The sequence below is a fragment of the Buteo buteo genome, chromosome 3 (assembly GCF_964188355.1).
Source record: "Buteo buteo chromosome 3, bButBut1.hap1.1, whole genome shotgun sequence".
Lineage (NCBI taxonomy): Eukaryota > Metazoa > Chordata > Aves > Accipitriformes > Accipitridae > Buteo > Buteo buteo.
Genome location: NC_134173.1, coordinates 32,241,236 through 32,354,903, shown reverse-complemented (window position 1 = coordinate 32,354,903; position 113,668 = coordinate 32,241,236). Strand labels below are relative to the sequence as shown.

Genomic DNA, 113,668 nt, shown 5'->3' with positions numbered 1-113,668 from the left:
TCAGCCTTAGGTGTCTTAGGCGCTTATAACTCCTGGACTTAGGTATTGGTGACCTAATAAAAAATAATATAAATATATATATATATATAGATGGGGGGAAAGGCAGGGTAGTCCAAACTATTTAAGCAATAGGAGATACAAAATCCAAGCCATTATTATGAATAATTAACTAAATGATGATACAACATAAAGTAATTTTATTATTAGAAGTAACAGGACTGTGTTTTGGAATACATCAGCACTTTCAAACTGCTGAACATTTGGAATTCATTTGGTATGCACAACGTTGTATAGGTCTGTTATTGTTTATAGCGTACTTCTCTTCTTTCACTTTGTGAAGCTTTTGTTAAAACCCAAAACTGTGTCCCAGAACATCTACAAATCTGTAAAAAAGTATATAAAGTAGAATTAAACCCGACTTATTTAACGTATTTAGGAATCTGAAAGGTGGATGGAAAATTGTTACCACATTTGTCAGTATTTCAGTATTTTCTTTAATTTTTGTGTGGTTCCAGAAGTGTAAGGTACCACAGAAGGCAAGTAAATGTTGCATATGTATGAAGTAACTTGCCCAGAAGGGAGTGTTCCCACTGAGCTCTCTTGAATAGCGACTGGTTTATGCCCTGGATTGGGAGGGTCATTCTGCAGCCTTCAAAACCACAAAAACCCTCATCTAATGCAAAAGAGAATATCCCTTGCCCAATCCATTGTCATTCTTCCTAGCCCCTTGTCTGTCGGTTACGAAACACAGGTACTGTGAAATTGCATAATGGGAGAGGAAATGTGGTCAAAGAAGCTGTAGGAAGGTATTGGTAGCTGTCAGGGTTCCATGATGGCTGGGGGCAGCAGGGCAGGGCCTGGCGGCCCGTCCTGTCCCACCAGCAGAGGCTCGGCTGAGAACTCCCAGGGACCGTGGCTGCAACCCAGCCGCTGCCCTCAGCACCTGGGAGCCTCTGCCCATGGGCACCCAAGGAAGGGGCCACCTGTGCTGTGCTGGCCCTGGGAGGGATAGCTGGGACATGCATGGTAGACGGTAAAACCTCATCACTTGGTTAAATCTTATTTTATTTCAAATATACGCTGTAGAAGATCAATTTTTCAAACCTTTTCCATCAGCAGATCCCTCAAAATTTTCCATCTGTGATTTAGGTCCCTGTGTATAAGTATAGGCCAAATGACAGCAAGCTCACATTTATATGTGCTGGAGAAGCGATCAGTAGATGTCCAGGTGCCATCATGCAAATATTGTGGAAAACCACTTTGCAGAGTTATTATTTTCAATAGATCACTTGTTTGAAGATAATAATTTTGCCTGTTTTGAATTTGATGTATTGATTCTCAGCTGGTTTAGGCTGTCTTCAATTACCTTAATGAAAAGTTAATTTAGGAGGAGGAGGAGAAAATGATTTGTTTCCCCCTCCCTTTTTCATTCATTTTGAACAGATGTAAATGACTACAGGTTCAAAGGTAATTTAAAACTTTGATAGCACTTTAAAAGTTTGATAACAGTTTGAACTAATTCTAGAATGATAATTTATGTGGAATAAGGTGTGGGGAAACTTACTGCATTTCAGCTGCTCTCATTTTGGTGCTTCCCCCACAGAAAATACGAAGTACCTTATCCTTTTACATTTAGGCAGAGGTTACCTCAATTCATCAGATACTCATCATGAGGTAACAACATGCACAGGCATATCTGCTGTGGTGCATTGTGAGGCAAACACTTGGTTATCTCGTAGTAACTTCTTTACATGTTCTCACCCTTTTCCATCATTTGCTCTTTTGCCAGGTATTGCTTACTAAAAGATGGAGATTTTTTTCGCATGGGTAACGTAAATACAACGAACGCTTGACTTAAGAGGAAGCTCCCCAAGCCTGCAGGACCATTGAGTTGTTAGAACTTCAGCACATAGGTACACCTGTGGCTCTTCCATACCAATGCCCAACTTGGCTGAGTTTGCTTGCAGGAAAAGGGCAGGTATCACAATATTTATGTTCTTCAACCAAGTCCTTATATCATTAGATGGTTCTCATGTTTTCCATGTGGGAACAGCTAGTGTCTTCTTCCATAACAGGCATCTAACTTCACATGAAATATTCAAGGGACCATAGAACCATATATTCAATATACTGCAACCTAAACCATGATTACTATCTGATATATAGCTGTTTTGAACATTCATTTGTCTGGGAAAGAAGCTTTTCAGCCTTTACATTTTTAACAGACTTCTTTATTTCCTTTTGTAAAAGTGCACTCAAGTATAAAGTTGAGCTAATATGGGCAGACTTTATTTGAATACACTGGTATTGCTTATACTTAAATTATGTATATAACTATGACACCTCTATCAATATTGTGGCAGTATCTTTTGCTATATACTCTTAGGGTGAATCACAGCCCATCTGTGCCTCAGTCTTCCAGTGTGTACAATGGAGATAATAAATCATGTGCTGATTCATGAAGTTAATGAAAAATTAAAATTTCCTGATTTCTGGGCAGGAATGTGAAGTGTTGCAAATTTGTTGCTACTAATATGAAATTAAAACCTATGGAGGCATTTTGATGCCAACAATTCAAATGTAAATAATTCACAACAGTTTGACTCTGTATCTCTGAATGTATATGACTGTATGGCACAGTATGGTGCTACCTGGAATAAGATAATTTAAGTACAGGAAAGGAATAGTCTGTTAGCATAAGGAGCAGCTTGAGTTGAAAGAACTATCTCCCAGCAGTTAATGCAACTACATTTCTTGCCACTTGCTTTCTCTCCTGACTCTGAATTTGTGTAGACATGCTTTGTATTCTTCTCTTCATTGTAGTCCTTCCAAAATTTTATTATTGGGATACCTCCACAGTGCAAGGCTGGAGAGGGCCAGGGACCCCAGTGAAGATCCATCTGTCTGCTCTGATTGATAGTTAGCTCACTCCTGGTTCTTTTTTCTTGTGGAGAAGGTCTCTCTAAGACAATAGCTAGGCTTTGTTTTGGAAATAGTCCACTCTGGAGGCAGTACACACCATTTTTTGGCTTTTGCCATCCTTCAGCACTCTCCCAACAAGGGCATTTGGATTTTTGAACATGCACAGCATGCAATGCTCACTTCCATGCTCTGAAAATGCCATATTACTGGGTTACAACGTAGTCTCCAGATTGCCTCAGATGCTTTGAACTGAAACATACTCAACGCTAATAATGTGTTAGGTGTGCAGGGCCAGATAATGAGGCCCAAAACCCCTTCAGCAGATGCTGTGAAGTGGGGATGTGACCAGTTTGCAATAAGGGGAGGTATTTCTAAGCTGTGTGGATGTGAGCCAGAAGGTACCATTCGTCTTGTATTTAGCAGTGCAGACCTTGGTCACTGTGAATGAGCTTTTGACCCATGAGTGGGTTGGCTCTGCTCTGCCACTCCAGAACAGTTGTCTTTCTTCTGTGTAGCCAAACCTTTGCTTTGGCTTGTTTTTCTCTCTTTTGTTTTCTCAATTACTTTTCTTTTGTTACTCTTACTTTTCTTACTGTTTAACCTTTTTTCCCCCTCCACTTTAAGTCTCTCATCTTTCCTCTTCCCTCTAACACAGCTGACCAGTACAGACTTGATGCTGTGCTGGATCCCCTGGATGGAGTTAAATCCAGTTGGTGGCCAGTCACAAGTGGTGTTCCCCAGGGCTCAGTTTTGGGGCCAGTTCTCTTTAATATCTTTATCAATGATGTGGATGAGGGGAGCGAGTTCACCCTCAGTAAGTTTGCTGACAACACCAAGTTGGGAGAGAGGGTTCATCTGCTTGAGGGTAGGGAGGCTCTACAGAGAGATCTGGACAGGCTGGATTGATGGGCTGAGCCCAGTTGTATGAGGTTCAACAAGGCCAAGTGCCGGGTCCTGCGCTTGGGTCACAGCAACCCCACGCAGCGCTACAGGCTTGGGGAAGAGTGGCTGGAAAGCTGCCCGGTGGAAAAGGACCTGGGGGTGCTGGTTGACAGCCGGCTGAATATGAGCCAGCAGTGTGCCCAGGTGGCCAAGAAGGCCAACGGCATCCTGGCCTGTATCAGAAATAGTGTGGCCAGCAGGAGCAGGGAGGTGGTTGTTCCCCTGTACTGGGCACTGGTGAGGCCGCACCTCGAGTGCTGTGTTCAGTTTTGGGCCCCTCACTACAGGAAAGACATTGAGGTGCTGGAGCGTGTCCAGAGAAGGGCAACCAAGTTGGTGAGGGGCCTGGAGCACAAGTCTTGTGAGGAGCGGCTGAGGGAACTGGGGTTGTTTAGCCTGGAGAAGAGGAGGCTGAGGGGAGACCTTATTGCTCTCTTCAACTCCCTGAAAGGAGGTTGGAGTGAGATGTGTGTCGGTCTCTTCTGTCAGGTAGCTGGAGATAGGACGAGAGGAAATGGCCTCAAGTTGCAGCAGGGGAAGTTTAGATTGGATGTTAGAAAAAATTTCTTTACTGCAAGGGTTGTCAGGCATTGATTGGCATAGGCTGCCCAGGGAAGTGGTTGAGTCATCATCCCTGGAGGTGTTCAAAAAATGCGTAGATGTGGCACTTCAGGACACAGTTTAGCAGATGTGGTGTTGCGTTGACGGTTGGACTCAATAATCTTAAAGGTGTTTTCCAACCTAAACGATTCTATGATTCTGTTCTGTGACACAGGAACGCAGAGTAAAAGGACATCTTCCATGTGCCACCTGAGTCAACATGCATGTGTGCGCATGTGTCTGCTATCTGTATTCTCGTTTCTAGCTCTGCTAGAAGCCATTATTAACACAGAGGGGGAAAGCAGATGGCTTTCAAGGAGATATCAGCTATTTAAAAAAAAACAGCAGAAGGATTTTTGAGCTTGGAAGTAAGATGGAGTCAATTAATGCCATTTTTTCCTATTCCCTCACTACTGCCGTTCCCTCCCAACTATTAAAACTTCTTTTAAAAATAATTAACTGAAGCTTTCTGCATAATCCAAGCCCTTCTTCTTTGCATAAAGACAACCAAGATCCCTTTTCTACTGCCGAAAGTGTTTGATTAACACTCATCTTGCACTTAAAAACCTCCAACAGGCTTATCCTCCACTTCTGTCTTTTAATGTAAAAGTGCCCTAAAAAGGAAAGAATTATGCAATAGAAAGTGGCAGTACTTTTTTTACATCAGGTTTAGTGCACTCTTGCATTCATGTTCATTGATCATAATGTGAGCATGTTACTCAGTAATTTGCTTTTCTGAGCAGCCATGAACATTAAACTCCTGAGGATTTCATGGCCTTGAGGTTAGTAGCTTCTTGGGAGCAGGGTGTTAAACTGTATAGCAGATTTTATTTGTCAAGTTTCATTTTTGCCATGGCAGAAAACTAGCAGAATGCTTTTTCCATGGATGTTTCCTTTGGTCTGGCTAAAACAGATTACTGACGAGGGAAGAGCAAATTTCCATTCTTCTGCATATCTGCTGAATGTTCCTTCCCTGCCTAGAGGACTGTGGTTCAGCCACAGACATAGGAATGAACAGGATGGAGTGTGATGGGTCTTGAAACGCCTTTAGGTGACAGAAACTGGCTGTAATTCTACTTCTTTTTAATAAGGATTGTTGATTTTTGGTGCTTGACTTTGGAAACTGTCAAGCAAACAGAAAGCTGACTGTGTCTTATGTTCGTGTCTATTATGCAGAGCTATGTTGGAAAACTACATAATCTCTTATATTTTCCATTTAAGAAAATACAGGAATTCTATAATTCCTATATAATCTCTTATATTTTCTATTTAAGAAAATAATTTTAAAGAAATGAGATTGTTTTTCCTTTTTTTCTCCTGGGAGCAAGTAATAGTTCTGGACAGCCAGTGAGTACTTTGGGTAGAAAACCTCATTTTACTGTTGTTGTTTAACTAGGATTTTGTGATTTTATTCATGACTTTGAAGGCTTGGGGTAGAGGGGAGAAGGAGAAAGCCAAAGCAGGAGCAGGAGCAGGAGTGAAGGTCACATATTTTGAGCTTTGCGCATTGTTGTCCAGGTATGGCTGAATTCACTGAATTTGCTGGTCAGCAAATTATCATGTACCTCACATAGTCTTTGAATACCAGTTGGGGTAAGGAAATGGACAATAGCTACAGAGAAACTTTGGGCAGATTCCTGATTACCTGGAACCTCAATAGTGCTAATGGATACTTTGAATTTTCTTCATTTTCAGAGGATTTCCATAGTTCTCATGAGAATTAAGTACTAGCTGACTATTCGATTGGCAGAGGTATTGTATGGCTTGGTATTATTGTTATTTTTGGCATAAATATAAGCAAAGCCCACGAACTGTTCAGACTGGGTTAGTTCGCATGCAAGCTTGACCATCAAAAGATCAATCAGTTGTAATAATCAATGTTTGAAAGATACAGTATAAAATAAAGCATCTGGAGCCGCAAATATGTACAGAATAGTGAAAACTTTAGTTTTACCTGCAAATTCGTTTTTTTCTGAGGTAATGTATTTAAGAATTCTAATAAATATTCTGGCAGAAAAGCTGTTGATGGCAGAATTGTCTTATGTTTTAAATAATATGGGTGGCAGAAGCAGAGAAAAATGATGCACTTAAGTGACACTTTCAATATATTTAGAAAAAAAATCAGTGATGTACACTTCACTAAACTGTACATTTTATTCCCTGTGGAAAGTTAGTCTGCCCGGTCTGACCAGTAGCTGATAGGGGATCTCTTGGATATTTGCCAATATGTATTCACGACATGTAGTTGTGTTATAATAATTTTACAAGCATACTACATTTATTATCTGTGATTAAAACTTAACCACAAACTACAAAATAACTAAGCAAATGCTTTGTTTTGTCCAGAAAGTAATTAAAACATATCCTTTGTAGGCAGATAGAGAAAGGAAATGTGTGGAAGATTTCTTAAGCTCTCTGTAGCCTGATATCCTCAGAAAGATTAGATGAAAAGTCATAGACTCTGCATTCAAAACCTGAGGCATGCTGCATTAATCTTTTGTCCTGCTTGCACTTGTCCAGTAGAAAGCTCTTAGCTCAGATGTGTGCAGGTTAAGCGTGTGTGTAAAAGCTTGGTGAATGGGGATACTGAAACTGAGATTAATCTTGCCAGACTTCAGTCACCTAAAAGGTGCCTAAGTTTAAGACAAGTATCTAGGCTCCTTTGTTAATTAATGTCTTGAAACAGGTACTTCCAGAGCGCAATCTCAGATGGCTAAGAGAGGTCGATAAATAAACTATAGAGGGAACAACTAGCTGTTAGCTGAAGTTAGGTGAAATGAAGGCCTCTCTGTCGTGACCTCTTCTGCATGTGAACATCTTCGACAAATTGTGGTCTCACACATCTCTATCTTATTCCCATTGCCCGCACACGATGTTTGGACAATGCTGTATATAGATATATCTGAATCTTTGTGTGACTCATATGCATCATGCTAACAACATAAGCCATATATGCACCTTCAAAGTCCAAATATTTCTGCAATAATTATGTGTACCATCCCAATGATGACTGACTTCTTCTTTCACCGTGGACCCGTCAGGGCTCAAGAACATAGTTGTGAGTGGTATTATCAGTTAAGATTGTTCTTCTGCAGATTGTTCTGTGTTCTGCAATCTCAAGGCAGGATAAAAGTTGATGCTGTCCTCTGAGGAGAAAGTTGACAACATCAGTTCAGGGTAGGCTCGGATTTCTGAAATATTTTGTTTGCAAAAGATACAGGTATGTGCTTATTGGAATTTCTAAAATACATAATATTTTTATAAGTCTGTCCAATAGGGAAATTTCATTGTGGTAGTGAACTGTGCTATTTTAGAGCTTGTCTTTAGCTTATTTTTATAATAACATCGCCTTACATTAATTAGCATAGTGCAAATACAACTGTGTTACTATATCAAAAGCTGTGTATCTCTGCGAGATAATATTCCACTTATGACCATATTCCATAGGCACTATCTATTCCACATACTAGCAATGGACTGCTGCTCAGACTATGCATTATTGGTAGTGCAAAAAAAAGGTATTAAATCCAAAATATGGTAGAAATGCAGAGTCTTATAGGATAACTTGTAAAAGTAATAAGAATTTAAAAGTAAAATGTGGCTACGGAACTGTTTGCCATTTCACCAGCCTAAACCTTTGTGTTTGTACATAGAGCTGCTAACAAGGTAATTGTAAACCAGGCCAGTGCTTTTAAATTAAATTTAAACTGTATGAATGGTCATCAGAGTAAAATAAATTTACACCAGTCACACTCAGAGTGATTGTTCTTAGATGCTGAAGGATATACAGTGATGGAAAAATATGCTTTGTCAGTGCTTTGTTTAACATGTTTGCTTTTTTTCCTCACAGTACAGTGCTGTGGATACAAATCCTTTATCGGTGTATATTATGCAGCCCATCTGGAACAAAATTATTAAGGTAAGAATTTTATTAATAGAGATATCACATGATAATGTAAGAATTTGTTTTAAATACAGCATGTATTTTAATTTAAAAATACATATTGATTAATAAAGCTGAAATTAAGACATCTGTATAAGAGAAAACAAACGTTACAGGATATATAGCTATATTTAAGATGAGTATGTTTGGATTTTGAGGTGGGTTTTTTTAGAAAAACAAGGTGGTGGTTTTTTTCTGATTGCTATACAAAAGGCATCTGTTTCTTTTTTACATCTTTCATTATTACATCTTTCATTAAACTGCTTTGCTGACATTGAAGGGTTTACTTAGTACAAATTATTTTTGTGCTGCCTAACAGCAGCATGGCTTTATCTCTGTGCTGTGCACATGATTTTATGCAAGTGCTGTCTCATTTTCTCCCAAGGGTGCTTGCTCAACGGAGCTAGGCATTTCTCTAAGAAGCTGAAAATGAGAGCGGTTACCATGATCACCGTAACAATTGGAAGATGGCATCTCTTGAATGCATTATGATCTGCAGTTTTTAAAAATAAAGCTGCTCACAATTAGTTTTGCTGTTGTGGGCAAAAAAAAGGCTGTATCTTGAATAGACATGAACTTTATTGATCTGCAAGCAAGCAATGACTTCTGCATCTGCCTCTAGAGGAAATCTTCAGACTGGAGCAGACTTGAAAACAAACCTTTATACAAACAAGAAAGGGTGTGTGTGGTTAGGGTGCTGTTGGATTTGCCATCTTTGGGATCTATAATTCAGGTATTGCTTATGCTTGATATAGCAGGAAAATCATAATCTCTCATTCATAGCCTCAGTGTAATTTCATGGAAGTGTTTATATGACCTAACTTAAGCAATTCAAAGATGTCAAACTGAATTCAATAATTCAGTTCAGAGACTCTGTTTTCATTCCCATCATAATATTGAGGAAAACAATGAGGTAGAAAAGCCCCCGCAGCGCTCTGGAGTCCGGCATGGTCGATGAGCAGAAGCTTTACTGTGCACTTGCACTTTGGTTTAGGAGATCCATGGGTATTCACCTGCTATCAGATTGAAGGGAGTGTATTATCAGCGAAAAATTTCCTTTGGAGATACGTTCTTCTAATGGTTGCAGGGTTTTCCCAGAAGAAAAGGAACATTCTTGACTGTCCCCATGTAGCATAGGGTGATAGATGCTATAAAAAATGTGACCTCTTTAGATTTTTTTAAACATCAAATTTTAGGTAAGCATGATTTTGTTCACTTCTTGCTGGAGGAGAACCCAAACCAGAGCACAGGACTGAAAACCTCTTTCAAAAGCTGGGACATCTGAGTACAGAACCAAAGACCAGGGTGGGTGCTGTCTGTACTTTGGCATTTGGTTTGGTTTGAACATTGTAGATACAGCAATGAATGTTGTGCTTTGCCGTCTGCTGCAAGCACGTTACAGGATAATTCTCAGTGATGTATCACAAGGATTTAAAGGGAAATTATATTGCTCTCAGGTTTTGTGGAAATAGTCATTCTAACGTTAAAAGATACTGCCAGGTCAAATCAGAGTCCTGCAGAGGAGCTGGGAATGCACAGCTGCAGAGGGGAAAGCAGTATGTAATAGAGGTTGCAGTAGAGTCATCTTGGTTGCTCCTAGAGATAAAAGTGAGACCTAGGGGAGCACCAAACTTCTTGGCCAATATTTAACTGTTTGTAAAATATTAGTAGGAACGGAAGTTGCTAGAATGGTTTTGTTCCTGGCTTGATCCTGAAACTAGGTGTGGCAATAACTGTTGTCCTAAACTCAGTCCAAGAAAATTCTGCTTATCTGTTCACCAAAAAATACTTTTTTTCTCTTGAAGTGTAAGTAAAACAGTGGTATCATAATAAATGTAATCAAGTCTTATTTTTAGAAGGAGAAGCTTTGAATGCATTTACTCGTCATTGATTTTTTGTAGCTTGTATCTGATGTGAGCATATTGCAACTGGGCTATGAGCATGCTCTAGACTATAATATTCTGTGATATAGAATATAATATTGAATTTACATTTTACAATATATCATCTTATTTCTATTTAAATAAAAGTGCACTGCAATATGGAGATATAGTAAAGCTGGGATAAATTTTTAAGGAGAAGAAACATTGCGTCTAATATGTTAATTCAAAATTGGGCAGTACAAGTGTGCTTTTTAATGAGTGGGAGAAGTAATTTCTCCCCGATCAGACATCCTAATACATCCATTTGCAGATATGAATCAATTATCTTTTAGTTTCTAATCTGGTGAAAATAAATATTCCACAGGGACTATTTTTACCAGATTCTAGAGAAGTCAAGCAGAGCCAAGCAAAAAAAAAAAAAAAAATCTATGAAAACAGAGGCTTGGGATTTGGGTCTGGCCTTTCATATGTCAATTTAGTTCTAATTGCAACACAAGTTTCTCTGTATTCCGTAACACAGAATTCTTTGGAAGATGTGTTTCCTATGTTATGAGACATTATCATTCATTGTAAGATGTATTTCCTATGTTACAAGAAATTAAGAAGACCCTGACATTAGAAAAGATATGGGAATTTATGAGCTGGGATGTTGACATACGTAAGAACTGAAAACATTTTGTCATAACCCACCTCATTTACCTGTGGTGGGGATGCTAGAAAAGAAAGAATTCGTGCATTTAAGTTAGAAATTCGCCTGGAAATCCTGAGCGTTACCTTCCTATCTTTCCTCTTCCAAGGACATCTTTCTTATGTACTGTATCATGTGCCTGTGTCAGTTTGAGTGTGATTTTTGGCTTATGTGCTTCAGAAATGTGTTGAATCTGGTGCTAAAGCAGAAAGTGAAGGGTAATATTTCATGCCTGGATTCCATACTGGGCTTGAAGTACTCTGAGATACTCCTGTCTGTGGCAGCTTTTCCATGTTGTATGAAACTGTAGTAACACCTATATGAAACTACAGAGTAATGATTAACTTTCTCTCCATGTTATTTAAAACTATTCTGAACATGCAACTATAGGTATTTTGTCTTTAATTAATTCAATGCTCCATCTTTTTGCCTTTAATTAAGATTTGTATGTTGTAATAAAGCACAATCATGTGCTCTCTGACAGATAACGGAAAGTATTACTTAGTTACTACACGAACTGAACATTCCTGCTCTATTTTTATTCATGAGAAATCACATTTGTGCAGGACAATGACAGGAAAAGGAGGAAATCCCACTGGGATACACAGGTGTGTGCCAGCTTCACTGAAGTCAATTAACCTCCCCTCTGTTGCCTTATGAACTTTGATTTTATCACTAGAATTGGGCATGAGTAGAATTTTAGTGGTCTCAAGTGACTTAGTTAAGGCATATTTCAAGTTTGAGCAGAGCTTTATGTATATACGTGTAAGCTTTATGTAAATATCTGTACTCTACCATTTATTATCCAAATAGACAGTCGATATATTAAAACATTTACTGTTTTTGTTAAGGCTTTTAGCATGAATGGCTGTAGACCTATTATAACAGAAATATGTTAGTATTTTGTGGAACTGAAAGTTTTTTAAAAGGTTCAAGCATGCAATGGTTTTGCCAGAGAGCAGACATGATTCTCCCCAGTGGCACCTCCAGTTTTATTAATCACATAGCGCATTGATGTATTAGACTTCTACTGTCTGTTAATTAGATAATAAAGATTGCAATGTATCCTTCTATAGGATACTAGTAAATTCAGGCTGTATTTTTCCAATATGTGTAAGCAGTTAATCTTTAACACCCTGTAGTTTTTGAATTGTGAAATAGGATGATGGTAGTGTAATGCCAACCAAAAGAATAAGGGGCATTAAATATAATAAAAGGGATTTTTCAGCTGGAATACTTTCCAAATACCTAGAGAGATTAGGTTCGGTAAGGATCAAAGGAGTATGCTTAGGGGTTTAACTGCAGGAGAGGCTGTTTTCCTGAGGATAGATCTCCTGTAACTGTTTTTCATAGTGTGTCTACTAGCCAAAGGGATTGCAAGATGGTTTTCTTCTTAAAATACATGATGTTAGCAAGAAAGTGGGTAAAAATAATGTCTTCATGTTTGCACTGTGTAAGCATAAATTATTTCCTGTAATAACTTAATAATGACATTGTGACTATTTAGAATGATGAGCCTAATTAGAAAGCAGACATTTACGGCGCCCCACTTTATTTAATAGTCAACAATTACTATGGATCATACGGGAGAAATCAGTCATTTTAAAACAATACATTGGATGGCATCTGTGTATCCATGTAAATCGTTCATCCACAGGTTGTCTTAACACACTATTTTGATCTATGTTTTAGATTAAAAGAGACCAATCTAGAATTTCTTCGGCGTCTGTCCTTATTTCATGTAAGGTCATAGACATCAGATGAATTCCACAGCAGGCAATTCATACCAAGCCTCCGTCTTACAAGGTTTCTGCATCCCCAGCTAGCAAAATTAGGAGAAGTGCCACTGTTGCTGCATGCTGAGCATGCCGTCAATGTAAGAAGAGGGGACCATGCAGTGAAGGGTTCCTCCGTAGATGTTCTTCTAAAGGAGCTTCAGGGAGCATTTGCTGTCACTTGTTCTTAGGGATTTAGAATTGGGCTTTTGAAGACTCAGAATGGTAGATATGTTAAAAAATTTTATTGTAGCTGTGTGCATTCTATGATATAGTTGAAATACTGTAAGAGCTGACATACAGTATTTTAAAATTAGTGTTAAAATCCTGGTCATAAAGAAAGAAACTATCAGATTTATTTTTTTTCCCATTGTTATTAAAGAAAACATCTAAGAAATATAACTGAAAAATATTCAGGAATTTTCATCTGATTTTTGAATGTTTACACTGTACAGCATCAGTTGCACAACTTCTCCTGACTATTATTAATTTTTCTATAGTAGAAAAAGAGGATCTAGTCAGGATAATTAATCAGTCCAAGCATTCAAATTTCATATGCAGATTTTTCATGTAGTAATAGGATAGAGGAAATTTAAAGATGTATATAAATTAATATGTATTCATCTGTCCATCTAGCTAGTCTAAAGAAATTAACAAAACATTTTATTTCAAAACTATTATTAGTATCTGAAACTATTTAACTTCTTTAATATTGTTTTGCAATATTGTATAGCGTCAAAGTACTTTATGTACATTTTCAGTCCTTAGACACTCCAAAGAATTTGATTATAAGCCTCCAATATTTTTATATTTTGAATATATTGATACTGTGTTTGACTGATGCTAGTGGTTGATACTTAGTATTTCTGCAAATATGTTCTGTCTAAAAATCACGTAGAAAGCTGTGTATGCTATTTCTGAAAATATTGTGGAGAAACTGTGTTACTTGGGAAGAGTATTACCAAAAAGGATGGATCCCTGTCGCAGTGTAAGGAATACCTTAAAGCCACAGGGAATGAATAGCTGAAAACAGTTAATGGGACAAAGAATTAAAGGCTTAGGTGAAGACAGAGAGTCCTTTTCAGCACTCTACAAAGTAAAATGAATTAATGGAGTGTTTATAATTTATGACTAAAGAGGGAGACCCTGCAGAAAGTTACTGTCTAGAGAAGTAGGGAGCTGCTTGTAACAGGGAGATCTTCTGAATCTAAAAGTGTAATGCACTCAGTGTCTGATTTTGTTGACATTTTGAGTTGGAACTTATTGACATGTTTTAGAAGAGGAAAGTTCCTTGTTATAGCATGGGAATAGAATGCTTAAAAAAACCTGCCATATGGATGCTGAATTACCACACTGGGGTGCTGCAGTCTTTTTTCAGTTGATACACACAATCGCGAGAAGCTTTCCTTGGTGGCTGGGAAAATAAGGATAATGTATAACATAGGAAATACAACATTTTTAAATGACATTTTTACTGCAGTCACAAAGATCAGGCAAAAGTATTACATTTGAAAATAAATTTCAGAAATGAAAGTTGTATTTTATTTTGAAAATGGGAAAATATGCACAAATCTGGATGTTGCTGATGTCATATACAGTCTTCTCCTTTCCTGATAAAAAATACAAAGTATTTAATTAAAATAGGACTTACAATTTGAAATATAATTTTTCTTAGATTTTTTTCTTTCTTTTTTAACAGATAGTGCCTTTGTGGATTGCTCCCAACCTGTTAACATTCTCTGGATTTGTCATGATTTTAGTTAATTATTTTTTAATATCTTTTTATGACTGGGACTACACTGCCTCAGGTAAATATCCTCATGCTGTAATTTTTCAGAATTAGTGAACTGCTTATGTCATAACTCTGAATGATACAGGGAGGTATGAGATACTCGAATCTTGCACTAATTCCCTTGATGAGGTTCCATGTGCATATAGGAGGATCTGACCTCACACATGGCTTTATAAATTTAGATCATTTTATCTTAAATCTTATTTAATTTCATCCCTAAATATGGGTTTCGGCATGTGCTGCTTGAAGTCTCTGATAATATCTCATTTTATTTAAAGTGTATTCCAGTGTTTAAATACACAGCCAAAACCCACCCTAATGTTCTTCATACAATTTTCATTGGTTTCACATTTCCTAATACCTAAATCGATGCCTAAATAAGTTAATTTTCCTTTCATTACCCCCCCCCCCCTTCAAGACTGCTTGTAGACAAAGAAGGAATAGTTTCTAAATAAATGTCTCTTGAAATTATGACTTTCAAAGTCCAAGTCCATATTTGCTCCTCATGGCAGACCAAGTCAAAAGCTTTTTGGAGGTGATTGCGCCTGAGCGCAGGGCAGCTTCAGTTCTGGGCTTCTCAGACCAGCCGTTGGAGCCTACAGAAAGTAGTAAGCATCTCTCAGGTGATTAACATAAAAAAAAATCTTTGTTTTTCTTTAAACTAGACAATTTGGTGAAGACTTAACACTTTTATTTCCTGAAACAATTACATTTGAGTTTTTTTGCTGCCTGTAATTTCTTATGCCTGTGGCTAGGTTCAGGAGGTACCCTTTGGCATGAGCTGTTTGTACATTTATCACAACAATTCTAGAGGCAGGGATACTTGTTAGCAGTTTTGGTTAAAAAATAATCCTGTATGAGCATTAAGTTTTCAGGACCAGCATATTATGTAGTTATCTGGCCTCATCCTTAAACACTTGGTTTTTTACCAAAGCAGCTGATATTTACTAAGTTCTGTAATAAAAGAGCATCCAGCACAGATCTTTCAATGGAATAATTTTATCTTGACACATTCCCAGTAGATACACATTGAACTCGAAAACATTTGAAATGCTGATTAAGTCTGTTAAAGTTGAAACCTCGATGTGTAGTTTGCAAGCCTCTTCTCGATTTCACACGAGAGCAGTGCCCATCATTTCTCAATTGACTGAAAACGTTCATGCAACCTAATGAGCCTTTTGAGTATCATATATCAATCCCATACCTAGGATCAGAAATAAAAGACTTAATTTCCTGGACAGCTGGTTTTCATTCTACAGTTTGAAAATTTGCAGCTAGGAGTCAGGAACTGCCATCTTTTCTTTCAGAGTGGCAAGATGAGGCATCGAGAGAAAGGTGGTCAGGGCACTGCTTTAGGTACTGGTATCTCCCTGTTCAGCAAGGACACACCTCTGAGTCCAAGTATTCCTTGTGTTCAGTGCCGAGTGCCAGAAACCTGAGAGGGCTTTGCGTGTACAGTTGTTTAGTGCTGGTGTAGTCCTTATTGGATTATGTTTAAGTTAAATAGAATGCTCTTCAGAAAAAGGCTTAATTGCTTTAAAAGAGCAACAATAACTGTGTGTTATTGCTATCAGCAGAGCAATAACAGAACTCTAGGTTCTGTCCAATTCAGCTTTCTACTCCTTTTTTTCAAGGGGAAAAAAAAAAAGGGTGCTAATATCTGTCCTAGCCTAAAGACAAATATTTCCTGTTCAGATATGTATGGTAAAAGTGCTACACTAACCCCATGTTGGCACTAATAATAATGATCATGCTTGAAAACTACATTTTTTTGTCTTTAGGTATTACACAAACATTAGCTGATTTGTAGATGGATAGTCTCCCTATGACCTACGAAAATTTTTGCCTAGTAACTATCATTATTTTGCGCAATACTAGAGTCATTTCAAGACCAAAAAACCTCTACTTTGTCTTCTCTCCTTTATGGTGTAAGCGCTTCAAGCCTGCTCACTGCTTCTTTGATAGAGCTCTCTGATGACTTAAGATCAAAAACAACTATTTCAATCTGTTTGGTGTAGTGGGCTAATCAGTGGCAGCTTGTTCATACGTATATGCCTATCTCGGTGGATTTCTTTGATGTTAACCACTGTTACACTGACTCACTACCCGATTTATTTTAGGTACCAGTCCTGGACTTGTTCCCACCTGGGTGTGGCTGTTCAGTGCTTTTACCACCTTCTGTGCTTACGCTTTAGGTAAAGTACAATGAAATTATTTACTTGTCTAATGTCTTCATATAGTTTTATCTACTAGTTCTCTAGTGCTGATACTGAGATGAAGAGGCATCATGGATAAATTATTGATGTCTCTCTAAAACAGTTCTCTGAGATTAAAAAAAAAACACCAAAAACATTCATAAGACTTAAAAAAACCCAAATAACAGCATTTTTATTATAAATTAGAGGTTCTGTGACTGTAGCTCTATCCCTCTTGAAAGTTCAAATTGTTTTAGAGGAACAATGGAAATCATTACGTAGCAGCAGTCAGTGCTGGTGGGTTTTGTAAAAATCTTTGGCCCTCAATGATGACATTCTGAAAAGCTCCCTGACACTAGCATTAGCAGAGGTTGCTTTCAAAGACAGGGAGAATAAAGGGCAAAGCCGAGAAAAAGGAAAATGAGTGTAGCATTGTGTTTTAAACTCTTAGGCACTTCAGTGCTTATGGCATGTGTCAGGAGAGATGGTATGAATGTGGTGACAGGTCTGAGCTTCTTATGGAGATGAAGTATTATTTTTTTTCTTTTCTGTTGCTGTTTTTCTCCCGTAACACCTATACTTCAGTTTCAGTTTTGTATTCTATTTTTATATCATACCATGACTGTAGTTTTAGGTACATTGCACCTTGCTGTGCAGTGGTGTGAAGACATAGACCTGAACTGATGCATATCTGGGAGTGAGATCCACATTAGCATGGCTTTTTTGCTTGCTCTTCCAAAGCTGACTCATTCCAAACTAGTCTTTCCACAACGTGGTGCAACAGAGTTAATTTGGGGGGGGACTCACAGTAGTATATTTATATGGACTGCACTGTGCTGTGTAAATGTACCCTCTCTTTGGAGCCAGTTCTTATAAGGCCCTGCATTGCAGAGTGTAGCCATACATTTGTGTGCCATACTTAAGATACCCGGCTAGATATAAATGTGTTCTAGATGTACGCTGCAGTGTCGTACAGAGATGCTGGCCGCTTTTGGTATCAGACCCATGCATATAGAGCCATCTTGATTAACCTGAGGATATCCTCATGTGCAGACATCTCCCTCTGCATTATAAATGCCTTGACATTTCTATTCAAGTGGCGAATTTGTGCCAAAATTATTCTGTCCAGAATTTCTTTGTATTTGTACCATAAAAATCACTGGGACAACCGTCCCTTGAAGCTGACTACCAGTCAGATTTCCGTAACAGCTCTCTATAATCATTAGCAGAAGCAACAGTTTCTTTTGTGAAAACCATTCTTTATGTAATTGTATGGAATTTAATGAAATGGCTATTGTTTCATAAACAGGAATTACATATTGGAGCTGTTAGTGTATGACATCCTAGAAAGCTCATTGGAAATTCAGCTTCTGAGATTCTTAATGTAGATGTTATTTGCCAGTGAGGCCTATAGTTCCTAATACTTGGAAGACAAGGAATATGATGTTGACAGTCAAATGAACTGATGTATATGTAGGTTTTTATGTCTGCTGTCCAAGCCACTTCATGAAATATTTAGTCTCAGATTTAATTCTGCATGGCCAAAGTTTTCCCTTTGGAAGACTGCAAAGAGCCATAATAACTAACCAAATATGCAGCTTTAATCTCTCTCAGCTTCTTTTTAATGACACAGTTACTCTCTCCAAATTCCCTAGCATGCTGCTCTTTTTTTTTTTCCCTTTGTTAAGGTGGTTTGGTATCTTTTCCCTTTCCATGAAATGGAGTGCTCTTTGCTGTTATTTTGAATTCCACTATTTAAAAGTTATCTAAACTTTAAAAAAACTGAAGATTTATGAGCCTTTATGAGACAAAATCATAGCATAAGCATTCTAAAGCAATGAAGTGTGGGACAGTGTATGTCCACTATTGAACATACACCTTTGTTGGCATGAATGATTTAAAACTGAAACCTAAAAGAGAAAATATTTTCACTCTCTTAAAAAGCTAGTGAAACCACATGGAAAATGTGGGTAAAGATTTGTGAAAATTGAATTTTACATATGTGTTATACAATTCTTGTATTTTTCTCCATGCCCATTATAATTAGACGTACTGTATTTCATGACATCATTATAAGCCTAACTCTTTTTAGTAAAACTAAAGGTTCCTGCAAAATGAAAACCACTCTTTCACTGTGGTGTACATACTTTACTATCTAATGTGAATATTTTTTTGTGACACCCTAAAATAATTTATGAACAGACAAATCTTCCATCATTCTCATTTTTAAAAGGTATTACCTCTACGACAGAATTCTCTCTGATTTGGGATAGATGTTCTTGAAATATAAAAGACCATAAACTGTTAAGGAATGTTTGCATACCTATTTGCTAGTTAAGTTTCAGGAGCATCCTTTAACAGACTAAAGAATTTCTAAATTTATAGCAACAGTATTCAACTAACCTCAAGCTTATACAGTTTTCTTTCTGCACATTTCAGTAAGATGTGGACAATTCAATGGTAATGTTAACAGAGAGAGAATGTGGCTTTAGAAGGGGGCAAGCCATAATTGAAATCCTCTATGAGATCTTTAATTTTTAGAGTTGTGAGAAATGTCTCAAGTGATTTGTATTTGAGCAGAGGATATCTCACAGCTGTTTAGGTATTACAATAGGGAGATAGTCTAAAATCTGTACAAAATGAAATCCCATGTTTTCCTGGTTTAGATCCCTGAAGTATATTTACATTAAACAAAACTCAGAGTACTGCCAAATAATCTGGAGAAGTAAGTAGCATATGATGTATAGCAGCTGTGGAGTCTTTGGTCTCACTCTGCTGAGTTGTATCTCTAGTCAGTTTTGGGTTACTAATGCTATCAATAGCTAATAATTGTTAGCTATAGTACCTTCCAGGTAACATTAAAACCAAGAAAATTCTCCATGTTATTTTGAGATTCAGGATAACAATAAGTAATCTGTAAGGTTTGTTCTGTGTACTTTTTCCTAAGAGGTTCGTCCTGCATATTTACACTTAACTTTAAGAAGGAAATATTTCCATTTTGCACCAGCACAGTCTCAGAGAAGAGACTAAGGGTATGGTTTGACAATAAACTAAGAAAGGTTACAGCTGCTAGACTCCCTTCCTCCTCCTTCTCCCTGCATTCACTGTCCCTCCCTTGTGCCATCTCCTTTGCTTTTTGTACCATTCACAGTGCCAATTCTGTTCAGTTACCCAGAAGAAAACCTAATGTTCACTGTCACCTCACCAGCTGAGCAGGCTGCAGGTCCTCCCCTGTTCAATAGCAGTGAACTCTCAGCTCGACTCAAACCATATTGTCCAAAGGCATCCTCAGAGTGAGATCCAGTACAGTATTTGGGCATCTTTCAAGCACTTAAGTATTAAAAGTGATCAACACATACCTCACCTTAACAGTAAGGTATTCTTAGAATCGTAGAACCATAGAATCACTTAGGTTAGAAAAGACCCTTAAGATCATCGAGTCCAACCATAAGCCTAACACTGCCAAGTCCACCACTAAACCATGTCCCTAAGCACGACATCTACACGTCTTTTAAATACCTCCAGGGATGGTGACTCAACCACTTCCCTGGACAGCCTGTTCTAGTGCTTGACAACCCTTTCGGTGAAGAAATTTTTCCTAATGTCCAATCTAAGCCTCCCCTAGCACAGCTTGACGTTTTCTCTCGTCCTGTCTCTTGTTACTTGGGAGAAGAGACCGACACCCACCTCACTACAACCTCCTTTTGGGTAGTTGTAGAGAGCGATAAGGTCTCCCCTCAGCCTCCTTTTCTCCAGGCTAAACAATCCCAGTTCCCTCAGCCGCTCCTCATGAGACTTGCTCTCTAGACCCTTCACCAGCTTTGTTTCTCTTCTCTGGACACGCTCCAGCACCTCAACGTCTTTCCTGTAGTGAGCATCCCAAAACTGAACACAGGACTCGAGGTGCGGCCTCACCAGTGCCCAGTACAGGGGGATGATCACCTCCCTGCTCCTGCTGGCCACGCTATTTCTGATACAGGCCAGGATGCCATTGGCCTTCTTCGCCACCTGGGCACACTGCTGGCTCTTGTATCCTAACATTTCAGCTGAAGGACTCTTTAAAATACCTCATGTAGGCACACACACAAATAAATTTTGTGAAATTTGCTCCTTGGGTCTGCCATGTAACTGTTAGTCATTGAGGCATTTAACATCAGGCAACCTAAAAGCCTTAGTGAATCTACCCCACAAGCGATCTGAAGTGTCAAGAGGGTCCACAACACCAATGGACAGGTGAGAAGCCCTATGGACATTTTTCAGCACTTTCTTTGAGAAAGTGATTGCAGGGACTGACATAAAAGTGGTTAAAGACCACTGGGGACAGGTAATTATTAATGTCTTTTTAAAGCTTGTAAGGAAGGTGGCATTTAGTTTAAGAGCTGAGGTAACGACAGAAAAATTACTTGATAACTGAATCAAATATTGTATAAGCAATCTTAACATGTTGGTATTGAAGGGACTGTTGTGCTTCAGTTTGCTGTCATGTCAGTGTATTTTTCCCATATGTTACATATGGCAGTAGAGAAGTGTATATGAAGAAAGTTACTCCTTTTGTTGTGCTCTAATTCTTTATTTCTTTTCATTTCCCAATCCTTCTAGACTCCATAGATGGGAAACATGCTCGAAGGACTCAGTCCAGTACTCCTCTGGGAGAATTATTTGACCATGGGCTGGATAGCTGGGCTACCTCCATTTTTGTACTTTCTTTTTTTTCCGTCTGTTCCTGTGACAATGGGAAGACTGGAGTTTCTGTATATACAATGTATATATATTTAAGCATTGTCTTGTTTAACTTTATGTGTTCACACTGGGAGAAATATAACACAGGAGTTCTTTTTCTTCCTTGGGGATATGATATAAGCCAAGTGGTAAGTATTTATCATTCCTGTTTTGGTTTTATTTTTTTAACTATGTTAGTGTTTTCATAATATTACAGAAATAGAAAAACAGAGCTCAAAGCAAATATATTTGGCCAAGATTTTGAATGTGAAATAGCATAACCCTAAAAGTAATTCAGAAATATTTCCTGCATTTGCAAAGAAGGGATGCTTTTGAGCAAATTGTCAGCATCAGAGATTCATTGCCTTGCAGGAAAAAAAAGGCTTGCAGCAAGCCTAGCAGTCAGATAGTGCCCATGAGAATGTCATTTAACTGTATTTGATTTGTGGTGTTAACAAAAATTATTATGCTATCTGAAGCCATAAGCAATTTTCCCACCAACACTAGGTTCCGAGGCATGATATGAATTAGTCCAAGTAGTATTTATTAACAGTTATACAGCTATACAATACTAGACCTTCTCAATTCTACCACCTCTTACATCAAATGTGATAGTGGAAATAGGATTGTACCTATACAGTGAGCACTGAGTGTTGTCAAGTGAGTTTTACCCTTGGAAAAAAGTCAAAGTCATACCATTAGAGGTTTCCTCTCCAGGAATGGTGTTCAGTAACGTGAATTATGTATCAGCCCACAGCCAGTCCTCAGCTGAGTTCTTGACTGCCTTACAGCCCTACCTTGAGGTGGACCTTGTCAGAAACACGCCCAAGGCACCACAGTGAGTGGTGGCCTCAGTGCACAAATGCATAGCAGCAGTAACAAGCTCATTGCACTGCCAAGGGCCCAGCGCTGGGATTTCTGGGCTAGCTTATCTATTTCTTAGATAGCCTATCTATTTCTTAGATAGCCAGGCTCTTGCAGCCTGGAGAGCACAGTCCCAGTCCTTCTGAGCTTCCTGTCACAGGCATGAGAGGAAAGGTACAGCCAAATATACATAATTGAAAAGAAGTTTGACAAATATTCAAATATGTGTTTTAATGGAAATATAGTATTTGGATTAATGACTGCAGATGTGTTGCTGTAAACATAATCAGAATCCAGTGGTTTGAGAACAACTCAGAGGTGGTGGTCCAGCTGTGGTGCATCTGTTTCATCCCTTAGAAAATAGGTTCTGGGAGAAGAAGTTGGCTCAGGACTAAGACATTAGGCAGCCAGCTGGTCTGCAAGTTTCAGCCATGTCTGTGCAAGGCTTCTTAGTGATGTTCTTCCAGCAGGAGAGGAATAGCTATGTTCAAACCAATTTCACTTGTTGCTCAGATGGTCACTGTAGATCTACATGTGAATGTTTAGAAAGCTCTTTTGGATTGCTACAACACTCAAACTGTATTAGTGGTTAAATACGGGAGTGGGTATCAACTAGCAGAGCAGTACTGTTAACTCTGTCAGTGCCTTTTAGTGACCTATGCCTCTGTCACTGCTTTCCCATCTGGGAAATAATGGTAATAACATTTCTCTGCCTGACAGATCTGTGGTGAGGCTGAATTTCAGTAAAGTTTGTAAACTGCTTTGATTAACTTGGATGCAAGGTGCTAACAAGTGCTATTTCCTGTTCCCCTCTGATGCTGCATTGCTGTCCTGCATGCTTGCTTTCTAGTAACTTCTGTGATGATTTGCCTACAGTCAAAATGATAAGCATATAGATGTAAGGATTTTTTGATGCAATATAGTGCAATCATCAACAGTGGTGGAAGACTGTACTATTCAAATGTCTGTATGTCAGTTTTTCCATCTGTAAAAATTAGCTTTTGTAGTTGTGATTGCCTATGAACAAAGACAAGACAGGACTTGTAGATCAAGGTAGTATTTTTCCATTAGTTCAAACTACATTTCACGCACACCAGAAAGTACATAACGTACTTTTTTCCAGCTGTACTAACTAGTCTAGTAAAAGATCTTAATGCCCCTACAAACATTGCCTTGCTCTTGTTTTGTAAACCCATTCAGTAAAACTTGTATGATGTGTGCACCATTAAAGGTAGCTCTTCAGCTACTTGAGGAGAGGATACTGAGGACATTAACAAATGGCTGATGATGAGTAAGAAAGATGATGTTCTCCTTGCTGGTTTTTTCCCACCAGTTCTCTGCCAGGTATTCCCACAGTCACATTCAGAGGCACAGAGGGCGGAAGCACTCGCAGGCTGCTTTCAGACTGATTCTTGGCATTTAGTTCACTATTTCCTCCATGGTGTCCCTAGCTGGATTGCCACATGAATGTACCTCTTTGCGCTGTCTTAAATAATTTCACCGATAACATGATGCTATTGCATTGGCGTGTCAGACATTCAGGTAGTCTAGTCCCCTGCTTCTGCTTTTAAAATAGATGGTAGCCAGGAACTTTGGACTTCATTATCCCCACAAAGCTCAGGAAATACAGTCACTGATGTAAGTGTGCAAACAGATAACTGTTGACCTTAATGAAAGCTTAACTGGCATGTAGCTCCCAGGACACCGCTGCTGAGTCAGCTCCGCTGTATATAAACACAGACAGCCCTGGCTTTGTGTTAATTATGGTATAAAAAGAGTTGCTGTTCCTCATGAAAAAATACCTCATTATAAATAGAGAAATTTGTGGGACTTATGCAGATCACATTTTTCTGCGACTTGATGGCTTGTCAGAATTGGTAACCTAATTATGCTAGCTGGGCTGTAATTGGCACTCCAATTGGCTTTGATTACAGCAGGCAGACATTTATAGGAAGCTGTGGTTTGTAAACTTGAAAAATGGCTGTAATGTGTCTGAGAGATGCTTGGTCAGAGGACTGTTATGTCTGTGGGTCCAGAATCAAGGAGGAGGCATCTGCAGCAGTGAAAATTCTTCCTCTCTCTCCTCCCTCCAGCACAAGGATTTATCATCTCCTGCTGACTCCTCTGTGGGCAGAAAAAGATGCAGGGAGAGTAGCCTCTTTACACCATAGCATCTAGACAATTGTCATACACTTTTGAGTAAGCACACCTATTAGAAACCCCAAAAGTCATGGGCTGAAGAGAAGGCTAAGAAAGAAACCTTTGCTATGTTCTGTGAGAAATTCTCTTGGATAGATCTTGTGAAAACAAACACTTTTCTTTTTGTTACAAGCCCAACTAAAGAAAGCTAATACCTGCAAATTAAGTCTCTTGGAGAAAAAAAAGACAAAGTTTTCCTGAGAAATTAAAACTTCAGACTTCCTGCCATATGTTAATTTTCACAGACATCCTCTTGATTTTTTAAAGAAAATCTATTTTCCTCCTGAAAAATGTAATATTCTCCTAATGAAATACTCCCCTAATCCTTCTGTTGCTTTTCATAAGCCACCGCAGTTGAGTTCATAGTAAGGGAACAAAATACTAATTTTTCCTTAATGTGATGTAGTGATACCTCTGCTTACATCGGTGCTGCCTTAAGCGTAACAGGGAGGTACCCTTTGTATTCTTAAATAAAAGTTTAAAAGTGAAAATAAGAGCTGTGTGAGAGCTGGAGTGGCCCAGATGATTCCACACTCCTTCCTCTCACTCTCCACAGCCAAGAGGGCAAGCTCGAAAAAGGCACAAAAGCACAAGCTTCAAATGTGAAAGGCAACAGGCAGCTCTCTCTGGCCCTACCCTAGCCCTGTAAGGAGAAGAGGATCAGAAATGCTATATACAGTCATGCCTGAAGGCATGGATGCTTGGACCATAAGCCCCAGGTTTTTGGTCTGAGATGCTTTCCCAGCCTGTTCTGCCCTGTGGCTTTGGATGGTCCCATCTAGGCTCTCAGGGAGAACGCTCTGCTTGCATTGAAACTCCAAATAAATGAAGTATATGATGCAGGTAGCAACTTAAGCACTGTAAAACTTACTTTTCTCCTTCCTTGCAGTCAAAACAGGGGAAGAGGTTTTTTTGGATGTCATATACCAGGTTTTCTTTCGAGAAGCAGTTTACAAAGCTTATGCTGAAATATATTTTGTATAGCCTTTTCCTGGGAAGTACTGCGGCAGCCGGTCTTTCAGGAACCGGCAAAGAAATCCCAAGCAATGCAAGTGCATATCAGGTCTTTAAAAAAACTTCTATCTCCTCTGAAGGACAAAAAAAAAAGTCTCTATTAAGAAGAAAAATGAAGATGCAAACGTGCCATTCTTTGGTCACATTATCAGGGTTCAGAATCTTTTTATTTTAGTTAAAAAATACTCAATTTCAGAGGTTTTCTGAGAAAATTTGAAGTGTCTGTGGAAAGCATAGCCTTTCTTGTGAAGAAATAATATTGATTATTATCCAGTGCAATAGGTAGGAGTGCACTGGAATTGTTGAAGTAAAAGAACCAATAGTGGTGTGGAAGCAGTGCTGGCCAGGCCATGGTGTCTGCTTCCAGCTGCCTCCTGACACAGCTGGAAACCGAACTCAGTACTCAGTTATCAGAGGGAAACCCCATAGTGTATCCATATGAAATTTAAACAGAAGAACCTGCGGTGCACAGGCTCTTTCTGCATCAGATTGCTTCATTCTTAACCACTCAATTATGATTCTACTCAAACCTTTCTTGGTTAATTAATCTTCCAGGTGCTTCAGCTGTTTACCTATCATATACTACATGTCTAAATGCAAAATGACCTTTTTAAAACATATAAACCCCCTATTTTTATAGGCTAAATTTGCTACCTTTAACTATTAATTGAAAGAAAAAATACTAAGAAAAAATTAAAATGGAAAAATTACACATCATGCTAAATTTAACTCCTATTGAAATGACTTGTAGGAAATTGTCAGGTTTTACTTTTTTAGGCAAGCATTGTATTTATTTTCAGAGGAAAAAAGTAACCTTGTATTTTAAATTACTTTTCTTTCTAGATGTTCAGTTTGAGCACTGTGTTAATGGAAAGTATTTCAACACAGGAACAATTAATGCTATTGGAATATGCTAGTGAAATTGAATATTACAGTAAAATTAATGTCATTTTTTTATAGAATCATAAAGAATTTAAAAGCATAGCCAGTATATTTTAAAAAAAGATGAGAACCCGTGTAGTACATCATACAGCATACTCAATGTGCCTGTTTGTAAAACAGAAAGGGTAAATCATTAGGGAGGTAAAAATGTATGTACATACACACACAGTCTAGAACATTTTAGTCACAAAACTTACACCTGCAGTAGTGGAAAGAGATGAAAGAGATGGTGGATTTAAAAAGTCAAGTATTTTAGAGAACAGTTAAAAGACTAGAAGCTAGGAGATTTTGAGGAGTTCTACTGCCTTATGGTTATATAGAATTCTCCCAATGCCATGTTAAAGAAGTAATATTCTGATTTCACAGGGGGAGAAAAGTGACTGTTGTGATTTACAAAGCCGTGACAATACAGGGAGCCACTGCTCAGAAGCCAGCTGTCCTGCTGTTCAGCCATAGGCTGCCATATCAAAGTGCCTACAAATTAACACCATGCTGGATTTTTGTCTGCATTAAGTAATATTGCCTCCTCATAGATAAGGCCTTGACAAGCCAAAAATTTGCCTGGTCAGATGCTGCAGTGAGCTGGAATCCAAGATTGTATATATCTGACACTAACTTGCTATACAATCCTTACTTGTGTTACTTAATTTGGACTTCTCATTTTACAGAAGGTTGTAATTATTTTTACTTGCTAAAGACTAGATTTATATCTGAAAAATACTGATTGATGCCAGAGAGATGAATAAAAAACTTGGCTGGCTTTTTTTAAGCAGTATTATTCAGTTGCACTTAGGAAGACTGCTGTACATTTTAATTATTTTTTTTTTACCAGCAGTGCCTTTAAAAACAGTCACAATTTTATACAGCTGTATAATTATTAGCTTTTGTCTAATAATTTTGGCAATCTTCAATTTTTGCTAATATACCTTAGACCAAGGGACCCAGCCATTTTCTCGTCCTTCCAGCTTTCTAAAGGAGGTCTTTGAGACTGCCTCAGTGAAGTCAAAGTGGTTATTGTTATTGATTTCAGTGATAGCAGGATCTCAGTTACGAGTCCTTAAAAAACAACACACCAAAAATTTGAAGCCAAAGAGTGTTTTCCATACATAACATCTGTTAAATAAGAGGCAATCTCAACCTCTGAGTGCTGCATCCCAGTGCAGGGCATTCCCCTGACAGAGCCCGTTGCACAGACGCTCCTGTTCCTAGAGGTGTGCTGACATCTGGCAGCGATACTCATGACTGCACTGCCAAAAGTACTGACTGTATTAACAGATGATACTGAAGTTCCTCTTTTATCACTTGACAAAAAAAGTCTGTTCAGAATTCAACGTGTGAGGGTAAACTCAGCCTCCATCAAAGCCAGTTGGAGTTTTGCCATCAACTTTGATGGGGCCAGGAGTCCATCCATCATGTCTTATGGATAACATAATGCAACTTCTTCAGAAAGCCAAATGTTAGCTCTGTTGTACTCAGTTGTAAAACCCATTATACATGTCCTTCATTTAGACCAAAATTTGACTCACTGTCTTCAATGGCCCAAGATGTAACTCTCATGCTAGTACCTGCTGTTCTCCATTGCAGATCTGTTGTGCTGCTTGTTCTTGCAGAGGCAATTCAACCATCCAGTTCTGCAGTGCCCCACTCAAGCAAAACTTTTTAAAAGTTATGTACTGATAGGGCAAGAATCTTGACTTTAGATACAGAGAAGTAAGTGAAGTCAAATATAGCAATATTTAAGTGTAATAGGGAGTTTAATGGACATCAGTGTTCTGCTACTAACCTGTGATGTTAAGCAACCTGCTATCTAGAAAAAAGATCTTCAGTGTACCTTTAAATCAAAGCAATTAATTTAATTTAGAAGACTGGAAATGTGTTTGTTAAAGTTAAAAATGAAGAAAAACTATAATACAGTAAAAAAAGAGTATTCTAAAAAAAAAATAAATTAAGATCTATTGTATGATTAAAACTGTAAAATATCTGTCATCCCAGAGTGAGAAGCTGTATTGAACAGAAAAAATGAAAGTTGCTGAATGTTACCTGGGAATAGATATATGAATATGCAGTCTTCTAAACGGCATTATAATTAACATAGTTAATAATTTAGAGCTGAAGTAAATGTTTGCAATTCATTGTTAATTCAAGTATAGAATAGTTCAGGAGGTTGAGACATGTAAACACACAGCTCCTTACGAGTCCTATAGCAAAACTAAACAGCTGAAAACAAAATAGCCTAGAGAAAGAGCAGGGCAGCAGTCCTGCTAGCTGGGTGCCAGCAGCAGAAGGGTCTGCAGGGGGTGGGTGGCCTGGGCTAAGCCAGGGAATGGGTTTCAAAGGAGAGGGGGTCCCTTGAGGAGGTGGGGTCAAGGGCGCAAGGGTTTGGGAATCGCTGTATCACGTTCAGTACTGCACTTGCACGTTACACACCTAACATGGTAAAGCTTCAACAGTTTGTGCCATAAACTGTCAGTAGGCAGTGCTGCTGCAAGCAATATGATGGGTGTGAAGGTTACAGTGATGGGAGATATACGGTTTTGCCTGCATTAAGATTTCTGACCTCAGCTGCATCACAAAATTAACTCTGATGAGAGAGTAGAAACTGCATCTACATGACTACTGAAACTGGTGGCACTTCGGCATGTTAAATGACTCAGGAGTGTTGTGTTTGAGTCCTTTGCTCCTAATGACCTTTGACTGCTTGTTTCTTTCTGTGTCCTGTAACAATGTTACCTGTCAAAAATCAGGGAAGACTTCAGCTCCCGCCCCTTCTTTTTATTTTATCGCATTCGACTGAATTTTTTTATTTTTTCAGGTGAGCTTAGATTTTTTTTTTCCCCTCTCAGTTGCTCTGATATGATCAGTTCAGGAGGCTGAGCTACAAAACTAACCACATATTGCTAATTCTGTAGTCTGTATGCAAATACAAGAAAGTGCATGTGCAGTGGGGAGACCTGCAATTAAGAAGGGATTTAGAAATTGGGTGTTTTGAAAAGGTAAGTCAGTAAGACTTACCACATTCAAACAGGTGCACACATTAGTAGGGAAGTTACTTGCTTATCGTATCAAATACATTTTAAATAATTTTGTTGGTGACCCTGGAAATTGCTTCACTGCTTAGAAGTAATTGTTTTGGGATGACAGCATAAGGTCCTGTAAAGTGGAGAGAGGAGGAACATAACAGGGTTTTTTTACTTTTGCATTTGTATTAAGATGATAAGCAAAATTCTGTACCTTTAGAAGTAAAGGATTGAAAATATGTTATCCTTTTTCTCTAGGTATTAATAGCAGCATATCTGCTTACCGGTGCTGTTGGTGTGGAAGTCTGGCAGAAGCCTTTCCTATTTGGTTATTACATTACAGATGCATTAGTAATCTTGCTTATAGGTAAGTGTCCAGATCCATGCAAAATTGCACTGCTTTTTAATTATTTTGATTAGATATTTCTTATATTTCCTTCATATATTTTTTTCCTTTTGTAAGTGTTGGCTAGTCCAAAAACCCACATGAATAGCTCCTTAAAAGGCCTAATACTGGAAAACTTTTAAAAAGTAGATAATTTTGGAAAAAAATTTCCTTACCAAATTGCTATCTGTTGTACACATATACACATATATGTTGTATACAATAATACAGAAAATGTTCCTTATCTGCACGTGCAGTTCAGTGCTGTGTGCTGGCTGGCTGGCTGGCTGGCTCTCAAAGTCTCAGGAACTCCTCATATCACTTGGGTAAAATGTTGCTCACATTTACAGATAATAAAAGTTTAATGTTTTGGCCTGCAGCACACCATGCTCCAAAACATTATGGGTAGAAGGAATAAAGGTATTATTTAAATAATCTTAGGAGGCACAACTGTAAATCTGAAAAAAAGCCAAGTGGTTTCTAAGCTCTTCTTTAGAATTACCTTCTGAACTGAAGTGATGCATTTTTCATACACAGCAATAGCCTATTTGCTCATTATTTGATACTGTCAGTGTAGTTTGAAATAAGCCTCGAACATTTTTCAACTGCTATAGCTAGGCTGAGAACAAGAGCAGTTACATTTTAATGAGTTAAAGACATGGTAGTCTTAGCTAAAAATGTGTGTATGCAAAACGGCTTTGATGTGTTGCTTGGAAGGTGAAGGAATTAGCATATAAATTTTAGGGATTTTTATATGAGCATACAAGTGATGAGAAGAGGACACCAAAAAACCTGTTTGACACAGACAGTCTAGACTTACGTCTAGAAATGTCTTCAGTCCTTGAGCCAAATGGAGGACTTGGATATAGGTGCTTACCCAGCACCAACTCTAACTAGGAGCCATCTGAGGATTTCAGGGGGGACTTTTGAATCCACTGCATTGACATGTGCTCTCACCACCCTTTCCCCATGGGGAGATCTTCAGCAGGCACCGCCTCCAGCCTCAGCAGTGCTTCCCTGAGTTCCCAGATCAGAAAGGACCCTGCGTTCAGGCTGTGCTTTCTAATGAGCAGCATGTACAAGGACATGGTTTTGACAGTCCTTTGTGCTTTACCCAGAGTATAAAACCGACCGTGTGTGACCAAGACTGTAAGTCTTTTTCTTGTCAGGCCTGTTTTAGGCACTCAGAGAAAAAGAAAGGAAGGAGGGAGAAAAAGACAGTGGTTGCCTCTTCAGTAGTCAACGAATTATTCAGCTTGCCAGAGGTGTAGCTGTAACATGCCCTCTGGTGGCTGGCAGGGCACTGAGGGGTAGGGACTGATTTGTGCTCTCGAAGGAGCACCACAGGTCCAGAAGGGATGGGTGCTGGCTCGCCCAGAAGCAGCAGCTTAGGCCTGCGTTGGCATTAGGTGCTAGCACAGGCTAGTCCATTGAACAGGCTCGTTCTGTGCTGTGCACATCGCTGCTTTTGTTCCTGTCACTAAGGCACACGACAGCCCGTTCAGTGAGTACATTGATGGCTTCCCTTGTGCTTGGGAAGCCATGGATGAAGGTTTAATTCAAACTGTTCAACATATTAGGAAGGTTTGTGGTAGGGAAGCATGTCAATGTCATGAAATCTGCAGAAGCGAGCATCCTTTTTCATAGTCTATCAAAAACATCTGCAAAGCAAGGTTTGATGGACTATTCCATTAGCATTAGAAAGAAGTACTGCTTCTGTCTCACGTGGTACACTTGGAAGAATGGATCTGTGAGCAGAGAATTGAGTATTTCTTCCATCATTGTCCCAAGCAGAGTAGGCATAAGTAAGAGCCAAAAGATTTCTTTAAAAAACATTGTCTTTCGTACACTATCCACAATGCCATTAATAAGGCAACTTTTGCATCTTAATTATAGTTAAATATGGGTTTAAAGTGTGCAAGAAATTATCTTGTTTGACTCCATGTTACAAAATTGGCACAGTGCTTAGTCAACCTCTTAAAAGCAGACACTACATTTAAATATTAAAAAAGTAGAATCCTTCCACTGAGGATCACGCTGATCCAGAAAGCACTGCCATTTCACCACAGGTTTGACTCTCAGGTCAGCGGTACTGATTAAGGTGGTTGTCATTGGCTAATCTGTGTGCAGTGAGTATGGATATATAAACTTTTTAGAAGCTCTCAGTAAATTGCAGGACCCCACTGTGACTGTAGGAAAAATACCGGTCTACCCTACACCAAGGGCCGAGCAGCCAAGAAGATGAAATTATTCTCTTCCTTACAGAGGCTGCAGCAAGTGTGTCTTGCTCAGCCAGATCCATGCCAGAGCCCACTCTCTGGCATGCTCAGTTACATGCCTTTGTGGCTAGTTAAAAACCAAAGCAATGTAGTGAGCCTCTGATGCTTTTTACGAGTTAGTTTCCCAGGACCCCGAGAGGAGCTATTAAACTGTAACTGGCTGTCCTTAACCATCTGATGGCATTTAGTAGTCACTAGTGGTCCTTCTAACAATGAACCTGTAGCTGCTCCATCAATACTTGGCATTTGTTTCGTGCTTTTACTGTTCTGTACACAGCAGGAGTTCAGCTGCTGAGCCATCACTTCTCTGAGAACAGCTGGGCTTTAGCTAGTACCTTCTGTAGTGGGAAGATATCCAGATGAGATGCACAAGAGTGGAGTTTTTCAGATGTCTTTCCTGGAGTTTCTGGGGGAAAAAAACAAAAAGAATAGCCCACATATAACCTAAGGATGAACTCTGCAAAAGCACCTCCTCAGAGGAATCTGTTGTATCTCCAGGTGACACTCACTCGCTGAAAATAATGGAATTTTTATCAAGTGCCAGAACACACAAAGATATACATAAAAGTGCAGCAATACTGGTGTTTAGATTAGATGTTTTAGGAAGGCCTCCCAAGACAGAGCTTTATGCATGTCCCTGGGAACTGTCTAGCACACTGTGAACACCTGTAGGAAGGCCAAGTCTTGGGCTGCTGAACAGTGACCTTGGAGGACTCCTCTGTGAAGTACAGAAACTTCTGCGTAGTATTTTATGGGAATTTTTCAGCTACCCAGCAAACAGAAACCCGTAATTTTCACAGGCAGTGAACACAATTCCACCCTGAAGCCTCAAAAGACATACCTAGCTGGATACCAAACAAACGAAGAAGGCCATTCTCCTGTTTCCAGAGAGTGTTGTCCTGGCTGCTAGACAGAAATGCCTTTTCTCTCCTAGCATGAAAGCAGCCAGACCTTTCTAAAGTTATGTGCCTGTGTCCTCAGCTGGAACTAATTAATTCTGCTCTCAGGAAGGCTCCTGTGGATGACACTCCAAAAGCTCTCTTGGGATTTAACCACAATTGTCCCATAGCATTATCTGGCTAACTAGGGTCCCTTCAAAGGGCAGCACTGGGGTGAGAGCTATCATTTATTTTCACCCCTCCAGGGTATCACGAATGCCTAGCCTTCCCTGTCACTGTGCTATCAGGTTGAGCGCAATATAAAATATTTACAATAAGCATTTTAAAACAGTCAGTTCCCCACATATAGTACCACAAATGATGGTATAGACTTCATAAGAAGATTTTCACTGACAAGTAAACATCAGTAGTTCAGGGAGCAGAGTTACTAACTGATGATACTTTCTGTCTCACATTACAATTAAATGACTTGTAATAGGTGCATGTTCTGACTGAAGCATTTCCCATTCTTGGGACATTCATACTTGCTCTCTATGAGATAGATTTTATAATGTCTAATAAAATTTGAGTTCAGGCTGCAATCCTCTCCTCACTGGAGACATTTATAGGTCTGTTGTCCTCTACTTGCCTGTTCATTTCCATGCAATTTACTGGAAATCTCTTTCAATCTATTGAATTTGTTCAGAATTGACCAGAGGGCTCAGAAGTTATGGTGGGATGCACACAAACAAGCAAAGTGTTATCACGTCAGCTTTATGCCTTAGGAAGCCAGGTTGGAAAAATGACTCCTGGATGCACAGAAAGATTCCTGCTCCTCCTCTGTATTAATTGCAACCACAAGAATAGGCTTTGTGGTTAAAGGACCACTGAAGCATGGAGTGGATATGTTGTACTTCATCAGTGTGTGGCACATGGGGCAAACAGTTCTGTAATCCAGACATGGTGGCACATTTGAGTCCATGCTATGTGGTCAATAGTGCCCAGATCTGGCTATTGAAGCCCATGGCAGAGCTGGGACAAATTTTCAAAGTACAGGTTTGAACATGAAATGTGAATGGAGTGCTAACATCTGTCAGAGATCTGAAACTCGAACTTTCTTTTAGAGATGGGGCCAAAGCATTCAGAATTTTTTCCTGTGATTTGTATTGGATTAGGTTCTGTGCTGATTTGCAGAGTGTGTGTTCCTTGATGTTCATTCCTTCTCTGAGCTACTTAAGTATATAAAATGAGGAGTAAATACATTAACCAAAACATAATAGCAGCAAAAAACTAATGATGAGACCAAGCCACAACATCTGAAACATGCCAAATATTTGTATTCTGTCATAACGGGAAAGCACAGTTATCCATCTAAAACAGTGCCTTGTCCTTACGCTGTGTCCTGTATCCTAGGTATCAAAGGAGGGCACAGAAGTCCTTGCAGTGGGTAATCATACAGCAGCCTGTCCTTTTTACAGTGTCAGATATGTTTAGGAGGCCACGGTCAAATCATAAATTGTTTCTGCCTCATATGGATAAGTCATTCTGTAGTGATTTCCTATAGTTCCCATTGCAAAGTGGCTGATGGTTCTGCCTTACTGATGGATAGTTGAATGATTAAATGTTAAGTGATATGTTTTCAAAATGTTATCGCTCCGACAGGCTTTGACTAGCCTTGCTTGAAATGCGTGGTTAACATGAGTTGGCTTCTACGTGTCTGTCACCAATTTAACATTTATTAAAGCATCGCTGTGACAGATTGTATGAGAATTCGTTGAAGTAAAGGGTGTGAAATACTCACCTATCACTTGAGATATATATAAAAAGCAGTTGAGTTCATGTTTGGAGTAACTCATCTGAACCAGTCAGAATAATCCAGAAAACCACAGCGCTGAAGGCAGGGGGCAGAGCAGTGTCACAGGATGCTAATTACAAATGGCAGTGGGTTCAGTGATGTTAGCTGTGAGGAGTCATTTCACGGGCAGTGGGAGCTCCAGAAGAAAGCCAATCAAGGGAGCTCACCTGGCGTAGCCCATCTGGAAGCCAGCCTGGGCTTTTCAAATAAAGGCACTGTTTCTCTGGTGCTCAATTCTTGCTGTGCCCAGAAAAAGAGAATGATGTGTACAAAACGTGTGAACAGAACTACATCAAAGAAGGGTCTACATCCATAAACTAATTTCTCTGTACTAAATCCCTCCAAACACTAATTGTTAGCTTACAGCTCAGTTCAAGAGAGATACATGCAGTGTGTGCTTCCTTAGACACTGAAAATAAGTAGAAAATCAACAAGCATGATAAATGCATCCCTTTACAACCTTTATACTCAAGAAGTATCTTAGATGCTAAACATACATCAACTTTGTGCCTGAAGACAATGCTCATGTTTACACTGTGCTCTTAATCCCTGTAAAATCATTTCATATAGTGTAGATCTGTTTGGGTGTATTTTTCATCTGTCCTTAAATTGCTTAATGTTTTCAGACTTTACAGGCTCAATTAAGTCTGAAAATTACATACTCATTTTCTAAGCTTCCGCCCCCATTTACTAAGTGGTTCTAAGTTTGCCATTTTATATAATAATAAAACATGATTTTATAGTTAGGGGACAGCTCAATATGCAATTATGTGTTTGCACAAACAATTAAAAGAGTTGTCTTCTGAAGACATGCCTGAGAAAATCACACTGTTCCATAAAAAGCTGCTGTTCTAGTTACAAGTACTTCTAAATGTTCACCTTTTAATGAAGCTTGCTTCCAGGCACTGATCAGTGTGCTAAACATTCAGTGTGTTAAGATATTTTACTGTGCTAAACATTCAGTGTGTTAAGATATTTTCCTGTGTCTAGCTGCTCTAAATGTGGATGAAATTTGGAAAAAACATGGAAAAAGTATTTAAAGATTTTTCCAAGCTAATATTGAGGCCTAAATATTTTTAATCTTAATTTTTTGTCTGGTGGCTAAAAAAGGTAAATGATAACATCCCATTTCTTTAAGGCAAGCATTGACTATGATGAGGTGTGGGAAAAGAAAGACCAAGCAGTATACTGAGGAAGGCCATGTGGTGATGTGGGCAATTGAAGAAAGATAGAAGAGGGTGATAGTATTTAATTTGTAGGCTGAAAGGCAACCACAACTGCCTACTCTTAAAGAGTTGATTTTTATGGAGCTCAACTTCTGCAATATGCCCAGGAGAAGGTCTGCACAGACCTCTTCACTGCTGCCAAATGGGAGGAATGCTCTGGGGAGTCTTTTTCTGGGGGAGCACATAAGGGATGGAAGGGTACTTTCCTGAATGAATTCGCACAGTTTCCAGTGCAGTGTTCATCTAAAATTACATCCCTGTATTGTACTGTCTCATTTTTTAATTTTTAACTATCAGGAAGAGCCAATTCTTAACAGATAATATTTCAGTGCTTTTATTAGGACAGTGTAAAGATGGTTCACTTCTCAGGAGCTTACCAACAAATGTGATTTACGATAGCAAAGGTGTGGAGGAGATAAACAGCTAAGAAAAACGTCCTTCCTTTGAAGCAGTATGATTCGTTTAAAAATAGTGGTTTAGGTGTCTTGGCTACCTACTTGGAGTTGCTTCTTTATTTAGTCGTGTTTACAGTCTGTGAAGTTTGCTGTATTCAGGAAGCTGGCTACCTGTGGTAGGGTTTCTACCTTTGTCAGACCGCCAGTGTGGGGCTCTTCTGTTGGCTACTGAAATAGCATTTTCTAGAATGACAGTAGTGTCAGCAGTTTGTTTCTGGCTGTACCCTCTCTTTCTCTGCAACAAGCAAGTCTGTATTTTGCAGAAATGCCGAAATTAACTCAGGTACGGCAGCCACACAAAGTAACTGCAGTGTGTCGCAGGAACAACCTGTCTGCAGGTCTTCAGTAGTCTTTAAGTTTAGTTATGTGAGGGTTTAAGATGCCCTCATATAACTAAGCTTAAATACAACACTGTTAGTCTAGACTAACATAGGGGACAAATGTACCATGGTATCCATTAGATGCTAGCCTTTTTCTTTTTTTTTTTAATTCACTTAGCAATATCACACAACATCTTACTGTTTTGGAATTGAATTTGAAAGCACCAAATGAAATCTAAAGTTCTCACTAAAATTGGGGGGAATTATCTTTTTGATGCCTTTTACACACGTGTGTGTGTGTATATATATATATATATGCATGTTTGTGTATGTATCTGTGTGTTTATGTATATATATATTTGGAAAACAAGATAATAACGCCTTTATTTCTGACATGTCTCTAATCCTGAATTTCTGAATGCATTGGTTTTTAGGTTTTGTTTCTTTTTTTATATGGAAAAAATAATTCCTGATAAAGAGCTTTGCAAATGCTTATTTCTCTGAAAAGGGAGCCAAGATAGTGCAAAGCAGAGGACTGACGATAGGATTGTACCTAAATCCAAGGATTTGGGCTTGATACCTTCAGCCTAGCGTGACACAAGAATTCCCTGTGTGTATCTGTGCCACCCATCTGTGCTTCAGTATTTCTGCCTTTAATACAGGTCTGTGTGCTTACAGTTGGGTCTCAGAATTTAAATCACCTGGAAAATAGGGGGAAACATTAAAGGAGAAAAAAAGTACTGGAAGAGCAGTAATACTTCTGATAACACTTGAGTAGTTCTATTTTCTGTAATGTGTTAAAAATGTCTAATGCACTAAACTTGATTTTTTAATGATTGTAAAATAAAATATGTGCTTTTAGGACATTTAAAAAAAAAAAAAAGCTCCATCATCATCACTTGGGCAGTGCCTGGGTGGCTGAGCGCCAGAGAGACAGCAGTGGGTTTGCTTTCCAGGCTGCACCTTTTGTTCCCCAGACCAGCAGGGAATGGCAGCAATGCAGAAGCAGCAGTTTAGCTCCTGGGCACAAAGGGATCCTTAATGCCAATTAAAAAGCAGACTTAATGACTACCAAAAGCAGCCCCCAAGCCAGGCCTCCTTAGCTAAAAAAAGATGGGAAAGCAACATGTAGGAAATGATGGAATTTTGAAAATCCCATAAGAAACAGGGGAACACCCTTTGCTTTCCATACTGCATCCTCAGCTCTTGCTCTGCTAAAAGCAAAGCCGTATAAAAATACAGAGGAGTAAGTGGTGTAACTGCCCCATTCGGAAAGTGGCTTTTAGCTAGCTGGGGGATTGTTTGTGGTCAGTGTGTTATTTCTAACTAAAATGGCACTTCATAAAAATAACAAATTGTTGGCAACCATTGCTCTTTGAATTCTATTTCTAGTTCTAGTCTCTATTTCTGTTCCTCTCGGTTGCTTTGCTGCTAACAAATCAAACTTCAGGATTGCAGCAGGAAATTTAGATTTAACCTCAAGAGTCAATGTTTTGTCTCATGTCTGCTCTAATGTGATGCAGATGTTGGAACTGCTGTACGTAACTCAAGATTTTATTGAACTAGCCCTCCCTGCCTAATAGAAAACATAGCTAAAACGGGAGTGCACATTAAACACAGATTACTCCGAAGGCACTAAGCTTGTGAATTTTAGAAATATATTTACAAAATACTTGCGATATTACTTCAGTTGCACATCCTTCAGCTGTTTGATATGGAGTTTCTGCCATGGTAAAGAAGCAGAGCTCTTTATCTTACTTGTTTTAAAAAGCAAAACCAAGAATTAAACACGTTAAAATGCAATACCTGAAATTATTTACAGGCTGGATATTCTTTTTTTCCAATTCTTTGTTTCCTCTTCTTTAAAAGATAACTAGAAAGACTGGAGAAATAGATTACCTTTTTATTTCTTCTGTTTTCCAACAATCCTGATCTCCACTAGTCTTGCTTTTTTTAGTTTTCCTTCTCTTGAGTTGCCACTGTGGCCAGAGCGTGCTAAACACTTGGATATGTCTTTGATGATGACTGAATGGTAAACACTGACATTTCTCAAGACTCTGCTATGCCTTGTTAGCCCCAGTACAAAGTCATCTGAAATCAGTTCTTTCCTCTATTCATTCTTATTTTTCCTTATTTCTAGTAATGAGGTTAAAGTTTGCTACTTTTCTAGTACAAACAGTACACTGTGTTTCTTAAATGAGATTTTTTTTAAGGTAAAATCAGAAGGTTTACAACATCAGAGTGCTTTTCTTGCCCATAACAAAATAGGAATTATGTATTAATTTAGTGCACTAAAACCAATCGTCATGCCTTATAATATAAAAGCCACGCAGAGCAATCTCCAAGCAACAAACAGACCAGGGAAAAGCCCTCAATAGACAGAAAGTGGGGAAAAACCCAAACCCAAACCCAAAAGCTCCACAGGGAAACACAGAGATTAAAAAAGTCTTATATATATTTCCACTCAGTTAGGCTGAGTGATATTGTGGCTTTTTTGTTTAAACCTTGAACTTTCACTTCTTGCTGGAGGTCTTTGACCCTTGGGTGGACCAATGTATTTTGGGTGTGGGTGTTAGATGGGGTACAACTGGGACTTCAGGCAGCTCTAGGGCTGCTCGCTGCTCTGTTGGTAATACCAGCAACAGTGCAGACAGACACACCAAAGGTGAATTCCTTGTCCTTTGTGGGTTAAAGCTGAGCTCCAGAAAGGTCACAGCTATATTAAAAAAAACAGTAAAAAACCCTCACTCATTCAAATGATGGCCATATCATGAAAGTGAATTCATTTCAGCCATTGTATCAGCAAAGCAGATCATTAACTGGACCTTAGTATATTGAACTATAAACCTGTTATTTCCCTGGTAGCACTATTTGAGGTTAATTGTCTTTATATATTCCATTGCAAAGCTTTTGGTGTCAGACTTGGGTTTTTTCTACATAAACAGAGAGCAGCTCATGCATAATGGGGCTGTGATCTTTCTTGGGTCCAGCAGAGGAACCTGTATGACAAATAACTGATCCTACCTACTGACTACATCATTCTTTTTAAAAATCTTCCTGGTCTTCTCACTCATTACCCAAGAAAATCTGTATCAGCAACTATTTCTAGGAGCTAACTTTTGGAAAAATGAGGAAGGTTTTATTATTGCCTAAAGCCTCCAAACTCAGTTCATATCCTGTAATGAGTATCTGTAATACTGAGTCATTTTTAAAATAGCACACTAGCTCTGTTATCATATGAGAAAACTCTGAGGTCATCAGTGTAGCAGGACTGTAAATCATTACATATTAATCTTTTTCTCTTCCAGGCTTCAGTTTATTTCTTTCATTTCCACAAACACTATACAACATTCACAGGTAAGTTAATTAACATTAAGTAAGTTCTATCCCTTCCCATTTAATTCTGCATATTTAATGGTTTCCACACTTGAGAAATAAATGTAAAGCTTGAAGTAGCCTAGGTTCTTTCAGCCACCTGATAATGTAGTAAAAGTTTTTTCTGGTCAGTTTTTAGAATCTGACTGGTTTCTTTTCCATGTTTGTAACTCCTCTCCTTTTCCTTTCACTTGCCATTCTCCACACAGTCTCACACTGCACTCACTGGTCCTGCATAGTAAACTGATGAAGGCTCTGTAGTTAAAAACACTGCATTTTATTTGCAGTCAAATGTGATTTGTAAGTTCTACCTGCCCTAGGTAAAATTCTGTAGCTTATCAGCCTGCACTCCATGAAGTACTTTATTGTCTTCCAGATCCTTCTCTAAAACTCTTCTCTGTATGAAGTCTGCAGATAATTGCTGTCAGATACAAGCTAGGCAGGTGGCAAGCTGTGATTACATCTAAGAGCTGGCTTGCTGCACCTAGGAATTTTATACATGGCCAGTTTATACTCTGATGGCCTATTTTGATTAATGCTGCCTGCCTTCCACTAGTATTTGCTAGCTCATTTCACTCATCTGTCACATCAGGTCTCTCAGGTCCTAAGTGTCCTGGAGGAGGGACTATCACTGCCTGTCGTGAGGAATTAGTGGAAATTAATATTAACATTCAGATTTTGGAGAGACTATAAGACAATAACACCTCGCTCCTACACAGCCCTTTTTGTGTTGCAGTACTTGGTGTACTTAATAAAAGCATGAATAGCCCCGAGTTTGGGGCAGGAAGAGTGGAGGGTCAGGAGATGTGGGGCAGGAAAGGCTGAGAACCCGCAGAAAGGCTGGGCATTGGGGCAGGGTGCTGGGAGCAGCAGTGGGAGGGGGCTGGGGACCAGTGGTGCAAGGGACTTTGGTTCAGGGAAGACTGGAAGAAGGAGGACAGCAGCTTGGGCATGTCAGCCGCTGGCAGTAGCAGCATTTACGCTGATGAACTTTTAGTTTTTGCTTTCTTTCCTCTGATGTCAGGACTTTTGTTTAGTGTTTTCCTTTTCAAGTCATCATTCAACATAGTTTCTCTCAAGTCTTCCGGTGGGTTTATCATTCCTCTGAACAGGAGAGCACGGTAATTTTAAACATCCAGTCAGCTTTGCTTGAAGGATGCATACACAAGCTATTTGGTGATGAGGGATTTGAGTTTTCTGATCATGTCCTCTCTTTCTTCATCCTGCTGCCTGTTCTCAGTTGTTATTTTATGAGAAGAATATTCTTTTTTGGAATGAGAAAGATATTTATTGGAATTTTGTCTAGCTGTTTCTATAAATACAGATGTTCAGATACTTTAAACAGGACATTTCCCAGTACACACCAAACACAGAATTGCTCTTCTGAACTATTGGTATGAAGAATGGTTTAATGATAGTGAACTTCAGTAAATTAAACCTCTGACTCCTTTATAACCTCTCAATGAGTTTTGCCTGAATGAGAAAGATGCAAGATATATGCACAAGCTATTGATCTTCCAGTTACCTTTTTCCTAGCTGACAGAAAATAGTCATTTACTACCTTTAATAGTACTACCTTTAAAAGCTTAAAATATCCAAGAAAACACAATGCATCATTAATTTTCCTGTACTCTAATTAGCAAAGAAAGCCCCCCTTTTAGGCTGTACTTTGGCAACAGTACAGAATTTTCTAGCAGCATCACCTCTAGACCTAAACAACAGCAACGCTTGCCAGCTATGTGCTTGACTCTGTTGCCACTGAAAACATGGGGCATATTGGCTAATTTCATGCCTTGTGTCAGAAGTTTTGTCCTCTAAAAAATATATATTTTGAATTTACAGCAAGCCTGCATGCTGTGCAGTTGGATGACAACTACAACAGAGTACTGCAGCTCACTTTGTGTAAGCTTAGTGGTCCATTGCCAGGCAATGATGAGTGGGTAAAACTGACCAGAAGCTATGTGAATAAGCCAGTATAATTTTACCCCAGAAATAAATGTTACTTGGATATCCTACAATTTTTCGTAAAATGTCTGGGTATCTAGCGCATTTGCACAGGTAGTTGTGTTGCAAGATGAATTCTTGGGCTGAGTTTAGGCTATAGTATGAAGTTACTGTGCAGAAATAGAATGGATAAATTTTCTTACTCCATAAAATCATTGTATTTATTTACAGAGCACATTTAAAGAAAACACTGAAGAACGATTCTTTGTATGAAGGACTCCTACCTCTTGTGTCACCTCTGTTGCTGTTCATTCTTCTTACAGTCTGGGTGGTTTTATCTCCAGGCAACATATTAGCAAAGCAACCAAGATTGTTTTTATGGATGGTTGGGGTTGCTTTCTCAAATGTTATTGTAAGTATGTTTGTGGTGGTGGTACTATTTAGAGATAGCTTTCTATTTTTATGTGAATAAACAGAAGGGAACAGAAACTGTAGCTGAAACTCTGCAGTATTACACAGCTCTTCTACCTCTATGTTAAGCTCTGTCTTATAAAAATACACCACAGCGGTTGTCTGGACTAGGGACACTTACAGTACTGCAATACCTACTCTACCACAGCATAACATTTTTATGAGGGTTCTTTTTTTTTCCGAGGGTTTACAAAAACCCCAGGGAGGCCTTACTTCCAGAAATATAACAGATATTCCCCCACATATAGGCAGAAATGCAGACTTGTCTAAGGCAAAGACAGCTCAACACAGGCACAGATTTACCAGCAAGAGTAGGGGGGGTTGTAGTCTTGCGCTGCTGCTGTGCCCATTAGTGTGGTACGTGTATTCCTGTATCCTGCAGTTCAGTTGATCCCACATTTTCCCTTCACCGTTCAGAATAAGGCCGAACCACTGACAGCATTTTCTTAGAGAAAGATGTGACAAGATGCAGGGGCCTTGCGATGGCTCTCTGCCCACAGATCAGTTGTCGTACACCGTATCATTGTGACCGATTTCCCCCCTTTAATGCCTATGAGGCAACATAAACTTCGCTGAAGTAACAACATGGGCAGCCAGACAGTAATGCTGAGCACTGCAGTTAACCCAGAGCTTTCCTCTCTGGAGGAGGCCCTTTGTCTCTCTTCTTGCCAGGAGAGAGGCAAGGGAGCTGCAGCCAAGTAGAAAGGTGTTCCTCCATTTAATGCTAAGATACCCTAAGGGATAGTGACTCGTGTCATTTGAGGAAAATAGTCTCCAATGCCATCTAAAATTGTGTCACTGAGCAATGCTACATCCAACTTAAGAAGTGAAAGGCTTGAAATGCCTTGCATTATGAGAGATATCTTTAGAAATGTGGGATTTTAAAAGAGAAACCATAACCCCTTTAGAAGTTTGTATTCAGGGATGGAAAAGAAATCATAATTGTGATGTTTGTTAGATGTATCCTATAAATGTATGTTTCTGAGGGTCACAAACAGTTCCATCTTAGGGGCTTAATCTCGCAAAAGTTCGGTTATTTTCAGATGTATAAATTTTATTGTATGCATTTTTCATTACCTAATCTACCCCTTTTTCTTAAGAGAACAGTGTAGATTCCATAATGAGAAATACAATTATTTCATACCAGTGGGGAAAGTGCTTTCAGAGTTTGGCAGCTGGCAGGTTCTGCACATACATCTTAACCAACTGAGAGCAATTGTGGCAGGATGCTTGCAGAAGAAAAATAGTAAGGCAAACCAGAGGTTTCTTTGTAGACTGCAGTTTATTAGACATTGAGTGCAATGCATTTCTTCAGGCCTTGTTTTTTTCTTTTACTAAAATATCTACTGCAGCGTTAGAGGCGCGCATGAATTAAAAATGTATGTGTGTTAGTTGAAATTTTTAACATTTTAAAAGCAAGCATTAAAAACGTATGGGTGTTAGTTGGAATTTATAACATTTTAAAAATGAAAAACAAGCCTGTATTTCCTTTCACCTCCTCTGGTCCCTTGAACACACGTTTCCTCCAGCATCAGAGTAAGGCTTGTCATGGCAGTGCTTTTCTTCTCCATGATAGTCTGACACATTGGGTTTCCATTATCTGTTCTGTAGACCACAAACTGCAGCCCATGTTTCTCTACCTGCCAGTATCTTAATTTCTTATGCCTTTGACAACGTATTTAGCTGCCCAGCAGATCCTCTGGGCTAAATGCCCGGTCTCAGACCTGGCCTCGTAGCCGTGCAATGTCAGGACAAGTAGGGAAGGCGACGGCCTCCTGGGAGTGGGCAGAAAGACAGGCCGTTTCCAGCGTTTTTGGCTAAACTAAGGCAAAAAGGCCTCTGAGGCCTAAGAAAGGAAAGCTGTTGACCCATGAGAGGAGGACTTCTTTTCCCAGTCCCCACGGCCAGCAGGGGGACTGCCGATGGGTTGGCAACCACTCTTGCCAAGAAGCTCAGGCCTTGCTTTGAGATTTGCTCGTAGGGCAAGTCTCAGAAATATCCAGGTCTGAGCAAATCACCGCAGAGCACAACTGTCACAGCTCCCACTTAGGAAGCCCTCAGAGGCACGTGTTTTGAGTCCAGGAGGAGGGGACGGAGTGGGTAAGTCTCTTGGAGGGGACCTTCAGCCATCACCATAGCACAACCGCAGTGGCCGATACAGCGGCCGGCTGATGAGCAGGGGCAGCTCAGACTCAGGAGATGCTTCATGAGGAACCTCCCAGGGGAGACGGTAAGAGGGAAGATGCTAAGGACCTACCCTGGGGCACAAACCAGAGCTGCTGGAGGTTTAAATTCAGCAGGGCCGGGTAGCATTGCAAGGTGTAGGCGAGGGGGATGGAAAAGCACAGGGCATAGTCCCATCACCTTACCTTTTCTTTCCAGTCTGCGTCTCCAGACTCCAGCTCTTTCACCTCCTAATGCTGTTTTTGCCTCACTTGTAGCATGAGTCAGTGCTTCAGGACCAGGGGGAATAAGGAATTGAGGGAGGAGTGCAGAGCATAGTCCATTTTGCAGTCCTGTGATACACTGAAGGTGAATTGCTCCAAATATTAATAAGCAATCTTTATGAATAATCAAGTACCGTACTTAACATGGTGTAATAATGGTTTAGAACTATGTGAAATCTAACGTCTGGACAGGTGCAATTATTCAGCCAGAAAAATTATAGCATATAGGTTGCTTTAGCAATTTCTGATACCCTCTGGAATGATTCCCAAAGGACTCATAAAACTGGTGTTATTCAAAAATTCATAATCAATACTGATAATGTATTCTAAGTAAAAATATTTACATTAGGTACAAATGCTTACTTCTTGCATTATTGAAAGTTAATTATTTTTTCATGGTTTATTTTTGCATTCTTCAGTTTCCACAGCAGAGACAGTAAAGCCAGTTTTTCCCTACGGTCAGACTCCTACTGCTACTGTCATCAGATTTCAGGCACTGCACAGGGAATGAATTTTTCATTCTTCTACTGTTTTCAGGATACATAAAATCTATTTTTAACCACGTTTAGATTTTGAGTGAAACTTAAATTGATAAAATATTTCAGATGTGCCTAACCCCCCCTTTTTTTGTAAAGGACATGGTGTATATGAAACACATTTCTTAAGGAGTCTAAACCAGGTAAAACACTTAGGTGTGCTTAACTGGTTTTAAAAATCTGAACTTCAAGTGAGTTCATCTTATTACGTTTCAAGAACTCAGTAAAATTAAGCTAATTGCTTTCAGTTAAACCATGCATCATATATTCATTTTTTTTCTGCCATTCTGAGTGGGATCCCTTTCACTGGGCCCCCAGCTACACCTCCAGGGAGTCCACTGCCATGATCAAGCCAAGAAAATAGCGTCTTAGTACACGAAGCAGTGCTAGAAAAGAAAAACAGGATTTAAAAGTGGCATATATTACCTCCCCTCCCTTCTATACAATGAACCAGAATATATTTCTGTCACACCATGTGATTAAAATACCACTATGCTCCTCTCCCAGTGATTAAGTGGCGGCACATTTGATTTGGGATCACAACTTTATGAGCCCATGTGAAAGCATGAGGTGTCAGACAAACTCCCCCTTTGTGAAGATGTGCTTCAGCTTATAAAGCGAAGTGTGTCAAAACACTGTCCCCAGAAAAGAAGTGTGTATTTTAAATTACTTGTAATAAAGTACTTTAAGACTCACAGAGAGCGAGGCATAAAGGTGTATCTATAGTAGTTTTCTCATCAGAAACAAGCTCCATTTTGAACTCCAGCCTTGCTTTCCCCTCATCAAAAGCAACCTGGAGAGAAAATGGAGTTACTTTTGCTTAGACCCCAGGGCTGACCCAGCGCTTCTCACCTAACGCCTTTTGCTCCGACAGTGCAAGATGATCATCTGCCAGATGAGCAGCACCCGGCCAGAGCTTTTCCACTGGTTCCTCTTCCCGCTGGCGCTGGTGGTCTACGCAGCCATCTCCGGGCTGCTGGGCTGGATGGAAGAAGCGGTGCTCGCTGTGTTCACTGCTCTGGTCACGGCCGCCCACGTGCACTACGGGGTCTGCGTGGTGAGTGAGCGCCTTCAAAGTGGCCACGGGAGAGCTGCACTGGGGCAGGGGGAAGATGGGGTCTGGGAACAGTTTCTATGCTGTCTAGCTGGGGCAGTGTCCGGGATTCTGAATGTTCAGTTATGGCTTGCTTTCTGTGTATTGTTTTATTCAGTATAAATTAAAAAAAAAAAAAAAAAAAAAGTCAGTTTACTGCAGGCAGTGCCTTTTCGCACATGCAGCAACTTCAGTGGCTTGAATTATTCTGATGTAGCTGACTGGTTTCAGCTTTAAACCCATCACAATCAGAATATTTATGGACTGGTTTTATGTACCAGTTGACCCACACAGCATGAATCCTCCCACCCCTTTCCCCTTTCTTCTTCCTAAGGTTACTTGACTGAAAAAAATAAGAAGGTAAAATGCAAAGTGAAATAAATAGAATTCATAAAATAATGTTAACTTTGCTTTGAATCTACAAGCAAAATAGGCATCCCAATTTCTAATCTTTTCTTGGCCCTCCATTAGCATCTCCCAAGCTGGAGATGTGAATTGTTTTCCAGTTCATTCAGTCTTATCAGCACAGTTTTGTGTCTGCTAGGTATCTGTTTTGTCATTTATTGTCATCTGAATTACTGCTTAAATTAATTTTTCCTCAGTTAATGCCCTCCTTCTAAAGAGTATTGTCAAATAATCCTTAGGAAAGTGTCTTAATGGGGGTTTGCTTTTGGATAAAACACCTTGCATGGCAAAGATCTCATTTCACAGGGAGCTGGTCAGCATTTTTTTATTTAAGATACACCATTGGGATGTAAGGATTTTTCTTCGAAAGAAGCCTTTTGTCAGCAGACATTGGCATCATAGTAGATTTTCCCCCAGCACTGATACGGGCCAGTCAGGGGAGGTCAGAATGGTCAAAATTTGCTATTGACTGAGGGGTCCCAGCTCCATCACAGTTTATGTCATCTGTGAATCTGGTCTGTAGTGATTTAACTTCCCATCAGTGTGCTGCAAGAGGAATGTAAAGACCACAGCTCTCTTGCTTGAATACTTGTAGGTCCCCATGTACTCGTAGGTCCCCAAGTACACAAAAACTGTGGTTGGGTCCTCCTTTCTCTGACCAGGAGAAGAGAGATGGTGAATTGTGAAGCACGCACAAAACTGGTTGCTAATCTCCATGATTTCTATTTAGGGGAGGCAGCTGAGTGAGCACTTGAACATTTACATCTTTTCCCTGAAGAAACGTGTCAAAGAGTGAACACCTGCACTATGATCAGACTGTAACACTTGACGTGGAGATTCACAGCTCTTCTGGTGTAATAAACAGTTGGAATTAATCTGATTGAAGTAACCAAAGAATAGAATACTGCAGATATCCAAACCACTGCAACAATGAGCTATGCAGCAAGATGCTTCATCTCAGAGGAAGATTCCCGTCCAGCAGAGAAGTGTTTACCAAGTTGTTCTGCTGCTAATATTTATTCTCTTCACTAATGCTGTGTTACTACCCTCTCTGAATCTTTTGTCTTCCTCCTCCTCACTCACTGTGTCCGAAGTCCTGGATAAATCCATGCCTGGTTACATGAGATCCTTGAGGGTTTATAACCAGCACTGGTTTTGCCCGGCCTAGTCACCAGTGGGACCCCAGCAATGCAAACCCTCCCTGTATGTCCTTCCCACTCTGACATCTGTGCCTGCTTCATTTTCCGTATTTATTTTCTTACAACTCATTTCTTCCATACAACCTCCTGAAGGGCTTATGCACATTCAGTGTTTTCCTCACCTCAAATGAATGTGTGAAGAAAAGAGAATGAGCTCAGAAAGCTATGGGTAAAGTGGTTTTGAAACTTCTGATTTTTTTCCCCCAGCATTAAGATGAGTCTCAGCTGACCTGTATCTGTCAGAAATGCAGGCTCTGTACAGCAGTAGCTGGCCTTTATATTTATTTTCTAGCACATCGTTGATGTTTTGGTAGCAACAAGCAATATACCCTTGTGATTTAAGCCCAGCCAGCAACAAAGTGCCACGAAGCTGCTCGCTTACTCCCCCGGCCCCAGTTGGGATGAGGAGGAAATATAGAGAAAAGCTTGTGGGTCGAGACAAGGACAGGGAGGGATCACTCACCACTTATGGTCACCGGCAAAAGACAGGCTCAACTTGGGGAAGAAACAAAATCAGTTTCATTTACTACAAATCAAATCAAAACAGGATACTGAGAAGTAAACCCACACCTTAGAACACCTTCTCCCCACCCCTTCCTCCTTCCCAGGATCAACTTCACTCCCAAATTCTCTACCCCCTGCCCCGCAGTGGTGTGGGGGGACAGGGAATGGGAGTTGGGGTCAGTTCATCACACGTTGTCTCTGCTGCTCCCTCCTCCTCAGGGCGAGGACTCCTCATACCCTTCCCCTGCTCCACCGTGGGGTCCCTCCCACGGGAGACAGTCCTTCATGAGCTGCTCCAGTGCGGGCTTTCCCATGGAGTCAGGGGCATCCACCTCCTCCCCCTCCTTCTGCACTGACCTCGGTGTCTGCAGAGGGGCTGCTCTCACATTACAATCCCCCTACTCACTGCAGGTTCCCCTTCTTAAATCTGTTCTCCCAGAGGCACTGCCACTGTCACTGATGGGCTCGGCCTGGGCCAGAGGTGGGTCCGACTTGGAGCCGGGGGAAGTTTGAGCAGCTTCTCACAGGAGCCACCCCTGCAGCCCCTCCCCCGCTACCAAAACCCCACCACACAAACCCAAAACAACCCTAGAAAGGTAACCAGCTGAGAATAAATTTGGCCAACAAACCTTTGAGGAATCTCATATTTCACTGCGAACTAGTTAGTCAAACCTCATCTGTAAGTGCAGAATGCTAAGCAAATCATTATTTGCCTGTGTGCTTGAAACAAATTCTTGTGGTTTTAGATAATGACAAAACAAAGAGAGACAAGAAAAGCTTTTTTTTTTTAAACATTACACGTTTGCATGCAGATGTAAACGGCTCACTTCATCTATAATATATGTAGATTTTCTGCATGCCTTGGAGGAAGGAGTAGGAATTTGAGTTTCATCTCTTTTCATACACTGCCCTAGCCAGAGGGACTTTGTGGCCTTGAAGCACTAATGAAACAATCTGTCCACTTTCCCCAAGGTAAGCGTTAGATTACATTTCTTGCACAGAGGGATGTGATTGACGGACTGGCATGTTTATTAACTAGTTAACTATCTTGCTTGCCAGAAGCAGGGCAGAAGCGTAGTTGTTGAGCTGCTGAGCCTTCAGTTCACCTTTTTTCAGTTCTTAGACCGTTTCTCCAGCTTTATCACTGGCCTGATCGTTTTTTCCCCAGTTAACACAGCCTTACATCAGTAACTTCGATTTTCAGCTGAGCACTGACTAGTCACATCTTCGTGAACAGCTTCAATTTAAGTTTGCACTACCTGTTACAATAGTTGACCTACCACAATGTCAGTAAGGCTGATTTTTGGGGGGTCCAACCTCCCAAATGAACATCATACTACAATCACAGTTCAGGCAGCTTAAGGCTTGAGTTAGGCAGAGGACCCAGGTCACCCTGTTAATGCTGGTTTGGAGATTTTGCTGAGCCCTGCAGACTCGGGCAGGGAAGGGAGGGCTCCTGTGCCCTCCGGAACCACTGCGGTCCAGCTCCGGGGCAGCAGCTGGAGCAACAAGAGGCATCTCTCCAGCCTTCCTCCCCACCAGTGGGGTGGCCGTCCCCCTGCTCTGCATGATGCCCAGGGAACACAGGGTCTCCACAGAGGTGCTCCCTAACTGCCTGAGGACTCTTTCTTAGAGTAAGGCTGACGGCTGCTTCTTTAATGAGGGTTGCTAAAAAAGGCAGTTCTGACTGTGTTTGAAGGGGAATGATGACTCTGATGTAGGCATGCACCCAGCAATCTCACTGTTTGATGAAGTTAAATACTGCATCCAATACCAGATACGCTGCCACAAAAGTCTCACCTATTTCAGCAGCTTATATTTAACCCATTCATCAAAAGTATCTGAAGTCCTGACGAGATAACAATTCGAATACAATATACAAAAATACCCCTGGATTGAATGTGGTTGTACTGGAACTCTGTGGACAGGCTTCCCTTTTCCCTCTACCTTGCACTTATTTACGAAACAGTTGGAAATAAGGGTCACAGAAGCGGCACAATTTGATGCACTGTAATGGAGTATTTTGAAATATTTCATTAAATTAATTATAAAACTTGAACTGCCACAACCTGCCTGCACTTGTACCTTTCTAAGGAGGAATACACTATCCCTTTTAAAGGAAATTAAGCTCCGGCCAGCTTTTCACATTCTCTATGAAGACATGGCAAATAACTTTCTTCTTCCTTTTTAAAGCAACTTGTCACTACAATCTCTATAAAGACAAGTATAAAACCAGATCATGTATTGCACAGTGTATATATTGAATTGTTAGCCATCTTAGATGGTAACCGGTTCAATGAACAAGAATAAAAATGCTTTGTTCATAGGGCTGCATGGTCACAGATTTATTTTGTGAAGTCAGATAACGGTATGTAGATGACCTAACGGTCTGACAACAATTTTTTTTGGTCACAACATTATGGCAGGAAGTTTTCAACTATTTGAACTGCAAAGTATACAACGTCTTTTTTTATGCTGTTGAGCATTAACACTAGCCCAAAGACATGCCTCCACCCTAGTCTTATGAAAAGAACTAAACTAGCACTGCTCTCCCAGGTTTGAGTGCCTGGGTTGGAAATGGGCTCCTCCGGTCCCTGCACGCAACCAGGTAGCTTCAGCCCATGGCAGAAAGAGGTCCTGACCCAAGGCTTAAATCCCTGGAGATTTAGCAGCAACATTGCTCAATGCTGCAAAAGATCAGAGCTGTGAAATTACAATGAAGTTTCCCCCTTTTCTTCAAAAAAATTAATATTTTAATCTAAAATGTAGGTGGCTTTTAAGCACTGCACTGAAGATTCATCCCTGAATACTTGGCCATTGCAAGAAAAGTCCACTGAGAGCTTCAGTGTCCTTGCTATAATACTCTCTTCACCTCCTGGCTGCTGCGAGTTTTGCTTTTGCTGCATCAAAACTGAGATACAAGAAGAGATTTAGTACTCTGAGGCTGGAAAGCATTTGCCATAAAGAAGAATGTTCTGTTTATGTGCACATACATACATGCATTTTTGTTTTTGACTTGTAGAAGGGGGTACTGTTGCTGAGCTCTTGGGGAAACAGATACTACGTGCACACACAGAATCAGTGAATTTTTTTTTTTTTTTAAAGCAGCTGCCTTTTTCTTCCTGCTCCCATATGCAGTCACTAATGAAACAAAAATACATATTTAAACCAGGAAAGTATTATTTTAGAATGTTTTGAATAGTCTCTAGAGCTAGACAGATTTTAACATATATTTTTTTATTAAATATGTAAAAAGATAAACGCAAGTCAAGTTATTCACATATTCAGACAAAAATCTACTCTACCATGCGACAATCTGTGGATAATGTAAAATGACTGATACATCTGAATAAGACTTTTTTGTATCTATTATGTCATTACTTATCTATTTATAATTAACAATACATATGTTTACATTCCTTTCAGTTTACATTTAATATATAACCAAAGCTTTATGGTGTGCTATTTAGTAAAGGTAATTACAAATGCATATTAAAACCATAACGGAAGAATGGGTTACTCACAGGGGGTAAGGGGAGAAGGACAACTCGTTCCCCTTTCAGAGCATCGCTCTCCCCTCAGCACAGCCAATTTCTAGTGCCCACAAGGTACTTTACCGCCCCAGTTCCCTCTGTCAGTCACCTCCCCCTTGATACGAGCCATGAGAGGGTTACAGTCCTCAGACCAGAAATAGGATATAAGGAATTTTCAGAAGTTCAGCTTTTTAAAAATTTTTTTAAATGTGCTTCAAAGAGAGGAAAGGAGAGAGGCACAACAGCCTGGCTATGAACCCCCCGGGGAGCTCAGCAACCCGACCACTTGCACCTTTAGAAAAACATTTTCTCTTGAAGTGCTCTCCATGCATCTGCTCGAGTATTGGCAGAAGGATGAACTGCAGTAAGCAGAGACTGGTGCTGATGACATTAAGTTTATAGCTTGGATCCCAAAACTCCTTGCCCCATCAGAAATCCCATACAGGCGTAAAGGACATTCTGGAGACTGGAAAAAAATTAGTAACTGCTCTTCGGTTCAACAGTATTATGAAGAACTACCGTTTATTACAATGACAATTGTAATAAGTACATATGTTCTAATAAACACAAATACAACGAAAATGACAATTCCCCCATTTGTGGTGATTCTTGGAAATACTCATTTTGGACTATACACATTTTTATAAACCAGACCTTATTCATAACCAATCAAAATGGGAAAGCGCTGGCCCGCAGGTTGCAGTACTTTCACTTCATCACCAGGTAGGACGTGAGGTCAGTGCTGGAGGCAGGGCTGGGAAACCTTCAGCCCGCAGGGTCCAGAAACTTCTGCTGAGCAGCAGGAGCGATGAAGGAACTGGAAAAACCTGTTCTAGTGCTTAACAGTATTTTATATATTGTCTGTGGTGCAACACAACAGCAGGGATCTCACATTTAACTAAGAGCCACTTAGCTGCAAAAGATTGATTAGGAACAGAAAACTGCGCATGAATGTGTGTGTGTGCTGGGGGTTGATTAATTGAAAAAACCTTTCTATGGAAGAGTAAGCTGGGAATTTATGCTTTAGGAGCCTACGAAGGTCTAAGATGATTTAGCTGTTCAACAGGCTTTGGAGTTTTTCAGTGACTGCAGATTGGGGTGGGACTTCCATGTACCTGCTAAATCAGTGTAACAATCCAGAATTAAGAAAATCAAGTGAGAGACCAGGAATACCAAGCATTAAATATTCAGAGACTACAATGCGCAGTTTTACAAGGAAAATAAGGAATGCTTTATATACTTCAAGATACCTCTGTTTATAAAATACCATCATTTAGAACAGGGCAATGGGACTGCACGGGAAGGGAACACCCTCACTGCAGACTTCTCCAGGGCAGACATGGTTCTGCACCACACCAGCCTCACCAGAGGAAGGTCAGCCAAGTGCAGAACCGGCTCTGTGTCCCTCGGTCAGCTGGTCCCCCTCCAATATGTGCTCCCTTTCCAGAAGGACTCCTCACTGCCTCTCCATGCTTCAGAAGCAGCCTCAACACCCGTGAGGTGTCCACCACCCACTGAAAGGGAGTTCAGGGAGGTTCAGGGCTAGTGCTGTTGCTGTTTTTTCCCCATGCCTTGCACTACTGCGGAAATTTCCCGTCTTCCATACTTGCATGGCCAGGGCAGCAGAGGGGGGAAGGATAGCAAAAAGAAATGGCTGGCCTACTTTGTCCTCTTCTGAGGGGTGGGAAACCAAGTAAGACGGCAGAGATTGTGTCCTGCAGCTACACTTGTGTCAAAGAGATTTCTCTCCTCCATCAGCACTGAGCTCTGCGGAGGCAGAGCTGCAGCTGGAGGCTGGGACTGGATTCCTCAGGAAGGAAGAGAAGCTGGGAAATGTCTATTGACTAGCCAGGAAACTGGGAGGGTTTTCAAAAAACTTAAGTGGATGTCTGTTCCTCCAGAAATAAGCCAAAAAACATACCATGCAGCTTTCTAACAAGCTTTCTAACACAGGGGTTTAAATCTCTCCTAGTGAAACAGATGCTTTGCCTTCCATTTTGTGAAGGCAGGAAAGGAATAAATGTGAGCAACACGAGCATTTTCCTCCACAACACACCTCATCGTTATGGCTTGAGTATGACTTCCACTGTATCCCTTTCTTCCAATTGTTCAACCGAATTGATGCCCCAAGGCAGATGAACTAGAAAACGCGAAAGCACCACAAAGTGAGAGACACAGCTAGTGGTACGGTACTTCTTGCCACACAAAATGCCAATATAAATATGTTAGAACAAGTTACAAGTGTATCATACTTAAGACAAAAAAGGAAAAAAAAATAAATATATATATTTTTTTAAAGAGCAGAACAAATCTCAAGCAGCCAAGTGGTGAAGTTGCAGTGATGTACAGTAGGTGATGTAGCCCTACAACCTCTTGGGAAGATACACTGAAAGAAGACGTCTGCAAATGCATCTTGGCAAAGTATGGGTACAGAATGCAGTGGTTGGCTGGCACTCACTATGGTACATAAATGTTAATGGCAGACTGGGAGTGAACTGATTTCAAGTTTGAGGCCGCACATGTTCCATTCTCCAGAAGAAAGTTCTCACACAAAATGAAAATTGTCAGAGACGCTGGGTGAGTCAGTACTCCTCCTGCTGCTGGGGCTGTTCATGGACTTGCTCTTCACCTTCATGCTCTTCTGTGTGGCTCTCCTGCAGGGAGAAAAAGACCCCAAAACATTCTTCAGCAGAAAGTGTTCCTCATGTAATCTTGCCCCACAGCGCCTGTCATAGCCTAAAGCTTAACTTCTAATTTTCATGCACATAAGTACAAAATGAGCTGTTACCTGAGAAAAGCAGCATCTTGTAGTATTACAATAAAATGCATTTACTTTGCTTTTAATCAATGCATATGCAGTACTTCTCCTTCCCCAGAAAAAGCGTCAGTTTTCAAGATCACTGAGTGTATACTGTCCCGATAAGGGAACATTTTGAATAGCTAGACAGTGAGATGCTCAACAGGTAGATGCTGTATCATAGCATCCTAATGTCCTCCCATTTTCAGTTTGTCCAAGGATTTCTGAACCTGTCTGCTGCAGTTTTCGCACAATCTTCACTCTAGGTTTATATCCCTAAGTGGACAAGACACTTCTGCTATCACCTGTGTTAAAAAATAACCTCAGTCTCCTTTTTGAGGTCATACTACTTTCCTAAAATAATGCACCCATGCTAACATAGACCTGAATTCAAAGGTTACCAAAACAGTGATTTTTAGCAGTATCCAGAAATAACAACCAAAGACTTGCAAACACATTTGCTTTGAAAAAAATTTCAGTATTCACTGATTTATAGAGCTACTGTTAAAAGCACTAATTGTTAATAAACACTTCCCTTTTGCACACAGTTATTACACACAGTATTTTCCAGAGCTGTCTCTTTGCATATACGTCCCTCTTGGGAGAAGAATCCCTGACTGAAGGGAAGGCTGGATCCTCACTGCAGGTGACACCAGTTTCAAACAATTTCCAATTTAGAGACAACAGACCTGGTATCCTGAGTTGACCTGGATGTTATCAGAGCTCAAAATGCCTGGCTGACTCTTAGGGCATTACTTCTGTATTGCCATTAAGTGCAGCTGCATTTACAGCTTTCCTCTCAAGTGGCTTCCATCTTTCTGGAACATGGTTCACTGAAAAGATCCCCTACATCTACTCTCTGCCCTGCATTAGTAGCGTTCCGCTATAGGCAGCTCCAAAGGAAACCACTTTTCCAAGACACTGAGCAGCCATTCAAAACGCAGCATCCCTGATGCGGTACCTCTGCAGAACTCACCTGGCTCCCAGCAATTTTTGTTAGAAGCGAGCAGCTTGAACAACAAACTTCACCAAATTGATACTGCCAAGTTTTCAAATTTCAGGCAAAAATTAAAAGAAAAGGAAGGCCATAATTTGAGTTTTCCCAGAATAGTTCAGAGCAGGTTACGCAATGAGAAAATTCCCTTCTGGCAATAAAATATTCATATTTCTAAAGGGCAAGAACAGGAGAATAAGTTTCCTAACATTTGCTGATACAATGGAAATATTCAGCTGTTTACCACATACAGAAATGGACAAATTTCAATTGAAAGCAAGCTTTCTATCACTCAGATGCTATTCTCAGGTAGAAGCTATGCATGTCAGTCAGGACAACTGCTGTTTAGCACCTTATGGCCCCTTGGGGGGGAAAGATGCCCTTATTACATACAGTAGGTACATCACATCAAACCAGCTTTTTGCCTAGTATCTAGAAATCACAACTTCTGTGATGGGCTGCAAGGGTGCAAGACTTGCAGAGAACGGGAGTTTCACAGGGAGAATCTGACAGCTGTGAGAATGTGACCCTGCCTTACAGGGTGAGAAAACTGAAGCTTGTTTAGCTGCAGTGAGCTATGTTCCCTTAACCCCATCTACCCTGACCTTCCTTATGTGTTGAGGTGACCTGCTCTGGGATGCACCTGTTCCATAGGCTCTCTCTGTGCAGAGTTTATGAGGAACACCTATTAGAAAGCCCACTTATGCAGACTTTATAGGTCAGGTACATGCTATCTTTTCATGCATATAATAGGAAAAGCCTCTAAACACAGGGAGTGGCTTGGGAACCTACTCTGCAGCTGTGAAGAAGAGTGGTGGCTCCTCTCTTGCCAGGTTTACCTTTGATGGAAATGGTAAATCTTATGTGACTACCTCAGAAGTTGTTCTGAGACTTGGACACGTGCTTCTCAGTATGTACAGCTTGTGTAGACACATGAAATGGGAAAGACAAGAGTCACTACGCCCAATTACCTTGGGTCTGTGGAATCTCCTTGAATAGCATCCCCTAATAAGGAAAGTAGTAGAAGATCTATTTAGAGCATTTATTTGTGGCTTGGATCACATGACCACGGTCATCTCCATCTCCCATGACGAGAGGGGCTCTCTTTTGACTCTTCAATCCATCTGCCTCAAACTATTCAGGTATGCCTGCAGACTGAAGAGCTAGACTTTACAAAAACCAGGTGCTGGGGGGGTGGGTGCCTGTTCCAAAAGCAGCAGCAGATGTAGTAGCTGCTAGAGCAGAAAGATACAAAACCAATGGCATTTCGAGCAATTGCTTTGGAAACTTGAGCGGAGCAACTGATAGATGAAATGTCAGCAATTCACCCAACTTCTCCGTGAACTGAACCAGAACAGCCTATGTAGGAAAGCAAAAGCTCTCCTACATTTTTGCTTTATGCCAAGACGCACATGCCTCTGGGTTTCACAGCTAGACACATAGCCTCTTCTGGTTCCTCAGTCTGAAGCTCTCCTACTGTAAAACCATATGACCAAATGCTTTACATACTATTTGAGCTCTCAATGCTGTCTATAGCAGTCATAGCATGAGTGGTAGGGGCCACATCTCCCCACCACCCAAATGTATCCTTTTTTAACACCTTTCTCTGTCAACTTTGATGTTTTTGATGAAGAAGAAGGATTACAAATGAGCAATTTGTAATTAAAAATTACAAAGGATTACAGACTGATCAGCCAGATGTTAAATGACACTAGCAGATACAACATCCCTTTTGTATAAGCAGAGACATAATGATGAGGTTTAAAACAGAACCATAACAGGGAAAAGAAAAGGGAGCCTCTAAAGACAACGAAACCAGATGGATTGATATTTGTGCTGTAAGACTCAAACTCACCAAAATCAAGACCAAAAAAATAATAATAAAAAAATTAATCAGTGTTAAAAATTTAGCCTTTATTGAATTAAACAAAACAGAAGCTTATGAAGTAACATGACTGAAACTACACTATGACTTGGAATTCTGAAAAAATAATTATACACACTCCCCGCCACTGCCCCATGACAAGAACCTGATAAAAATCTCTTCAGTGCAATACTACAATAATCAAACCTCTGGAGAATGCTTTTTATAGGGACTAAACTCTATACTTGCATTCCGAATCATTCTACACAGAATTCACCTGACAGCCTACAATGCTCACAGGGGACCTACGAGCTACTGGGAGATGTGACCACTTAAAGTGCTGTCCAGATTTTTTTCTTATTTTTTTCTTGTAGGAGGATTAAATTGGGCTTAACAGAAAATTAGGTATAAAGGGAGACTTGTCCCTTCTGAGTAAGAACAGTTGGTATGAAAAATAGGACATGGTCTCTGTGCCATGTCGAATACAGTAGATGCCTGTCAAATTACAGCTAGGAAGGAAGAGTTTGAAACTGCTGTCAAGAAGTTATTGGAAGTATGAACTGAAAACAAATTTATGTTAGTCACAATATTCAAGCACAAGGCTTTGGTCAGGGATCACTTGTGTAGTATGTGTGAGCTGCACTCCTGTGCATCCCCTTCCTGAAGAAAAGCCTCATGGCTGAAGTATCACTTGTAAATGTCACAAATCCTGAAAATTATGTAATCCTTTTTTTCCACTTTGTCTCTGTATACTTGAGACACTCTGAGGCAGAGATTAAAAAAATCTAAGCTGGATTTATGATGAACTCATTAGCAAGAAACCTGGAATGCTGGAGTTGCCTGTGGTTTGGGAATGGGGGCTATTTCCCATCTGGGGATTGGGAAAGCTGAACTGCTGTTATTGAGGGATTAACCTGCAAAATGCTGCAATAGAGAATTTAACTTGGGACAAATTCAGTACAGAGGGAGAAATCACAGAACTGAAGGGCAAAGCAGGGCAACGAGACAGCAAAGTCTGAAAACAAAAAGTAGGCAGGATCTGCATCAGCAAGGGAACTACAGTCTTTGGTTTAATGCTAATGCATTGGGGTCGTTCCTCAGCAAATTACATTCCATTTGCTAAGCTGAGGAAGAAATGCACCCCAGATGATGAGGAGATCAAGTCTCCCACTAAAAGGTACAAAAAAATTGTATGGGGAATGGCCGCTGTATTCTTCTCTGGGGGAGCAGCACTCTCCTGCTGAAGTGACATACTCGGCCTCCAACTGCAAACACATTTTAGATAAAGGCACCGTCGTCATATGTAGTGCATGCGCAGGCAGGGATGATGCTTTCATCAGAGAAAGGCTTGGAGGGAGGAAGCAGATAAAACACTGAGATGTGGACTGAAGTAGAATATTTTGTAATGTGCTCTGCCAGTATGGAAAAGTGCAGGAAGAAAAGCAACAAATGCATTCCTTGGCACAGAATCACTTGCTATTTAAGCCAACAGACAGACAGATGTGGTAGGGGTATGGGGAGAAGAGGGATTTTTCTGGCTTTGCTTTATAAATAAATCACTGTTCTTGAATCCAGAAGACATTTTCTCTGACCGCTATATATATGTAACTCTTTTAGCCTGTTATCACGTGCCTGGCAAATTTGTCTTATTGTTTATTCCTGTTAAAATAATGGTTTCCTCCTCCTTTTCCTCTCTAGCACTCGCCCTGCACTGTTGAACAAATCCTCTTTTCCCCTGTCACTTCTCATCTGAGCAGTGGCCCCTGTCAGCGGCAAGCTCATGTCCCTCTTGCACCTAACTTTCATTTATGCTCTACTAGTGTTTTTTAGAAAAGCACATGAGTTAGTAGTTCCTTTGGCACTGCTTTTGATATAAAATTTTAAGTCAGCTGACTACTGCTCCAACAGCTTTCTGGGAACAGATATAAAACAGCCTACAGTACCACAGTGCTGCCGAGAGATTAAGTTGATGCTTATACACTCTGGAGCCAAAGCCATCATCCGCTGGAGACTGAAGGGTCAATCGTCAGTACAGTGCATACAGGGATTTAGCTAACATGAATGGGAGTAGTTCAGCTAAATCTCCACTGAATCATTATCCCTGAATGTATCTGAGGAATTTAACCAGCACCCTTTGCAGCTTCTTGCTTTGTTCAGCGTCTACAGCACTAAGTCTAAGATGCAATGAGATTCTTGCTTAATCTTGCAGACAATACATTTCTGAAACTTTGGTAATAGAGGATTATTGGGTTTGCACAAGGAAGAATTTTGCCTATAGCTACAGGATAAAAAAAAATGCTAAAGAGCATTATCTCTGCAGATATAATTATGTATTTGGCAACCTGCACCATGCATATTACAACACTACCACATGGGCTAGAGAAGGTTCACAGCTGTAGACACTGAACAGCACCTCTGTCAGAATTTCTGTGAATTTCAACACGTTAAAGAACACGAGCAAAAGGCTTTATGCAGAAGGGCAGAAGACGAAAAAACAAAACTAAGGCTCAGAACCATATGAAATCAATTTAATATTGTGACACACACTCTCCCCTTTCAGATCAACTTCAGCAAACCTAGAATATAAAACCTACACTGAAGCAGTGAAAAGCAACCAGCCTCCTGAATCCCTTCCCCAAGCTGAAGTCTGTTTGCAAATGCAAACTTCCTTTTTGGGGGAGGAGGCATGGAAATCCTAGCTGCTACAGTTCTGCTGACCTAAATATAGGACATGACCCAATACTGTGCCAATAAATTTGTTACGAAATTTAGCTGTTTTGTCTAAATAAAAGACATTAAACTTGAACTTACGTGTTCTTCTGAAGCATAAAGGACTTCCATTAGCCGATTGACAAGGTCATTATTCTCTCCCCCGTGTTCTTGGCAGAGAAGTTCAATCTCCCTTAATTTGCCAAAGTAGAAATCCCTTTCCTTCTCCACGCCTTCAAGTGCAAGTTTTAATGAATGTACCTGCATATAAACCAAGATGTGATGCCTCAGTTGTGAGGTGCACTACATACAAAACAACTCAGTCTAAAATTATGCATGCTAAACAATCTTAAACATATATTCAATTTTATAGCTTAAAATGAAGTCCACTTCTTTTTTTCCTGAAGTGCTAGATTGAACCTTACATAAGAGAGAATAGTAAATCAGGCTCCCCCCTTATGCCTCTTGGATACATCTTAACCTTGATCCTTAAAGGTCAATCTTCTCAGTGCTCTTTTATAGTGAAACCCAAAGCAGCAGTTCAGGAATCAGGGCTACTTAAGATCTGACTCCTAACAAAGCTGCCAGAAGCATCATGTAATGGTAATTAATAAAACTTTCAGCTCAGTACTTGCATTATTTTGCCTGGATTAATGTGTAGTCGTTGGGAAATCTACAGTATCTCCTTGCCTAAAAATATGTAGATCTAGCAGAAAAGCTCACAAAGGGAAACAGTCTAGTTAGGAAATTAAAATGTCCTCCAGTTGCAAATGTGAGTACTGCTGTGTTGTTTTTTCACCTCTCCTTTTCTGCCTCCCCACTTACCATACTGTTAAAGACCCATGTTTCAGCACTCTGATGCCGTGACCGGCTGCACCATGGACTTTCTGCTCTGATTAATGTGCTGTTTCTATCAACAAATTCTCTCAAATGCCAAGCATCTTTCTCTTTGCAACCTCGTTCACAAGTCTTCAAGCTATACTGTCAGTCTCAATTTCACCACCAGGACTGCTGCAAATCATTTACAGGCAACATAGCTGTTAATGATTAAGCTTCAGATAAATCATGACAGATGTTGCAATATACTTTTATACATACATATATATACACACACATAAATATATATTTCAAAAAGAACAATTTTGTGGGAGCATAACAGATAAAATACTGTCCAATAGGGTATACACAATGAGACACTCAAATTCGGAGGACAGCAGTGTAACAAGCAATAGAAATAATCACGGATGAAACTGCCTACAGTAAACACACTGACCCCAATCACATCCAAATTACAGCCAAATTAGCATCCACATTTTAAGGCCTGCAATTATACAAATGAGTTTTCTAAATAAATTAAATGCCATCAGAATACATTGCAGTTAACTGATACAATTTAATAGAAAGTTATATGTTGCCAGGTCCACTGCAAGCTGATTTATTCCTTCTACTAGTAAAAATACCAGCAGAGTTCAAACAATGCTTTGACAGCCTACTAAATCCTATCAGTTCATTTTTCTGTAACTGCTGAGCTAGTGATGCCTTTTTCTGACCTTTGATTGCACTCTTAGAGGTGTCAGACAGCAGAACTGACCTGTTATCAGGGCAGGATCTCAGAGCATCTCATTCACATACTAACCCATTCCTGACCAGCAGCCCCAGTGTGACACCCAAGTCTTCCCTTCACAGTTTGAATCTATGATTGATACAATGACTGGTCACCTTAAAATTAACTATTTATTCATGAAAGTAGGAATAGCAAAATGGAACAAGAGTTTACAATATTTTGGTCTATACATGAGGACCTCACATTTAAGACATGTCTTCTGGATCTGCAACAGCATATTCCTTGAGAGGAACACCTGTATCCAGACAGAACAAGAACATAACTGCTTCTAGGTCTCTTGCTCTGTGCTTGCTAGAGTTTGGGAAAACAATGAACTTCTGCTGAAACATTGGCAGCTAATAGCTCAGACTGCCTCCCCTTCTGACCGATTTACTATGAAGGCATTCTCCTGTGTTCATTCTGTCACATTCACTCCGTTTCAAGAAACAGAATCATTAAACTATGCATATATGCACATAGTTAATTAACTACAGTATACAGTAAACGTTGTAACCAAATATGCTTTTCTTCAGTTACATATCAACTATGTGTCCATGACACACTAATTTGTTTTTCTTCAGGTACTTAGCACATCCATATCCTACTTTTTCCTTCTATGAACATGCCAAAAGGCTGATCCTGTGTAGGGTTCGGCGTTTGGAAGATCTCGCGATGTCACAGAAAGTTAGAGGGTTAGTCGCAGCCTTGTGATGTACCTGTAATCCCGCCTCCCCTTGTTAGTATAAACGGAATTAACTGCGCAATAAAAGGCGGAAGTTGGCGCTCACACTGTGTGTGTTATCTGTCTCTTTCCCTGGTCCGGGCCGACCAGTGATCTAAGCGTGGCACCTTGATATGTAGCGAACGCTACAATCCTGCATAAGGAACAGCGCACGTTAACTCCTGTGCTCTGTTTCTGGACCAGAAGTACTCCTCTGCAATCCAGTTAAATGGGTGCAAAGGCAGCAGTTCTTACTAACTGGTCTCTTCTCTGATGGCACTTACTGGTAGCATGAATACTTACAGGACTACAGAGCCAGGTTGAAGATTGAGTACATATTGTAGACATGCAGCCAAGATGGTGCTGTTTTCAGAAACTGTGTGTATACTAGCATACAGTTAACTGTTCCTGGGACCATTCACCATATGTAAGAGTCCCTTCTCCATATGTAATGGTCCCTGGTCTGTGTTGTCTCCTCAACTGCACTCAAACTCTTTGGGAGAGTACTAGCTGGCACAGACAAAAAACACAGCAGGGACCACTTTAGCATTTTAATGCTATGGGTAATCAAGTTCCAGTGCATAGTGACATTCCTTGGAAGTGTTTAATTTACACTAGCACAGAGCAAGGCAATAGCTAAGACCATTTTAAGAGAAACTTTAAGATTGTTGGGAGCCATTAAAATAGCAAATGTTATGGATGGCTTACGATTATTGCAAATAGCTCATTAAGCAATGCTGTGGTAAAATATAGTGTATGGACAGCCCCACTACTTAATTTTTTCCACTACAAATTGCACAGAAGTTCAGATGTTTCAATCTCCCTTAGCTGCCATTCATGAAAGGGCTAGGAAAAAAAAAATCTGTTACATCCACATAGGAATTTGATATCCACAGACACCATTCAACTTTTCTTACTCATAATCAAGACAGCAAAGGGGTAAAAGTGGCTGCTGCCCTCACCTCCCTGGTTGCTGCAGAGTGGTAAAAAACCAGGCAATTTGGCTCTTCCATCATGTTCAGACTGAGGGTCAGAAAAAGCTGGCTCAGAGCTGCTTGCAGCATAGTTTTTTTGGCTTGTGTTATATGCCCAGGGTCCACAAGTAACCATTAGTGGGAAATGAGATACCAAATGCTGCCAGCATTAAAAAAAAGCCTTCCAGACAGTTCTAGCTAAAAGAGGTCTCTTAAAAACTAGCTATTAATACACCAACTTTCCAAATCTCAAATTTTCTTCTCCTCTTTGGTGATGAGGGAAATCATCAGTTTTCCCTCAGGGTTATTTGTATATAAAGCTTAAGGTTTTCACACATGGAACATGCTAGGAATACATTAGCAGTGGATGTGATAGTTACTGCCTATTTTACTAAAGATCAAACATTTTTATGTTGCTCAGATCCCAACCAACTCTTCTGCTGAAGCGAACACATTCTGACTTCTGAGTACAAATGTCATGGTTTAACTTGCATTAAGCTGACATTTGAACTCCACTCTTACACTGATTAAAAAAAAAAAAAATCCATTCCTTGTGCAACATTTAAAAACTTTGCTGTTACAGCAACAGTCAAAAGCCCATTTGGAAGGCTGGTGGACCCTGTTGTGCTCTCTGCTGCTCAGAATTCTACACTGAATCTGCAGGACATCGTGTTTGGGATGTGGCTATCCATCCACCACCTTAAGTACATAACAATAACCAAGAATTTACAAACAGTGCCCCAAGAAACTGAAATCTTTGTTGTTCAGGTCAATGAAAGTCTAAAACTGAAATGCCCATAATTGTGGAAAATTATACTTGATCCAGAATAATGACTTCTTCCTGAATGCAGCTGCCAGGCAGCTCAGGCTCTAAAATACGAGGTTTTTCCTTTCCGTTTTCCCTTGTCCAGGACAAATACAAGGATTAGGCCTCATTTATACTCATGGCATTTACACCATTCTGACAGCACAGTCTTGAGCCAGATGCAGCTATTTATTCATGTCCAGTGCAGACACTCTTGCATGTCCAGGAATGACAGAGTGGCATAAAGCTCCATAGTATAAATGAAAATTAAGCCCTTACATTCCTAACATTAAAGAAATTCTGAAACTTTATTAATTATATTGCCCAACATTATTTATAATATAACTAAGTATTCTCACAAAGCTAGATCACATTTTTAAATGAAAAAGGCATATTATTGTCTTAACACCTTCCTTCCAGAAAGCAGAGTGCAACGAGCTACTCTCGATTCAGCTGCAAATCTCTTAACACCTTGGTGTTACAAACAGGCTTGTTTTCTCCACAATGACACATTAAAATGATTTATTTCAAATCTGTAATACACAAGAGCAAAGACACTATTGGGATTTTTCCTATCCAAGTGAAATAAAAGATACATTTCAAAATCTAATAAAATTATACTTCAGCAAGACTTACCTGTCATTCCTAAGATCACCTTTTAAAAATACTGGCAAACACCAGTCATCTCTGTCAGATGTTATTTTTAACAATAAATCACTTTTTTTCTTCCCAGCTGAGCTATTTCAATCTTTTGTCCCTTCATAATTCTGGAGAGCATTATTCAACAGAGGGCAATATTAGATTTCATGCCTGTCTGTGACAATGAATGCATCTAATTTTATGCCTAAAGCAAATTTACCTGTTCACTGAGCTGTATGACTTGAGTCTCCAAATCTTTATCTGATTTGGATGCTGAGCTGCTTGGTGCAGCTTTTTTTGCTGAAGATGGGCGAGACGGTGTTGATCCTGGTTTAGAAGCTGGACTGGATTTAGCAGCACCTGAAAAAGTACAATAAATAACAATCAAGATGTATCCCCATGATAAATACATTCCTATTAACCTGGTACTGAAACAAAAGTATTCATTTTACAGCCAGCCATTCTCTCTGTTACTTCAAGGTGACAGTGGAGGAAGTTCCAGTGCTGCTATACCTTGGGAAAGGAAAAACCACATTTCCTAGCAGTTTTACTTTGAGTTTGCTACTGAGAGTGATGTAACTCAAACTAAAATAAATAAACATTGAACTAAGAATATAAAGTTCCCTTAGCTGTCAGCAGCTTTCAGCTTTAAAAAATATGCCATTAACAGACCATTCCCCCAGCCCAATATTTAGTGTACAGATCTATCTTCAATTCCCCTGGAGAAAGACAGACTTGAAAAACTCAGCTAAACTGTGCTTTCTTTGTTTTGAAATGTAAACCATCCTTGAGACAAGGGCATTGATAGTTCAGACAGAGCACGCAGAATTAAATCCATCAGTGAACTCGCAGTTGCCATAGTGACCAAGAGATGAGTTTTGATCTGCTTCAGTTTTGCTATTTGTTTTTAATGACTTGCACTGCAAATCTGCCAGAACACGGAACAACATCTTTACCAGCAAAAAAAGGCAAGTAACAAGTGCATGCAGGTACTCTTTTTCACAACGCCTGAGCAGAATAATGTTTATGTGAAAGGGGTCACAGTGCCTTCACATGAACCTCACAGCCAGCTCCTCACACCTTGCTCTGCCTCTCCATCTTTCCTCTCCTTGTCAGCGGTTTGATTTAGTCGCTCAGCCCTGGCACGTGAATGAGTGCCCAGCTCACCTTGCCTGGGCTGCCACAGGCACTGTACTCTGACTCATAGCCTTTTCCTTATTCCCACCAGCTAGGACTAAGCCTCAGATGCAGTGGACATACATCTGGTACAGAAATCACTTGGGTTCAGACAGAAACTTGGCCCTCTCTCCAACCTATTTTATTGGATTTATTAAGCAGGCATGTGAATCAGAAGTCCCGCTTTGCAGCACCCACATTTATCACTGTTTCTTACAAAGAGCAAAACACAGTTGCCCAGACCTGCTGATGGGCTCCATGGCCACACTCCTCCACCAAATGCTGTTGGCTCTGAAGCCTGGGCCACACAGAGTGAGGGAGAAAGCCCAAATCCAGCAAGCACCCAGCTGAGCTTCAAGCTTGAAGTCACCACTCCTGGAAGGACTTGGCCCAGCTTTCTCAGCAACCACCTTCCAGCCCACACCTTGCCAGTTGCTCTTCCCAGAAGGTGATTTGATTTATGGCACACTACATATTGTTCTAAGTTGTCATCTCCACAACTTATCCCCAGTGTCAGACAACACTTTATTAAAGCAATTCATTGTAAAACCAGTGTTTTACAAAGGCATTACTAGGAAGAAATCACAAGGAGGCAGAGAAGGGCAGGAGGGGGAGAAAGATGACTTGTGAGGCTGTCCATAGGAGCTCCGACAGTCTCACTGACCTCGAACTGTGTATAGTGGTCCCGTGGAGGAGCCGAAAAACAATGGGAAAGGAGATCAGCAATGGGTTATTTAATCAAGCTAGCTTAGGCTTTTCTGATTTAGTCACAGGCCTCTCTGTAACAAGCATCGGAAGCTTCCCGCCTCTACGGATAACTCTGTGTTAACTGGGTCACCTAATGCCAACAGAACATAAACAAACAACTTGATAATTCAGTTGACTTGTGTAAGCATTTCTGTACAAGACACCCACTCTCCTTTTCTATGCTCCTGAAAATGAGACAAATAAGGAAAAAAATAAAATACTTTTTTTTTAAATTGGTCACTCCAGTCCAATAACTTCCATGCCTAAATCCTTACAATTACATACACAAACTCACCTCTACCAGATTTCAGATACAGTACACAGACTTGCTAAAGTCGGGAAAATTCAATGTTGTACACATCCCTGAAATTAAACTTCTTTTCACACCATAGTTGGATCAGCAAAGAATAAATCAGTTGTGGAAACACATTAAAAATGCCAAGATCTTTTGCTGGTATTTCTTTGTAAGGCAATTTCATAAACTTTAGCACCCTGCCTTCATTACACATTTTCCAGGTTCAGTCCACATTTTGACTGACTAAAAATAAGCTGCTTAAGAGGAGGATTGTTAAGGTGCTCTCAAAGCCTGGAAAACAATTTTCATTTGGATTAGCAGATAAATAGAAGAAAACTGGTGTTGAAATACGCAAGATAAACACACATGAAATAATCACTTTGACTATAGCATTCTAGTTGGGCCTATTTAGTGAATACTTGTATCACATGGAACTGCAAAAGTTACCCATACAAAATTGAAAATAATAGAGATGAACCAAGGTATCAATGTTTATTTCTTATTGTATTCTGCACCTGCAAGAAGCAGTTCAGGATATTGACTGAAAATTAAGTGCTATAAAACAAGGTATGGACCTTCAAATGCGAAACCTTGGCTGGTCAATGCATCTCCCCCCTCTACCAATTAGCCTTCTTCTACTTGAAGGCAGCACTGGACTTTACCTAGTCAGCAAACACCTGCGCGCAAGCATATGAGAAGCTGCTCAGGTTTTCTAGGACAGCATCCCCGGCCTATTAGTTCTTCGCCATTTCTCCTCGGGGGTCATGGTACAAGACCTAAGCCAGGCACGGTGGCTGCGGTGTGCAGCCACGGCATATTACTCCCTTTCATGCTCAATAGCCCTGCAAAGTGAGCTAGTTCTTTGTAGACTGGGGTGCTGATCACAGAAAGCCAAATCGTTAAGTACACATCTCTCTTTGACCTGCAGAGAGACGTAAGGACAGAGCAGGCACAAACATTTATTCCCCAGGTATTCTCTCCAATTTGCAGCTGAGGAACCCTCCCAGAGCATGCTGAGCAAGCCCGCATCACCACTGTCTGCGGAGAGGGCTGGATAGCACCAATACACTGCATTATATTCTGCCCTCCTTTGAAAATGATGAAGCCTTTTGAATTTCTACAGCAAAGTGTTGCTAAGCTTTATAAAATGTCCAGACAAATCAAAAGAAATTGACTTTTGCTCTGCTGCTCAGGATCAGCTCTTAAATGAACAAGATATTCCAATTTCAATAACACAGATAAAAACCAGCTAAATAACCTGAGCATTTCAGACTGTATCAGCAACAGCTGGATAGAACTTAATTGCAACAGAGAATGCCTAGGGATTTCTAATTTAAAATTTCATGGAGGAAAAAAAAAGCTTTACTGCACATTTATTCTCAAGCATCAGTTTTAGAATCGGCTCAGAGGTAAGCCCCCCATTCTAACAGAAGCTTAATTTCATAAAAGAATTAAAGGATGCTGGCTGGTAGAGTAGTGCAAAGTTCTTGAGACAGCCAGATATTTAAACAGAGACAAAAGATCTTGGTAGACTTAATGACTTTGCTATTGAGCACCACAATGGCTTTGCAGTCAATTAGTGCAAGTGTGGAATAACTCCTAATGCATTGCTCAGAGGGGCTATATAATCCAAGCAGTTTAAATTCTGTCCGACATCATATCTTCTATGAAAATATTTATATATAACCCATTTACATATTCTGAGAAAGCACAACATTTTATACAAGTATTTTATATTAAAAAAAAACCCTGATAACCAGCTCTTCTCACTGACCACTGAGAACACTGCATTGTAATCAGCACCATAAATGTTACCTATTCTTACCCATTCCCCATTCCCTTTCAAGCTTACTGTTGACATTCAAAAAGAAGTGCAGAGTCCTGCCCCTGGAAAGGAACAGCCCCATGCCCCAGAACATGCTGGCAGCCAACTGTCTGGAAAGGAGTGTGGCACAAAAGGACTTGGGGGTCCTGAGCCAGCAATGCACCCTTGCAGCACGGAAGGCCAAACAGCCTCCTGGGCTGCATTGGGAAGAACACTGCCAGCAGGCTGAGGGAGGCGATTCTACCCCTCTACTCGGCACTGATGAGGCACATCTGGAGTGCTGGGTCCAGTTCAGGGCTCCCCAGTATGAGACAGACACGGACATACTGGAAAGAGTCCAACAAAGGGCCATGAAGACAACAAAGGGACTGGAGCACCTCACACAGGAGGAAAGGCTGAGAGATCTGGGACTGTTCAGCCTGGAGAAGAGAAGCTTCAGGGGGATCTTATCCATACTCTTTTCAGTGGTCCCCAGTCAAAGGACAAGATGCAGTGGGCACAAATTGGAATACAAGAAATTACATTTAAACATAAGAAAAAACTTCTTCATTCTATGGGTGATCAAATACTGGAATGAGCTGTCCGGGGGGGGCGCGGGGGGGGGGGGGGGGGGAGTCTCCATCCTTGGAGACACTTAAACCTCACTCAACTGCATATAGTCCTGGGCAAGTGACCCTGCTTTGAGCAAAGGGTTCGGACTGGATGATCTCAGAAGTGCCTTCCCACCTCTGCTGTTCTGTGAGAACTTCTGTTACAGCAAGCTCTGATTTTAGGTCAGTGCAGAGTTCAATTAAAATTTTTTGTGAACAGTATTGCAGTTGCTTCAGTTAGCACCTGGATAACTTTTTGTACCTGCCCATATAACACTAGCAGAGATGGGAAAAATAAATTCACAGTTGAAAGACAAATTATTTTGTTCTTGTACTGAAATAAGTTGGATGAACCAGCTTTGAAATGCATTACAGGTTTCTATCTATTGTGCTCCAGAAACAATTACTAGTCAGTCCATCATAATTAAATATGTCCCCACCAATTTCAGCTTCACTATTCTTTTTGCTTAAGATGTAAGTTTTACAAACAGATGTACACTTCTGCAATTTAAAACAGTGGATGTTGGCACTATGCAGGTTTTGGGTACAACAAAGCTAGGCTGCAAATTCCAGGTCACACTACAACACAAGCACAGTCTTGCAGACAAGAGACCTATTTAATGTTTAGAGAGAAATCTTCCTTGAAGCTATATGAGTAATTAGTACGCCATTAAATATTAATGTAAAATTCCAAGAAAACACGTGCATGAATACAGTGTGGACATGCATGAGGATGGCATGACAGCAATGGAAGCCCTGAGCAAGCATGAGACTTGGCTGAGCCCTCATAACCACTGCTTCAGTGGAATTTGGGAATCACTCGCAGTCTATCTTCAGTCAAATTAAAGGATTTCATAAAATGAATGTTCCTGGCTCATGCCACAGGAAAAAAAAACAACAAAAAAAACCAAACCAAGAGGCCAGAGCTAGCAATTTCTTCATGAGCTAAAGAAAAAACTCCCCACCCACTTAAAACAAATGAGTGAGCACAGTAGATTAATTAATATTCACGCACGCTTATTGTTGCAGCAACACTGGGATGCAAGAAACTGCTCAATTTAGGGATGCTTAATGGCATAAGTGATGACAAATGATGCTTAATGGGAATGAAATGACCTCAGACAAAATCTGACTCTACTTTCAGCATCCCACCGCTGCCTAATTATTTTGTGGTACTAACTTCCCCTGGGTGGCAGGACTCCTCTGTCCCCTCAGCTCTCCATACCTCCACTGCTGCTGGCTACAGTACAGTCTGATCCGCTCTACTCTGATCATCACTGCCAGTCAGCTGGCAAAGAGAAGTGTGTACAAATACTTGAAACTGAAGCACCTTTTACAAATTTCAACAGAGCAATACAAGCAAAAAAATACAATGGAGTCTATTTGTCAGATGAAAAAGTTTTGCTGATGGCATGACTCCCTCAGGTCATCTTTAATAGAAGGAAATTTGACAGATAGGAACTAACCACAGCCTCTTCTCCATCATAAATGAAGACTCTTCTTTAGATTTAAAACCACCAGCATTTTGATGGCAACTAGTAACTGTTCTCAACTGAAACCCCTATTTTCTCTAGAAACATCTTCAAGCCTGTAAGCATTCATCTTCAATGGAGGAGACCATTCCACATAGGCTTAACAGAAGAATACAATTTGAAATTTGAAATGCTCTTTAAAATCTGCATTTTCTAAAATTCAACTGTTTGCTTAGCTATAAGGAGAAAGCAGCCTCAAAAGGAAAATCTGAAAGAAAATATGTGAAGAAATTCATATTGAAATACAAAAGATCATGCAAAAATTTGAGCAACACAGACATTCAAACCACACCCACAGTACACTGAAAATTAAGACAGCAATTCAAATTTCACCACTGTTTTTCAATCACAATCTTCTTTCTAGAAAAAAGGCCCTGGCTCCCACACTACAAGCAGCATTGGTTTGTGGTCTAAATTCTCGGGGTCAGTGGGTTTAAAAATTAAAACTCTCCTCAAGCTGGCAGAGGAGGTATGTGTCTGTATTAAGGCTGAGCCACTTTCTTCTCCACCTCCCAGGCCAGCACTGTCACTGCACATGCTGTTCTCATCGGCTAGTACAATTCCTTGGCCTCGTATGAACTAGGCACAAAAGCATTTTCAGTTTGTTGCCCCGCAGCTCTTCCCATGTCCAGCTCTGCCACGTTGTCCTGGAGCACTGTGCCACCACGAGCAGAGGTTGCCATCACCAATACCAGCTACCTGCCACCTGGGGAAAAAGGTGGCATGTTTTGGTGGACAGCAAAAAAAAAAAAAGCATTAGAAGGAGTTCTCTAGTCCCCCAGGAGTCCTAATCATATCACTAGCTGCTAAAATAAAGACTGGTTTTGTTGAGTATTTTTATCTCTCAAAATTAATTTACAGCCTATCTGCCACAGTAGGATATACCATTTCCCTAAAGAAAACAGGTATTTTTCTTGCATAATTGGCTCTTCGATGCCATGCACATTATATATAAAGCATTCGTGCACAAACAGTTCATTCTGCCCTGGTTATTTTCCCTGTCATAGCGTGAGTATTTTTAGCCCTCATGTGATCCTCCAGTATTTTCCAGCTCTGCTTTAGTCATCCTGCTCTCACTGAATATTTCAAACTAAAATGTGTAACAGCCTTCGGATCTACGAACCCCTTGCATTTTTAGCTTACATGTTAATAATTAATTTTATTAAGCTGTCTTTTACCCATGTATTTTTGACACCCCACACCCATACACAAAGCAGCGCTCTGTGGATTTGTTCTGACATACAGGAATACTTACGTAAGACACTAAGCTAAAATCCTGACAACCTGATCATAATTTTCAATTTGATCAGATGAAGGTTCTTCTGCTATTTTCCACAGGGAGCATTAGAACTGGCACAAACAACAATGCCCTAATATTTTAATCCCTTACCATGATTTTGACTCTACATCTGTAGGCTGTTTACCACTGCATTAGAGAAGAGCAGAGGCTGTAGGAGATCGAAAGCCAGCTCAGGGCTGGCAGATGGCATTATATCTAAAAGCAGCTGTGGTGCTGCTGGCAGGGAGCCTGCAGTGGTGGTCTGTGCTGCTGGCTCCACTCCTCGAAGGATGAAAACATACTCGTTCCCCCAGCAGGGAGCTGCATTTACCTGGCAAATCCTTGCTGCTCCTACTCTTTCTAGAAGCAGCCTTTTACATGTGTTACCAAAGCCATCAACCTGCTGTACCGCTGTCAGCTCGGCAACAAATCGGATCTGTCTCTCAAGGAAGAGGCAAGGCAACGCGAGGGTGGCACAGCAGATTAGTTGTAGGGACCTATTTACGCTTCCATTTCCGAGCTGCATTATCCTTGACCTGCACTGACTCCTCAGTTGGATTGCCTTTGGAAGGGGTAGGGCCATGGCTGCTGGCCTGCTCCCCAATTAACACAAAGCCCAGTGCATTTTCAGATTTCTTGAGTTTTGGGTAGTTTTAAAAGCATTTTTTTAAAATGAAATAAAGACCAAACTCTGCATTTGCAGAGATATAGGTAAATACCCATGTATAGGTACAGAAAGGAACTAGCTGATACTATGGGTCTTGTCAAGCTTTAGCATCAGATTAAAATAACAAAAATAATTCTTAACTCATGCCAGTACCTTTTTGGGTAAGCTTTCAGAGCAGTCCTTAAGGATTTGACCACTTCCTTGTTAACTGAAAAGACATACCTTAGTCTACCTCTGAAAATACAGTTTAGAACAGAGTGTTATAAAGCAATAATGAATAATTAAAGAGATCAGCACCTCCTAAATCACTCAAAAACAAAACTCTGGCAAAGGGCACTGGAAAAATTATTCCGTAGAACAACAGGAATCATCTGAAATGCATATGAAACTACTATTAGCTAAATAAAGTATTCCTTTAGAAATTTATATATTTGATCAATTTAGGCAGATTTAAAAGTCTTTCAAAACCAAAAATATAGTATGAATGAGTCCCCATATATCTGCTTGCTCCTGACACTAAACAATAGATGCATACATTTAGGTATGTCCACTGCATGCTGTTTAAAACCTTTTGGATTATGCTGAATGATCTTCTTGGTTATTTTCTCTCAATACTGCTTCTGTTTTGTTAATGAACTGAAACAAGGCAGTACTAATATTTCAAAGCTTAAGTGTTAATGTAGAGCAAATCACACAAATTAAAAATGACATTAAAAAAATTTACAAAAAAGAGACAAACTACTGTGGCAAACTGCTACAGATGCTGGCAAATGCTTGCTGCATTGGTGTACGAGGTTATGGCATCAAGCAGCCCACAATGTTTACTGCTCCCACAACAAAGTCAGTGGAAGTACAGCTGTGCTCAAAACTCAGCCAATTCACTGAAGAGGCAGGAAAGAAGCATAACAAAATAATCAACATAAAAGTCATAGATAGCAGTTTAAACTATGCCACCTGATGTTGTACTTACTCATGGGCGTATATTCCCTCTTTGGGCTTATATCGTTAAGGAAGATGAAGCTCCAGATGGGGTGGGGAATTCTTAACCTGCTTCAGGAGAACTCAAGAGACCTTCTGTTTTGCCCTTTTCATATAAATGGCTAAACTTGTTTTGTTCACATGGGCATATTATGGCTGCTGTAACAACTGTTATGAATACTCTTTCATTTCCAGCTAAGTGTGCGCATGCACAAGACAGAGGTACAGAAGCACATCTTTCATTGCAATTTCCCAACTACCCAGGACTCGCTTCCACATCATCTCGGTTTACTCCCAAACAGCAGATGAGGCACACACAAGCTTGCAGATGCATACAACACTCCTCCCAGAGTGTCCTCTATCAACAGGCACCCAGTAAGAGCTCAAATCGTTTCAAGCAACCAGGCTACATGACGTGGTGAGGTGAGGCACAAAGGCACAATACATGAGTGAAATGAAAATGTGCTCACTCAGAAATTGAATAAACCTATGAATGACTGACACCTAACTGAAATAGTCCTATTCTAAAATGCAAGCAGAAATAAAAGCTAGAACTCTCAATTCACCTAGCATCATGTAATGTCTACACCCCCCCCTCCTCAGCTCAACAGAAATTAAACTAGCATCCTGCCTGTCATACTTCTGGACAATACTTAAGTTAATAATGAAGGAAGCTTTCCACGAAAAATCTAACTCTTGCAGCCACAGGATCTTACCAAAACCCATCACACTGTATCTCAGTTGTCCTATTCCATACAAGGGCTGGGAAGCTACAGGACATGCTCTTCACACAACCAGCAACACAACATGAGATCACTGCATTATCCTCCATATCAGCTGGCTGGTTTCACTCCAGTAGCTATTCTATTTCTCTAGAATTGTCACCTCCACAGCTTTAATTTGGATGACACATTTGTGACTTTGGTAAAAACACACCATCTGCAAGAAGAATTACCAAGCATGGTAAAGTCTGTATTTAATACAAGTGTCTTCTCCAATTTCTTAACTGGACAACATTGTGACATTAGCACTTGGGTGTTTTTGTTTTCAAAGGGAGTGCAAGACATCACATGGGAAATTATAGTGTACCAGGCCCTGAAATTCAGAAGTTCAGACACAAGACACTGCAAAACAAAGATGTAAACAAGCTTTAGAAGCCCAGAGTAGCACTGGCCTGCTATTAGGTGCTCAATTTCCTGGAAGCACTAATGAGCTGAAGGCAGCTGGCCAAGTATGCCCCACTTTGACGTCAGAAGTGATCAGAGCAGAACACTGAAATCTGGGTGTGATTTCAGAGCGTAAGCCAGCCTAAAACTGAGTGTGTCTCATACCTGCCCCTTCCCTTTGCCAGCATTAGTGCGTATCTGAGCCCATGAGAAGATAGGTCACAGGTTTAAGCCAACTGAAAATTAATCCTTATTTAAGGAATAGGTTAGCATGAATAAGGTAAACTCAGGACAAACCAATAAAGGAATTAAGGGTGTGTGCATGTGTGTTTCTATAGGCATAAACCTATATGCGTACAGGCAATCAACCTCAGTAACACTTGTTTAGTGATTTATTTTTTTTTTTTAAATGGTAGCTGTTCTCCTGTTCACTTGACTTTCAGTTATCAAAAAATGGCATCTGCTTAGTGACCAGTCATGCCCATATTAGATAAACACCAAAGATCAGGCTTAGTTCTTTGGCCTGTTCCAGAAACACTGCTGTGATTTAATCCCAGTAGGCAGCTGAGCCCCCCACAGCTGCTCACTCACTGTCCCTATGGCAGGATGGGGGAGAGAATCGGAAGGGTAAAAGTGAGAAAACTCATGTGTTAAGATAAAGACAGTTTAATAGGTAAGGCAAAAGCCGCGCACGCAAGCAAAGCAAAACAAGGAATTCATTCACCACTTCCCATCGGCAGGCAAGTGCTCAGCCATCTCCATGAAAGCAGGGCTCCATCACGCCTAACGGTGACTTGAGAAGACAAATACCATCACTCCAAACGTGTCCCCCAGTTTCTTCTTTCCCTAGCTTTTACTGCCGAGATTGACTTCATATGGTCTGGGATATCCCTTTGGTCAGTTGAGGTCAGCTGTCACAGCTGTGTCCCCTCCAAATTTCTTGTGCTCCCCCAGCCTCCTCACTGGCAAGGCAATGTGATTAACAGAAAAGGCCTTGACACTGTGTAAGCACTGATCAGCAATAACTAAAACATCCCCATCTTATCAACACTGTTTTGGTAACAAATCCAAAACATAGACCCATACAATCTCCTATGAAGAAAGTTAACTTTATCTTAGCAAAACCCAGTACAAACACAAAATAAAAAGTTAGAAGACAGAGCTCTTTGAGAAAGAGCAATACTTGTACGTTGTTCACCTAAGAGGACTAGCGTACCTGAACAATAAGCACATATAAATAACACAAATAATTTAATTTTTTCCTTCTGGTCAGCTCTTAAGATTTGGAAGCATTTCACTCACCATAAAAAAATAAAAAAAGAAATCAGCCTGTGCTAGCAATTTCCTATAAGGGTGGAGGTGTGAGAAAGGAACACATTCCATTTAATGTTCTTGAATACACTTACACATACCATTTTCAGCAACAAGAAGGTTAAACGCCTTTGTCTCCACCATCAGACATCACTAGAATCCACATCATTTACATCAAGGATTCAGTGGAGGAGACCCTACGCTCAACAGGGCTGGGCCAAACTAGAACACACCACAAGAAGTTAACTTCTGCCATCTCAGATGCTAAGTCTATGAGACAAGGCAAAAAGAATGGCCCACCCACATGAGGAAATAGTTTTTAAATAGTATTTATGTAAAATTGATCACAGTTTATAGTTGTCTTCAGAGACAGAAATGGAATTCTTTAAGACGCAAAATACCTGCAGTTGGAGAGTTTGCATGGTGAGACTTTTTGGGCAGGTTGAAGATCTGTTCACCAGGATCCGGTGGGGGAAGAGCATCTTGGCCTTGTCGAGCTTCCACAGGATCATACTCCTTACCATCATAGTTAGCATCAAAGAACTTCTTAAACCATTGAATGAAATCTAAGTTGTCTTGGAAGCGCCCTTTGACCAGTTTTTCCACGGGAATTACCTGAAAGGCAGAATAAAGGTTCCAATAATATATCACTATCATTTTTAAATATAAAAATTACATATACACAATTATTTAAAAAAATCTAGCAACTATATCAGCATATATTCTTCTGCCATTGTTTCCTTTCTAAAAGAAAGGGAACTATGGTGGATTTGCAAGTGCTCTTAATAAGAAATAAAACCAAACCAAAACAAAGACCCAGCCTTTGAAGTGGCTATACAGTGGGTGTATGTCAGCCTTTGTAACTGCTCTTCCACAGAGTTACTCCTTTCTTATTGCAGTGACAGCCATGATGAATGAAGCTGTTCTGGGAGTAACACTATATTCAGCTAACTAGGGATTTTTGTTTTTAATGGACATGCTACAGTTGGGCATACTAAAAAATGAACAATTCTTCAAAAGGTCCAGACGGGAGTTTCTTGCTCTCTGTCCTACTGTTTGAACTACAAAAAACCCAGCAGCTTTTCCAAGACATGCTGAAGTTCAAACCAACCTACATTTTGGTAGTACATTTTCATCATACAAACTAACCCTGAGGTTTTAACCTTGTAATTTTTTTCCATTCCATATATAGCTATACATAGAACAGTTTGTGGACATGCAGAAGTTGACTAAAATGCCTATCAAGTTTTAGTAAAACAAAAGGCTATAAGGATGTCTCCATATCTATATCCTGCAAGTTTTTCACAGAAATGAAACCTCCAAAAAGAGTCCTGGGCTGATATTAGAGTGCTCAAGCTTCCCAGACACTGTGGGTAGACAGGGACTACAGCTGCAGAAGGAGGGTTGCCCTGCCTTGCTTAATTCATACAGCTGATTAAAGAGCCAAGTTAGATGGATCTTAATGCTTCCTGAATGCATTTAATTTTCAGCTGGAAAAAGGGTACCTAAAACCACTGCAATTTTAATTTCTTCTTCAAGGCTAAGCCAACTGGACAGCATTTTATAAGTCTATGATACTTCTACTTCTAGGATTAACGTAGCATTTTGCATGTCCTTTCAGGTTGTTCCATTTGTATCTTAATTCTACACTGAGATGGTATAGCAAGTTTGCTCTCTACAGAAAAACTGACAATGTCAACTTTATTAGGCTTTCCAGTGTTTCACTAGCAAATCAGACTGTAAATAGAAGCATCTGCAACATTTCAGGAAACAATGAAGGTTTTCCAGTGCTTTATGAAAGTCTTATGGGACTCTAGTAAGACTGTTTAAATTTCAGAATAAGGCAACACTAAAAGCCAAAGCAGAACCTTTGAAGGGTATACAGGTAGTACATCCGTGTAGAACTAAAAGTATGACAACATAACTTTCATTGTTCATTTTTATCAACACAGTTATTATATTGGTGAGTCTGTCGAACTCTCACATTTAAGTATAAACCGATACCTTATGGTTGAACAAGCCATTTTCTAAGAGATTTTCATTCTTAACTTTACAAGATCACATGTGCTGTCCAACCTATTGAATCTCTGGGTAAATTATTTCAGTTCTTGAATAATTTAAATTCCTTAAACCCTGTTTTGGACAGGAAACATGGAATACTTAGAAGAACAGCATATTTCCAAGTTATTTTGTAGGAAATTCAGGTCACCAGTAATTTTACTGTATCTAAAATTAAGGTTCACTGATGGTAAGGAATTTCCAACACATGGTATTTTATCAAAAGGGTCTCTGATATTAAGATATAACAAATTATGCTGCACAACTCCACAGCAGACACATGGACTCAATTTTCAGTTTGTACCTAAACGAAGCATGCCAAATTTCTTCCTTCGTGCCTAAATACCCTTTTCAGATGATGAAAGGTCAAGAACAGCTTCACATACAGCTTGTAACTCCAGTTCCAAGTCCAAGAGTTGAAAAACTGGACGTAAAGTATTTTGAGGTTTGTTTCCCCTATTTATTCATTTTACCCAGTTTATACAACTTTTGAAACTTGTAGTGACTGAAAAACAAATACAGAGTACCTACCTTATCCACATTCATTCTTTTAAATGATGCCTGCAGAAGTTTGAAGTTGTGAATGTACTCATGCTCCAGCTTTGCTTGAAACTTTACTTTCTTCAAGCTAATGCACCCTGGGAACAACATGTCCATGAACTGGCAGTAAGCTGCTCCTATAACAAGAGAATGCATTGATGTTAATTCAGATGCACCCACCTAAGACCAAATGGCATTTAATGTCATTAGACGAAAGCATGAGGAAGAAGCAACCATGCTGAACACATCTCTGCTGTAATTTAACCTCACACTATGCACCCAAGATCTACTGGTCTTACGTACATTGAGCAGTGCGATGTATTAAATGTGGTTTTTCTCCATTCAGTCTGGATGCATGATGCACTGTTGTGTACCATCTGAAGAACCACCATGACTACTGCAAAGTAAATCTTACTTCTATATAAAATGGATGTTCTTGGAGTCCCTATACACACTAGGACTGTCCATACTGTGAGAAGATCACAGTCAAAATGGAAATCTCTTTATAAGCTCCCTCAATCCTCACAGCCCCCTGAATTCAACCAAGCCAAGATCATCTTTCTTCCGGCACTTGTAACCGAATGCCTATCATGTCCAAGGCAATCATTTAAGATTATCTCAAACCATGACTTAAAAAAAAAGATTGTAGATCTCCAGCTTGTTAAAACATACTAGCCAGTTCCCACCCCTCTAAAACAAACATCCTTACTGATTTTCATCTCCTGAGAAAAGCATTAAATAAGCAGATTTAAGCATAGTCCACCCATAGATTTCAGAAGCTGGGCTGCCAGCTTTAGTTCTCACTCCAAACAGTAAGTTTTCCAAGTTCAACTTTGAGGGCTATCTGAACTTACGCAGTACTAGGTGTGGGGGGGGTGCCTGTGTGTGTGTGTGTGTGTGTGTGTATAACTAATCCAGCACAGAGCGGCAAGTATATGGAAAAATTTCTAAACGGTGTACTGAGTACATCTAATAGAGAAAGCCTTTTCTTGTATGCAGGGAGCTTCCTCCTACAAGATCATCATGTCACCACCATTTGCAAAATAAGTCTTTACTGTTGACACACTGAAGTGTTTGGAAATTAAGGATGAAAATGTTTGAGGAAATCAGAGGAAAACCAATTTCAGTTCTTCAGAAGAGAGTTTTCTACAAAATGCTTTATACTCAGCAAAGATTCAATGAAGTCCATTTCTGGAGCAGAGGGCTGTAGAATGTGCAGCCCCTGCGCTTGAGCATACAGGGCAGAGAAGTGATTGCCCAATTACTCCTGACAAGTTCAATTTCACTTCCACAAAAAGGAGTTTTGTGCATTTAGTGCAGATCAGTTTTGACAAACAAGTGTCCAGATCTCACCTAACAGCTTCAGCCCAGTATCAATGACAACGATTTTCATCAAAAAATAATTCTGCTGAGTGCTCATACAGAAACCAAATTAACAAAGCAGACACCTGGCTTGCCCAGTTTTACAGGAGAGGCAACAATAACTTTAAGACATTTTTCTCCATGGGTAGGCATGTGTTTTGACAGGAACAACTTTATGCATGAGGTACTTCTCATTCTCTGCATCCACTCAACCATCATACAAAGGGTTACAGAGCTTGTAACTTCCCCAAAAGAGAAGCAGAGTTGGAGAGTGGAGTCCAAAAAAAGTTTCCCAACATACTGATATGAGTTTTGCTATGGACTTAGAAAGATCAAGCTTTAGTGCTGAAAACCACTGCCATTTAAAAAAAAATTCTCTTTACGTTGCATAGTTTTGGGGGGCAGGGAGGAACATAAGAAAAATCTGATTTTCCAAGGACACCTTGTGCTTAGCTTTTTGCAATGGTTTTGATATGATTAAGAATCAAAGTAAAATATTCCCTAAAGGAAAAGGAGCCTTCTGGCAAGTTACAAACATCAGATGACAAATTTGCATCTTCGTATAGAAAGCTATATAAACACAATTAGTTATTCAAAACTCATCCTTAGCAAGAGAACTGGTAAATATGTGGCAACAGAAAAATGGCATTACAATTAAAAGCATGGATATACAGATAATGCATGGCTTGACTACATTTATTACTATTTAGTTTCATGCAAAAGGATTATTATGCAATCATTTCATGTTATAAATTGAATTTGTTCCTAACTGTCCTTTCATCCTCCCCATATCCCAATTATAAGCTTTACTCTGATATCTAAGTAATTGCCTGAAGGCCTTGAAAATGCACTGCGCAACCTTTCATCTAGATCCTTTTAGAAAACCAGAAGCCCAAAGTGTTCACATGAGATTTTCTCCTTCTGCTGGTAATGCAAATTCCTTCTGCATGCCTTTAGATAGAGTCGTACTAGGTTTAAGACTCTAGCTACGATAGTTCCTTGTGTTTTCTTCCCATCATGCTGGCAGTTGTTTCTTGCATTTGCCAGCCAGGAGGTGGTCCTGGGTCTGCACAACACTCAAGGGCAGAAAACACTGGACTACATCCATATGACAGCATGAACCTGGTCTCTGATACAACACTGAAAGCTGGCTGCCGGGCCATTTCCCCAACAGGAGGATTTTATTATGTTGGCAAACCCAATTCATTAAAATGCTCCTTCCTGAAGTACAGAGGCAACATACAAACACGGAGTGAACTAAACATTGTAAACAACAAAGAGAGGAAACTCTTCCCAACTCCCAAAAGGCAGAGACCTGCCTGCCACAGCAACAGGTGACAGTAAAAATATCATTACAGTCAACTGGGACTACCCGATTTTGGACATGGAAGTTATGTAAGCATTTAATACTATATAGGTATTTATTTATAATTTAAAATTTTACTCCCTAAAGCTTGTAGCTGTCACATTGCATTCGAATGCTAAACATCAGCGCAGCAGAATGGGGACGCTACTTTCTACACGGCCCATGGCTGAGATTTCCTGGAGGCAGCAGAAAGAGCAGCCCTACTTAAGTGATGCAAGCTTGCGATGCCTTTATCTCACAGCCATAGCATATAGACATGTGGTCCTTTGCGTACCGGACGTCACTTTAGGCCTATTCAATTTACTATACAACTGATGCTTCAATGCAGGTGCATGGGAAAGCAATATTTTTAACAGAATATAAAGAAAATGGCAGTAGAGATAATGACATCATGGCTTGTGACATACCTCTTGCATAATTTACATGTACAAAAGGATTTTTATGCCACTTATTTTTTTTCAAGATTTAAAAACTTCCCTACATTTTCTGGAAAAAAAACCCCAAACCCCAAACCTGAATAAAAAAAAAAAATTAAAACCAAAACCAAACCAAACCGAACCACAAAACCGTAACAAATCTATACAGAGGAGTTGAAAACATGCTACCTGTCTAGAATGGCTCTCACAATAAATCGGTCCCTCTATGACTGAAGATCTTTTATATGCATAAACATGCACACACATACACACAAACAGAAATAATTTGAAATCCATTCAAATGAAAGATGAAAACTATAGCTGGTAGCACTGCAGAAGAGGGATCAATGTTAAAAACCTCTTATCCTGTATTAGCTAACAAGCAATTCAGAATCACTGGCTAAAAGTCCTTTTGTGTTTTGATCTAGAATATTGATGCAGCCATTAGTTACAGAAGATATTCACAGGCCAGACTCCAAAACCAACCTGCAAACACGCTGTCCTGATTACACCCCCAGCAGCTGCTACTTTTGGCCTGATCAGTGAGCAGAAAGAGCCCATCAGCATCACAGAGTTTGCAGGTGTTTGCTGGGCTTCCCACACCAGGGTCAGGGCAGACCAGGCAGCAAACACCAGTGAGGGGACTGCACCCACGGGGCTGGGCAGGCAGGCAGCTGCCAGAAACAGGGAAGGGATGCTAGGGCAGAATTAAGATACAAAAGAACAAACTGAGAACTGAAAAGGTGGTTGTTTAAAGCTATTACAGTTAAAGAGTTTCGCCACATGCAGTGGGAAAGGTGAAAATTTCTACCACATCTATAAAAACAGAATACTTTTACAGCATTTTCAGAGTTGTAGATAATCTTTCACTAGTTCCCCCTTGCAGTAAACAATGCTGAACTTGTTCTAGTTTTTGTCCTATACTTTTCTTTCACTGCTTCTGTTTCCTTCCCAGACTGTCCATACTGACTTAGATTGCTCTGAAGCATATGCACTCTGCATCATTACAGATTTTCAGTTTTTCTCCTTTCTCCTCTTCCATCTGGAGGCTGATGAATCCACAAATGCAAACAAGTATTTTCTTGGTAATCAAAAATACTTCTGCTTCCAATTATTTAAAGCACAAGAATTTAAAGGAGATAACAAAGACAAGAGAATCCTGTTTGCTACAAGTTTCTACTGCTCAGTAAACCTCTTAGATTTCAGCTGGAGAGCAAGATTAGATCATTGGGGTTTTTAGCACTTATGTTTATATATTTATAAAAGGAAAAGGAAAATATTATTTGCAAACTAACTTCTTTAACTATACTACAGTTAGTATACTAATAAAATATTTAGTAGAAATACTGTAATATAAGCTCAGGTATTGCGAAGTTAATATTTGTCCCCTATAAGAGAAGTCAGGTCAATCCTTTGCAACGAGCGTCAGAAGACTCTGTCCCTCCCTGCTCATCCCTGCAATGTGTGGGAGCAAGATCCCAGAAAGTCACATAAAACCACACCAGCCAACATGGGAACACAAAGGGCCCATGAAAAGACAGGGACTATCTGTGTGGAGGGCTGCTTTATTTTCATTCTGACATCCAAGCCACAGCAAAAGGAGCTCAGGGCTACACTAGAAATTTGCTATAAATGCTTTGTAAGAATTTTGTTCTAAAATGGCATGCAATTCAGGTTTAAACCTTTTAACCAGGCCTCAGTTTGACTTTCACATACTCAGTTTTTGAAAAATCCCATTTGGGAAAATGTCTGACTGTACCTTTTTCTGTAATTAGAATTTTGTGTGTGTATGTTTGCTTTAAGGAAAGATCTTTCAGATAACCTAAGAACATTTATCTAGTCACATTAGATACATTCCTTCAAATTATTCACTCCCTCCAAAGCTGCAAGAACCTGACCATGCATTTGGAAAATACGGGATGATTTGTATGCGTATTAGTCATCAGTACTTCACTAGAGCAGTTGTTGCTAACATGGATGGGAAACTGCACACACCCGGTACTTCTGTTGCTGGGACAACAACAACAAAAAGGCAGTAACTTGCAAGAAGCACGCGTGACCTAATAGTTTTGATAAGAAAGAGGAAAAACACACAAATGCCAGCAATCGTTGTTTACAGTACAGCAGCACTTGGGGCTTGCCTTTTACCTCGGGCTTCCTAGAATTGCTTCCTTGGGAGTGATGTTAAGGTAAGTACACAGCAGTAGTTTTTGACTTGCATATCAGAGTATAGATTTTCGTTTATATTTCAAATACGGTTGTTCTGTTATGCACCTGGGGGGGGGGTAAAAACGGGGCATGTCTGTGAGCATAAAGTTGCGTTACATACAGCCACATGTTTAAGAAACAGCACAATTCATGTTGAGCACTCCATTGGAGACCACGGTCTTCAAATTCCTATTTGCATTTCCAGCAGCACCTATATGACCTAGGATATAGGTCAATACAATTCTATTTCTCCAACTAAAATAAAAACCAACCTGATTTAAGAGGTTTCAGCCCATTTCCTGGTGAACGTTCAAGCCCACATCAATTTACTGCCTGCTTAGTTGTAGAGAAGCAAGCATTCATGAGGCTGTGCATCAATGACGCCATTCTGGCCTGAGCTTCACCCTTCCCAGCAACAGTCTTGGGAGGGCACTTAAAAAAAAAAAAAAAAAAAAAATTGATGCAGATTAGAGTGCAGCCCTGCACTCCTGCACATACATAGTTGCATAAGCACAGCTGCCTCAGTGAAGGCAGAGAGAGTGCCTGCATACAGATGGGAGCTTCTGAAAGCAACGCTCCCACCCCAGAAAACAGCCTACAGAACTGTGTACCTCTTAGAACCTTACCGATGGTCATTGATACATGCGTCTAATTGACATCTGCTTCAGAAAGTCCTATTCCACACAGGTGGGGCGTTTGTATGACATAATCCAGAATATCCACTGATCATTTTAAATAATGCATGTGGGAGGGACATTTCCCCTGTGTTAACTTGTATTCTCTTTTTCTTAAATATGTAAATGGTTAAGCTGCTCATAAATTATACACAGCAGAGTTTTTAATACTTAATTTTTAGCAATAATTTATTTTGGAATTCATTAATTTTAAATGGGAAGATCAGAACAATTTCAGAAAACACAGTTCCCATTTAACTTAAAATAGCTGTGTAACATCATGCCTAAAGAAATAGTAGCATGCAAAATCTAACAAGCTCTTTCAAAAGGGGGGAGATCAAGCAACTGACTGCAAGTGAGTGCTATGAGTGATTAAAGAATAATTTAAAAAAGTTAAAACCTTGTTTAAGTCCTGTTCCTCCTGAATTTTTAATGAATGACATTAAAAAAAAATAATTGGCTGAAAACCTCACAATACCGCTTTGCAAGCTTCCTCAGAGAGTTTTGGAAATGATCTTAAATCCAATCATTAACATCCATTGTATCCCTCTAATCCTAAACATCATATGGAAGACATTAGAGAGTCATCGACACTAGGAATCCTCTGTGTTGCACGACCTCAGGACAACATGCCAGTTCTCTGAAACATGGCGTGGTTACAGAGTGCAAATGGGATCAAGCCATGTTTTAATCATGTTTCCAAGTTGCTCTAGAGACCCAGCCTTTGCAAGGCTGCAAACTGGAAAAAAACCAAAACCACCGATGCTGAAACATGCTTCAGCTTCACAGGCACTAGCACACCGGGCCGCACAGAAATCATGCCGACACAGAATGCTCCAACAGGGTCCTATTAACGATGATTTTAATCGTACACATGTAGGACGTTATGGGTTAGCACAGGCACTGAGCAAAATACACCTTCCGAGACAGATCGGAACAGATGAAAAGACAGATCCTACGCAGCTAAGCCACAGAATACACACCCTGTTTGCGTGTACACATACACAAACGACACGCGGAAGAAAAAGCGCTTCTCACCATCCCTCTGTCTGGCCAGCACCCTTCTTCTCCGGTCACCTCAGCCCTGCTCAGGACCATCTTTGCCGCCTCCCGGGGAGAGGCGCCCGCTCTGGGGGAGCAGCTCCTCGCCAGCCCGCGTGCCTGGCAGGCCGCCCACGGCCGCTACCGAGGGGCCGGGTGGTGGCGGGGGCACGACGGCCGCCTCCCAAACGAACCCTGCCAGGCCTAGGGGCTGGTGCCCGGCCCCACGGCCGAGAGCCCCGGCCGGACACCTCGGACGCCCCCCGCGAGCCAGGAACGACCCTCCTCTCCCTGTACAGCGCGGGTCGCCAGGGGCCACAGCCTCCGCGGGCCCTTGCGGAGCTCTCCCCCAGAGCCCAAGGCGGAGAGGCAACACGAAGTCCAAGAAAGAAAGAACGACATCTGCCCTATCGCCAAGGCTGCCTGCCTTCCTCCGAGGTCGGGGGGTGGAGTACCAACAACGCGTCTGTATCCAGCGACTATGTATTTTCACAGGAGGAACGCCAACCGAGGTACGGTACTAGCTACAGCAGTCATCACGTGAAAAAGTTCCCTGTGGCAACACCCAGGGCATCTGCAGAGAAAGCATCACAGTCTAAAATTTGAAAATGCCAAACCACATGCCCTCTTTATAATATGGTCATTTATTGAAAGCAAGGAAAAAAAAAAACCACCCCGCATTTAATCCTTGATCCTTGCGTATAAATCCTGAAAGACAGAAGGTCTCTATGCACTGGAGGCCAGACAATTTGCAAGTTTATAATTCTACTGAGAATTTTCAGATGCTGGAACAGGGAGGGGTAAAGATTCGGTATCTCTTTAACCTCAAAGGATCACACAAGTATAGCCAAGCCAGAAATTAGACCTCACTTCAGGCTGCATTTTCCTTTCTATGTTCATTTACCATTTCTAGCTTCCTTGCTCATAATTTATATAGCTTGTACGCTTTGTGTTTTTTCTTTTTAATTCATATGCAAGCCCTCTATAGTCTCCTGCCTGACTCTTATTTTGAATATACTCTCATGTAGCAGCCAAACACTCATGAAAAGCCCTGTAACACGTTCACTTGGTATTCCCTGTAGATGAAAAACAGCCTCAGTAAAGAAAATTCAGCTATAAGCTGTTTAGTCAGAATTCTTTTTAAGAAGCCACTGTATATTCATTACAAAACTATCATGACTCCTAAGAAACAACTAGTGTCGTAATTCATTTGAAACTCCTATTCCCCAAGCCTATGGGTCTTGCACGTGGGATCCTACCACATTAAATCCACTCAGTTGTTCTCTATTATTTTTCATTCATGTATCAAATTAAATGCTCTCCAGTCTAATGCCCATCCAAAGGCAATGCACTATGCCTTCAGTTACAACCATGGGTTATAAATTTCACATTCAGGTTAACAACCCTGCAGGAAGTCAAACCCAGAGAGCTAAACTGACAAAATGACACTCACCTAAAGCAAAGAGAATCGTATTGCTTTGAGATGCTCAGGGAGATTTTCTCTCTTGAGTTGTCAAAACTAAATTACCAGAGGAGCTGCAGACTAAATTTAGACTCTTCCAGAGCTGCATCCATCCATAACCTGGCCTTTTTGGCACATCACTACTACAGCAGGCATTCAGAAAGCTCAGGGGACATTGCACTTTGCTCGGCCTACTTAGCAGAGACAAAAACACATCTAAGACTCCCAAAGAATACAAATACTTTATGACTAAGCCAGCCTCTTCCTTTGCTGCTCCTCATCCTAGCAGCTCTCTTCCTGGAACTGGCAATCGGGAAATAGGCTGGTATTGCTACAGTATGTGTATTATCAAAGCTGCTTCTCCACAGCAATGAGAAAAAGAAGGTTTGATTGCTTTTGTGTCTTTATTATGAACTGTCATGTTAAGCTTTAGGTATGCTCTGAATAAAGCCTTTAGTAAAGGCAGAATGTCACATTATTCCTTCTTGCTTAAGCTCAGAATGTCCAAAATTATTGCTAGGTTGGCTGCAAAACGTGGGCACTCGTGAGGTCTCACGGCCAGGTGCTGAACACAAGTGTATGGCACATCTAGGTAGCTCATGCCTCCTAAAAGTAACACCTTTGAGCTTTTCATTCAGAGTTAGCATCCGCCCCCCCCCCCCCCAGCCCCTTTCCCCCCTTGGCTTTTTTTGGCCTTGTATTTAGCTTTTTCTGGCCTTTTGATTGCTCCTTATTAACAAAAATGAACAAGAACTGAATAATCACATAACAGCATGACAAGGCCTAATGCTTTTTTCTAAAAAAAGAAGAAAATGTCCATACAATTTTACCGTAGGTTATAAAAAATTCAGCTACAGTGGCTCTGCAGCTCCTTGTTAATGCTGTGAAATGCTTCATAGTTGTAAAGAGTTTCCCATGTATTCCTTCTCTTTGAAGGCCTGGAAAAATGCTCATATTTTATGGAAGCTAACGTTAAGCTGCACGAAAGCTGCCAATGCTTCAAGGAACATCAGCCAAAGGAACGCCAGAATGAGTGAGTTAGATTGGCTGTTCTCAAACTACGGTCCATACCATGCTTGCTGGTGCTCTGCCTGTTACTTAGCTGGTCATTTGTGCTACTCTTCCCCAGTTTCCATCCTGTAAACTACACTATAAGTACACTAAATAAACTACTTGGAGTTTACATGGTGAACTATATTAAATACAGAAAGATGCCCAAAGCTTCTTGTCCATCTAACTTCAAACACTACACATGCATGTCTTGCACATGAGAAACAGACTATGCAGTCTCTAATGGCAAGGACCTAGTCGTAAGACTACTGTGCTCTAGTGTCTGCAATAATCTACCAGAGTTTAGATTCACCAGTTCAGAGAGTAAAGTCCTCCAGACCACAGGAAGGACTGCGCTAGAATGCTTCTTCAGATAAGGAACTATTAAAGCCCCTTCTGGGATTGCAATGAACATTAATGTAAAAGTAAGAATGTGACTATCAAACCAAATGGGGAAATTCAAGTTTACAGCTTTGACCCGTTAATATATGAATGTAAAAGCATCAGGTAACAACAGCAATTAATACAATCCAAGAAGTTCTAAAGGAAGAAAAGATTTAATTTTATACAGGATGGAGTAAGAGCTCTAAATGAGACGGCCTTTTTTCAGTTTTTCCCTTGTGGTGCGTCCCAAAATCCTCACTGGAGGTCACAGAAAAAGTTGTATAAGCAGCTGTGTAATGAAATGGGAAAGTGGGTTTGTGACAATTTCCATGCTTTTCTCCTGCCTGCCCCACCCAGCTGAAGTCTCTCAATCTGGTCGTCTTAAATATCTTTAACTCATTGTATTCTGGATAATCAAAATTTTCTTAGATCACCTCTCCCCTACTTTGGGAAAGGGTTTTGGAGGGGTTTTTTGGTGGTTTTTTTTTTTTTCTTTTCTTGTAAGCCCACACACATTTAACTCAATGGAGAATTCACTTCAAAAGCTTCCTTTCAACTGTTTATGAGCATATAAATAGCTATGCAGGAACAAGTCAATAACTTGTCTAGGATGCTTCCTGTTTCAAACAATGGCAAACCTTGGGTATTTTGGGATGAAAATGTCCATCTTCTTGTATCTTTCTATCTCCTTATAAGTGTGTGTGCATGTGTAAATCTGTACCTATCTATATATAGGTACACCCATATTTACACACACATCCCCACGCAAAAATTTCCTTTATATATAATTCACCAAAAGAAATACTTAGGCTAACTTCTGGACATGTAAATATAACAGCTTGGTGTTGTTATAAACATAACATTTCGATTTCAAGTTTAATAATGGTTAAAAATGTTATTTCCCATGTTCTATGTCTTTAGTTATTTAGTTTATATCAGTTACTTACATGCACTTTAACCTCCACTTTTTCAACCTCAACTTTATAGTCATAGTGCAAGCCTGCAAGCATGCAAGCCTGCTTCTGCAGCTGAGATTTGGTTTTGAAATTTTGGAGAGTAGGCTATGAAGCCATCATCCTCAGAGGATTTTCTGTACCTTTCAGGGAACACCTCTGAAACAGAGAATTTACCCAGAATGGTAGGTAAATTCAAATATATGAATATAAGACCCATTTATGCATTTCAGCTGGACCAGTAAATAGCTGAAATGTGGTAATGTGGTTTCAGTTCTATGTACTTAGAGCATTGTCTTCATAAGCAAGATATTCCCAGCATGTCAGCTGTCTGGAAGTAGCGATCTAAGTTAGACCTCCTCTAACACAAACATCTTCAAAATTAAAAATCACAGTAGGAAATCAGAAAGAATCGCTCCCCAGGGGCATCTGTATTCTCAGTGAAACATCAGCCTTTGTCTGTGTCATTTCTAGGCATCATCTAGTTACAGACCCCGTTGTTTAACACTTATCTTGTAGTTGCCACTCTGATTAACCAAACTGTCCAAAGTATTGAAACCATTACCCTTTTTTTCAGGGCTCATTACCAAATTTACTTACAACAAGAGTTCAGTTAACATTTAAAGAGAAACAGGCAGATTTTCTTGACAAACTTCTCAAGCCCTCACAGCAGCTAAAGGCTCATTTCCTCAAATCCATGGGTTTTTTTCACAGTCACACTTGTGGTCTTTTCCTGCAAACGTCAGCAGGGATTTGAGGACCCTCACCAGGAAGGAAAAGGTGCTGGAGAATTTTGTTCATCTGGGGTGTCGGTTCTCTATTTGTCTCTTTTTCAGCTATGTCCGCTCTCCATTTGAAAAGATACCACCCCGGTAGCTTTAAAACACAAAACTTTATCACTGTATTCTTTTCTTGCTTAGTCAACCTTTTTATTACTTCTGTGTACCTTCTGCTACATTCATCCCATTCACCTCTGTATTTGTTATACTTTCGCAATGCACCTTATCTTTCCATGATTAACATGAATGAAAAAATGCTTCCTTTGCACATACATTAGTCTCTTTTGTCAGAGTAACTGCTTTACGTCAAAGTTAAAAGTTATCTATTTTCAACAAATCAGACTTTTAAAGTGGTTTTAAAATAAACATTTGTAGAGCATACCATACTTTCTTACCTGAACAGAGTTGTTCGACTTTTGTGTAGTTTAAAGCTAATATATCATTAACCCATGCGATGATGTCATGTCTGCTCATAGTCTCTTGGGTTATAGAGGTAGAGTACACGTTGACTGCCATTCCCCAACTAGGAAAAAAAAAAGGACAAAAAACTGGTTTTGACATTTTGATAATTTTTTTCTGGATACAGTGAATTTACACTTCTTGTTCAAAAAAAGAAGGAAAAGCTGCATCACTGTGCAACCTTCTCTTATTTATTGAGAAAGGAGGCTTAATTTTTATTCTTTGATAATACATAACCTCCTCAACGTCCTCTTGGAATCTATGAACATTTCTCTGGCTGTCATTGTGAACTTTAAGAACATACAAACCTACAGTATTCTGCTTAATGCTAATAAGGTAGGAAAACAAGAATTAGACATAGCCTAAAGATACACAGACAGGATCAGAGACCTGGGATTTCGTCACATAATGCTGCACAAATATAGTGATCTGACATCTGTCCGTCAGTTTTTTGCCACTCCATGATGATCAGACTGCCTAAACCAGTATTTAATTTTCAGATAACTTCTTAAAGATGTAGCTGTTCTGCTTACTCAAATACTGATTTTCTTTACTGCAACAGGGGCCTTTTGGATCATTGATTCAGTTCCTAACACTCACAGAGTGAATACCAGATAATCTTTTTTATCAATTTACCAACCTCTATCCTGAAAGTAACCGAGACTTGCACCCCAACCGTCTGGTTGGAAAGCTGCTGCAGAGCCCGATTCCTCTAAATTGTTAGGAACATTTCCTCTCAGCTTAAACCCACTTGTTCTTCTGCAAACTTTATCCTCCAGCTCTAATGGCTTTTTCTTCCCCAGAGCTGATTTCACACTGCGTTAGGGACAGCACTCAGAGTCTGTCCCAATGCCCAGGTAGTCTAGATTAAACCAATCAATCCTCCAAATCTCTTATCAAGTCAAACCTTCACTTACTGGTCATGCCAGCAGTCCTCCTTGAACACAGCCAAACAGTTTCAGACTGTGTTCAGATACTGTTTCACCAAGACCTTGGAAAATGGTACTTTGCACTGAAAATTTGCATAACCACGTATCTTAAATAGATTCTTCTAGCTGGCTAAGGTCCTTTCCTGCAAGTAGGTAGTTCATAGTAGCTTTTATCATCAGTCCCCAAGTGCATAAACTGGAAATGCATACTATTGGATTTTATTCCCTGTTATTCGACACTAGTAACATCGTTTTGTTGCAAGATTGCTAAGAGAAAAGATGAGCACATTCAAGTTTCTCTCATCAACAGTTTCAAAGAGCAGAGCCAAGATCATTCATGAAGAGAGCAATGTTCCCAAGAATAGTGGACTTCAGGAAGTCCACTAGTAACAATCCGAGTAGGAGGTGTCTCAGAAATTATCAAATAGTCAGCAAAGTTGCCCTATTGTTGGAAAGAAAGGGTTTTGTGGGGACTGCACACCTTTGTCTCTAGTGACACCTTGTAGTTAACACTTAAGTGGGTGGCTGTGGTGCCAGTCCTGCTACCTCAGCCTTGGACCTCAACCTTCTCCCTCAGTGAAAGAGGACAGGATCTCCTCTTTGGGATCCAAGGTCTCCACGGACTATTTCCATTGCCAATTTGCAAGATATAACTGTCTAAAGCTTGATAGACAATTCTGCAGAGAACACAAAGACTGCAGGTTAATTCCATCCATTTCTTAGGGGTGCTGGAGCAATCCAGATAAAAAGTGTAAAAAACCCACCAGCATGGAAGTTGACAGAGTAACATGTAAGTGTGTAAGTACGTACAGCAGGGAATGTATTTAAAATACAAGATGAAAAAGTTCATAATCTAGGTCACTTTCTACGAAACAAATTTCACCAACACAGAAGATCGTTCAAATTGTCTCCATCTACTGACATTAAGATCCAAAACATAAAATCTCCAAATTTGCCTGATGAGAAGGAAAAAAATTAAAAAAGAAAAGACAGGCCAGAAAGGGAAAATAGGCTTAAAAAATTCATGCTTCTGTAGTCAGGCTACTACTGCCAGCAATTCATGCAAAACCAGGCTGCCCGCCCCTCTACCTGCTTCTCTCTGGACACCTCCGAAGCACAGAAGAAATCAGCCTGTCCTCGGCTTGTTCAGTTCTTCCTGCAGGCTCCCAGACAGTGCAGCTAATTGTACAAACATAGCACTGTATTCACTTTAACAGTTAGCAAAGGTCATTTTCTTGGCACACACTAAGCGCTTGGATTGAACCGAGTGCTAGGAACAAAGTTTTAGAAATAGGGAGTGCCCTTTCACTCTTAAAACCACACCATAATGGCTAACTATGAAAGCTTAGCTTCAACATCAGAATGGAAGGGACTGAGGAGGCAAACAGCACCCTTGTTACTAATGGCATCTGCGGTTTAAAACATCGCTGTTAACATGGGGTTTACTTCAGTATTTTTAGCCTTTTTATATAGATAAGAAACTAACAGAAAGATACTACCACTGTCACTATTAAACTAACATGTTCAGTATTGTTTCTAAGATCAGCTCAAGTAAACAGCTTAATAGTGACTTTAATATTCACTTAATATTCAGAATAGCGGGTTTTAATATTAAACCAAGAGATCAGTATGGAATAGTCCACTCGCTTCTAAAGAAGCTAAAGATACTTAGATGCTAACATCTGAAATAAAGCTAATCTGATTTGTAATTGCCACTACTTCAAAGTTTAATTGTCCTCTCCAGGCCAGGCAGAACTCAGAACAATGATGAGCTACCAGTAGTGAAAGCAGCAAGTCTACTCTGTTAAAAAGATCAAGAAAACCTACACGCAGGAAGGAAGCAGAAAACTCCTCATCATCCTTTTCCAAAAGCAACAGCAAGGAGAAATACCTATCCTGCAAGTGACAGGAAAGCAAACAACCTCCTTTGCTGCAGTGCATGGGATGGAGAACTCTACTTCAGGAAACAGTGAGTAAATTAATAACCTTGAGTTTTACAATGATACCCTGAAGGATATCTGTAATATAACTTACACTGTGTCTGCAAATGAATTATTATGGTCTATGGGTCAAACGAAAGTTCAGGCTATTTGTAAGAGAGACTAGCTTCACCTTTGTACACACAGGTATGTGCGAAGGTGCATCAATACAATTTTAAACAAACTTATGCAAAACAAATCAGAATTTCTGTTAAAAAAATACAATAACATGCCATTGCCATTTATTGTCAGTGACTTGGTAACATACGTCTGAAGCTTCCACAGTCTCTTCTCTTGGAAGAGTTCACCATGTCTTTGCTTCTTCTGTCCCCCACCCTCCTAATGGTTATGTTTTAAATAAACTCAGCTGGGAAAGGTTTCCTTTACTGTAAGCATGTTCTAATTCAGTGTTCAGACACACACATATCCTGTTTGCCACACGGACAGACCCGGGGGGGGGGGGGGGGACAAAACCACCACCACCAAAAAACCACCAAACAACAACAACAAAAAGATAAGAAAAAAAGGAACAACCAGGCATAGGTAGCAGAGCTGCCATGCTTGATGACAAACAAGAACCCCTGTGCATGACATCCACAGCTGGGCCTAGGTTTTCTCCAGGACTCAGTTCCCCATGTGCTGAACTGCTTTGAAAAATGTGATCCAGATTCAAAACACATATTAATAAACATCTGTAAGGTGATGCATGAGAACAGCTGGACAGGTGGAAATGCACAGGCTGTACTCTGTGAACAGCCAAGTAGCTAATAACTTGATTCTATGTCCTAATACGCTATTTCTTTTCAATAACATTATTTATATTTTCAACTGGTTAGGCTTTCCCTTGTTTAGGCTGAAGGCTATCAAGCATAAGATTGCTATGAGGCTTATTACAAGTCTGAAAACCAGAATCTACCTGAGATCTTCCAACTTTCATAGACATGCCTGGCAATTCTACAGTAACTAAAAGCAGACTGAAGTCTCAGTCTGCACATCATATCCCCCACTTCAGAGCACACAGGTGGAGATTAAAAACCTCTGGCTGTTACAGTGCTGCCTAACCACAAAGGACTCTCCCTTGTTTTACTTATAAGAAACTGAAATTAAAAACCCCAATAAATATTAACAAGCCATAGGACACTTCACATATTAGTCCAGGCCATTTCAGAAAAACCCTTCACACACGCACAGCTAAGCACCACAGACCTGAGTTCAGAGGATTAGTTAGGTGCTGAAAATCAGGCATATGCTTAAGCAGTTTCCCCAGTCAGAAATATACTGGCTTAGCATGTTCGATGGTAAACATTACACCCAAAGGAGTATTAATTTTTTAAGGCATTACATGCAGCACTTAACATTCAGCTATTGGGCATTTTCCACTGTTCTTGCTACAGGTAACTGCAGCTGTTACAAGGTGCTATTCAGCTGTGTTTAAGGACAGTTTTGCAAGAGGCATATTTACTTTATTTTTCTGGGGAGAAACTAACAGTTTTTGCCAGCAGCAGCTGTATTACAAAAAACCACTAATAACGGAAAGACTGGAAGGATTGCAGCAATGACGCTATCTGCAGCACAAAAACTCATCACACGCCATCACCTCTGAAACTGCAAGGCCTTCCTGTTTCGTACTATTAGGTACGGTATGATGTTAAGTTTTAAAATGCAGCAGAAAGCCTGTGTGACAATACAAAGAGGAGCCTTCTGGAAGCCGGCACCTGATAGCATCAGGATAGATACTGCCTGTAAAACAAAAGATCTCACACCAAAGATTACTGAAGCGCAAGATACAGCAGAAAGGCTAAAATGTAGCTGAGACTGCTGTAGCTCCTGTTGGAAAGGCTTTCTAGATTAAAGCTGCTGCAAAACAAAAATCCCTGAAGGAAGAAAACTGCCAGCCTCCATGGCTGCATCCCTGTAGAAGGAAAATCCATCCTTTCATATCACCCTGAAATGGCAGCTCTTTTGCAGCTGGACCTTGCCTGCTTCAACATTCACTGCATACAGCCTTAGCCATAGTCATTAGAGGCCAGTTATGCTTGAGGTTGTCTTTACTGAAAGGAGTCTTGAGGCCAGAAAAACAACACAAAAAGCTCCTGCGCAATGCTGACAACACTGTTCTTACTCTCCCTTTTGACTTATGCTGTACTCCTGCAGCAAATGCAATGGCCATGGCCACAGCCCTCATGTCAGAGCGCTGCAACTGAAGTGGTATTTGTAACAAGCAACATAAAGGCTCTATCTAGTCAGAAACTCAGTTAAGATTAATCACAATGAGGTATTGCCATGGAAAAAAAGAAGAAAAGGAGAAAATAATCCTGTGCTTGTAATATTGGGAGAAAGTCACACCTTTTAAAATGCTGAATGTCAAATCTCTTGTGCACTGTTCCCATGTTACTAAATAGCATTGAAATGTTAAAAATCATTTATCTCATTCACTTCTGAATGCCATTTTACCTTTACAACATGGATCTGACTTGAAGACCTAAAATGATTTGTGAAGCATACTATAGAGTCTAGACAAGACTGAGGCAATCCATCTACATTTTGATTGCTTGAATGTTGCAGGATTACCATTTAACACAACAAACAGCATATTTTCTATTGTTTTCATCACAGTTCCCTGTTTAAATGCAAGTGAGATTAGAGTAAGAGAGATTTACTTTCATTGGATTAGGGCATTTTCAAGTTTTTTTCTTTTAAATTAAAGGCTGCCTGCCAATGCTGGGATGTTCTGACCTACATAAATGTTTATGACAGGTCTCAAGGACTGGTTTAGACCCAAATCTGAGTAACTCTTATAAAAGACCAGTGGTAATTTTGTTTTGTGGTACATATGGCTTTAGAAGTAAAAAAAAAAAAAACAACAAAAACAAACCAAAATGTTTTATCTGAGAGGCAGAAAAATATTGGTTCTTTTTCAGACATTCAGTTCCCCCAAATCTGAAAAACACAATCAAAAGTATTCAAACAATATACACAATTTGAGCCAAAACCTCTGAGATGGCCCAATAACTAGCAATGCATTACACTGTCTACTGCATAGTTTTTACAAAATAGTTTTAAGTTTATTCACTAACCAGTTATGAAATTGGGGTAGCTCACCAAAATAAACAGTTACAAATTCCAAGAAAATTATTTAGTGCTTGGAAGATTTTAGGGCACCTGAGGAGGACAAGCCACATTCACTGACTCACTTGAAGTTAATTTTTTTGATCTGCCAGTCATATTTGCATAGCGTAAGTAAGATTTCTTTATTTCTCCTACTACCTTCTCACTCCTGCTGCCACTGAAACTGTATAGGAATGTAATACATAATGTCATGTCTCTACAACAATATTAACACTTTTATTTTTTCCAGGCTTCACCTTTGCCTCCAAAAGTACAATGCAATATTAACACTTAACTACACGATATCTTAATTGTGGCTGAAAGTATTTGCATAGTGTGAAAGGTTCATTATCAATTTCTATGAGTAAACAAATCTTAACTAAAAAATACATTCTTGACAAAGGATAGAGGTTCAAGAAAGGCAGACATCAATAGCTTACACAAAATGGAAGCAATTTAGAGTCTTTGGCCACCACCATTTCCAGGTAGGTATACTCACTCTGACTGGTTAGAAATGAACCACGGCAATGCACAGCACCCTCAAACTGCACCTTAGAATAGTCGAACAAAGCAATAGCAATGCTTGGCACTGAACAGACAGGTACTGGTTAACATGGAGAAAGGATGCACAAATTTCAGTATAAAATGAATGTTACTACAAATTAAGAAGGCATTTTATTAATGAAGAACCACAAATACCTTTGAAGTGGGCTGAATGAGAGGAATGTAAGTGTGACAAGGCTGAAATGCTAAAAAATCAACTGCTTTTACTTACAGTTATTACCCACTCCCCCCCTATGGCTTTCAACTCCAAGATCTTAAGCTTGAATTGCTGCTCTGATGCCCTGAAGGAAGACAATCAACCTGTAAAATTTTCACAATAGACACTGGCAACTACTCTACCCTTCACAAGAGACAAGGGGATTGTGGGAAAAAAAAGTAAGTTGATTCAGAGAAAAATAGAAAAAGAATTCTCAGACTTAGGTTATATAGTAAACTCAAGTCAATTAGAAATACCTACATTTTAGAAAACAGAAGAGGATCTATGACCATTTTGTAACTAGAAAAACCTTGAAAAAGCTGATGAATAAACCAAAATTTAATCTTCTGTGAAACGAAGTCTCAATTCACCAAGACACGCATGGGAGCTTTAATCACCTTTTATTCATTTTTTTTCTCTTATGGAAACTAACAGATTACTAAGCATACATGCAGACATTGCTAAAGGATTTTTAAGAGGTTAAAAACACGCCTTAAAGCAGGGTAAGACCAGTGCTAAGTAAGTACACTTAGCATGGTGGAGAAAGGATGCCTTGAGAAGCAGCACATGTTTAGCAAGCTTCAGTTCCTAGCCTGGGTTCTGCAAGTAACAGGGGAACCTCCTACATTTTGCTCCCACTAGATGATGGATGAGTAGTTGAGGATCTACTGTCTGAAAAAATACAAGTGCTTTAGCAAATGCAGATTTACTGGAAAATGAAGACAGCAGCTCAGGAGAGCTTGTCTCCAAACCCACTGCCCCACAGGAGTGCAGTGCATGAACTCCCAGGCAAAACAATGCGGATACAGCCAAGCACCTGAGCAGCCACCTGCATCTACACCAGGGAAACATCTGCCCTGGATTAGGAAGGGATAAAAATAATCAGAAACCTTGATTAAGAAAGACCAACACTGCCAGGCACCCAAATTGCTGGGCACCCGAGGCACTATGTCAGAGGCATAAACCACCGGCACAGCAGCCCGGCAGCAGCTCTGGCAGGGCAGGCAGCTCACTGCTCCTGACTCCTGCCAGTTCCGCCTTTTAAGTCCAGAAAACGCTGTGGGCAGGCTTGGGAGTTTCAGCAGGGATGAGATCCAACTAGAGTCAGATGAAGTCACCAAATGAATTTAGTTTTGACCTATCCGGGGTTTTGCCACCCTCCTCCTCCTCCCCAACATGCATACATTCGGAGGTGAAAGGCTAAAGTAACACGCCGATTTACTCCAAGCATAACGTAATGGCAAATGAGATTTTGTAATACTATACAGCCCTCCTGATGGGGGGCCTGAGCAGCCTCCAAGCGCCTCACGCCCCCGCACAGGGCCAGGCGAGCGAGGCAGTGACTCAGCAGGAGACGCGCACTGAGCATCCACGGGTTTCAGAAGAGGACAAGTCTGGGAAGAAGGGAAAACAGGAGGATTAAACAAGGGGAAACGCAACGCCTTTCTCCTAACGCGTAGCTGCCATTTCCTAAAGGGAGGCTGCAGTACACTTAATAAAGCCTGGTTGTCCAAGGCATGCGAAGTTAACCCGGAGAGCAGTCTCATGGGAAAGGTCTTGTGCTAGCTGAAGAGGGACTACAATACACCTTTTCTACTCACAAATGATGTAATATGATACAGAGAACAAGGACCTCCATGCATCAACTTTTCTCTCTTTTACATTAAAAACAAATGTAGATACACACCAATTTATGCACTGCAACATTTGTTCTAACCTTAATACACATGTATGTTAGAATCACAGAATATCCTGAGTTGGAAAAAACCCACCAAGGTTCACTGAGTCCAACTCCCTGTTTCCGCAGGGAGCAAGGCCCTTTGAAAGTGGCCTTCTAAGTAGGCACTTTGAAAGCACCTGGAGTGACACCCAGGAAAGGACAAGAAATAGCACAGAGACCACCCATGCAACCACTGCAACCATCCCAGGACCCGTGGGGAAAGGTGCTGGAGCACAGCCTGCACGACAGAGCCACGGAGCTGCCAGGCAGCCAGCCAGCCTCGCTCCAGCCCTGAACGAGTCATGGTGGCAGGAAGGTGATGACACTGAGCAGCAGTATAAGACAACATTTATTTTAAGCCACCTTCGCCCTGCAGTTGTAAACAAGCATGTGACAACAGATGAAGCAACAGGCAACCGTGCTGGCTGCTTTCACTGGTGCATCACTCTAAGACATGGTTGTGTATTTTTGTAACATAAAATATTAAGCTCTAGTATGGTTGTGCAGGGCGGCCACTGCTCCCACAGCTTTGCTGCCATTCGAGGTTCAAAGGAGAAGTGCCAGGCTTTCTGCTGGGTATGCGGGGCACTCGGCGGGCAGGTTTCTAGGACCAAGCTCCAGCAGACATCTGTGGCCTGAACCACATGTAAATCTCCTGCCAGCACTGCCTCTGCAGACCACTGGAGCAACACGCTATATAGCTTTTTACTAGGCTCTGTGTTCAACTTCTCCCCCACTTCTCCCTGCACCACTGGTGAAAGCTAGACTAATAATAATAAAAAGATCTCAGAGTTCTGACATCTCCAGTGTTGTTGAAATAGGCCCAAATAAATACCCCTCTCTTTGGCTTGTATAAAATCCCTACAAATCATTATTAATATTATACAGATTTCAAGTGTTAACACTACCAGCCACGACACTTAATTTTGGGTTTCGATACCAAAGTAACTTGACCTCTTCCCTCATTCTCATGAGTTAATACTACAACAGACAAGGAAACACTCTGAAATTATTCTGGTGCAAGATATTACCAGTAAATTACTTGCACTTAAGAATTAATCCTACCAAGGACTATCTAGAACAGGGCTGAACTAAGTGCAATTGCTTAACTACTAAATTAATTTTGGAGCAACTAAAACTAGAATTCACTAATCCTTGACGGAGTAAAATGCCCTTTAGGAACACGCTAGCTCAACCATCTGTGATTTATGTAATGTATTATTCTTGCTGTGTGCCAGTAACCACAAACTTACTTTACCATTGTTGCACTACCAACGCAATTGCTGAGACTACCAGCATCAAGTAAAGCTTCCCCCAAACTGATTTTTTCAACCACGTTGGTCTTTGAAGGTCTGTGAAGTCAGTGTTTTCTTTTAGACTTTAGCTTTTAACATCTCCTGCATATCTAAAGGGGGAAATGCCTAAAGCTTTGTTTTCCCAAATAATGTTCTTTAGATGGCGCTTACTGCTTTGATGCAACTGTGATTGTAGGAAGAGAATTACTGGCAGTTACAACAGTCTTTATCTACGAGTCCCAGTAAAGCCTTCTACCTTAAGCTAAGAGAAGCATAGATGTACCGTTTAATAGGATTTGGCCTCCTTTCGTGGAATATCTTGAGGTCAATTCCTAAAGCGTATTGCTTCCAGCTGGCAAACGATGACATTACCAAGTTCAACTCCCACAATAAACAAGGCAAAAGAGAAAAAAAGTTTATTGCTTGAATTACCTTCAACTACATATAAGTGCAGTTAAGAAGGTAATAACCTGTGTTGCAATGTGAATATTTAGTTTCCTCAACCGTCTCAGTGTTGCTGTAGGTCATGCGACAAGACAGTTCTGCACCACTCCCTGTAAAAGCACGTCAAACTAAGCACACATCTGACACAGTTTAAGAGCTGTGCTCATAGTTAAACATTTTCTGCAGATTAAACTTATCAATAATGGTAATATTTTCTGTATGAAAAAATACACAATTCCTTAAAAGCAGAAGGAGTCATTTGTCAGCTTTTAACTTCAAGACTTAATCTAATTGCAATGTACATAATTAATTTTATGACATAACAAAACTATCCCTTTACTCTAGTGTGTGTCTACGATCTTTTGGTCATTCCTGGGTACTAAATTGCAGAAGTTGCTCCCAGTGATTTAGAGAATGCAATATGAAGTCATTCATACACTGCAGCAGCAGAAGTATAGCTTTTGCAAGAATTAAGCTAGAAGACAGTTGAAATGATGCAGTCAAACTGAGACTGCATACACACATTTTTCTTTTCCATTTGAAACCTATGATGATAGGACGATTTCACCTTGGTGGCAGGACTAAATTTGTTGCCATACGATATTCCTTTCACTTTTAAAGCACCTGATTTCATTACTGTGTTTTGTGTGCTGCATTTTGAACTCAAGAGCTGTTTATGCCTGTTAGAGTGACAGAATAGGATCATAAAGCGACTCAGGTAGGCAGGGAACTCCAGAGATACCTGCTCCAACCTCCCTTTCACAGCAGTCAGCAAGAGAAGGCTGCCAATGGTCCCATCTAGCTGAGTTTCAAGTCCCTCCAAGGACACATATTCCACAGCCTCTCTGGGTAACCTCTTCCAGTGTTTGACCATCCCCACCGTGACATTTTTTTCTCCCAGTATCTAAAGACATTTCTCCCGTTTCAGCTGCTGACTGCCATTGCCTCTCATCCTCTCCCCGTGCACCTCAGAGAAGAACCTGGCTCCATCTCCTCTACAACCCCCCCATCAGACAGCTAAAGACTGCAATGAGATCTTCCCCTGTCCCGAGCAATCTCTTCTGTAGGCTGACCAAACCCAGCTTACATGCTCCAGCCCCCTGACCATCCTGGTGGCCCTCTGCCCCGCTCACTTCAGTATGTCACTGTCTTTCTCAAATCGGAGAGGCCAAATTCAGACACAGTATGCGAGATGTGGTCTCAGAAGCACCAGAGGGGAATAATCACTTCCCTGGAGCTGCTGGCTACATGCCTGCTAACGCAGCCCAGCATGGGCTTGGCCGCCTTCCCTGCAAGAGCGCACTGCTGACTCATGTTCATCTTGTTCACCAGCACCACCAGGTCCATATTGTGTAGCACTTCAGGAACAATTAGAGGGGGGGATGCTTAAAGTGGTAGTGGGAAAAGCCACCTCACCATATTAAAAATAGAGGTGCTTAAGAGACAAGGCAGTTCTACAGCATCCCTGTTGCTGTGAAACTCATTTCACGCTTGGGGACCACAGGTTAAAAATGTACATTGGAGAGCCAAACTTCTGCAGGCAGAAATATATATTAAAGGAAAAGAAAGAAAATACTCCTTAGGCCTACTTGAGTCTGACAACTGGCACAACATGAACATGTTGACTGAAAACAGTGTTTTCAGATCCCGATTCAGGATCTACATCTTGCATAACTTTGAAACATTAATACAAGCAAGGAGGGATATGGACCCCAAACAATAATTCAGTAAAATATAATTAATGCCATTCTGCATAACAAGGTTTCCAGCAGAACAGCTATTAACATGTGAATGCTGTCCTTTTAGAAATATGTATCCCTTCTGTTCAACCAATTATCATTTCACTGCCTCCATGTTCTCAGCATTCCTACACACCATATTCTTTCTGTATACAAAAGCTCCCGCGGGACTTCCATATCACTGGGTTACGTACTCCACTTCCATACAAACAATTACTCACAGATTCTATAGTTATTTTAATAAGCTATGATTTGTATACCACTGAATCCATAAGTAAAGCAAATGCATACTCTACTTCAAATATTTCAGTGCTTCCTGCTCATGATATTACTGGACTAGCTCCACAGGGATTAACCTTAAGAAGCAAAGCATAACAACCATGTAAAATTTGCCTAAAATGAATTATCATTCCCCCCAAATTGTTTAATACCTATTGCCAGCAAGCCCTTCCGAGCATCAACACTGCATTCCAGAATGACAGGCAAGAATTTGCATTCATGTGCATCTCTGAATAATTACAGCTGCTTGGGTAGGAAATCTGTACGGTACTAAGGAACCTCGCTGTAGGGGGGATATTCACTTGAGTGACTCCTAAAAGATAAAACCGAAGCCCACGGATCTCGCTAACTGGCTCTCAGGGTTCCAAATTGCCAAGAAACATAATATGGAAAATTAAACCTCTGAAACAGTACACACAACCATATGGAAAAACAGGACATACAGCATTGCTTTACACTATACCATTAGAGCAAAATAAGCTATTCCTTTACTCTGTCAACTGCGACACTGAAGAAGGGCCCATTTTACACAGAAGAAATCCCAAACTCCAAGCCGAGAAATTTTCAGTTTGCATAGCTTGTTTAAATATTGTTCCAGACCACTCCAAGTTTCTGTTTAAATTCACACGAGCTCACACCAATGTTTCTGTCCTTGCCCCTCCACCCATGCAGGACCTAGATTCACAGCCTCCATCTTCCATCACCTCACCCATATTTCAAACCCCTTCCCTCCCTCAGCCAACACGAGTAAGCAACGCAAGGCAGCCGTACGCAAGGCCAGAAAATCAAGACCACGACCTGCACGGCATACTCCTCTCCAGGCAGAACAATTTGGCACAGTTGTAGGATTTCCTACGGAAGCTACATCCTTAAGTCGCAGCTCATTGATGAATGTTTACATTTCCTGTTTGGATAGCATAGCGAAAAAACAGATTTAACACAAAAGCACCCCTTCACTAAACAGTGGGCTCTATGGGAAACAAGAAATTATTTTGGAGTGGTTAAGCTGAGCCATTTAATGGGTGTGCTTTCAGTATACAGAGTCTTCTCTATCAAATATTTAATAACTTTGTATACCACCAGAAAACCAGACAAACTTCTGTCAAAATATCACAGGCAAGACTTCCATTCTGAATTAAATATGGGACAGCATGAAGACAACAGAATTGTATTAAAAATAAAAAAGCCGCCACTTTTAAAACCCCAACAATTAAATGCATGTTCAGTAAACTTTTATAGCTGATATTCCCCTTCCCCTCCCACCTAATTATAATGAAACAATATGAAGAAGATGCTTTATCGGTGAGTCAGGCAGCAGAGATCTGAGCAAGATCCAAACAGCTACGCAGTGCTCAGCTAACACCATTCACAGAAGAAACACGGATGTTTTCCATTTACGTTCCCTAGCATGGATACTGGAAGTGAGCGATCAGTGCTGCTAGCCGGAGGTCAGGATTCAGGGAGCAAGGAGGACGCAAGTATCTATCCCAGTGCAGCGCGAGTCTCACCGCCATCGCGCTTACTCCGCGCTGCAGCCTTCATGCCATCCCGCTCAGTGGTTTGCGTGATTGAGAACAGATGTGGTGAGACCACTCGTTTTCAATTATCAAACAAAGGCTGAAAGTTGCATCTCCAAAATGAAAAGCTGGCACACGATTTACCTTCTTCCTTACCAAGCCTTTGCTATAATTAGCTTTGGGCATGAGGAAGGAGAAAAGACTGTCAAATTAAACTAACCTCCCCCCCCCAAGCCCCCAAAACAGAACCTCTGAAGATATTTTTGAAAAGTCGCTCATTCAAATGCCAAGGCTTGAAATGTAGACCTACTACACTTAGTTTTTGTTACTGCATCCAAAACAAGTTTTATATCTCAAAAGGTTAGTCCAGGTACACCACCTGGGAGAACATTCTGGTGGTCCAGCCTGCTTGTCATTAGGTAGCTGCATCTCCCTCAAACTAGCCATTCATGCAGCAAAGGAAAAACTCAAAGAAATAGCTTTAATCAGGCTCTCTTGGTCCACAGCCCCACCTCCAAATCACCTTTCTTTCACAATCCAGCATATTTTTCACTGCCTGTTTTCCAGGGAGGCTAGATTGAAGAAACTAGGCAGAAGCCAAAATGTCTATTTCTAAAAGTGACAGCATCAGGTTCAGTTCTCACATATCCTAAACTCGCTCCTTTTGTTGTTAATATGCCAGAAACACACTGCTGTTGCTATGCAGCTCAACAAGGTAGTTTAAAAAAACCACACCGTGCGACAAAAACCAAAACGCAGCCTCCCACCTACAGGATGTTTCCGAAACCCACGGAGGCAGGGTGCAGATTAGGTGTACTCAGACCTTTTTGGTGAGAGCACTTGGGTGCAAGCTGAGAAGATGGTGCTGTCTGAATGTTACTTAACGTTACTTTCATTTCCTTACACAAACTGGTTTGTCTGTGGAGTGCTGTTTTCTTCCTTCCCCCTCTCCACCCTCCCCCCAAGCTACCTCTCTCTCAGCCCCTGATTTTAACAAATATCCTCAACTCCCAAAACATTGTGAAGATACTTCCTTCAAGTAAGATCTAAATCCAGGTCAAGAGAGGTAGCCCAATAATGCAGGCACGGACTATCTAGGCTTCAAACTACTGATGCACTATTGAGCAGAGTCATCCTCGTAACCCTCCAAGCCATTTACGTGCACTCACATGTGATTCCCAGTTATCTTCAGACAGTTTCACCCTGTACTTTTTGAGAGCTAGACCTGCCCAGCAGAAGATACTCACCAAAACAGCTCTGCCTAGGCAGAGTACTCCCTAATCAGAAAACAAGATTAAAGAGCAGCAGCAGTGGCAGTGACAGGAAGCCAGCTTTATGAAAGTGAAAGAAGAGAAAATAGAGCGTACCTAAGATCAGAGGAACCAAGGAAAGATTTCTCCGTGGTATCTCTTATGCTGGCTAGTAGCTGCTGGCTGTAAGTCATCAGGATGGGCTTCTCTTGGATAGCTAGTAACTACCTTGTTGCAATCCAGATGCCTGACAGACAAGGGGGTTATCACAAATACCACTTTTAGAAAAGCTCAAGCCAAATTTATGGGGTGTGATTTATGGTTTGTTTTTTTTAAACAAACATTTATTATTGCCTTTCTCCTGCTTCCAGTGAAATCTAGGACAAAATTCTCATAATCTGCAATAGGAGCAGTTAGGCCAAGAGCAAATGCCTCCGAAAATAATGTTTCAGTTACTAATATATTTAGTAGCATTTGCGTTGACTAGCATTTACTGTTCCAGATGGTGAAAACAGTCATGCCTGTCTATTCTGTGAAGTGAGAAGACAACTCACTGTTTTTACTCTGTATCATCTTCCCAATTCTCAGCAAGCTTGGGCCTTCATATATTAATGTTATCAACACAAATGGTCTTTTTTTTTACTTCGGTGGAATTACCTGCTTACCACATTCAATGCAATCTAATTTTAGAGCAAGAAATGCCTTCTGCCCAGAGTAGGGCGAAGCGGTAAGCCTCCCTTCGTACCCTGAGTAAAGCTGCACACGTGTGGAAGGCACAGAGTCGCCAGGGACAGTGGCAGAGACGCGTCCTGCAGAAGGATGCTCTCTGCCGTGTGGGGCCAGCCTGCGTCCGGCAATTCATCGCGAGTTGGGAAGGCAAAGACCAAGACAGATTTTGCTAGAATGTAAATCTCGACTTTCATCGTGGAAGTTATCAGCTCATGGTGCAGTAAAAGACGGCCAGATACAGTCTGTAACACCCCACAGTTTATTTCAGCGGTGGGTGAGGAAATCACCGCCTCCCTCCAGCTTTCATTATTATGCACAGCACCATCACACAGCAGTGGCTTGAACAATGATTTCTAAAAGGAAGACGACACTCAGGAAAACCAAATATTTAAAACAGATACCATTAGAAGTGTATATACTCATAGATAGGAAAGAGGTTTTTTGTTTTAGTTTCTTTTAGCTTAGTGATTTGAAGGAAAATAATCAGGAGGTCAGACTCTTTCCCCCAGCCTCGTGAAAGTTCTGGGTATAAAACTAAACATAGCCAGTGTACGCAGGACCAGAAAACCATTTTTCCAGCAGCACATAGATAAACCAAAAGTTAAGCGTGGTATCCTGCAAAGGAGGGTACAACAGTTTTTCCCTTCTAGACGGGAGTGGTTTAGGCTAGGTATGCCATTTGAACCTGGAAATATTCAAACTCTTTGTACAGCTAGCTAGTTTTTAAAAAATACGAGCTGATCAACCGCATAAGATGCCTGGAGTCTGGCAAAAAGCACTGCAGACATGCCCTGTTTAAAAAAAATTCTCCACACAGCTGTTGATCTGGTTTCTCATTGAATTTTTTTCAGTCGACTTTGAACATGCAAGTAAAACTATAATTAAATGTAACACTGTTCTCAGAAATGAGCCCAAATCTATTTTGGCCCAACAAAATGACACCTCAGCTCCAACCAAATTTTAAAGTCAGTCTCCTGACCCAGAGCACCTGAAACAGCATTTCACTAGAGAAATACAGACTGATTACAGTTATTTACTCTGAAAGGTAACATCTCCCTGTGACTAAATTTTATACCAAAGTGCCTGGTTTCCATTTACCAGCTAAGTAACGCTGCATGAGAAACTTAACACCTCGGGCCTGTATGTCCCAGTCTGCAAAATTTAATATGTCCTTTGGAAGACTTCAGAAAACTATTTGTGGCTTTGCATATGGAGGACATGGTTGGGACTCATGTGGTACAGGTTCAATTCCCTGCTGCATCCTCAACTCAGTGGGTAACTTAGGGCAACTCCTTCCACGTCAGCTTCCTAGGCTGTAAAACGGTATAAACTTAAAATCTGCTTCAGAAGCTGGATATCAAATCTTTGGTAGGAGCTGGTATTTGAAACAGTAAAGCTTTTTTTTTTTTTTAGGTTTGAGAATATCTAAACTGGTAAAAAATTTATTCTGATCAACAAACGCTACTTCTGATTTAAAATATTTATGTAACAGAGCATGTTAAAAGAAGTAAAATGAGAAAGCCTCTCTCTCCTGTAACATCAGAAATGCAAAAGGCAAATACTGAACCTCTATGCATATAGCAGATACAGTTTAACTTAAGAGCAAAGCTGTAGTACGCAGAAGCGTATTGCGAGCAAAGTACATACTTCTAGACCGGTACAACTGCTGATCTGATGTCACGCTCCAGGCTGTGTTTAATGACATATTTATTCCATATTTCTAGGTACAGATGGAACAAAGCAGCCCAACAATCAGAGGCATAGCAACCCGATGTGTCATATGGTGAAGTTGTGCAGGCTGCTCCGTAACTCTGCTTCAAAGTCAGCATGGCACCAACAGTCCAGCGTGGCAGTAGGCACAATACTGATAGTATTAATCTGTTCTATTTAGTGATCTTCTGCTGCAACTCAAACTTAGCAAGGACCAAACTAGTCTAGCTACTAAAGGTTTTCATGGAAGTTAAAAGCCCATGCTCTTCTAGTATCAAGAAGAAGTTTCACCACAGTTTTCACACATTTTCTTTAAGGTTTCCTTTCTGTTATGGTTGACATTTACTTCATAAAGTACTTGGAGCTACAGATGAAAACAAATTAAGCATCATTCTCCCCCCTGGAGAAAAGAGGAAATCAACAGACAGGGGTGCCATGACTCTGTAAGATCAGGGTAGGTTTCCACAAGTCAAAGAGAACCTAAATAGGATTCCCCAGTGGAAATCTTTATTTGTGCATTAAAGGTGTATTTTTTAATATATTGAATCGGTTTATTTATTTACTGCCCCAAAATAACAAGAAACATTAGCAGCAGTGGTTCCATGTTCCTTTATATTGCTCTAGATAGGGATACAAATGGATGCAAAGCTCTACAAGACTAAGGAGTACTCCTCTGGATGAAAGGCTATTCAGATGCAGAATAACTTCGCAGTTTCTGGAAAACCAGGCAAGTGATATTTCTGTCACCATGTGCTTAACATAGCAGCCTTACAAAATGTCTTTTCCAGACATAGTTCAATCCATGATATGACAGGCAGAAGGACAAGAAAACTGACTTGTTGATGGCTGCAGAAAATTACATACAAACCTATTACAAAAGGATACTGGAGAACCCCACTGAACAGAGGTTCTCCAAAGAACCCTTCCGAAGGAAAGCAGTGAGATAGCAATCAGTAGCACCTGTGACACATGTCAGAATAACTAAAGATAGATGGCATGATAATTCATTTCAAATCTATTTTATATTTCCGCTTAGGTGCATGATGGAAATATGGCTTTCCTCTTAAAACAGAATCGTGTACTGCTCAGCTGAAATTCAGATACAGGAAGTGAGAGCTCCAATCTTTCTGCAAGTAGAAATAGGTCTTTACAAAAGCAAATTTGCTACTTTGCCCTAAATGTCTGTATTGGGGCTTCATTACACAAAGTATCAACGGATTCAGAGAGGGGAACAGACTAAATTTTGTGGTATTCAAACAAACCACCCACTTGGATCTCAGATGCATTTCACGATCACCCGTCAGTGCGTGATCAACAATGAGATTCACTGTTAAGGTTATTAATGGTCAGCTGCGCCGGTAGCATCTCTGTTACTCCTCAGCAGCAGAAAAAAATGTTGTGATTTTCTTTAGACAAACAAGCCAAGCCATCCACATTTGTTTTCATCTCATCGAGCGCACAACTCGCCACTTTAGTCAGATATTTGAAAGCAGCATCATTTCCTGCTGTTTGAAAATCAGCTTTAAGGGGCGTGTTCTCTGCAGAGGCATTGCTTGCTGTCATGCAGGCAGTATTTAAAATAACTGTATATTAACATAAGGGGAGCTACTGGCCGTATTATCACCCTTCAAGTCGGCAGCAAGGAGCACATAAAACCAGTTGCGTTCCGGGCTGCGCCGCGACCCTTATCAAACAATGCAAACAATTTTAATGAGCTTATCTGCCGGAACATATTGTCAGAGATGTTAATGCAGAAGCGCTGCCAGCAACGCATGCCAAACGATTCATCAAAAATGCCTACAACTGCGACAAAGGACGTGCCCCCCCCCCCCGCCCCCCGAATAAAAAACGATAAATAAATACAAAATGGGGCTGCGGCCGGCGGGAGGGCTGGGGCGGATGGAGCCGCCCCCCACCCCCCGCCGCAAGCACCGGGGGGGGGCTGTCACCCCCGCCCGGCGAGCGGGGGGTCGCTGTCACCCCCGGACCGGTGTGCCGGGGGAGGGGGTCGCCCACCCCCCCGGCCGCCCGTCAGAGCGGTGCCCGCCGCCCGCCCGGTGCGGTCCCGCGGCCGGGCAGGGGCTGCCCGCGCCCGCCACCCCCGGCCGCCGCCTCCCGCACGGCGCCGCCTCCGAGATCCGCAGCGAGGTGCTGCGGCTCTTTCCAGGGGGAGCTGGCCGCCTGCGCGGGGCTCGCTCCTTCCTTCCTCCCCCCCCCCCCCCTTTTCCTTTTGTTGGGTGTTTATTACTATTATTACTATTTTTTTTTTTTTAACCGCCTTTCTTCCGCCCGGGAGCGGCGAGCCCCCGCAGTCATCCCGCCTATTCCCCAAACGCTTTCCAGCCGGACAATGCGAGCGCCGCCGCACGCCGCAGCCCCCGTCCGCCCCCGCCGGGGCGGGGAGGTGGGGATGAGGACCGGGGGGTGCTGCAGCCCGCCCGCCTTATGCAACCGCCCCCCGCTCTGCAGCCGCCCCCCCTCCCCGTCCTCCTCCTCCTCCGCGGCCGCCGCCGCCCCGCTAGCCGCCGCAGTACCTGTAGGAGCGCTCCCCCCGCACCGTGTGCTTCCTGAAGGGGATGATGGTCCCGTTATCCTGGATGATGTCGTTATTGTTCTCGCCATTTGGGGACAGGGCTTGGGTCGGTCCGGGCATTGGCGCTCCCGCGGCTCCGCAGAGCCCCGCGCTGCTGGTGTGCGGAAGGTGGCGGCAGCCCAGCTCTCGCCGCCCGCCCGCGCCGCGCCGCTCCGCTCCGCTCCGCCCCGCCGCGCACGTCAGCCCCGCCGCCGCGGCCGCCGCCGCCGCCGCCCCACGTGACCGCCCCTCGCCATGGCAACCGGCCGACTCCGCGCCTCGCCTTCCTCCGCGCCGCGGCCGCCCCGCCGCGCCCGGGGAGGGGAGGGAGGGGGTAGGCGGGCCGCGACCAGCCCGCCCCGCCCCGCGCCCCCACACACACAAAGAGCCGCTCGCCCCGTGGGTGCGGGGGGATCCGCCGTCCCCCGCGGGTGGCGGGGCTGCGGGGACGGCCCGAGCTGTGAGGCGGCCCTTCTCGGTGCCGGCAGACAAAGCGCTAGGGGCGGCCCCACGCACGCACACGCACTCCCCCCCGCGCCCCCACGCCGGTGTCCCGCCGCCTCCGCGCGTGTCCCTGCACAGGAAGACGTCCTTCTCCCCTCCAGCAACGGCGGGGAGAGGGGGGGGAAGCCGTGCCGCGCCCCTGCCCACCTCTCCCGGTGGCGGCAACGCTTTCGCCCTGGTTCCAGGAGAACAACCGAGACCTCGAAGCCCGACGCCTCAGCGTCGCCCTCCTTTCCCTGACGGCAGGGAGCTATTTCGGGCTCCAGCTTTTGCAATAAGCGACACCCCCCAGCACAGGCTGCGCTGCTACGCTGCCCAGACGGCAGCGGGGTAACCCGAGCGGGGAAACGCCGCCCGGCGCCCCTGAAGGTCTTCCCTCCGTTGTGGTGTGCCTGGAGTCGTTAATGGCCACGCACAAAGCTCGCCCTCGCCTGCCAGCTCCACCGGCCGCAGCTCACAAGAACGCGCTTCGTGTTCAATACGGTAGTCACGGTGCTAACAAGAATGTGCATAAATATTAAATGGTAGGAGAACACCAGGATGCAAGAGATCATGGACTCCTCATCGTAAAAAAGCATAAGAAGGTCTAAGTTGAGTGATGCTATTTTTTTTTTTTTTCTCCCGTGTCCACTACTCTGCCTGGATTTCCTCCCCTCCCGTCCCCAAGCACCAGGATGTCCAAGTTACCAGGCTCTGTATCCCTGCTTACAGCTTCACCGGAGAGCACAGTAAAACACCTGCCAAGCTGCATTGCACGTTTCCAGCTTTCTCCTGCTCTCAGGCTTATGCAGAGGAACCGTTCAATGGCACATCCTTTAAAATCTTGCTTGGATCAGAAACAAGAAGGGAAAAACCCTGCCAAGGCAGTAGCACTGAACTGCTGGCACCGTGAGCTCTTTTAGCACCACCATTCGCATGACCCATCTCTTCCTCCCCTTCATTTAAAAGGGTTTCTTAGTGCCCCCAGTCCATTTCGCCCTGCGTATCTCCCCTTGCCTAAACAGCAACATCCTTCAAAGCTTCACATTAACCACAGAGCAACGCCAGTCATCCTCAGAAGCAGATCTGAACTTCACCGCAGTAAAACCTACCCTCATGTCCCAACGGTGGATCAAAACTCACACATTTACCACATTAGAAAAACAAACCATCCGATTGTTCACAAACTGTTTTCTCTAAACAGAAACCAGCAAAAGCGTCTATGGGCACAGTCTCTAAACAGCTCTGTATGACCTCAAGGCTGTTAGATGCAAAAGAGCAAAAATCTTTGGGCAGATCTACCAACGTCTTCAAAAAAAGCACCCCCAAA

The 113,668-nt window shown here is 40.9% G+C and overlaps 2 protein-coding genes and 1 long non-coding RNA gene across 4 annotated transcripts; 2 read left to right on the top strand and 1 right to left on the bottom strand.

Annotated features, from left to right (window-relative positions):
• The first annotated feature begins 1,787 nt into the window (after nt 1-1,787).
• LOC142029028 (ethanolaminephosphotransferase 1-like) lies at nt 1,788-51,418 on the top strand. The gene is made up of 10 exons (XM_075023255.1): nt 1,788-1,978; nt 8,315-8,383; nt 14,453-14,561; nt 16,666-16,740; nt 21,340-21,608; nt 29,754-29,862; nt 40,202-40,250; nt 42,444-42,624; nt 46,541-46,723; nt 47,895-51,418. The coding sequence occupies exons 2-10, from the start codon at nt 8,354-8,356 to the stop codon at nt 47,958-47,960; spliced, it is 1,071 nt and encodes a 356-aa protein (XP_074879356.1). The 5' UTR covers nt 1,788-1,978; nt 8,315-8,353; the 3' UTR covers nt 47,961-51,418.
• A 1,485-nt stretch (nt 51,419-52,903) lies between these two features.
• MAPRE2 (microtubule associated protein RP/EB family member 2) lies at nt 52,904-112,061 on the bottom strand. Of its 2 annotated transcripts, XM_075023256.1 has the most exons (7): nt 111,818-112,061; nt 91,761-91,888; nt 79,662-79,807; nt 77,474-77,687; nt 65,727-65,866; nt 60,867-61,025; nt 52,904-55,054 (listed from the first exon to the last, which is right to left on the bottom strand). In XM_075023256.1, exons 1-7 carry the CDS (start codon nt 111,934-111,936, stop codon nt 54,983-54,985), a joined length of 978 nt encoding a protein of 325 aa, XP_074879357.1. In that variant the 5' UTR covers nt 111,937-112,061; the 3' UTR covers nt 52,904-54,982. The 2 variants fall into 2 exon arrangements, with proteins under 2 accessions (XP_074879357.1, XP_074879358.1); XM_075023257.1 differs by lacking the exon at nt 91,761-91,888 and having other exon boundaries at nt 111,818-112,040.
• LOC142029031 (uncharacterized) lies at nt 84,945-109,431 on the top strand. The gene is made up of 3 exons (XR_012649783.1): nt 84,945-85,003; nt 94,498-94,722; nt 109,298-109,431. It is a non-coding gene; the product is annotated as an uncharacterized LOC142029031 (long non-coding RNA).
• Nucleotides 112,062-113,668: the final 1,607 nt, after the last annotated feature.

Bases quoted from the DNA above. Each gene is read 5' to 3' on its own strand.
- MAPRE2 (XM_075023256.1), bottom strand. From the start codon at position 111,936: ATGCCCGGACCGACCCAAGCCCTGTCCCCAAATGGCGAGAACAATAAC. The intron at 91,889-111,817 runs GTACTGCGGCGG...TTTTTTTCCTAG, and splicing joins CGGGGGGAGCGCTCCTACAG to TTGGGGAATGGCAGTCAACG. The intron at 77,688-79,661 runs GTAGGTACTCTG...TCTGCCTTTCAG, and splicing joins AAAGAATGAATGTGGATAAG to GTAATTCCCGTGGAAAAACT.
- LOC142029028 (XM_075023255.1), top strand. From the start codon at position 8,354: ATGCAGCCCATCTGGAACAAAATTATTAAG. The intron at 29,863-40,201 runs GTAAGTGTCCAG...TTTCTCTTCCAG, and splicing joins ATTAGTAATCTTGCTTATAG to GCTTCAGTTTATTTCTTTCA. The intron at 46,724-47,894 runs GTGAGTGAGCGC...ATTTCTATTTAG, and splicing joins TGCACTACGGGGTCTGCGTG to GGGAGGCAGCTGAGTGAGCA.